Here is a 137,880-nt window from a genome sequence, read left to right on the forward strand (position 1 = left end):
AGCCCTGCAGGCACCCCCACCGCCCAGGCCCCTCGGCTCTAACCTGCAGTGCTAATCCCAAGCCTGGCTGGAAGCTGCTCCTAGAAGTGCTCAGATGCTCTTGGACCCTAAATCGTCCTCAGGTACAGCTGGCTGCTCTTGAAGAGGAAAGCACAACCCCTTCAGCCAGCGGTACCCTGTTCCAGAAGGGCGTCAGGGGGCTGAGAGACCATCTCCACCAGGCCAGCGTGGGTCAGCTGAGGATGCGCGTGGAGCACATATCCCACCTTCAGAAGCTCTGCGTTTGTGCTCCCCTCCAGACCAGCATCCTCCCTCCTGCTTCATCACCTCCCTCGCACCCTCTGCGAGCCCCCCCAGCCTCGCTACAGCCCTGTGGTGCGCACCCGGGTGATATCCAGTCCTGGAACTGAAACCCTTGGTGCTGCATTGCACCGGGCACACGGGGCTGCACGTAGCCAGGAGTCACCATGCCCCCGCTGCACCGCAGTGCGGGGAGGACAGCCTGCCTGCAACACTGGCCGGCAGGCATCGGGTTAAAGCAGGTGCAGGTGGCCTGTGGCCAGGGCGCCGGGCCTGGGGAAGACCCCAGAGGGTGGGCAGGGGAGACCTTCGCTCCTCCACAGATGCAGATCCATCTGCGTAGTCCTTGAGGTTGACTCGAAGAAAGGCGGTTCAGCTCCGGAGGCCAGAGGAGATGCAGGGAAAGCTTTTATTGGTATCTCCCAGCCAACGTCAGCCCGGTTAAAAAAAAAAAAAAAAAAAAAAAAAATGCTTCGTTCCTCAGAGAGCTGTTTAACACGGCTCAGGCAGCAATTGGTACAGGGACAGCAAACCAGGCTGCATCTGCTCAGCCCCAGTCACAAGCTCCCTGCTTCCTCCGTGTGTGTGTGTGTGCGCACGCGCGTGTCTGTGTCTCTGTCTCTGTGTGTGTGTGTGTCTGTGTGTGTGTGTGTCTGTGTGTGTGTGTGTGTGTGTGTGTGTGTGTGTGTGCGCGCTAGACACAGGCATCCGCTCCCAGCATCTTGCTGTCTCCTGCATCCTCCGGCAGCAAGTGCAGGGCTCTGGCTCCCTGGGTGCCAGCCTCGCCGCTCCATCCCCCGGCGGGGATTCGCGGGCAGGGCGCGGGATGCGGTGAGCGCCCGTGGGTGGAGAGGGGGGGCCGTGGCCAGAGGCAGCGGCGATGGACATCGCGTGGACTGTTGTCTAGGGCTCGTGCTACCCCAGACGGACCCTGACCCTGGTAAGTGGCTTTTTTGCTGCCATTGGCGATTCGCCCAGTGCATGGCATGGGCTGGCTGCATGTCGTGACACCCAAGGGTGGGTCCCCCTGATGCCCCTGGGGTCCTGGCACCTGGGAAGGTGACCAGAGGTCCTGGGATGGGATGCCTGGAAGTGGGGATGCGGATGGGGTGGGAAGGTCCTGCCCAGGCATTGGGCTCCTCATGTGGGTGCTGCAGAGAGGGGCTGGGGAAGGAGACAAGGAGGATAACTGGGGAGCTGGACAGGGACACAAGGAGGAGAACCAGGGAGCTGGGCAGGAGCCGTGTCTGCTGCAGGGGAAGGGACTGCTGTCACGGCATTTTCATCCCTCTCTGGGAGATGGAAATGTGTGACACACCTATAAAATCTGCCATGGCGTGGCAAGATGGGAAACCTGATCGGGCATGGAGAGCAGCTACCAGCTCAGTGTCCCCAGGAGGGGGACACAGCATAGTTGGGGCTCCGGCCACACCCCCCCCCCCTGATCCCAAGACCTCCCCACCAGGCCTCCGCAGCCCTGCAGAGTGTGGGGAGGGTACCATCAACCACAGACCCCCCCCCCCCGCCCCATGGCAACCGGGTCACCTCCCAGCAGAATCCCCAGAAGTGCCACAGTCCCAGCATGTGCCATCTGCCGAGGAGAGGGGACAAGTGGGTGCTGCCCAATCCCTCTGGACATCTCCGGCCAGCTCAAGGAGGTGGGATGTGGCGTCCCCCAAGCAAAGCCTGCTGCCTGCACTGCCCGGCTCCCCCTTGCCCCAGGCGGGCAGCGGCTGGCAGGGTGTGCAGGGCTGTGCCAGAGCCATAGCAGCTCCTCCCAGCCCTGCTTGGTGCCCTTCAGACCAAGCCCTGGGACTGGGCTGCCATGGGCTCCAGGCTGTCCTCTCCATTGGTACCCCATCCCTCTGCCCCCAGGCCCCTAATGCTGCTCCCAAGAAGGCACAGCATTAGAGGGTAAAAACACTGGGAGCCTGGAGAGGGCAGGGAGGAGGCCTGGCCTGTGGGGAGCCTGTGGGGACCAGGAACATCCCTCCCTACCCGTGGGGAGCATGGGAGAGGGCTCCTGCTCCTGGAGCACTGCTGCTGCACCCCCTTAAGGGTGGGAGCAGGGGCTGCCGCCCCACACCTGGCCCTTGGTTTACTGGCAGGGTGTTGCACCAAGGATGCACCGTGGGGCTGGCGAGCATGGCTGTGCGGGGGGCAGGCAGGGAGGCAACAGCCAAACCTATGAGCCCTGTGGCTCCATACCCCCAGCTCCCTGTGCCACCACTGGGGCACCACAACAGCCCGCCCCGCACCCGTGCTCCCCAAAACACACCCACCCCACACCCCCCAGCTGCCACAGCCACCACCACAACACCCCCAGCTGCTGCAACATCCCTGCAACCAAAGCCACCACCCACGGTGTGCCCACAGCTGCCGCAACACCCGCCACCATCCCGCACACCCCACACCGGGCCGCAACACCCACCCCAGTGCTGCTAGCCACCCCGTAGCACATCCAACCCATAACATCACCCGTCCCTAACACACCCAATCCCTGACACATCCACCCCGCGCTGCTCCCCGCCGCATCCACCCTGCGCTCCCAGCCACCACAACACCCCCGCCGCGCTGTGATACACTCACCCACGCGTCACCCAACCGCCCCGCACCCGGCGCCGCCCTCGCACCCAAACCCGGCGCCCCGTAACCCCCAGCACGAGTCGCAGGATGCTCCCCACGCCCGCTGCCATGGGAGAGAGGAGATTTTAGAGCCGTGCAGCGACCACTGGCTCTATTTCCTTCGGGATGCTCTGCCCTGCTTCCTTCTCCCGCTGTGCCACCGTGCTGGCCACCAGCCCTGTCCCACCAGTGCCCCCATCCCCGCCTAAATCAGGCTGATCCTCACTCCAGCTGCACCAACCTTGCCTCTATGTCTCAGTTTCCCCACGCAGAGAGCTGCGTGGGGCTGGGAAAGATGAGTCCATGGGTGCTAAGGGAGTGAAGTGCCTTCTGGCTCAGTGTTTTGCTGCAGGGATGAAGTAGCAAGGAGCAAACCCCCATCAGAACAGCGTGGGGGAACGGGCGCTGTTCTGGGGACAAGGCAGGACTGCAGGGTGTTGGGGCAAGGGAAGGGAAGGGAAGGGGGTGGGAAGGTGCCCACCACCCACTGTGACAGCCCCCTGTGCCAGCAGGGCTCGGTGGAACCGGGCGTTTGCTGGCAGCTCTGGCCCGTTCCCAGATTTAGCTCCTCTGTGGGGGCGACCTAAAAATAGGCCCCGCGTTGGCACCCGGCAGCAAGGTCGAGGTCCCTGCACCTCAGGCCAAGGTGAGCCGGGCTGTGGCACTGGGTCCCGACTGCCGGGCGCCTCGGGGGGTGCCACAAATAGCAGCGGAGACACCTTCTCCCAGGGACACGTGGGGATGCAGGGGCTGCTTGGGTAGCTGGGCTGCTATGGGGAGAAGGCGCCTCTGGTCCCTCCTCCCCATATCCAGGGGTCTCCATGAGGGGGGGGACCCTCCACGCCTGGAGGAACCCTGAGCCAGGCCAAGTTCTATACAGGGGTGATGTCCCACCTCGCACAGCCAATGGTTCAGGCAGGGGGTCCTGGAAAGTGCGGAGCAGGTTCGGGGTACCTTGGCAGCTTCGGGGCCTGTGGAAAGGCAGCGGGGACGGAGGTGGAGCTCACGGTGAAGCCATTCAGCTCTTGGATGTGCAGGCGCAGCCCGGCCATGCAGCATTAGCAGGAACAGGGAGGCCAGTGGGGCTGAGAACAGACACAAGCCGTGACAGGAGTGACGCCTTCCAGACTCCAGGCACGCAGCAGCTGGTGGCACCCACTGTGGCAGAAGACACTCAGAGCGGCCTTGGGAGAGGACAGGAGGCAGGGAGCTGGGCTGGGATCCTCCAGCAGCAGCCCAAGGGCAAGGCGGCAACCACACCGTCAACATACAGGGGAACTTCATTTTGGGGGGGGGGGGGATTATGGCAGACCCACATGCCAGCTCCCCCCGCTGCTGCCCGGGGCTGCCCTGCTGTGCCGCAGGGTGGTTGGGGATGGGCAACCCAGAGCCCCGCGGCGCTGCAAGGTGATGCTGCCGGCACACCAAGGATCACGAGCACCCGTGCGGCTACTGGGAGGGCTGGTGTGCCGACAGCCAGGGCCCACACCCCTCTTTTGGCTCTTCTCCATGAGCCCAGCCCCTCTGAGCCCTCTCCTCCCTGCTTCTACCCAAGCCTTGGGCAGGATGAGGCCAGGATCTGCCCCCTGCTCTGCGATGCAGGGCTTGGTGAAGCGGTGGCAGGGGGGGGAATCTCCCTGCGGTGCCCCCCACTCGCAGGCAGAGCAAAAACACTGCCCAAGCATCAGAGCTGATCCTGCCCACGGCCGATGGGATCCTGAGCCGGGGGCTGGCGGCACGGCGAGGAGGCAGAGACCTTTGCAACACCCCAGGAGCTGCAAAATGCTGGACACCAGACCCGAGCCATGCACGGGGTGGGGTGTGGGGGGTGCGCGCTGAGGGGTGCAAATACCCACACGTGCTCACGGCACTGGGACCCCCACACGCGGGACGGGGCGGGGGGCCTACGTGCCTTTGCACACCCAGCTCCGCGCGTGGGAAACTGCACGCAGATGGTCCCGCGGTGGTGGTGGAGGGGAGGCGGGGGGGGGGGGGGAAAGGCTGGGAAATCACATGCGTGTGTGCGTGTGTCGGTGTTTGGGTGCCGCCTGCCAGCACGCTCCGCTCGGCGCCGCTGATGCGGGGCAGCTCGGACGACCCCGTCCACGGCTCCCCCACACTGCAACCGCGAGATCCCGGCGTGCGTGCGCCGTTAATTACCCCGCTACCTGGGGACTCCCCTAACGAGCACGGCGGGGCGGGAGACAGCCGCTACGATGTTTTTCCCTTCCCTTCCCCTCGCCAGCTTGCACAAGCAGCAAGCGCTGCCTCCCGGTCCCTGGGTACCAGCTGGGAGTGCCCCTCGGCTGCAGCATCTTCCGTAACGCAATCCCGGCGGGGCAGGGACCCCCGCAGGGCGATGCCGCACCCCACGCCGCTGGTCACCAAATCCTACTTCTCCCCAGCTTCAGCCCGCGCTCCTCCAAGCCCACCCCCATTGGGATGGAGCCCAACCTGCTATTGCTGCTGCCGTCGCCCTCCCTGTTTCACCCCAAGATGATATTCCCTCAGTCCTGCGGCCAAACCCCCCTCCTCAGGACCCACGCACCCCAAACCCACACACTGCTCCCCTTCCCTCCCGCAGGCTCGCAGCCCTCCCACGGCTGGCCCAGCCTCTCTGCGGGGCTCCTTGCTGCGACCCACGTTTTGGGGTGGGATGCAGGATGACCAGGGCAGCAGCACGCATGCGCGCGCACGCACACGAGGTGGGGGGGGTGCGAACAGAAATTTAGGGAAGGTGAGACCCACCACCAACTCTGCTATGCCCCAGCCCTGGGCAGAGCTGCAGGGAGGACACCTCTGGCCTTTGGCTGGCCAAAGAGGCTTTCTCCAAACCAGAATGGATTGCATTCAAAGGGCAGGGTTCAGTCCCTCTGGGATTTACTGGTCTGGCATGGGAAGGGCCTGGATGCGTTTCTTGTTAAGCCAGAGTCTGCAAAGCTGGGCGAAGCAGGGTGCCCCCCCAATCCAGCTCCCTGCTTGCTGTCCCGCTCCCCCACTGACACTCAGACCCTCCATGGCCAGATCTCCACCTGGCTTCGGGTCCATCTCCCCACGGCCACCACAGATGACCCCAGCTACCAGCTTGCCGAGGAGCCCACGTTTCTCCCCGCCCTGAGCTGCTCCCCATGCAGCTGAGGGAAAGCCACTGGGACACTTTTGGGGAACGTTGTGCAGGGGTGGGGAGCACCACTGCACCCCGCGGCCTGAGCACTGAGCACCTTCCTTTCCCCCGCAGAGCCATGGGGGTGCTGATGTCCAGGCGGCAGACGGTGGAGAAGGTGCAGAAGGTCAGCTTGGCCGTGTCAGCCTTTAAGGACGGGCTGCGGGAGCAACCATCGACACGGCGGCGGGCAGAGGTGGGGGGCACACGTCGGGGAACGCTGGAGCAGGCGGTGCAGGAGGGAGAGGAGGAGGCATCAGCAGGACCTTCCCAGCCGGGGGAGAGCAGTGCCAGCAAGGCGGCCTGGGAACGGCTGCGGGACGGCCGGGGCATGGAGCCAGAGGAGTTTGACCGAGCCAACAGGTTCACGCCGCCTGCCTTCATCCGGCCCAAGCGAGAGCTGCACGATGACGAGCCCCCAGACATCAGCTTGGAGCAGCGGGAGCAGGCGAGCAGACGGAGCACGGAGACTGGGAGGGAGGGATGGGGAGAGGGTTGGAGATCTGCAAGGGAGACCCCGCAACGTCCTCCCGGTGCCTGCCGGGCAGTGACAGCCTCCCTGGGCACAGCAAAGCTCCATGGAGGTGGCTCAGTGGGGCAGGGGGCCCGGGATGGGCGGATGGAGAAGTTACACAGGGAGGAGGGTGCAACTGGTCAGACATGCCCTGGAGGGACCCTGGGGTGTCTTGGAGGGGCACTCGAGGTGTTTTGTGTCACTGCTGGGCACAGACCACTCCAGCTTCAGAGAAGAGAGGATGATTCAATCTATGTGTTTGTCAGTTTACAGCCAGACAGACTATAATTCAAGCCACCCATCCACACCTGCCATGCTTACAGCCCAATCCATCTACAACCCAACCACTTATCTGCCCGTGCCCACACTCCTGCAGCCCACCCATCCACTCCCATGACCCTACCCATCCATCCACCCGCCCCAACAAGCCTACACTCCAGCCCACCTACAGCCTTACAGCTTATCCGTCCACACCTACCATCAGTCAACCCAGACAACAGCACCTCCACCCATCCTCACTACAATCCTAAAGACCAGTCAACCGACAAACCCACAGCCTACCACGCTGCACCCCCGAGAACCTACAGCCCCACGAACACTACAACCAGACCCAGCCACCCTCCTTTCATCCCCACGAACCCATCCGCCTCCCTCTAACCCCACCAGCCATGCCCCTTACAACCCTACACCAGCCCCACACAAACCCACCTGCCCATTCCCTCTGCCTCCCAACACCCATCCCCACCTATGACGCACCGCCCTGACAGGCACCTTGAGAATCCAGCCCCCCCTGCCCCTCTGAGCAGCTGCCCATCTCACCCCAGGTCCTCAACGATGAGATGTGCGAGATCTGCGAGGTGTGGACAGCCGAGAGCCTCTTCCCCTGCCGCGTCTGCAGCCGGGTGTACCACGACGGCTGCCTGCGCCGCATGGGCTACCTGCAGAACGACAGCTCCGTGGAGGTGACAGAGACGGCGCACACCGAGACGGGCTGGAGCTGCTACTACTGCGTGAGTGCCGGGCGGGGGGGGGACACCAGCACCTTGGCTGGGGACGTGACACCATGGGACACGCTGCTGGGTACACCAGGAGCTGTGGCAGGGCTGGAACGGCACCCAAAACCTGTGGGTGCGGAGCCACCCCGCTTGCAGCACCCCCGGATGACGCAGCCCACTGTCCCTCTCTGCACGCCCGCACCCACGCGCCGTCAAGGCGACATGGCACGGCTGGGTGCTCCAGCCACCCCGTGCCTTCGCCCCACGGCTCCTCTCTGTCCCCCACCCCAGGACAACCTCAACCTCTTGCTGACAGAGGAAGAGATGTACAGCCTGATGGAGACCCTGCGGCACTGCAAGATCATCCCAGGTGCAGACCCTTCCCACAGAGGGTGCCGGATGGTTGGGGGGGAGGCGGTTGGGGAGGTGGGTCCCCCCTCCCCAGGGTACACAGAGCGGATCTGTCCCCCGCAGAGACCTGCCTGACCCTGGACGACTTCCTGCACTACAAGCACCTGGTGCACAAGCAGCAGTTCGAGCGGCCCATGGCCGAGGCGCAGGAGGAGCGGGCAGCCCTGCAGTTCTCCGCCCTGGACCCCGACAAGAAGGGGCACATCGAGTGGCATGACTTCCTCTCCCACGAGTCCATCCAGCTGCTGCAGAAACTACGGCCGCAGGTACCCTATGGCACCCAGGGCTGGCTCCCACGGCCAGCACCCATCGCGGCTGCGGCACCCGTGTGCCCGGCTCCCTCAGTCACAGTGCCTGAGGCCAGCTCCCACAGCCAGCACCCACGACCATGGCATCCAGGCCCAGCACCCATAGCTGCAGCTCCCAGAGCTGGTTCCTACAGCCTGCACCCATGGGACAGCACCCACGGCCGTGGCACCCAAAGCTGGTTCCTACAGCCAGCACCCATAGCTGCAGCACCCATAGCTGGTTCCTATCACCAGCACCCATGGCTGTTGCACCCATAGCCGACCGCCACGGCCAGCACCCATGGCTGTGGCACCCAAAGCTGGTTCCTACACCCAGCACCCATGGCCACGGCACCTTGACACAGCTCCCACGGCCAGCACCCATGGCTGTGGCACCCAAAGCTGGTTCCTACACCCAGCACCCATGGCCACGGCACCTTGACACAGCTCCCACGGCCAGCACCCATGGCTGTGGCACCCAAAGCTGGTTCCTACACCCAGCACCCATGGCCACGGCACCTTGACACAGCTCCCACGGCCAGCACCCATGGCTGTGGCACCCAAAGCTGGTTCCTACACCCAGCACCCATGGCCACGGCACCTTGACACAGCTCCCACGGCCAGCACCCATGGCTGTGGCACCCAAAGCTGGTTCCTACACCCAGCACCCATGGCCACGGCACCTTGACACAGCTCCCACGGCCAGCACCCAGGGCTGTGGCACCCACAGCTGGTTCCTACAGCCAGCACCCATGGCCACGGCACCTTGACCCAGCTCCCACGGCCAGCACCCAGGGCTGTGGCACCCAAAGCTGGTTCCTACACCCAGCACCCATGGCCACGGCACCTTGACACAGCTCCCACGGCCAGCACCCAGGGCTGTGGCACCCACAGCTGGTTCCTACACCCAGCACCCATGGCCACGGCACCTTGACACAGCTCCCACGGCCAGCACCCAGCGCTGTGGCACCCAAAGCTGGTTTCTACACCCAGCACCCATGGCCGTGGCACCCAGGACTGGATCCCATGGGCAGCATCCACGGCACCCAGGGTGGAAAACCCCCACAGCATTAGGCAGAAGAGCAGGGGGGGGGTTCCCCATGGGGTGAGCACTACCCTCTTCCCCTCTCTCTGTCCGTCCCCCCCCCCAGAACGCCCTGCTGCGGCTGCTGACAGCCAAGGAGCGGGAGCGGGCCCGCGTGGCCTTCCTGGCCCTGGACCAGGACAGCGACGGCTTCATCAGGGAGGCCGAGTGCCGCCGGGCCCGGCACGCCTGGTTCCGCAAGCACCCAACCGAGACGCCATCCTGCAACGTCAGGTACTGGGGACACCCGCCCCAGGCCGGGGGGGGGCGGCGGGGTGACACCCCCGCTCCCGCGGCCCGGCAGCCCCCCCGCCGCCGTTTGGCGTGGGGGGCAAGGGGTGAGGGGACGAAAGGCTCCCTCCGTTCCACCTCCAGCATCAGCCATGTGGGGCCCATGTCGGAGAGCAGCCCCGCCAGCAGCGGCAGCGGGAGGAGCCGGGAGAAGACGCCGCCGGAGGAGGCCAGGTGAGGCGGTGGGGGGGGGGGCCGCGCCGCCATGTTGGAAGGGATGGAGGGGGGGAAAGGCAGTTTGCCGGGGCGGCCGGTGAGCCCGTCTCTGCCCCGCAGGCCCGTCGACTGGCCCGGTTTCCTGCGGGAGAACGTCGCCTACATCCTGGCCGCCCGCCCCAACAGCGCTGCCCTACACCTGCAGCCCCCGGCCTAGAACCACCCCCCGCGGCCCGCTGCACCCCCCCCCCCCCCGCCCCCCCCCGCGCCGCCATCTTGGGCGGCGAGGCCTCCGCCGCCGCGGGGACCCGCCCCGCCCCGCCTTGTGGGCGGAGCCGGCCGCCGATTGGCTGGCGGGGAAGAGGCCGCGCTGCCCTCTCCCCCCCCCCCTCCCCCTTGCCTCCGCTTCGATTGGCTGCGAAGAGGATGGATGCCGGGCTTTGATTGGCTGGATGGGGGAGGAGGGGGGGGGAAAGCGCAGCTCTAGGGTCTCTGATTGGTGGAAAGGGGGGCGTGGGGCGGGGCAGCGAGTGGCCCCCGTTGACCCCGCACCCCACGGCACGCCCCCCCCCCCCCTCCGCAGCGGGACCCGTGGGGTGAGGGGTGACACCCACAGACCCCGCTGTGGGCCGGGTTCGGTCCCTGGGACGGGTCCCCGCAGGCCCTGCTGTGGCCCAGGGATGCTGTGGGGTGCAGGGGTGTCCCCCCAAAGTCTCCACTCAGTACTCGGGGATGCCGTGGGGTGACCCCTGTAGACCCTGCTCAGCACTCGGGGATGCTGTGGAGCACGGGGGGTGACCCCCGCAGACCCCCCTCAACACCCTGGGATGTTGTGGGGGATGGGGGCAACCCCCACAGACCCCACTCAGCACCCGGGGATGCCGTGGGGCATGGAGGTGAACCCCAAAGTGTCCACTCAGTGCTCGGGGATGCTGTGGGGTGACCCCCGTAGACCCCGCTCAGCACTTGGGGATGTTGTGGAGCATGGGGGTGACCCCCACAGACCCCGCTCAGCGCCCGGGGATGCTGTGGGGCATGGAGGTGAACCCCACAGTCTCCACTCAGTGCTCGAGGATGCTGTGGGGCAACCCTCACAGACCCCGCTCAGCGCCCGGGGATGCCGTGGGGCATGGGAGTGACCCCCAAAGTCTCCACTCAGTGCTGAGGGATGCTGTGGGGCGACACCCACAGACCCCGCTCAGCATTCGGAGATGCCGTGGGGCATGGGGGGCAGGGAACCTGTTGCCCCCCCATGATCTCCAGCCCCACTGCACCCTGCCAGCGCCTGGAGCCACTGAGGACCTGCCCCCAGGGACCTGCAGACAGAGTGGGGTCTGTCCCCGAGGAGAAGTGGGACTTGCTCCAGCCCCAGAGCCGGGTCTGGGTAGTTACGGGGTGAGAGCGGGGCCCAGAGCGGCCGTGCACCCCCAGCTCATCGTCATGGTGAATCCTCGGGGGGAACGACGTGGCTGACCCCCCGCTCGGCCTCTTTCACATCCCTGCCCGGCTCCAACAGGGGCTGCAGCCCAGGAGGGTCCATCCTTGTACCCACCACTCGTGGCCAGTGTCTGGCGGAGTGTTTCCTAGCACGGCTCGACCCTGGCCTGCTGGGGACCAACCATTTTTTGCCTACGGCGATGGTGTGGCAAGAAGCACCGGGAACAGAAAGCACCAGGGGGGTGGGAGGGCAAGGCTGGATGCACAGGAGCACTCCCCTGCATCCATTGTCCCCTCCCATCCCCTTGGTCCCATGGGATCCTCTCCCCCCTCTCAGCATTCCAGTCCCACACCAGTCCTGTTCGTTCCCACTCCCCACCCCACCCCCCCCCCAGCATGGCAAGCCGGTACCCCCACCTCGCTGGGGGCATCAGTGCTCGGGGCGAGGAGGAGGAGGCAGAGCCCAGAGCCCCCCCCCGGGGTGTTAGCTGCAGCGGTGAGGCCCCGAGGTGGATGGATGCTCCCAGCCCGCAGGTGAAGGAGCAGGGACCCCTGGAAACCTCGCCCCACGCATGCCATGGGTCAGGATGCCCAGGTCCCACGGCAACCCCAGCAGCTCCCCCAACCCGTACTCCCCTTGACCCCTTCCCCACGGTGCCCTCAGCCTCTCCCCGCCCAGCGTGCCCTGGCTCAGCCGGGGTGCCCCGGGGTGTGCACAAACCAGGGGTGCGCCTGCAGCACCCTGGTCACTCCCTCACCTCCACCCCCTCCCCCCGATGCGATGGGGGCACCGTCCCGCTCAGCCCCTCTTCCCCAGCCAGGGCACAGGTCCCCCTCTCCTGGGACTCCCCCCGCTGCAAACCCAGGAGGCACACCGGTGCCGTGACATCTTCCTCTACCACCCTGGCATGCCAGGCCAATGGGGATATTTCGGACGCCAGGTTTGAGATGGGGCCAGAGCCGTGGCCATGGTGAGGAGGCGGCCGTGGGTGCGTGGATCGCAACACCCGCTCTGTACTGAGAAGCGTCCATTAAACAGCTGTGTCCAACTAGCCTCCGGCCAGCGCGCTTACGGGGCTTCTGGCTTCTCCTCGGGGATTTCTGGGGACCCCACGTCTGCCTGTGGTGTTTAACAACCTGTCCCCCAGCCTCAGGTCCCTGTCCCATCGGGCAGGCTTGGCCTCGTGTCCCCAGAATGTCCCACGGCACCAACGGGGGGGGAAGTCAGGGGTTGCACCAAGGATCCTGCAAATTCAGGGTGCCCCTCATCTCACCAAGAGAGCAGAAAGTGGGGAGGGACACCCGCGCACTGGGGTGAGGGTGCTCCTTGCCTGTGGAGGCACTGGAGGCTGTGAACAGAACACTGGGTACCAGGGGCGACTGGATGCTGGGAAACTCTAAATAACCCTGTGGAGACTCCAAGGGTCCCTTGAGGAGGTGTTTGGAGAGTGGGGACCCCACAGCTGGAGTCTCCTCCCGTAGTAGCCACATCCACGGAGCTCCCAGGGAAAGCTGCGGCCGTTGCTGGTGGCACGTGCCTTGGGGGCCCTTCCCTTGCACAGTGCCTGTGCTGCAGCTGGGAGGGGAAACGGGGCTTGAGAAGTGGATCTCGGGGAGAACTGGGAGGGAGACTCTGTCACAGGTCTTGTTGCTAAAAGCTGGACTTGGGATATTTCAGCCCATTCCCACGGCTGCAGTGGGCTGCCATTGCATCCAGACCACAGCGATGGTATCCAGCTGGCCCCCACAGAAAATCCAGCAAGCGTTTCTGCCCCTGGAAGCTGGATAAGCTGAAAAACCTCCTGGGGGAGGCACCCATTGCCTTGAGGAAGAGAGTGGGCACGTGGAGGAAGGAGGAGCTGGTGGTGGTTTGTGTGCCTGAATCTGGGATGCCACGGGTGGGGGATGCCAGGGGCTTTGCCCATGGAGGGAAGCCCCGGGGAAGCTCTTGCCTTGGGAGATGGTGTTAATTGCTGCATTATCGCTCCTGCTGCTGGAGCTGAAGAACAAGCTGGGGCAGCGCACAGCTCCTGGGGACCCTGGGGGTGAAGCACTTGCTGCCAGCACCCCAAACCCCCTCTCTGAGCACCACGCAGGATCCAAGCTGGGAGGGCAGAACCCCACCCACACCCTGATCCAGACTCACTCAGCACCCAGCCCTTCCCCTGGGGACAAGGCAAAGGCGTCTTTCTCAGCCCCAGCCTACCCTGGCACAGCCTGGCACCCCTGCCAGGGCACACACCCGGGGAGATGGCTAACGATGGCCTCAGGTGGCTGGGGTGGCCCGTGTCCCACAGAGCTTGCTGTCACCGCCGTGGCACAAGCTGCACTCGCCGTGGGGCAGAGCATGCCTCAGCCAGCCTTATCTCCAAACGGGCGGCCTCCAGGACTGGGCAGAAGTGTGAAGACACACTGGGGGAATGGGCAAGGTGGTGCTGTGGCATCTCTTAGCTGTCTTCTGCTCCTTCGAGAGTGGGGACCTCAGAGACCCTGTCCCCAGAAAGCTTCTGTGGCCTGCAAACTGTATTCCCATATGCTGGTGAAAACTTCTCCCCGGATGCTGGTGCAAACTTCACCCGAAATGTTGGTGCAAACTTCACCCCAAATGCTGGTGCAAACCTTCCCCTGCCTGTTGGTGCAAACCTCCTCACCAGCTGAATGCTGTTGCAAATCTCTTCTCGAATCCTTGTGCAACTGTCTCACGAAACGCTGGTGCAAACCTCTCCCTGAATCCCCCTGAATTGCTGGGGCAAACCTACTCCCGACTGCTGGTGCATACCTCTGACCAAGTGCTGGTGCAAACCTTTGAACAGACGTGCAAACCTCCCCACCAAAAGTCCCAAAGGCCCCAAGCCAAAGGCTCAGGATGCTCATGTGGGATTTAAGGCTGGGGCAGGAACCAACTGTCCCACCCCAACACCTCTGCCCCAGACCCTGCAAGGAAGGTAAACCCAGAGGGGCTAAATTCATGCTGTAGTGATGGTGCCTGCGTAGCCCACACGTCTGTTGTCCCAGGTCCATCCCCCACCACCTGGTGCCACGCAGTGGGTGCTGCACTCCCCGTGTGTCTGCTCCCCAGTGGGGGCTTCCCAGCCCAGCATCACCCAGCCTGGAGCCTGGGGGGCAGCATCATGGGGTCCTGGAGGGCAACTCCAGCTTGGGCGTAATGTTTTGCAGCAGGTAGCGGTCAGAGCATCGGCCACCCTTCACCGGGTGGTCCTGCCATCGACAAGGGGACTGGAGATCCTCGTGTTGCCCGTCCTGCCCAGCTCAGGGTGTCCCCACCGTCCTTTAGGGACTCCGGGGAGGGGGGGGTGGGGGGGTAGCGGTGCCCTGTTCTGCGGGGAGGTTGCACCCTCTGCTGGGATGTACAGCCATTGCACGGGGCTGCCGCCCACCCTAAAAACCTCTGCTTGTGGGGAAGATGGGTGCTTGGCTTTGCACCTCCCAGGGTGCAGGATGGCACCCACCTCTGATGGGACGTGTGCAGGGAGCTGTGCTGACACGGGAGGGGACAGGGGGTGACCCACTGGGCTGAGACAGTGTCACCATGAGCCGTGGAACCCAGCTGTTGCTGGGGCAAAGGTGTCAGAGCCCCATCCCATCGCTGACACAGGACCAGCCAGGGACCACCGGCAGGAAAAAGGGGTTCTCTGGGCAGCGTGTGACAGTGACAACAGCCACATCCCCTGGAGGCAGTGCCAGCCTGGTGGCCCCAACCACCCTTCCCCTCCCAGGCCAGAGCAGGAGTGACCATGCAGAGCTGGGACACATGTCCCTGTCTAGCCACATCCCTCCCCAAATTTGTGAGCAGGGCGGGGAAGGGTGAAGCGGAGGGGTTTGGGGTGTAGAGATGAGAGAAGAAGGTTGGAACACCCAGAAGTGACCCACCCACCCCTCGAGCCAGGGTCTCCAGTGGGACCACGGCCCTCTGGAGAGACTTCCAGGTGGACTGGGTGGCAAGGGAGAGTGCAAGGGGCCGTGAGAAGTGTGTGTGTGTGTGTGTGTGTGTGTGTGTGTGTGTCTCAGCAGAGGTGGCCACAGGGTGTCAGCCCTGCGCCGTGTGCTGGGAGCAAGCGGTGCCACTTTCGGACCTGAACGCTGCACAGCCATCCCTGGCCGCCGTGCTGGGGAGGGGGGCACGGGGTAGCACGGCCGGCGGGGGACCAGAGCATCCCACCAGGCCGTCCCGGTGGAGCGGAGGGGCCAGCATCACCGCCACGGCCATCAGAGCATTCCTGCAGTGGTTTGCTTCAACCCCCAGATGGCATTTTGTAGGGTGGTTTGCAACCCCCTTCTCCTCCTGCCCCAAACCTGGCTCTGATTCCAATCTCTGCCCCGTAGCACCCTCCTCCTCCATGGTCATCTGTGCCCGCAGTGGGTGAGTGTTGGGCTACACACCCCATGTCAGGAGCTGGAGCTCAACCCGAGCAGCCCCAGGCTCCTGCAGTCTGGGGTGGGCTCCATCCTCTGCAGCACACAGGACCTGGGAGACCCCGACCCCTGGAGAAGAGGGACCGGCCCAGGGCTTCGTCAGGTCTAGCACCCTTTCCCCAAGAGATGCACAGGGAGCCAGAGCCTCCTCCTCTCCACGTCCCCCAGCAGGAGCCCTGGGTGCCCCCCTCCTCTGCACAGAGCCACTGCTCCCCTCGAGCAGCTGCAGGGTCTGTCCATACTTGGCATTGCTACAGGGCTGGGAAGGATGCTTAAGCAATGGAAACACAGCCAAGCACTGGGCCTGGTGACAGGAGCAGGGACAGCAAGGCCCATCAGCACCTTCTGGGACTCGCCACATGCTGCTTGGGTCCATAGGGCAGCCCGGAGGGAGCTGTACGGGACCCGAGCGGGGAAATGGTGTCCCCTTCCCAGCACCTCCCCTAGAACACTGCCAGGAGCCGCAGGACAAGCTGCCTCGAAAAGCCACAACCCCACGGGCACCCCAGCGTGGAAGTGGTGTGCTTCTCTCCTGGGAGGATGCGCACGGCCTGGGCCACCCACGGGAGCCCACGCAGTGGGGCTGTGCACGGCTTCCCGCCGGCACGTCGTGCCGCCGGCTCCCGCCACCCCCTCACCGCCGGCTCGGTGGCCCCCCGGCACGGTGCGGGGCTGCCAGACGCTGCCTCCTGTTCCCGGCACGTTCGCTCCCGCTTTCCTCCCCGCAGCACGGCTGTGCGCGGGGGCACGGGGTGCCTGCGTGGTGCAGGGGGTGGCAGAGGCAGCCCCCCCCCCCCGGGGTGAGGAGGGGGACGGCGTGGTGCCGGGCATGGCGAGCATCTTGCTCCCGGCAGCAGCTTTGCTGTGACTCATCCTGGCAGCCCACGTAGCGCACTCCGTCAGGGTGTCCAGGTCCTCTCCTGCCTCGGTGACAGGCCATGCGGGAGCAATGCATTAATGCCGCAAGTCCTGGGTGCCTCCTTCTGTGCCTCCCTGTGCCTATTGCCCTGGTTTCGCAGGGGGACTGGGAGGTGGCACTGGGGACAGTGACCTCCACACTGGGCTCCCGTGTCCCGCTGTTCCCCTCTCCGCAGCAGCCTGCACCCCGCCGGCCTCTAAGCAGCCGCTATCAAGCACCAGGGCTGGTGTGGCAGGGGGGGGGGGGGCCCGTCGGCTGCCGAATAAGGTGGGGAGGGAAAAGGTTTGGGGTTCAGTGAAGGGCAGAACCTGCCTTCCCATTTTGGCTGTATGCACCCAGGCGTCAGAGCAGATGCTGATGGTCCCTCTGGGCAGCAGAGCGGGCAGCTGTACTGCCTCTGTGCGCCCCAGGATCCCTCCTCCATCTGGGGTGAGCCCCTGGACCTGAAAACCAGCACACACAGTCTCCTCTGCCCCCCCCCCCCCCCATCCCAACACCCCCCATGTCAAGGGCACGTGATGGGGACATCAGCAACAAGGCATCAGTCCAGGACTCATTTGGGAGCCCCACGGTGCTGAGGAGTACCCTGGCTGACCAGGGAAGGAGGAAGGCAGCCAGGGTACCTGGAAAGCAGGGATTTGGATCCGAGCCACCCCAGAAAGACAGCACCGTGCTTGGCACAGGCAGAGGCACACAGCCTGCAGCTGGCCGGGGACACGGAGCCCCACCTGGGTCATCTGCCAACCCACGCAGCATCGATGGGGCTGCTCGCTCCCCAGGCAGGGGGGTTAGGGGCTCTGGCAGCGACAGTGAGGGGTAGCAAGGGGGGGAGGCACCTCGTGTTCGGCACGGGGCACCCCGCGATCCAGCAGCAGAACGATTCGGGGGCTGGAGTGACTGATCCGCGAGGAGACTCAGGCAACTATATCTGTCTCGCTCGGCTGAGCGATGACTAAGGGAAGGACAGGAGAGCAGTCTGCACACCGCCAGGCAGAGGAGGAATTATTTAGGCTGGAACGCGGGGGCGGAGGGAGGGGGCTGGAAGGAGATGGGTGGAGGGAAGGTGGAGGCTGGGTGGGATGCTCTGGCAGCACTCCCCCTCTCTGGTAGAGGGACACCAGGTACCGGGCTGGGGAGAAACAGCACAAGAGCTGGGGGACTGGGAGCTGCCGGCTCACTTTTGGGGGGAAAATACTTGCAGCCAAGGGGGTGTCCTGCCCTGTCCCCAACCCCACAGCCAGGCGCCATTAGCACTGCAGGACAGGCAGCGTCTCCCACGCATGGGAAAACACCTGGCAGCTGCCTGCGCAGGGCAGACCCCCGGGCATGCACAGCCCCGTCCCTGCCCCCCCGAGACACACGGGCAGCCTGACAGTGGGCTACGTGCAGGAGCTATTTCTGCTGGTCTCAGGGCCATGCCACTCCCACGGTGGGAACCAGCCCCATGTAGCCTTTGCGCTGTGCTACGGTGGGCCGGCTGCTGGGGGACAGACAGGCATTGGCCTTGCAAAAATTCACCTCGGTGCCAGCAAGGTGAATTTTTAATGGCAGGGACAGGAAGGTAGAAAAACCTTCTCTAGTGACCCCACTATGTGGCACACCTCCTGAGCCCAAGGTGGGCACAGCAGAGCTTTCACGTAAGCACCCGTGCACGACAAAAATCAAAGGCAGGAGGAGGGGATGCCAAGACCCAGAGGCTCAGCACCCTCTGGGACCAATCCCTTCTCCTGGGAAGTAAGGAACCTTACCACATAAGCCTTTCCCACAGCCAACAGGTACCAAATCTAACTCCTGGGGTCACTCTGTGCTTTAGGGGCTAGTGGCAGGATGGAGAAGACCAAGTCGAGCAGTCAAAGCCACAGCTCCTGCGGATACTTCAGCTGGGCTCGGGGCTTGTCAAATAACCCTGGCTTCTTTATTTGATGACTTTATAAGTCCAGTTGATAAATACCACCATGGACATAGCAGGCTGCTGTCAGGTCACCCCTCCAGTACCCTGAGCACTGAGAAATTCTGGGGGAGCACTGCAATGCCAGTGGCCTGCCAGAACTCAGCCCTGGGGACCTCCGACTGTCACACTGGCTCCCACGGGCAGCGACACCTCCATCACTGCCTGGCCGCCTCCGAGCCAGCCCGTGCCCGGCAGGTCCCTGGGCCGGCAGCAAGGTGGGATTCAGCATCACCCCGGCTTTATCTCCCACATTCTCATCCTCAAAGCAACCTGACATCCTCTTCCAACACCCTCGGCGTAGCCTGGCAACGGCAGTACCAGCATGGAAACAGCTGTACCGGCATGGAAACGGCAGTACTGGCATGGCAACGCGGCTGCCGGTGGAGAGACAAAAATGTCAAGCAGATCCTCCCTTGTCCTGGCCATCCCTCTGCTTCCTGCAGCAGCAAAGCCACCCATCTCCCCGGGGCACCTCCAACGGGTGCTGGGCACGACGGGCTCCCCTGGCCTCACCTCCCTCTCTCCCCACTTCCCAGCATTGCATGAGATGAGTTGTGGTGTCTCAGCCCAGGTCTCACAGGTCCTGGCATCCAGCGAGCCACGGCGGCACGTGGATGTCCCCTGTGGGTCCCCTGAGGGGGAGAGACCCATACCCTCCTTAACTCTCCCAAAGCAAACTCCTCGATCGACAGGCATAAATTTGTTAGACCTGGGAAAACGGTTCCTGTGATTTTTGGCTGCCAAGGGTTTTTTCCTGCAGCCAGTCCCTCCGTCTGCCGGAGCAGGCCTGCCACTCGGGTCCAGCCCTCCCTGCCTGTGGGGAGGAAAGGCACTGGCATCCCCAGGTAAGGAGGACATTAGGGCTGCCCTCCTCACCCCGTTTGGCCGGGGGAGATGTCTCCCCGCCGTCAGAGAGCAGGGAGGGCAGCCGGAGCATCCCCCCTCTGCCGGGAAAGGAGATCCGGTGGGGGCATCGGAAGTTACACAACGCTGCGCCAAGCAGACAAGGCAGCGAGCGTGGCGGGGGCGTGCACCAGCCCCCGGAGTGAATTCCCTGACGTGGCAAACATCTCCCGAAGCCCCCTCGACACCCACCTGCACACGCAGGCAGGAGCCCACGCGCATACGCAGGCAGGAGCCCACGCGCCGGTGCACGCCTGCCTCTAAAGGAAAAGCCTGCCAGAGCCAGTGCTGAAATAGTGAATTGCCTCATTCATTCACCCTCTCCGGAAGCTCTGCCCGTACATGCAAACTTACACGCGGGGAGGCATGTGCAGCAGACGCGTGCGCCCACCCCTACACCCTCCAGGAATCTCCCCCCCCTCTCCCCAGCCACCTTCTTCACCGCTTGCTCCAAAATCCAAGCACAGTCTGTACCCGTGAGTGCCCTTCCATGAGGACCCCAGCTTTGCGGGTGGGGAACCCTGGTTGGAGCGAATCTGGCATGTGAACCCCTATCATGGTGGGGTGGGGTGACCCACATTCCCTAGGGGGGGTGGAAAAGCCCCCCTGCCACACTTTGGTCCCAAATCCAGAGTCTCCCACGCAGGAGATGCCCCTTTAGCATGCACATAAGCACTCCTGGCTGTGTTTGCCCCCGTGGCTCAGAGGAGACCCTTCTACAGGCGATGCTGTAGCAAAAACCCCTCGCTGTGGCCAGGTGAGTCACTCCATCCCCAAAACCCTGAGCAGGGCCTGGCAGCACCTGTGCAGGGCACGGCACATGTGTGCCATGGGGGACACGTATGTGCGCGGCATGCAACGTGTGAATGCCCAGTGACACACCCACGTGGGATGTGCACGGACAGAAACCTTCATTTCTAAGCTGGAAGGTCTGGCCTGGGGTTTTCACCGGGCCAGCACTCGCCCAGGGTGCCCGGGCTGGCGGCACACACCTGCGTGCAACCCCCCCCAGGGCAGAGGCAACGCGTGCCCACACGTGTGTGCGCACGCCTGGCACGCTCCGCGTGCGATGCGCAGCTCCTGTTTCGGGGCTCGGCACAGGCAGGACACGCACACGGAGGCAGGGCCAGGCGGCAGCGGGTCACAGCGATGCCCGCAGCCTGCCTGCCAGTGCCCCGGCGCGACCCGGCCCCGCCAGCACATCCCGGCGGAACTCCAGCCAAGTGTGGCACAAGCCACCGAGCGGGGAGACGGAGCGGATTCGGTTAATTTCTTTTCCTAGAACAACTTCTTTTTTTAAAGGTGCCCGAGAAAACATCCCATCTCCACCCCCCCCCCCGCCCCCTCACCCGGCAGCCTCCCAGCAGAACCGAGCCGCGGTGCAGCGGCAGCAGCCGGCACGGAATGTGTAGCACCCGTGAGCGTGGCACCACGCCATGGCCAGGGTTCCTTTCTTGACCCCGGCATCCACGACGGTCAGCTGTCACGACACGTCCCCAGTCCTCTTCTCCTTCCCCTTGTACAGGAGGGAAATGTTGATTTATCTGCAGGTACCCCAGGACCTGCAGGGTGGTTGCCCAGCTCGGTTCCCCCCTCTAATTGCTGCTGGAGGCCGATGTCTGCATTGGACAGGGAGGATTTCTTCCCGTGGGGACATCAGCATGACGTCAGAGATGCAGGGACCGGACGATGCGTCTCGAGGAAGCAAAAGCATCAACGCCCACAGCCCAGAGCCTACACCCTGTCCCTACCCTACCCCCTCAAATGGCTGCTCTTCCCATTTTCCTTTGAATATTCTTGTTTTTCCTCAGCCTTATCTAGAATTTGAGACCAGACACATAGGCTTGTACGCGACCCAGATTGCTTTTCCTCCTCCACAAACACAGGTCATTCAGTACCGCTCCAGCCTGAGCGACGCTTTAAAGACAGCGGTTTGCCAAAGAGGATCCCTGCCACCATCACAGCGTGCGGCAGCAATCCTGGGGCCCGTGGTGCAGCTCAGCCCCTCTCCCCAAGCCCGACACATTGAATACTCTGTATTTTTGTTCCCCTCCAGCAGTAGCAATTTTTCCTCCCCGCCTCCCTCCCACTCCCAACCCTCCTTTGGGCTCTACATTCAGTGCCGCTGCCCTTACTGACGGTTGAAGCAAAGCAGGAAATTAGTTTGGGGCTGTATTTTCTTAGGCGTTAATTCTTCCAGCCCCTTCTCACGTGGAGACGCTGCTGGTCTCCTCATTTGCTCCCTAATTACGCAGCATTGTAACTTTTCCCTCTGCTCGCTCTCTTCCAACGAATTGGAGGGTGGCGTTTGCCAAGTCTTGCTTTCATGTTAACCCACCGCCATCCCTGACCAGGCTCAGGCATATTTTCATTGTGATGGTCCAGCCTGCGACAACTGAAACTGGCTTTATCTTGGTGCCTTACAGCAGCTCTGGGCATGGCACGCCAGGATGAATCCTCTCTGCAATCCCCACCGTGGGCAACAGCATGTGGCTTTGGGAATTAGAGCCTCGGTGCTTCAGATGTGACCCCACAGCTGGCCAGCTGTGCAGGGCCTCCAGACACCTTAGCATCCCCAGCACATCCTAACCCTGATGAGCATCAGGTCCCTCCAGGGCCCTGGCCCACAGGGCTACCGGAAAGCATTGGTGGGTGCTGGGGAATAGCCAACCACCCTGCCCTGTCCATTGGTCTGGTTTGAAAGGAGAGCTTGGGGCTCTCTGTTCTTGGGGTGTCCTCTCGAGTCAGCGTTACAGAGCAGGACGTGGCAAGTGATGCAGGTGATGAGGAGGAGCCCCCTTTCATCCTGAGCAAGCACAGGAGGAGCAGGACAGCAGGTCAGCGGACACCTTCAAGGCCACCTGGGCAAGACCAATCTGCTTTCCCCAAAGACCAATACATCCAGAAAAAAAAAAAAAAACATGCACAGAGCAGCCACCACAGACATCTCTGCCGTTCAGGAATGGATGAGTGTGCCCAAATACCACAGCGATGGGCACCCAGGGAGACCAGATTAAACAGAAGCCTCCAACAACTGCCCTCTGCACCAGAGATGCGTGAGAAAGCTGCTCCACTTGCAGATGGTGACCCATAACAGGCTGTTAACCACCGGCCACTCCCTGCCCCACCTCCCCGTACTCTGCCTCCAAGTGAGAAACGGGAAGAGAGGAAAAGCATCCCTGCTCCAGCCTCCAGCCAGGGCACCAGATGCTCAGCCAGACCCTGCCAGCATCCCCAGCTCACTCACTACCACATCCCTTCTCACTTCAACCTCGACACTGGCTGGTGTCTCAGGCTCCTGACAAAAAGCTGCAGGCAAGGCTGGAGTGAGCAGGAGACCCGCAGAGCCATCACAGGACCGGCACAGCGCCCTACAGCAGTGCTCAGGGCTGGCAAGCACAGAGCTCCATGAGAGTGAGCCGAGATGCCCGGGGTCAGGCAGCCCCCACATCTCCCATTTGTTTACAAAGATGAGACTGGGGGTATCTAAGCATCCTCCAGACCTCCTGAGGGGGTGCTTGAAATTCTTCCTCCTCTCCCTTCTTCTCTACAGGGATCTTTATGGCTTTACCCACCCATCATCCCTAATCCTGCTGGACCAAGATGATGGGCTGCTCAGGAAGCAGCAAAATCAGAGGGGTTAGCAGTGATGGGCTATTGGTAGGGAGGGAAGAAACCTGGCACCACTGCAGCACCCACGGAGTCTTCTGCCCCCAGCACACCACCACCTGCATCCCCCTGAGCACCACCTGCCATTGGGCCAGGGCAGCCCCAGGGATGGATGTCTGGGAGGCAATGGAGAAGAGACAAGACCAGAATAAAGGCAAACCAGCCTGTTCTTTCATAAAAATCTCCTTGCCAGAAAACCCCCAGGTAATTTTTATTATTTTTTTTAGAGGACACAGATTTGGTAGTACCACAGAGGTATTAAGCTTCCTACAGCAGTCAGCTGGGTACCACATTGTGTCATGATGAATCCGTCGCATCTTGCCACTGTCAGCTCATTTGGCAAATTAAGGATTAGATGCCAGGCAGATTGCAAAAGGAAAAGCATCAGATGAACACATTCCCAATAGATGCAGCAGGGTTTGTCTCCAGCCCAGACACTACCCATCTCCAGCTGTGACCTTCAGGGCGAGCAGCCCTGCTGGGAACACCCGTGGATACTCCCACCTTGGAAAGCAGGGACTTGGGATGTATTTCAAGGCCAAAATTCCCCATATGATGGGGTGGCTGGAGAGAGTAGAAGAGCCTACTGTGCTTGGCACCCAAATGCAGACTAGAGATAACTTGGTTAAAAATGTAACTTGGAGAGAGTTGTCCCCAGGAGAAACCACGAAGTGCTACAGGATGCCTTTGCTGAGGGAAGCAGAGCAAAGGCTGGAAGCTGAAATGGAGCCAAACCAAATTTCAGCACCTGTGTTCTACATGCACACAGGTCCCCGATGCAACTGAAACTATCCAGGCTCCCCAGCACGGCTGGTCTCCCTTCCAGAGGGACACGTGAGGTCACGGGTGGGTAGCAAGGAGGATGCCAGAGGCTGCAGGGGTGCTGCTGGCTCTCAGCTACCATGGCCCTGCCTCGCTGGTGATTGCCTCAGCCAGAGTCCAGATGCTCCGGATTCAAGCCCTGTGCCCGCTGCTGATTCCCACAGCAACCCAGGACAATTCGCGGCGCTCCAGCATCCACAAATCAGGGTGGGGGCACTGCCTCTCCTCCTTCACCTGCTCAGCCAGGGGGTTTGCAGAGATGGCTCCCACGAGGGGCTTTCTCAGCCCACGCGCTCTGCATGCCCAGTTTAGACCTGTGCATTGGTGTTTCAGAGTCGGAGCCAGCAGAGTAGGTCAGGCCAAACCAAAGTGTCCAGCAGCAGGATTTGTCTAGTGGAGTCTTGCTCTGCCCACAAAAAAAGCACTGCAGCATCCCCTTTCCTCCCACTCACTCCTGCCCTCAGGTTTTGGCCGCTCCACAAAAGCCTGGGCACAGGGAAGGACAGCAGGGGACTGGAGAGGACCGAGTCCCCCCACGCTCTGCTGCCCACTCCCATGCAGAGCCACCCACACCTCCCCTGCACACCCAACACGGGTGGCAGGAGAGCCCCGGGGCACACTCATCCGAGAGGGTTTGCGAAGGTCAGCCCGGGAGGCGGTCTCCGGTGAGGGCTGCATGCCAGCACCGGCTGGGAACCACTCGAGAATAGAGGCAGGAAGGAAAGAAAAAAAAAAAAAAAGAAAAAAAGAAAAAAAAAAAAAGAAAAAATAACCCAGCTGGCAGCACAGACACTGCCGGGAGAGGAAGCAGCAGGTTGAGACAAGGACACAGCTCATTATGCCACCCCCGCAGGTGCGGAGCGCGGAGCGGAGCGGCCGGCTCAGCTGCTGCCGGGGGGGGGGGGACAGCGGCCACCATCCTCGGCCCCGAGTGGGGACAGTGAACCAAACACCACGATTACGGCTAAGGGTGGCTTCCACCTCCTTCCTCCCGCATGCCCTCGGAGGCCGGGCAGTGGCAGCAAGACGCAGAGCCGTGGGGATGTGGGAGATGCTTCTGGAACAAGCTCCTCCAGCGCTGTTTTCCTTGTGGGTTTTCAAGGCCAGCCTGTCCTGAGCAGCTCGCTCTGACCTGGTGGGTGGCTCTAACTTGGAGCACAAGGCCATCTGGAGCCATTCCTACCTGGATTATCTCGTGCTCAGAGCCAGGCGGGCGCAAGTTCACCAGATGAACCAACAAAGTCAGGGTGACCGGGAGCTAGTAAGAGCCACTCGGGTTTGGTGGCTTCCTAAGGGGGCACGCCAGGGGCTGGATGAGCCCCAAGGAAGAAGGTCCCCATGTCCTCAGGACAGGACTCCTCTGCACAGACCGCGGTTTCAGCAGGAACTAAGACCCAGGCCTGACCTGGAAGGTGACCCACCAGCACATCCTTGGAGATGCATCGACCTCAGATCACAGCAGGTGGGGAATGGGGCATTAATACAACAAAAAAACCCCAGGCATGGATTTTTTTTTTTTTTTTTTTTTCTTGCAGCCCTTTCCTCATCCTGCAGCTCAGGGTGCTGGAAAAGGCGGGCGGCATCTCCAAGGATGGGAACAGGCAGGAAGGAAAGACAGCACCGAAAGCGTGGGCGCTGCTCTCGCCGTGGAGAACGGAGTACAAACCCCGCTGCTGCCAAGCCCAGTGTCCTCAGATGCATCTCCCCAGCTCACCCAGCCACAGCCTCCGGAGACTTCCCTGTGCCGCGCTGAGCGGGGGAGTCTGAGCGGGAGCCAGCCCTCTCCTGCGCGCAGGATCGTGCCCTCGCTCCTGCCCCATCTGCTCGGCTGTGGGGAGATCCAGATCCCGCTCCGAGGAGGTGGTGGCAGCGACGGGGGAAAAGGCCTCTGTGGCACGGCGGGCGGAAGGGTGCAGAGCTCGGTGGCCTCGTCTGCTGCTCCGGCCTTCAGATGTTTCAAGTAACGACGTTTTAAGAGAAAAACAAACCAGGCCGTGCTCCCCCCCCCCCCCACCTCCCCATCCTCTCCGGGACAGAGACCCACAGCCAAAATCTTTGGAGGAGGTGAAGCTCCGGGGGAATACACCCTGCCGCTCACTCCTGCAGCCTGGGGGCTTCCCGCACCAGAAGCACCCTCCCTGGGCTTACTAGCCCTGGGGTGAGTTTCTCCTTTCAGGAATTTGCTTAGTTGCCTTTTGACCCCAGCCAGGTTTCTCACATCCTCCCTCCGCCCCAGGCCACCATTTCCACAGGTTTAATCCCCAAACTCTGCTTCATCAAGCATGCTCGTGCCCCGAGGGGCCACTGCCTCTTCCCCACAGGAGGTGCCCCGTTATGGGAACTCGAGCAACCCTTTCCTGCTCACCTTCCCCCCCCCCCCCAACACCACCACACAGGATTTTATTATTCCCCGTCACACCTCCCTCAGTCATCTCTTCCCCCAGACGGAAGAGAGACAGTTTATGTAATTGTTCCTTCTATGGAAACAGCTTCATACCTTTAATTATTCCTGCCACCCCTCCCTGCACTCTCCCGGCGTGTCTTTGGAAGGGTGCGGACGTGCCACCGAGCAGACGGGCTGCGAAGGAGGAGCAGATTTGGTTAAGCTACCCGCTGCACCCCCCCACCCCCCCGGGGGGGGAAGAGGGAGGCTGTGGTCTCCCCTGACCCCACTCCTGCCCAGTTTCCATCAGCAGAGGGGCTCGCCATCCGACCCCCGGAGACCAAAACCCCTCGTTTCTCCCCAGGCAGGCTGCCCCCCCCCCCCCCCCAGCCCCCCCGCTACGCCAGTGCCCCCGCGGATGAAAGGCCAAGACAAAAAAAAAAAACATTTGCGAGGCCAGGGCACCGGCGTGGCGTGGGACAAGCGGCATGAGACCCCCCCCCCCCAGCCGGGGGTACGTGGCTGACCCAACGCGGGGGCAGCGGAATAGGCGGGTGACAGCACGTGCTGGTTTAATATCACGATGACCCAGCTGCTGCGCAGGGGGGTACAGCGAAAACTCTGACACCCACCCACCCCCTCCCCATTTTGGAGGGGCTCCGTGAACAGTTCGTGGAGGCGAAGGGATGGGGGGGGGGATCCCAGGTGCCTGCCCCAAAAGAGCCGGAGACCCCATCCCAGGGAGGGCCGTGGAGCTGTAACGCAGCTGCGAACCCAGAAGTTTTATTTCCACACGCCCCGTTCGGACGCAGCCCCCCGGGAAGGGGGAAGGCGCAGCGGGGGGGGGGTTGCAAAATGGGCCCCCCCCCCCCCCCCCCAGCTTGGCCGAAGCGGCGTTAACAGCCTCAGCCCTGAGCTGCAGCGCCGGCGGGACCAGCCGCTCCCCCCTCCCCAGTTTTGGGGCAGGGTGTAGGGGCAGGGCGCTGCCCCGGGGGGGGGGGATCGGGGGGGGGGATCGTGGCTCCGAACAGAAGCGGCACCTCAAAAAAAAAAAAAAAAAAAAAAGGCGGGAGATGGGGGCTCGTTCGAGGATGCTGTGCCCAGGCAGGATGCGGGCCCAGCCCCGGCAGAGATGAAGGCTCAAACCGGGGGGGGGGGGGGGGGGTGTTAAGACTCACAGGGTGAAATCCCAACCGCACCCCCCCCCTGGAAGGGGACGCGCGATGGGGCGTTTTAGAGGGGCTGCGCCCCGGGGGGCGGGGGGGGGGGGGGGAGCAGGGCCGGTTTTAAACGGAGCCGCGAACACTTTGGGTGCTGATGAAAAAAAAGCATTCTACACCCCCCCCCCCCCCCCCCAAAGGGAAACCCTTGAGTTAAATCTCCTCAGCCCCCCCACGCGGGGCCCATCGCGTTGGGCGTGTGTGTGTGGGGGGGGGGTGTGTGTGTGGGGTGGGGGTGGGGGGTGTGGGGGGTGTGCGTGTGGGGGGGGGGGTGGGTGTCTGTGGGGTGTGTGTGTGGGGGGGGGGTGGGTGTGTGTGGGGGGGGGGGGTGTGGGGGGGGGTGTGGGGTGTGGGGGGTGTGTGTGTGTGGGGGGGGGTGTGGGGTGTGGGGGGGGTGTGTGTGTGGGGGGGGTGGGGGTGGGTGTGTGGGGGGTGTGTGTGTGTGGGGGGGGGGTGTGGGGTGTGGGGTGTGTGTGTGTGTGGGGGGGGGTGTGGGGTGTGGGGGGGGTGTGTGTGTGTGGGGGGGGGGTGTGGGGTGTGGGGGGTGTGTGTGTGGGGGGGGGGGGGTGTGGGGTGTGGGGGGTGTGTGTGTGTGTGGGGGGGTGTGGGGTGTGGGGGGGTGTGTGTGTGTGGGGGGTGGGGGTGGGTGTGTGGGGGGTGTGTGTGTGTGGGGGGGGGGGTGTGGGGTGTGGGGTGTGTGTGTGTGTGGGGGGGGGTGTGGGGTGTGGGGGGGGTGTGTGTGTGTGGGGGGGGGGGTGTGGGGTGTGGGGGGTGTGTGTGGGGGGGGGGGGGGGGTGTGGGGTGTGGGGGGTGTGTGTGTGTGGGGGGGGTGTGGGGTGTGGGGGGGGTGTGTGTGTGTGGGGGGTGGGGGTGGGTGTGTGGGGGGTGTGTGTGTGGGGGGGGGGGTGTGTGGGGGGGGTGTGGGGGGTGTGTGTGTGTGTGTGTGTGTGTGTGTGTGTCCCCACTCCCCGCCACCCCCCCAGGCAGCGATGTCGGGGGGGGGGGGGTCGCTTCCCTCCCCCCCACGTACCGCGGGGCACCCCACAGCGCCGCGGGGGGGGCGGGGAGGGTCCCACGGACCCCGGCGGGTGGGGGGGGTGGGGGGGTGGGTGTGGGGGGGGGGGGGGGTAAGGAGAAAAGCGTGAACGCGCAACGCCCCGATGACGTCACGGCCTTCCAGAAGATTCCCCCGGGGGATCCCGCCGCTTACCTAAGCGAGAGCCCGACCAATGGGAGAGCGCCGGGGGGGGCGCTGCCGGCTTGAACTGACCAATAGGAGGAGGCGGATGGGGGGGTGGGGCGAGGAGGGCGGGCGGGAGGGGCGGTCCCTCGCCCTTCGCCCCGCCTCTTTCCCCCTCCCCGCCCCTCGGGGTGAGCCAATCAGCGCGGCGCGGCGCGGCGACGGGCACCTTGCAGGCCCAACGGGGCGGGGCGCGCGCGGGCGGGACTCCCCTGACGTGGCCGGCCGGCGGGGGGAGGGGGGGGGCGGGGGCGGGGGCGGAGGGGCGGGCTCAGCGAGCGCGCGGCGCCCCGGGACAGCGCGAGCGGTGAGTGTCGGGGGCGGCGGCGGCCCTGCCCCACCGCGCTGCCCCACACCGCCGCCCCACACACCCCCACGGCGCCGCTGCCGCCTCCCGGTGCGGGCGGCGGCGCGGCCCCTCCGCCCCCTGCGGCGGCAGAGTGTCCCTGAGAGGCGGGGGGGGGGTTCTGCCCCCCAGCCCTGTGGGGTGACAGGGTGATGCTGTGGGGCTGAAGGGGGTCTGCCCCCCAGCCCTGTGGGGTGACAGGGTGATGCTGTGGGGCTGAAGGGGGTCTGTCCCCCAGCCCTGTGGGGTGACAGGGTGATGCTGTGGGGCTGAAGGGGGTCTGTCCCCCAGCCCTGTGGGGTGACAGGGTGATGCTGGAGGGGGCCAGTCCCTCAGCCCTTTGGGGTGACAGGGCGATGCAGTGGGGCTAGGGGGGGTCAGTCCCCATTCCCTGTGGGGTGACAGGGTGTTGCTGGGCAGTGCCAGTCCCCCAGCCCTGTGGGGTGACAGGGTGTTGCTGGGGATGTTAGTCCTCCTGCCCTGTGGGGTGACAGGGTGTTGCTGGGGGTGTCAGTCCTCCTGCCCTGTGGGGTGACAGGGTGTTGCTGGGGGTGTCAGTCCTCCTGCCCTGTGGGGTGAGAGAGTGATGCTGTGGGGCTGAAGGGGGTCTGTCCCCCAGCCCTGTGGGGTGACAGGGTGATGCTGTGGGGCTGAAGGGGGTCTGTCCCCCAGCCCTGTGGGGTGACAGGGTGATGCTGTGGGGCTGAAGGGGGTCTGCCCCCCAGCCCTGTGGGGTGACAGGGTGATGCTGGAGGGGGCCAGTCCCTCAGCCCTTTGGGGTGACAGGGCGATGCAGTGGGGCTAGCGGGGGTCAGTCCCCATTCCCTGTGAGGTGACAGGGTGTTGCTGGGCAGTGCCAGTCCCCCAGCCCTGTGGGGTGACAGGGTGTTGCTGGGCAGTGCCAGTCCCCCAGCCCTGTGGGGTGACAGGGTGTTGCTGGGGGTGTCAGTCCTCCTGCCCTGTGGGGTGAGAGAGTGATGCGGTGGGGCTGGGGGGGTGTCAACTCCTCAGCCCTGGGTGTGACAGGGTGTTGCTGGGGGTGTCAGTCCCCGAGCCCTTTGGGGATGACAGGGTGATGCAGTGGGACTAGGGGGTTCGGTCCCCCTTCCCTGTGGGGTGACAGGGTGTTGCTGTGGGGCTCAGTCCCTCTGCCCCATGGCGTTACAGGTTTCCCCTGCGGGGCTGGGAGGGAGGCTAGCCCCTCTGCACCCGTGGGGTGACAGGCTGCCCCGATGAGAGGGTTATGGAGTGACACTGTGTCCTTTGGGGCTGGTTGGGGTCAGCCCCTCTGCCCGTGGGGTGACAGGGTGCCACTGTGGAGGTGGGAAGGGGAGGTTGGCCCCACTGCCCGTACCTGGGTGGGGAGCAGAGGCCAGCCGCTAGCCCCGTTGTACCCATGGGATGACACGGCGTCCCTATGGGGCTGAAGGCAGGGGAGGAAGGGCTTAGTGCCTCTGCCCCCATGGGGTGACAAGGTTTCCTGGTGGAGTTGTGGGTCAGGGTTAACTGCTCTGCCCTACCTAGTGCCAGTGTGTCCCCGTGGGTCTGAAATGGGTGGGAGGAAAGGATTAACACCCCTGCGCCGTAACAGTAACGGTGCATCCAAGCGGGTCTGGGAGAAAGGGGTTAAACACCCCCCACCCCACCCCCACGCCCCCCCCCCCCCATGGGGCTGTAAAACAGCCCTGTGGGGCTGGAGGGGGCGGTGGGGTGAGGGTTAACCCCTCTTCCCCCTCCCGCTTTGGAGAGAACAATGTGCCCTGCTGGAGCTGTGTGCTGTGGCCAGGAAGGGGTTAACACCACCGCCACCCCGAAGGGGGTACCGGTGTGTCCCAGTGGGGCCGAACTGACTGGTGAGGAAGTAGGTAACCCCCCCCCACCACCCCCCCCCCCCTCACCTCCAGCTGATGGTATCCGGCAAGGAAGCAGTTAACCTCTGTCCCCAGTCGAGGTGACAGTGTCCCCCAGGAGAGCTGGCGGTGGGGAGGAAAGGGTTAACCTGCTTTCCCCCTGGGGCAGACAGTGGGTCCCAGTGGGTCCGGAGGGGTCACCCCAGGCCAGCGTCCTGGTGGGGCGAGGAGGAGGGGGGGGTGGGGTGTGAACCCCTCCCCACGCAGGTGACAGCTCCTCACTGAGCCCCTAAATGGGGTACCCCTAAAATGGCACACCACCTGTGGGACTACTGGGGGGGGGGGGGGGCTGGGGGGTGTGGGATGTGCACTTAACTCCATCCCCACACCAGCGTGAGCACCCCGGTGGGGCTGGAAAAGGGGGGGACCCGACATGGGGAGACGTTGCGGGGCTTGACCCTGTTGTCCCCCCCCCACACCAGTGTGAGCTTCCCAGTGGGGCTGGAAAGGGGGAGTCCTCTGTGGGGAGGTGCTGGAGAGGTGAGGCTTGACCCCCATCCCCACCCAGGAGCCAGCACCCCGCAGGAGTGGAAATGGGGGACCCTATATGGAGGGATGTTTGGGGGGGGGGGGCTTGACCCCATCTCCACACCAGTGTTAGCCCCCCAGCGGTGCTGGAAATTGGGGATCCTATATGGGGAGGCAGCAAGGGGGGGCTTTGACCCTGTCCCCACCCAGCAGCCAGCACCCGATAGGGCTGGAAGTGGGGGAACCTGGAGGGGGGGGGGCACGGAGAGTGGGGCTTGACACCCGTCCCCACGCAGGAGGCAGCACCCCGTGGGCATGGAAATGGGGGACCCTATATGGGGAGACATTGAGGGGGGGGGGGGTCCTTGACCCGTCCCCACGCAGGAGGCAGCAGCCGGCGGGGCTGGCAGCGGGGGCCGCGCTGGCAGAGACAGCGAGGGGAGGGTTAACCCCGTCCCCACGCAGGTGCCGGCACCCCAGTGGGGCTGTCGGTGGGGAGGGGGAGGCGGGCGGTACGTGTGGGGGCCCGGGGAGGGGATGATTCATTGCGGGTAGTCATGACATTGCTGCCTGGTTGCCTGCGGTTGCCAGCCGGCACGGGCACGGGTGGCTCTGCTTGCCCCGGCGCGACGAGATCCCCTCCGGCTCCCTGACCAAACCCGGGACGCGCTGCCATGCCGGCCATCCTGCTCTTCTGGAGCCGCGCCGAGAGGTACGCACCCACCCCGGCTCGCCCACCCCGGTGCCCACCGAGCCGCCGGATCCCCCCCACCAGCACCCCACAACCCTCGGGGACGCTGTGGGGCTGGGGGCTGCCGCCTGCCCGGCGTGTCGCTTGCCGAGGTTGGGATGCAGGAGCCGCCCGGTGGTACCCCGGTACGGCTGCCCGGTTTTGGTGTGGGGCATCCAGAGAGGATGCTCTCCGGTGGACGGCGAGTGATGGTGATGGACCGGGGAGGGGGGGGGAGCGAGGCGGTGGTGGTGGTGGTGGGGGGAAACGCGGTGTCGTTGGATTTTCTTGGATCACCTGAAGGTGACTTCTCAGAAGTAGGTTTCGTGCCGCCGGGCTGGGAGGAGAGGCACCGTCCTGGTGCCCTCGCTGAGGAGGGGGGAGCCCTGGTCGCTGGCTGGGAGCGCGGCCATCGGACCCGGGGGGGACCGGTGCCAGTGTCCGGTGAGGGGCACACAGAGACCCCCCGCGCATCCGAAGGGGAAAAAAAGCCGGGGAGGTGCAAATTGGTTAACGTGACTTTTTTTTTTTTTTTTTTTACCCACATCACCGCCGCCCTACTTTTCTCCCTACCCGATTCGCCTGGTGGGTGCACAGCCCCGGGCGTCAGCAAAGTCGTTTCTGGGGACGCCGGAGAGGAGGGGGGGGGGGGGGGGGGCCTCCTGGCTGCGCTCCCCGCTCCTCGGCGGGGGCTGAGCGGGGGACGTGACGGTAACGGGGCGGCCGGGTGCCCTGCAGCAGACAGCGGGGAGGGAGGATGCCGGAGCTGACGGCAGAAGTGTCTTAATCCATCCGCTTGGCGAGAAAAGCGTCAAGAAACCAGCTAAAAGGAAAATTGCGGCTCAGCAAGCGACTCCGCTGAAGGGTCCCCGCCGCACGCGGCTGGGAAGCGCACAAAGGACGGCAGCTCCCCGGCAGCACCGCGCCTACGCCTGCTCGCCTGCCGCCGAAGCCCTTTCGGAGCCGTCCAGGGAGCGGAGGTCAGAGCCAACCGTGGCCGCCGGGCTGGCGAGGAGCTGCCTTTTCGGGGAGCCGGAGGAGGTGGAGGGGGAGGCTCGCCACCGGAGCATCCCTGGGCGGCGGCGGCATCCCCGGCACGAGCCGGCACCTTTCTCTCCGCCGTCCTCCTGCCACCCTCCGGTGCCTCCCGGCCGGGCACGGGTCACCTGCCGGCGCCTGCGGACATCCGCGATGTTTAAATAAAACTAGAGCCTTTAAAAATGACGGCTTGGACTCTGAATGTGTTCGTAAAGTTTCGGTAAGTGGGTTTCCGCCTCTCGACCTTGTGTCCTCGTTAAACTGCCTGTCCCTGGCGTCCTGCGGTGACCTTGCACCCTGAGACGGGGGGGGGGGGGGGGGGGGGGGGAAGTAAATCTCCCCGGTTCCCCTGCTGGGGTGGGTTTGTTCCCTTAGATGACTGCTGAACGGAGAGATTATGTCAAATGATCGCTATTCAGCTGGTGCGCTCGTCCAGCGGTTGCACAGGCTGATGTCATGTGCAGGGCCGGAACAAAGAATTAATTTTTTTTTTTTTTTTTTTTTTTTTTTTTTTTTTGGTGTGGTTGCAAGAGGAGGATGGAGGCTGGGCTGCCTTGGCGGAGCTGGGGAATGCTTGTTTTCTCGCAGGGCCAGGTGGCCTTGGCTTGTTCACGGGACACGCAGGAATGTCTCTGCCCGCCTGAAACCCGCCCTGCGTCGCCTTGCCCCCCCCCCCCCCCCCAAGTCCCCCCTGCTCCCGAGGGGGTTAAATAGGAAGGCAGGAGAGGATGACTGAGCAGAAGGGGGAGAAGATCGGTGGCAAGGCGCAGCTGATCCCCAGGAGGTGGGAAGGAAGGAGGGAGGCTCTGCGGGGACAGAGTCGTGTTTTACCATCATCACGCGAGCGAGCGTCGCCTCCGGAGCGTGCCTTAACCCACCGGGTCACCCGCCAGCGGCTGGTCCTCACCGGCACGGTAAACCGCAGCACGGGGATGCGTCCTCAGTACAGAAAATCCGACCCCCCACCCCGTCCCCGAGCACAGCCAGACGAGGCTGAGCCGGGAGAGCGTCCCCGGCGGGCACCCCCACCCTGGCGAAGGACCCCTCGGCGGTCAAGATCTTGCCGGGGGGGGGTGGGGGGGGGTGTGTGTGACAGCGTTTTGTCGGGACGGGGTGTATTTTCGTGGGAAGCGCCGTGGGGTTTCGGCCGGGCGAGGGGGGGGGTCGCGGCGGTGCCGTCAGATTGGGCTGCGCGGGGTCAGAGCCGGCTGCTGTGGCCCCCGGGAGGGGAAAACGGAGGGTTTGCCACCTCCGCGTCTCTCAAGCCGGGGTGCGACGGGGGTTGTTTTCAGCTTGCCCTGGCTACAGGAGGGTTAGCGTCACCCAGGTGGGCCAAATCCCGGTCCAGGTCCTGGTGCTGGTCGCAGGGAGCCCCTGCCCCGCGCCGTGGGGAGGGGGAGCCGTTGGGGTGACCTTTGGCGGAGGGGATTGACAGGTTACCTCTCAGCCCTAGCCGCCTGTTGCTCACCCCAGGGTCTCCCGTAGCCCCCCCCCCCGGCCCTGCGGGGAGGGCAGATGGGGAGACAGAGGCGGGAGGAGGGCAGAGCATCCCCCAGCGCCTGCGTGGGCTGGGTGCTGGCGGCAGCTCCGCGCGCAGGAGCGGGTACGGAAACGTGCTGGCACCCAGGAGCTGCCGCGGGAGACGCTGTCGGATGCTCTTTACGCCCCCCAGGGACCTTCTCCCACCTCCTCTGTGCCCCCCGCCGGCTGCCGCCCGCACCCAGGGGTGCCCCCCATCTCCCCTCACCGTGTCCGTCAGTGCCGCGGGTGCCTCAGCCCCGCTTCCCCCACCTACAGCACGGTGTCTGCCCCACGGCCGGGGCGAAAAAGAGCAGAAGTCGGTGATTTGGATCGAGGTGGCCAAGGATGGGGCCCATTTCCAAGCCCCTGTAGCAGCTACGCAGTTTTAGAGGGGTTGTTTCCCGAGGCGTGACCCAAGGCAAGCCTTGGATGCTTGGGATGGATGCCAGAGGCTCAGTGCTGTGCCACGGGTATGCACCCCGGGGGGGCCCAACCACCCTCATCTGAGCTGCCGTGGTTGGGGGGTCCCTCTGTGACCTCCTCCGGGACCATATGGAGTAAGGACGGGGGGGGGAGGACATCTGGTAGCTTGTATGATGGTGAAGGAAAGGGCCAGAGCTCTCACCCCATGCAGAGATCTGCCTGCTGCAGGGGCACGATGAGCTGGGGCCGCCCCGGCGGCGTCTGGAGCAAGGATGGGGGTGCAGCCTGGACCGTAGCGGGGAGCAGAATGCGAGCAGGAGGGCTTAGCAGAGAGCGGTGGGTCTGCGGGGGCAAAGCGTGGAGAAAAGCAGGGTCAGCAGCAAGCACTGAGCTGTGCTGTGCGAGGCAGGCAGGGGTGCAGGCTGTGCTGGGGGTGGGTCAGGAGTTTGCTGTCGGGTAACTGGAGATCGGGAAGCAGCAGGAAGCGTCCTTGGAGGAGCGTGGGGCTTTCTCAGCCTCCTCCCTGAGGGGCTGCCCTCCTGTTTCCACCAGCTGCTTCCCGGGTCCCTGTGACTCCAGCGGCACGACTGGGGGATGAATTATGGTCATAGGGTTTTCCATGCCTTAGTATAGGCATGGCCCCGGTCTTGGCCCCGACGCGATGGAGGGAGTGAGCCTTGCGTTACTGGCTGACTGCAAGATGCAGCTGAAGGCTCTCGGGGAGTGCAAGTCAGGCTAGAAAGTGTTGGGTTGGTTTTTTTTTTAAACAAAAAAATAAAAAAGCCCTCCTACCATCACAAGATGTTTCTGTCTAACGGCTTCGTTCTCTCTTCGCTAAATACAAATTACGGCTCTGACAGCCGGAGGCGCTTATCTCCAGCTGAATGCCAATTGCTTTCAGGAAACAAAATGTTTGAAGTTCCTTTAAGGTGAAGGCAGCAGCACGGTCCCTGCTGCTGCTTTCAGCCTCCAAAAACTTGCTGTCATCACCCCGACTCGGGTCCCTGGTCCCCGGCTGGGAGAGAAACGGGGCGGGGGGGGGGGGAAGCAGACACGGGCTGTCGGCTACATTTAGACATAGCTCAGCCCTCCTGGCTCAGCACGGGGGGGACGGGACAGGGACACGGGCCTGGCCTGACGTTAGCAGTGGCGTGGCCCCTATAATAACGCCGTGCCGCGGCTCGGGCTCTTCCTCTCCTCGTCAGCCTCAGAGATGAGTCTCCCCGTCCCTGCTGTGGGGCTCGGGGGGGTAAAAACAGAGCCGGGCCGCGTCCTGGCACCGGGGCTCTGATCGCTGGTGCGAAGGCGTGGGGTTGAGCCGGCTCTGGTGCTGCTGGCCAGCGGGACGCGGGGAGCGTCGGCTCCACAGTAAGGGCGTGCTGGTCCCATCCCCGGCTGTCCCAGGCACCTGCCTTACAGAGAGCTGTCCTTCTGCTTTCAGGAATAAGTACTCGCCTCCCGGCAGCGTCGCCGTCATGGTGAAGGACTATTACAAGATTTTGGGCATCCAGGCCGGCGCCAACGAGGATGAAATCAAGAAAGCCTATCGGAAAATGGCCCTGAAGTATCCCCGATAAGAATAAAGACCCCAACGCCGAGGAGAAGTTCAAGGAGATCGCAGAGGCTTATGATGTCCTGAATGACCCCAAGAAACGGGCCATTTACGACCAGTACGGAGAGGAAGGTAAGGGGACGAGCACTGCCCACTCGAAAGCAGGGGTGCAGGGTCTAAATAATTTTTTACAGGCAAGGGAGCGCTTCACATAGAGGTGTTCCTTTCGTGCCTCTGGGTCTGAAACAGGGCTGGTAGCCGCAGCGTCGGGGAGCATGAAGGCTCTGCAGGTGCCAGAAATCGCCCTTCACCCTGCTCCTCCCTGGTCTGCTTCACTTTTCCAACCCTGCACACCGTTTCCTGGGATGGCTGGGCTCTCCCTGCCCGCTGTCCCGAAGCCCCAACAGCTGGATGAGGCAGGCGATGGAAGTGGAGGGAGCTCACCTCCTGAGTCATACCTGGGGTAATTCGCTAGCCATCCTTTAATTAACCTAAATGTCCCAGCAGAGAAGCACTGCTTTTGCCCGCGTTCCCCCCTGCACTTGGGCGCTGGTCCCGCTGTCCTCCCTGGTACAGGCTGACCTACAGGATTCAAAGCTTTTCCCAATTTAAGTAATAGGTCCTTGTTTTGAAACCAAGCGGCTGCTGTTGTCTGGTGGTTGGCACGGAGGAGGCGAGCACTCCACCGCAGGCGGCCTTATTAGTCGAAGATGGAAGAGTGCAACCCCATTCGAGGAGAGCACCAAATAGCATCTGCATTAATCAGCCCAGGACTTGGGTGCTTAAAAGAGCAGGAGGTCTAGCAGGAACAGTCTGCTGCGTGGAAGAGGCAGCCCCTCTTGCCGGGCCAGCAGGCAGGTGCATCCCCCTAACGAGCCACTGGCAGAATTAACCAGCAGTGGGTTAATTCTCAACCCGTTAGTTATGTCAGGACTATGATGGATGCACCAGGAACAGTGATTTGCCACCCTGTAAAATGAGAAAAGACCGTCTCAAGTGGGAAACCAGCCTTTCCCCCGGGGCAATGCCGAAATCGGACCCAGCTCGGGCTGGCGTCACGGGATTTAAGGTGAAACCTCCTGGCTGTACAGCCTGTCGGGGACAAGGGCTTGCCAGGGATTTGGTGAAATCCCCGTTGCCTGAAGGCATCTAAAATAAGAGCATGTTAAGGAGAGAGGGAAGAGCAGCCCCCTCCTTGACTAGCCCATAGCCCCCACACACCTTTCGTTTCTCATGAGATGCCATTTTTTGGAGCAGCGCGTCTTGGGGATTAGCATTTTGAGGGGCTTCTGGGTCCCACATGCTGCAGAGGGCAAGGGGAAGTGAAAGCCCCCCAGGCCTTCACTTCACTGATCGGAAAAGACCCCCCGACTTGCCTGCTCTGTGCTTGTCCCCCTCCTATATCTCGCTTCGGGAGGCTGGCACGAGGGACAGCCTGTCAGAAATAGCCCTCCACCACCGTCACCTGCGTGCCCTGAAAATAGTCCTTGAGCTAGGCTTGGCTTAACCCTTCCTGCCCCTCCTGGTCAAAAATAGCCTTGCAGAGCATCTGTGACCCCTTTGGCGGGGGGGGGGCACTTGTCATGTGCCTTGGCTGCTTGGGACTTTGGGGGAGTTGCAGTGATGTAAGGCTCAGCCCTGGACCTGTCAGGAGAGTTTCCCACGGGAGCGGTTGCCCCAAGATCCAAACTTTGAGCTCACCTGGCATGTTGTACGGCCTCTATGCAGGTTGCTGTGTGCCAGCCTGGAGGCCTGCTGACCTCTGTCTGCTCTGCCACCCAGAGTCAAGGTCGCTCACTGAGCTCAAACCCGTTCTCACCTGCAGGACACGGTGCTCCTGGACTGTGGCCGTCGGCGCAGCCCAAGAGACAGGGCTATTTGGGCAGAAGGGAGCCTGCCCATGGGGAAGGATGGAGATGGGCTAGTCAGAAAGTGTTTCGAAAGAAAAGCCATGAAACGGGTGGAGGGAGCCAAAGAAACATTTCAGTAGGGATAGCAGGGGCAAAACCTGAATAGATCTTCAGCTTGATGGGTGTAGGGGTGGGACTGTGTGTCACGGGTTGAGGTGCTGCCTGCGTGGCCCGCGCTCTTTGCAAGCATCTGGGCTGGAGGGGGTGACCTGCACCCCTGGGAGATGCTGGAAAGGATGCCTGGAGCCAGCAGAGACTACGCTCCTGCCTGGAAAGTGCGGTCCTGGCAAGGCATCCGCCAGCAGGGAGCATTCATGTCTTGTCTTCCCCCTTCTTTTCCAGGCCTCAAAACGGGAGGTGGCTCTTCGGGTGGCTCAGGAAACACTTCCCACTACACCTTCCATGGAGACCCCCACGCCACCTTTGCGTCCTTCTTCGGAGGCTCCAACCCTTTCGATGTCTTCTTCGCTAGCAGCCGCTCCCGGATATTCAATGGCTTTGACCAAGAAGACATGGATCTCGATGACGATGACGACCCTTTCAGTGCCTTCGGCCGGTTTGGCTTCAACGGCATCAACGGGGTTCACCGGCGGCACCAAGAGTCCCTGCACATGCGGAGGAGGGTCCAAGACCCACCCATCATTCACGAGCTCAAGGTGTCCCTGGAAGAGATCTACCACGGGTCCACCAAGAGGATGAAGATCACACGCAGGAGGCTCAGTGCTGATGGCCGAACCACGCGGACTGAGGACAAGATCCTAAACATTGTCATCAAACGGGGCTGGAAGGAGGGAACCAAAATCACATTCCCCAAAGAAGGGGACGCCACCCCGGACAACATCCCTGCTGACATCGTCTTCATCCTCAGGGACAAGCCTCACCCGCACTTCAAGAGGGATGGGACGAACGTGGTCTACACAGCAAACATCAGTCTTAAAGAGGTGGGTGTGGGTGGGAAATCCCATGAGGCGGGAAGCAGCGCTGGGGGGTGGTATGTGGGGCCAAGACAGGAGTCAGCCCTTCTCCTGAGAAGGGACCAGGTAGGTCGTGAGAGACACGAGCATAGACCTCAGCAGGGAGGAACTGCGTAGGCCAACTCGTGCTTGGTTTTGGAGGTGCTCAGCCTCTGTGACAGGTGTAGGACACGGGTGCTGCTGCCCCTGCTGAACGCACCTTGCTTCGTGAGCCAATACAGGTGGTATTTATTCATTTTCTCCCTTTCCCATCTGTCTTGTCCTTCTATTTTAGGATAGGGTATTCACATGTGGAAGAGAGCCCAGATCCTCTGTAGGATCAAGGGAAAACCCAAGTCAGCTGGCATGAGTCTGGTCCCTGCTTGTCCTCGTAGCTGAGCCTGCTGCAGTTTAGCTGCTGTCCGGGATAGCACCGGGTGCCTCTCCCCGGAGACAGAGAGCAGGCTCACGCCAAGAAATGTAGTACCTCGCCCTCCCCTGAGCAAGCTTTAGCTGTTTTCCTTGGTTCTATCTTTCCTTGATGAAAAACAAATAAACAAAATATTCAGGCAGTGAGCAAAACCTGACACATCCAGGCTACCAGTCCCGGAGGTCACAGCAGGCCTGGACGCATCAGAGCCAGCGAGCTGCATGAAGGTGGGAGAAAAAGGGGAGGTTACCCCAGTAAAAGATGTGCCATTCACTGTCGCTGCTGTATAACTTCCTTTTAATAAAACCCAGCTGGCAGCTGCATTTAACATTGACGTTTTTGGCAGCTGCCATTGCTGTTCCTTCAGACTGTAGATGCTGTCTGTCTTCTTAATGAGCTGATTTTTTTTTTTTTTTTTTTTCCTGAAGACAGATTTATGTTCTCAAACGCATGTAATAGAAATAAGCTCAATGGGCCAGACCTGAGGTGGGGAAATGTGAGCTCGTTAGTGTGCCAGCAAGTTAGGAGAGCTTTGTGATGGCTCCCAGCTGGGGCTGTGACCGGGTGTACTGGGGGCGAGGAGCGGCCACGTGGGTCAGGCAGAGCTGGGTGCTCCCGGAGCAAACTCAGCTCAAGTTAACCTGCAGACCCAGGAGTTGAATTTTCTTCACAGTGCAAAGTGCAGAGGTTTATTCCTGTGGTGGCTGGCTCCCCTGGCCACTCCAGAAATACTGGGGAGACATTGCCTTATTTATGGAGCCATGCATGCCATATCTCAGATGTTTCCTTCTGTGCATTCCCCTATCTGTAAAATTAACCCCAGGCTGGCTGTGCTGATGTCCAGACCACGTTAGCCCAGATCCATGCACTTCTCCAGCCAGAGGGACTCTTGCCTGGAGTTGCCCTTTGAGCAGCAAGTGGAGAAACCTCCATCTCCACGTGCTGCCGCACCGGAGGTGCTGGTGCCGGGCGCCTGTGATCTCCGCGAGCACGGCGTGCTTGCTGGCGTTTGGTTTGCACGCTGCAGCCACAAAGTGGAAAACTGCTGGTTCGGGCAAATTCCTTATTTCTTTGAGCTGGAATTTCTGGTCTCTGTCCTCCCCCACCGCAAACCCCACATGCTGGTCATCCTCGGGGAGCTGCCAGCCCGGCTGCCATCCCCAGCATGCTGCCTGCCAGGGCAGGGGGATACGCTGCTTCTTTTATCTTCCATGAGAAGTACCTTAAGTGCTCTGGAGCACAAGGAGATGCCAGGAGCTCCCCAACTCCATATGCCACCACCTCAGTATATGAGGGAGTACAACCTCTTCATCACCTAAGCCTACGGCCATAGTCTTGGGCACTCTCCTTGCACCCTTCCTCTTTGTGAGTCTGCCTTTTTTAGTTTTAATCTCTTCCCCTGCCATGAGAGCAGCACAGCACAGTGCCAGCAGGCAGAGCTGGCAGGCAGTGGGTGCTGTGACCCCAATCCTGGCCGTGCTGGAGACCCCTCGCCAGCACTCTGCTGCCTTGGGGAGCCAACCACCCGGTGCTTCGGCTGGGGGCACTCGGGAGAGCATCTTCCTTCTCCTCCTCCTCCGTCCCAGAGAGCAACCCCAGGGAGGCAATGTCCTCCCAGCCCTCAAGTCCCTGCCTCGCTGGGTGCCACATCCCCCGGGCCGAGGTGGTGTGGGTTGGTTGCCACCAGGCTGCTGCAGAAGCCGGAGGTGTATGAGGGCTTCCCCAGGGACTCGTGGGCTGCGGGGAAGTGTCCCTTCCTAAAATTGCAGGCATAACACTGGCCCTCGGGAGCCCACCCTCTTTCCATCCTTTACCTGGTGTCACCTTCCTCGAAGCATCCAACGCGTCAGCGCCCGGCTGAGACGCGACTGGTGGCAGCATCCCCCCCAGCAGCTTTGCTGAGAGCGGAGGAGGACCTAGCGCTGACCTAGATAAAGCTCTGCTCTCACAGCACGGCGCTCAGCTATCAAACCCAGGGTGATTTCATCCCTAGAGATAAAACGAGCCTCTTTCTAGGATGCGGGCAGCTCCCGTGGTTATTGGTGTTACTTCAACAAGCGGCTTCCCAAATGCCAGCGAAGTTGAGCAAGAAGAATGAAAAATGGGGACATATGGCTGAGGAGCGATCACCTCGGATTCTTACATCTTGGCTCTTGGAAGGAAACATTAAGATCCTGTCTGCCTTTGCTTTTACCACCCGTTCCTGCTCACATCCCTCTGCTTGCCGTGTCCACGTGCTCCCGTGGGGAGTTACTGTTCTCCTTCCCGCTTTGTGGCTGGAGATGTCCTTTCCCTGGCACACATGAACCCGTGCAGCCCTCCGTGGCGCATGGCAGCGAGCACCAGTGAGCAGGAGGACTCCGGCATCTTCAGGCGAGCGCGGAGCAGAAATGCATTGACGGGGGAGATCGTCCTTTGGTTCCCCCTCTGCAACCTGCTAGAGATCCAGCCAAACACCCACTGCTCACACGGAGCTGGCGATGGGCATCCTCCTTGCAGGCAGAAAAGCTCAGCCCTGGAGGACACTCTTCCCAGGAGCAGACCCCGTGCAGATGAGCTGTGCAAGGAGACAGCCCCATCTCTCCTGTTCCCCACCCACTGGAGCTCCCCAGCTGGCTTTGGCACAGGTCCCTCTGCAATCAGGCTGGTGCAAAGCCCTGGCTCAGCCTCAGCCATCACCCCTGAGCCAATGGCCAGCACGAGAAGAAGAGATGTTTCTCCTGGTGCCTGTTGCTGCTTTGCCACCGGACTTTTTTTTTCCGGGGAGGGAAACGCAGGACATCCCCCCGCTATCTGCCCCAGGAACAGCAATTCCATCCTCCTCCCCTCCCTTTGCAGGGTCTTTCGGGGGGGTCGGGGCCCAGCTCAGAGAGGCGAACCTGTGCCAGCTCCCTGCGTGGAAGCTTGAGGCTGTACCCCAGCAAACCTCCACCCCCCCCTCTTCCAGAAACATCGCTCCGCAGTCCTCTCTCTCAGCCCTTGCCGAAAGCCTGGAGACGATCCTGCCCACGTGTACGCCAGTGCTGTCTGAGTTATTTAAGGACACAAGGATTTTCTTGCTGCATTCCCGCGTCACGTGGCTCGCTAATGCAGGCCGGCTTGCGGCTGCCGCGGCACCCACTGCCCCGGCGACTGCGGGGGGGGGGGGGCTGGGGTACAGCAGGGTGGTACCCACGAAACCGGCTCTTGGCTTTGCAACAGGGACCGGTGAGGGGGGGACCAGACTGTCTCCTAGGAAAGCTCGTCGCCGTGCCGCGGCCGCGCTGCCACCTCGTGCCAGCGTAACCTTTTGGGGGGGCTGTTGTTGCGGGGGGGACGGGATGCGGGCTGTGCTATAGATAACCCCCCAGCGCCGGGCAGAGCTGCCGGGCTCCGGAGGGTGACAGCTGATGAACCACGGCAGCATCTGATGATCTCAGCTGGATTTTTGGCTGCCCGAGGCTGGGCAGCAAGGCTGGGAAAGGGGCTAAATTTAGCCCGTCCTGTTGCTGCGAGTGGCTGGGCGCTTCTTGCTGGTGGTGCCTCCTGGGTGGCCCAGGAGGTGGGGAGGGGGGGGTCCTTCCCCCATGAGGCTGGGGCACCCCTCGCCTGGGGCATCCTTCTCCTGCAGCCCAGTTCGTGGTGGTTAAACCGGGCCGTCACCAGCAGAGACCTGGTGAGCATCAGCCGACGCTCCTGGGCATCGTCCAAGTGGAGCTGGGCGGCTTAACCTGGGGAGCCGCCGGCGGGAGGATGGGGTGTGGCCGTTGGGATGCTTTGGGGTGTCAGGGTGCTTTGGGGTGTCAGCCCTGTCTGACGGCGTGTCCCCCCCCTCTTCTCCCCCCCCCCCAGGCCTTGTGTGGCTGCACCGTGAACATTCCCACCATCGACGGGCGGGTGATCCCGCTGCCCTGCAACGACATCATCAAGCCGGGGACCGTGAAGAGACTGCGCGGGGAGGGGCTGCCCTTCCCCAAAGCCCCCAGCCAGCGAGGAGACTTGATCGTGGAGTTCAAAATCCGCTTCCCGGACAGAATAGCTCCCCAGACAAGACAGATCCTCAAGCAGCACCTCCCGTGCTCCTAGAGCCTGGGGACTCTCCTCCAAGCAGCAATACTCCAAACGTACGTGCCGCAGCACCCGGCCCGCGCTGAGCAGAGGTGCCACAGCACTTTCAAATGCAAAAAAAAAAAAAAAAAAAAAAAAAAACCCAACAAAAAAAACGCCCTCACACCACTTCCCTTCCCCAAAAAATCCATCCATCCCACCCCGCTCCATCCATCCCACTCCCCCCCACCCATCCCACTCCCCATCCATCCCTGTCCCCATCCATCCTTGGCCTGTTTTCTACTCCAGCAGCGGGGAGACTCCTGCCCATCACAGCTCTCCTGGCTGCCAAACTTTTTATTTTATTTTTTTTTTCCCCCAGAGGTCCAGCTTTTCCACCTCGCACAAGCGAGCAGCGTGCTCCCTTTGCCCGGGGAGCTGCGTCACATTGTGGGGTTTTTATGTCACCTGCTTTTCAGGCCACTTTTCCCACAAAAGGCTGGACTTGTTTGGGGTCCGGCGCAGTGTAAATAGGACTCCGCAGGATCTGGCGTCCCCACTGTTAGTTTTTCTCTTCCTCTCTTTGATACTTGCTGCTGTTCGGGGTCCTGGCTGTACCACGGTGCCAATCTCTCTCGCCCGTGGTGGCCGCACCCCCCCCCGTAGCCGGACTGTTTCTCACCCCGGACCACGGTACCGAGTCCGGCCGTGGCCCACTGTCCTGTGCCAAGCCTACAACCGAGCCTCGGCTGTGCCAAATGACGGAGCACATGGGGATGGTCCCGTCCAGCCTCCTGCCCCTGCCCGGGGCTTGACCCCGGTGCCTGTGGGCAGCACCAGCCTGCACCCACTGCCCGCAGACCCCCCCCCCCCCAGCAGGAGGAGGGGGGAAAGCCCAGGGCGGAGCTTTCTTGTTCAGATGTGTTGAGTTTGCATTGCTACTTTTTTTTTTTTTTTTTTTTTTTTTTTTTTTAAAATACATATATATAGAGCTCGTTAGATAAACTCCGTAAGGGTTTTTCTGTGCCCGTTTTGGGGTTCCTGGCGTGGTGCACCCTGACTTCTTGTGGGGATATTTTTTTGGGGGGGGGGGGAGGGTTGGGTGGGGGGGGGAAGGGGCTGTTCAGCTACACGAACATCAAAAGCCTGGGGATGGAGGGAGGGTGTGTAGCACAAGTCTGGGTGCAAAAGCAGAGCCAAGCGTGAACAGAGCTGTGGATTTCACTAGCATTTTAGGTCAACCTTGGGGATTTTAATAAGAAGAGAAAGGTGCGTGTATATATTTTTCTACAGGGATGATTCATTCAGGAAGTATTTCTGGGTGTCAGAGTAGAGCTGAGAGGTGCATGAAGCAATCTGCTTGGTGGCTTAATTTTTAAATGCTGTATTTTTTTAAAACCTTTGGATTTCCATCAGAATTTTTATATTTCTTACCTTTCTCGGCCCACTCTGCCTCGTGCCAGTTTTTTGTTTTTTTTTTTTTTTCCCGGGAAAGGGCTCCTACGGAGCGGGAGGCGCGTTTGACCTGGCTTTGTACGGCTCCTCTTCCACCACAGCACCGCCGAGAAAACCCCTGCCAAAATAGTCCCCCTGCCCCAGGAATCCTTTTTTTTTTTAAAGAGAAATCACTGACTTGAAACAGGGGTCCTTTGGGGCGGAGGGGGCAAGCGTGGGGCATCTGTAGGGGCTGGGTGTACAGCTGTATAGCGTATCATATGGGGCGAGGAGACCCATTAGCCACTGCTTAATTAATTGCCCGGTTTGGCTGGTGGGGGGACGCCGCTGGTTCCCTCCACTGGTCCCTGTGGATTTCGACACAGAGAAACCTGGTGGACATGGTGAGCGAGAAGACAGGCCAGCGCGCAGATGCAAGCTGTTTTGTTTTCTCGGTTTCAATGAGACCCGAATGTTTTATAGTGCGGTTATTTTTTGTAAATTTTTTCTTTTTTTTTTTTTTTTTCTTTCTTTTTTTTTTTTTTTAATGTCAGTATTGAGAGAAAAAAAAAAAAAAGAAATAAAGTATTTTAAAAAATAGACTTCCTCAGGGTGTGTTTCGGTGGGAGGCGCTGGTCTGTGCTCATGCAAACAGCGGGGATGGGGCTCTGCTGCAGGGCTGTCGACACGGGGCTGGTGGGGAGCCTGGGACTCTCAAGGCCACTGAGGAAGGGAACAGCCAGCCTGTCACCCAGGAACCTTGGGGCTGGTAGGGAAGGGAAGAAGAAAACTGTTCGGGTTGTCTGCTTGGTGCACGAGACCTTCAGGGCCTGGTAACGAGGGGACAAGAACAAAGAGGTGGCCTCCTCAGTCAGGCTGGCTGCTCCCCCACAGAATGGTGTTCATTATGCTGACCGCATTGCCAGGGGGACCCGGTGAGGGGCTCTGTGTCCCCTCGGGGCTCCCGGGACGTGGCTGACGCAGCCCGTGGGGTGCTGTGGTTGGGGATGGGTTGGTGACAGGGCCGGCTGCCCGCGGCAGGGCTGAGAGGGGTGCCGGCACCCAGCTCTTCTCAGAGCATCCCTGGGGCAGGGCGAGAGGCAGCGGCACAAGCTGCGCCCGGGGAAAGTCCTGCTGACACCAGGGAGCAGCACACAAGGACAGGCCACGAGAGGGGAGCAGGCGGGCTCCCAAACCCCAGCTGAGGCCCGTGGCTTACTGCCCCCCTCCCAGATGACAGTTCAGGGCCGTGGAGCCACCCCACAAAAACCTAACCCCGGCTAACAGGCTGGGCAGACTGGGGAGGCAGAGCCAGCACAGCTCCTCCCCGGTCCTGGGGGCTGACTGTGCTCTCCATGGGGAGGGGGTGGAAGCCCTGGGAGCAGGAACACCCACGGGGAAGGGACCTCCGTGGGGAGGGCACATCCATGGAGCGAGGGATACTGGTGGAGGCGGGATGCCTGTGGCAGGGGGATGCCCCTGGGGCAGCGATAGCCATGGGGAGGGGGATGCGTGTGGGCCGGGAGGTACCCGGAGGGAGGGGATGTCCTGGGGGCCAGGGAGGTGTCCGCGGCTGGCCCAGTGACACAGGGGACGTGCCGAGGGTGGCCACTGCTTGCCCTCTGCGTCTGCTGGGCCCAGAACAGTTTGGGATGCTGTAGGAGGGTCCCACTCCCTCGGGTCAGTGACCAGCATCTAACCCCAATGCTCTAGCTGAGGAGGGTCACGGCCAAAGCCCCACGGTTTCTGTGAGGCCCGGCTGTAGGGCTGTGGCAGCAGTGTGTGTGTGTGTGTGGGGGGGTGGGGTGTGGGGTGTGCAACATGGCTCAGGAGCCACACAGGGAACCCCCCCCGGGGGGGCACAGGGAGGCGACGACAACGGTGACAATGAAAGGGCTGCCCCCCTCACTAATCCCACACCACCCAGGGCAAGCCCCAGCCAACAGCCTCTTCCTTTCCCCCCCACCCAGCACACTCACCCCCGAGCCCCCCCCAGCAAGGTGCCGGTCAGGGGAAGAGGGTGCTGCAGGAAGGTTCTTGCCCTTGCAGCTATCAGGGGTCTCTGCTGAGGGGGTGGCCCCAGAAAGGGGCACGAGCTGGGGCCAAATCCAGTCCCCGGTACCAACTGCTCTACTGGAGCTGCTAGGGATTCAGGGGGGTTGGGGGGCCCAGCTCAGCTCCCCGCTGCTGTGGGGGGACACCCTCAGCCCCCCAGCAGGTTTACACTGCTGCAGGGCGGGGGGTCTGGGAGCTCTTGTGAGTGCTACCCCCACCAGAAACCACGTCCCACAGGTAGCAGGGAAGAAAGAGAAGGTTTTCCAGCCCTCCTGCTGCATTTAATTAGCATTTGCAATTAGGGGAGGCAGCAGGGAAGACTTGGGCTGCCAAGAGCTGAGACACACACACCCCACCGTCGCAGGCCTTGCTTGCCCTGGCCCCCACAGCAGGCAGATGTCAGGATGGATCTTCCCCCAGCACGTGCTGGGTGGTGAGGGTCCCAAATTGGCAGGGAGGAACTCACCCCTTGACAGAGATGAGGAAGACTTTGGGGAGAGTCCTGAAAAAGCTCTGGGCAGGGGTACAGGGCAGCCCTTTCACTATTCCTGGCTGGCTGAAGGCAGCTAGTTTCTGGTTACCCCCCTGCAGCTGGAGCTGCCTCGCTCAGGAGCCGGGTATACTGGTGAAGCAGGAGGACACAAAACTTCAGCTAGCATCTGTATCCCTGCAGAGCAGCTGGGAGAAAGACAGGCATGGAAACAGCCCTGGCGTAAAAGTTTCCAGGTGCCAGTTAACCCAAAAAAAAGGGCTGGTGTGGGGCAGGGGAAGCACCAACCCTCCCGTCCTCAGCCCTGCTGCCAGAGCGGGAGGCGATGGCCAGGGCCCCTGCAGAATCAAGCAGCAGCACTCTCGCTAACAGAGGTGGCATGAGGACAGGGCCAGAGCGCTCTCAAGTAGGACAGAGCCGCACCTGAGCTGCCCCCTCTCCCCCGGGGCCTGCGCAGCCTCCTACCCCAGCAGGAGGTTGTGCTATTTAAACACAGCGTTCCCAATTTCAGCGCCTTTCTCCCCACTGCAGCGCACGAGCCCCCTCTCCTGGACAGTCCCGTCCTCCTGCCATTTTGAGACTCCCCTCAAATCTAGCTGGTTTGACGGCACCCTTCAAAGATCTGCCAGGCTTCGGGGCAGAAATTCCCCCTGTCCAGGCGCCACGTAACTTCGGGGGGGGCAGGGGGTGGCGGGGAAAAGATTGTCCTCTCCCTCATGGCTCAGCCCCAAAGGCCTGGAGCAACCTTCTGCCACAAAATCTGCATTTTTGCAAATTTTTGCAAAGAGCATTTCTCTTTGAAGAAACCCTCAGTTCCTGCACCCCGCTAAAAGCTGACAGCACACAGCCACTGTCCAAAACAGGCTCCCCCAGTGGGCTCAGGGGCTGTATCCAGCCTGCCATCCCACTCCTGTGTGCATGACAGGACCAGACCCAGGGCTTCTCTCACATGAAACAAAGCGCAGCAGCAGCACAGAGGAAAGGGAAAATAAACCAAGGAGCAAGGCAGCGAGGCAGAAGTGGAAAGGAAGGGAGAACAACCATCATCAGAACCCAACTACTGAGTTTGGGGCACAACACAGGGCCAGCGGTCACCAGAGATCCAGGACTGTCACTGAGAAACCCCAGGAGATGGGCTGAACTTCCCTCCCCTCTTCCCTAACCGTAGCAGTGCCACGCTGCACCACAGACCCCAGCGACAGCCCAAGGGCCCCCTCCTGCCTGCCTTCAGGCAGGGATGGCTGAAGTCCTTTGCTGCAGACGAGACAAAGCAGCAGGAGATTGGACAGCTCAGGGCCAGCATCCGAGAAGCAACACCAAATACCTGCTGCCAGGCTCTTACTCAGTGCTTCCTGACACGCCAGGGCAGGGGAGAGCCAGTGCCAAACCAATTTTTCTCCATTAACGTGAGCTAAGAGGTGTTAAGAACAAAGAGCAACCCCGTACGCAAGGAAGCACACGCACAGATGGACTCCACTGGAGCGAGGAGTGCTCGGACAGCACCCGACACTGGTTTACAGACGCTGCCAGCACCAGACAAAGGAATGGCTGGGGGCTGGCTAGAGTTTTGGGGAATTTTTTATTTTTTTTTGGTGTTTGTTTTTCTGTCGTGGGTCTTTTTTTTTTTTTTTTTTTTTTTTTTTTTTATACAGGCTAGCGTTGTACCCTTTGCTAAAGCTGCTGATTCTGCCACATAAACTAGAACAGAAATTTCTCAGAAATTAAGTCGGTTCCCCTCCTTGTTAATTCCCTGTCTGCCTCCCAACTGAACAACGGTCTGGATTTGTGTTTGCAGAAAACATTCCCTGTACAAAGTCTGACGTGCAGCTACACTGTTCTGACTGAGGAATGAAGAAGCCAAGAGTTCATTGAACATTGGATTTTTCCCTGTACAACGTGACCTGATTTGGAGTTTGGTCCACTGAGGACAGCAAGTTAACCATAGAGATCATCATCATTGTCTTCACTGTACACGTTGCCACCGCTGCCACCTCCTGTGCCTTGGCTCGGACCGGCGCCGCCCTGGTTACCCGACGGGAACCTGCGTGCAACAGTGAAAAGGGGAAGAAAAGAAACACTGTTCAAAAACCTCTTCACAGGTCAGTACAATCCCCTCCCTCCACGCCAACACCGCCAAGTAGGACAGGCAGGAGAAACGGGATGAAGCCTTAGGGCAGAATCATGCAAAAGGCTCACATGGCTGCCACTTGTGTTAAAGGAAAAAGGCTTGATGGACTTGAGGAGCACTAACAGAGCAGCTACAACTGACCTACACAGCCTACATCCACCACACTGTGTACTTGCTGCTGTTACACGCTGGGAAAGTGTCGGGGAAGAGGGGTTTGTTACCCCGAATCCAGCAGAAAGCTGCCTTGGTGCTCTGCTCTGGGGCTGTGCTTCCCCTACTCCCCCCCCAGTTACCTGAAGCTGCCAAAACCACGGCTCTGCTGTAGAGTCTGTGCAAACATCTCGTATTTCCTGATGTCGTTGTCACTGACGGAGCGGCGAGCGAAGCGCATTGCCTCCTCAAAGTGATCCCTGCGGATCTCGGGAACCGGGTCGTCCTCCTCCACTTCCTGCAGCGAGACAGAGGGCCCAGGTGAGCTGCGTGCCCCATCTCTGTGGCCCGACAGCCGCCCGCAGCCTCCCTCCAGGCCAGGATGCTCCAAACCCACCAAGGTAGGGGCTGGAGAGTGATGCTGCAGCAGACCGGCAGTCAGGGTGGCAGCAGGAGCCTTCCGAGCAACGCTGACCATGAGGCACCCCGGGAGGGCCTCAACCTCCCACAAGATGAGAACAAAGCACTCCACCTCCGTGCCCTGTGAGCGCGCCCATTTGTCCCCAGCCCAGGATTAGAGAGGGGGGACACATGAGGTCTCACAGACGTGCGTGGGGAAAGCTCAGTGCACCCCACTCACCATGGCAGAAGGGTTGGTCTGTCTCTCACGCTCTCGCTTGATCTCACTCTCGATGGACTCGCGGATGGCCAGTTTGCAGGCACGTTGGCATATTTCTGTCAAGTCCGCCCCCGAAAAGCCATTGGTCATCTTAGCCAGGAAATCCAGGTCGACATCCTAGCAAAAAAAAAAAAAAAAAAAGCAAGAGAGGTCTCTCCTTAGCACTTTACATCCTCAGGTGACAGAGTGACAGAGAGGTATCTTCAGATCCCATGGTATCAAGATGCTGCCTTAACTCTGGCCAATTTTCGAAAGATCAGCTGTTGAAGTTCTTGGTTTTGGGAAAAGTTAGCCACGCAGGAAGATAGGCCATGCTCCCCACACACCCACCAAGAAGCCACAAAACAGGTGTAAATGCCTCTGCACTTATGGATTTAGGATAGGATTTACTGAGGTCTCAGTGTCAGGAGTCAAACAAAATGCTGTCAGACTGGAAATGGAGATGGAGCCCAGGCAGACCAAGACAACCAACCTCCTTCCTTCTCTTTCCCTTCAACTGAGGGGGTAGTACTGCAACTTCTTCTGAAGCTTTCCTTCTCAACAGAACCTAAGAAGGTAAGCTTCGCATAAAAAAGCTTGAGCTCTTACCTGACATCTGCTTTTCTCTTATTAACTATCCATTGCATTATTGCCTGCTCCCCAGGCAAGGGACATAGCTCTTGCTTATGAAAGAGTTCAGCAACAATTAACTGCCAATGGTCCGTCTTCAATTTCCATTTCTCACCCGTGTTCTACATTAACTTTTATTTCATAGTACAAGAACCTTTTCCATCTTGCCAAAACAAGCCTTCCTGTTCCCACACTGTGGGCAGGACTCCACTATGTGACAAAGACCTGCCGTGCTTATACCCCAACACCTAGCCTCAGAGCTCAATCTTCCCCCTACCTCTTCATTTCCACCCTTCAGGGCTTCCCAGCTCTGTACCGTGTGGAGCAGCCACCAGCCCTCTGCTCCGTCCCCAGCTCGTGAGGAGCACACGCAGCACACAGCAAACCCAAGTCGGAAGCGGTCAGGGTGCGGATCCTACCTTGGCAACCGGTGATTTCCTCAGATTGGCCTTAAGAATAGCAACCCGAGACTTCTCGTCAGGCAGGGGGATGTAGATGAGTTGATCCAGGCGGCCGGGGCGCAGGATGGCTGGGTCAATGATGTCTGGCCTGTTGGTGGCACCAATGATGAAGACATTCTTCTTAGTGGACATGCCGTCCATCTCTGTCAGGATCTGGTTGATGACGCGGTCTGCAGCACCACCACCATCTCCAATATTCCCACCTCGAGCCTTTGCGATGGAGTCCAGCTCATCAAAGAAGAGCACACAAGGGGCTGCCTGGCGGGCCTGCAAAAAGCAAATGGGAACAATGAGCCCATGTTAATACACCTGGTGAGGAACATGCTGATTTCACACTGAACCTGCCCTATCATTAAAGCAGCTCAGAGGAGTGGCAAGCTGCAAGGAGAGCTCGGAGGAGCTGCTTCAGAACAGTCTCCTGCCACACAAACCCTCAGTTAAATTCTCCTGAACAACATGCTGAATTTCCCCAAAGATGGGAGCATCGTGAACCAGGCAGAAGGGTGGTAACTCCAAAGCCTACAGGAAAAGCTGGAGCCAACTTGCCTGGACTAGGACTCTCCCTGCAAGACCTGGGGACGTCAACTGGTTATTTAGGCACTCAAGTATCACTAGGTGAGATATTTCCAACAGAGGGGGGAAATCCAATCGTTGTCTTCAGCTACCTAATGGGTAGTTATAGGGAAAAGGGAGCCAGATCTTTCTTCAAGGTGTGCAGTGAAAGGATGAAAGACCATAGGCACAATTGGTTGCAAAGAAAATTTCAGTTAGAAATTAGGAAAAAAAAAATTCTTCACAGTGAGAGAGCTCAAAGACTAGCACACAGACCCAGAGAGGTCAGGGATTCTCCACCTTTAGCCCATGTTCAGAATACAAGGCTCTGAGCAACACGATCGAATGGCCTCTGAAGTTCCCTCCCAACCTAAACTTTACTCTTTCATTCTGTTCAACTCTGTTCTACCAGCACTTCCCTGACCACAAGAGTGAAGATTCTCAGGATAATACGTGCAGATACCTTCTGGGACAGGAGGCAACACTATCTATGGGGCAACTGGGCAATAGGAGTGAGCTCCTTTCTAAAGCCATGTGTACTGCAGGACAAGAACTCACAGGATATTTTGAAAATCTGTAGATGGTGACAGATAATGAGGTGCCAAGGTAAGTTTCCATGGATGTGGAGGGTTATCTATGCCATCCTAACGCTAGCCTCACTGCTAAGGCACTGGGCATTTATCACCCTTTAACAACAGATGCAAACTGCAGCCAGAGGAAACAGTTTGAATAGCTATGTTGCTGAAGAGGATTAATTCCCACCAGGAATTAGTTTAATAATTAATTTCCATCAGGACAACAGCCCCTACTCTCGGTGTAAGTGGGGAAAACACAAAAGAGGCAAACAAGACAGGCCAATAAGACAGATGCAGTGGAAAAAGTTGTGGGGGTACCTCAGCAAGTAACACGGGAAGTAGAAGAAACACTTACCTTGTCAAAGATCTCACGCACGTTGGCTTCAGACTCGCCAAACCACATGGTAAGCAATTCCGGCCCCTTGATGGAAATGAAGTTTGCCTGGCATTCATTGGCAATGGCTTTGGCCAGCAGCGTCTTACCACAACCAGGTGGACCATAGAACAGAACCCCTTTTGATGGGGTCATACCAAATTTGAGGAACTTGTCTGGGTGCTCCACAGGATACTGAAGGAGAAAACACACACACACACACAGACACACACCTCTTGTGATGAGCCAGAACAGGCCTGTACCTTAGAATCATGGAATGGTTTGGGTGGAAGGGACCTTCAGAGGTCATCCAGTCCAACCCGTCTGCCACAGGCAGGGACATCCTTCTCTACATCAGTTTTGTTCCTCCTCCTACCAGAAATACTACCCAAGATTTCTGGTGGGCTAGATGCAAGATCCTGCCTGCTCAGCGCCACTAGGATTTTTAAATGGACACTGGTTTGAAAAGCATGATGGCTAAACTGTAAAGTTGCCTTAAATAACCTATTTACCTCTGAGAACTAAGTACTAGTTCAGGTAGTTTTCCAGCACACTTAACCCCAAATTCACTCTGCCCTGCAGAAACAAAAGGGAACAGCTCATTATCTAACCTATTCGCTCTGCTCTCCAGAGACAGGCAAGGTATTTGATGTGAGCATTTATCCTCAGCAATGAGGTCAGAGATAGGTGATGATTTTAACATCAGAAAATTAGATTGAAAATGAGGTTCTTTTATTCACAGACAGGATGCTTCTACACTGCCAACTGAAAGCAGAAATGTAGCAAACCCAAACGATACCAATGCAGCCACCAGGAGTTTCCACAGACCATTCATGACTTTTTGTCCCAGCCGTTCCCTTTGTCGAAGGCTTCACAATTACTTCTCACCTGTCCCTGTGCTAATGCTGATGGGAAGCCCTTCGGAGGCTCTCTGTATGAGAATCCCCATCCACCTAAGAGGCCACCACCTCTCAGCCACCACTTAAGAGGATTCTCAGCAGTGGTCCTACTGCTGCTGTTCCTGCATGTACCATAACACCCAGCCGAGATGACACTGCAGACTCAGCAAAGGAAAGCCTGATGCTGCTGCCCAGCACCTTCCCCTCCGAGTTCATTAAGATGGAACAGCATGCTATTTTTAGTCCGTTACAAGCAAACACCATAAAACCTCTGTGTTTACTTTGTTCACAGCCCAAATGGGAATCTGGAGGAGTTCTGGATTTTATTATTATTTTTCAAGCTGACTAGGCAAAAAATCTGTTGGAAACCCTTACCTGTACGAGCTCCTGGAGTTCTCTCTTTACATCTTCTAGGCCACCAATATCTTCCCAGGTAACTTGTGGCACCTCCACCACAGTCTCCCGAAGAGCAGAAGGGTTGCTCTGGCTCAGAGCCCACTATTGTTAGAAGAAATGTCATTATATGAATTCTAACACATTATGTTCACTTGCTTCAGATAAGCAATTACACATTGCACCCAAAAGAAAGAGGGGCACTCCTGCATTACCCTGAAGTCATCCATGGTCACAGCCAATGAGTTCATCACTTCAGCATCAATGGTTTCATCTTCTAGGTCTATGAGATCCATCTTCTTTCTGATAGCCTGAAGAGCAGCTTCTGAGCAAAGAGCAGCCAAGTCAGCACCAACATGGCCATGGGTCTCGTTTGCCACCTGAAAGCAAAGCACTGACTATGACTCACAGGGATACAAGCATGCGCTCTGCAAGGGCAGTGCATGCTCTGGGCACTCACGGGTAAGTGCAACAAAGCTCTGGAGGACAGCAACATTGGTGCTTTGCCGTAGATTCAAGACAAGTGCTACCATGTATTTCATCAGCTAAGACACTGCTGTTCCACCTCATACCTGAGATCAAAGCTGCAACTGGAATTCAGATGGTGTGCAGAAAGATAACCCTGGGGACTGCAGTTCTTCATTTTGGACAGAGATTACAGGAACCATCCAGTTTACACGTGGTGTCCAGTGTCACCACAATGTTCACCCAGCTCTGTGTAAGCTGTTTCTGGCTTGTTTTACTTTTTAAAGAAAATGCCACAGCAAACAAACCCAGGAGGACAGTGGCAAAGCACTTCCACACTGGACTGATAAACACTTGTTTCACTTAGCCAGGCCATTTTTAACTAGTGAGTGAGGATTTTTGGTCACTGGTAAACTAGTTATAAGTAAGCCCAGAGATCACACATTCAACCAGTTTCATGCTGTCCTAAATGAGCAACTACAGTTACGCAATCAAGCCTTAACAACTCTTCCACTACAGAACAGAGCATCAGGGACATTTGTCTGCAGAGACAAGCTTTCCTAACAGCGTGCAACTCACCTGTTCCAGATCCACATCATCAGCCAGTTTCATATTTTTTGTGTGGATCTGCAGGATCTCCAGGCGCCCAGTGGCATCTGGGATACCGATATCTACCTCTCTGTCAAAACGACCTGGGGAGTGCAAAACATATGTTGAGCTGCTGATTCTGCAAAGTAGAAGAGCTGCAGTTGCTGCCTTCCTCTGACTGAATAACATGATGACAAGCCACAAACACATACAATTTCAGAAAATGCCAGAGCTTTGGGTTTCTCTGCAGCATCTATCCGCACAGTAGCAGTCAGATCAGAAAAGGAGGAAAGGCTTAACCGTTTAGGGAGACTACTGTATTAACTAGAGTTCAAGATTATATGACACAGAGGATTGATGGTTTAGTAACTTTTTCTAAGCCTCATAATTAGGAAAATATGCTTCCCCAAACCAACATACCATGGGACATTTGTGTTAATTTCTACCTTTGTGTCCTCATCACAAGGGTCCACAAATACCGAGATTTAATTTTTCAGAACTTTCACAGCAGTACACAATAGTGAAAGACATGAACAGGCCCAGTGTCTAGAGAGGCAGGAAACCTAGGTATTATTGTAATATTAATTAGGGTATACACACCAATAATCTTCCTCTAGCCATAGCTGTGCATTCAAATGGCTCAATGTGCATTTAATAGTCCGTCTTCCACTGCACACTTGGTTTGCTGTTACAGACTTCACCAGCTGGTCATACACCAGACATTCATTCACAATGCAAAGTTTCAAAACCCTGAATCTCAGAAACAACCAGACTTCTCATCAATAAAAGAAAGAGAAATCAGACAATTCAAAGCCTTCTGCAACCTAAGGCATGAACATCACCTTAAGCATTTACTCCTTCAGTGTGTCCTGGAACAGCTTCAACTAACTGAAGTGGAAGGGTATGTTAGCCTCCAAATATTTTTTTATTTCTACAAGTTCTAACCTAATATGACACAGAAAATGATACCAAAGGCTCAAAGCCTAGAAATTAATTTCAAATAAACAGCTGGAGACAAGTCAATAGTTTATGGCACACAGATTATGTTTAGTATTAGTTTCTGATCAATCCTTCAAAGGCCCGTGAAGCACAGCCTGTAACAAGGTATGTGATACCCAAGAAAGAGATTGCAGTGGTGGTTACCAAATCGCCTGAGTGCTGGGTCAATGCTGTTTGGTCTGTTGGTAGCTGCCATAACAATCACGTGCGCTCTCTGTTTCAGTCCGTCCATAAGAGTCAACAGCTGAGACACGATGCGACGTTCCACCTCTCCATGTGTCTATGGGGAGAGAAAGCAGTGGTTAGCCCAAAAGCTCTACAACACAGCACAGGAGCTAGTACTACGCCAGAGCAGACAGATATGACAGCCACAGGCTGCTAAGAAACATCATGAACTATATCTGATTCTTCTCATGTCCAGCTGAAATCAGGTGTTAAGTTAAATACTACTTTACTCTGTCACCAAATAAGAGATATTCATGTCAGCTGCTACCAAAAAGGATATACTTCATTACCTCCTACAAGCTTTCTTTACCTTCTCTCTCTTAGGAGCAATGGCATCCAGTTCATCAATGAAGATGATGGCAGGAGCGTTCTTCTCTGCTTCTTCAAAGGCTTTCCTCAGGTTGCTCTCAGACTCACCAGCCAGCTTGCTCATGATCTCGGGACCTGAAAAACAGTGGCACTGTGGCATTCAGAAGAGAGGCAGCTAGCCCCAAGACATGCAGCTGAGGTTTTTTTGTACAATGCTCACATGGGGCAATCTATATTTCAAGCCAAAGCAAATACTATCAACTGAGTTCACTAAATTTGAAGCTGAACGGGCAAGAACAGCATGCAGAATTATTTTCCATCATTATTCTGGTGTTTTCAATTTACTCTAACAGAATGAGCACTAGTCAGTGAGCTACCTTTAGCTGCCTCTTTACCCTATTTCACACCTGGTGAACTTCTCTGTAATGTGCCACCACACACTGTTAATGCCAGTCCTAGCTTGCAAGAGAAGCAATCAAATTATATGGTGATGAATTATCAGGGTAGGGAAGGAAAAAGCTCTAAGGTACCGAAGCTGCCCTCAGCTTACATACACAGGTATACATTTACCTCTGCAAGATCCTATAAATGAGTTTAAAAAAAACCCAACAAAACAAAACCAAAAACCCAAACCCCATCCCCTCTCAAGGAATAAATAAATACATAAAAAATGTGAAGCACATCTATCCCAGGAGGAAGGACAGCATTCCCCTGAGGTCTCCTACAATTGCTGAACCTTACTTAGTGAAAGCTTACAGATTTATTCTGGTTTTACAGATTTTTTCCATCATGCTGATGGGAGTGGCAGTGAAGAGAAAGTATGTTTCTAAAAGATCCAAAGAAAACAACCTGAGCCTCAGGAATGCAAAGATGCCAGCTGACTGAAGCACACCAGCTGCAGTCACTGGTGCAGGGAGGTACTAAAAGTGTTTCATTACAGATACCTCACCAGTTCATACCAACTCTGTCTGCAACGCTGCCTGCAGCTCCAAGCTTGGGACCAGCAGGCAGAGAACGCACTACTAACCCTGACAAATGTTATTTTTATTATGCAATAGACGTACAAGTGTCTAAAGGAACGGCTGGCTCATTAGCATTCAGTGACAGCTTCCACACACGTTAGGAAGTATATGACAAGGGTGACATATGGTTAAAACCAGCCCATTTACATCTGATATCTTGAAATACAAAGCCTACTGCTGGTCACTGCTATACTGTGCTATACACTCCTTTCCTATTGCCTTCATTGGTCTATGTGATTTAAATCAGGAAAGCAGCACTTCCCAAGTTAAAAATGTTCAGTTATTCCAGCACTGACTGTAAAATGAGACCAAAAAGCAGTGAGGAAAATTCAGAATTCGGTCCTTACTGGGCATAAACCAGTAATCATATTAACAGCTACAGATGACGGTTATCAACAGGAGGTTCTGTCACTTGTAGCTAAGTCCCAAGGTACTCATTATAGCTTTCAGGAAAGTTCCTCCCAATTAATGTTATGTGAAACAAAACAGGTCTTGTGCTTTACTTGAGGAGAAAGAGAAATCCACAGCAGACCAGCTTCTTTTCTGAATGGAACACGGAGGCAGCAACACAAACAAGTGTCCTGTACCGGTATGCTCAAACTAATCAGTACTTCACTCCCAGCTCTGCCCTCACCAACATAAATGAACACCCAGACTCCAAGTCCTTGCATCACAAAGCTATCTTCCAACCATGCTGATACAACACAATCAGGCTTAAGGGAAGTGCCACTACAGATGCTTTCAAACAAACAGCCTCTAAGCATCCCCAGAGACACACTTGAAAGAGGTAAGGAAGGATGTCAGGGAGACAAAGTGGCTCTACAAGCCTTACAAACACCATTCATTACTATAAGATGGATGAAAGAGTACACAGAAGATATGGGGCTGAAGCAGCCACAAAACATACCATTGATCAGGAAGAAGAAAGCCCCTGTTTCATTGGCCACTGCTCGGGCAATCAGTGTTTTACCAGTGCCAGGAGGACCATACAGCAGGATCCCACGTGGAGGCTGAGGACAAAGGCAAAGAACTTAGGTGGTAAGCTAGTATCTGAATGCCTAAGTAGCTTCACAGTGAAACTGTATTCGATAAAGCCAGTCCAAAATTGTGACACCAACTCATGCAGCATCTGTCATCCCAACAGTGCTATCAACACCCTTACTACTTTGCATGGCACACAAAGAACAACCTTGCCAGTAACAGATAGCACTGATTCAAAGCATCACTCCGCTTTACAACTTGCCAGTACTTTAATCTGTAACCAGAACATGTAAGGAAATACCTTCCTAATCTCAGCATTACAAAATCCCCACAAATTACTTATGCCTCCCACCTATGCCTCATAAACCTCTGACGTCAAAAGTCATCTGCAAGGGCAAGTCCACTCATCCATCTGGTGCACATGGGGACTCACCTTCACCCCTATGGCTTTGAAGAGCGCCGGGTGTCGGAGGGGAAGTTCCACCATCTCTTTGATTTGAGCCAGTTGCTTCCGGCAGCCACCAATGTCATCGTAGCCCACTTCATTCAGTGATTCCTCTTCATCCTATTTGGAAGGAAACATATTAAACATCTGAGTGAAAACAATAGTTCCAACAACCACTCCTAGTCTACAGAAGCCAGGAATCTGGGTTTCTGCTCTTAGCCATTTCTTTGCTGTCCTGAGACTCTCACTTTCAAGTCTTCCTGATGTCTTCTACAATTATTTCTTAGCTCTATCTTCCAAGAGACACAAACGGAATTGCCTGTACATACCTAGACTTCACTGAAGCCCACCCTCTTGAATCACAGCCTCTGCTGCTGGGTTACCCACAGACTCTAGCACAAAATAAGCTCTGTGACACTCTAACGTGGCTAAAAAAGATAGCAATAGACAATGAAGTTCAGTATAAAATATACTTACTCCTTAAACTGTTAGTGATATCTCTGACTATCTGATGTACTCTAGCTATCACACAGTTCTCAGACACAGTGTTGCCTTCTGGAAATTAACAGATAGTGTTAAGATACAGACACTCTACTCTTCCACTATAGTTCAACAGCATCCATTCATGTGGCTGTCCAAATCTCTAATGACCTTAGTTATCTGTAACATTAGGCCACACCAAAACAATAAAACAACACAGCCTGGAATCTCAGAGGGGCACAGTCTAAGCTCCACAAGCAGGAACAACTACCTCAAGCAGGCCACTCAGAGTCTGGCCCTACCAAGCACTGAAGATCTCCAGGTTCAGAGATTGCTGCCCTCTCTGGGCCCTGCTCCAGTGCTGTGGGAAACCTTTTTCCTAGTAACTACTGGGAATTTCCCTTGATCCAGCTTATGCCACTGCCTCTACTCCTGTCCCTGGGCACAACTTGTGGAAGAACTGGGTCATCTATCCCTTCCCATCAGGCAGGTGCCAGTAAACCTGCTCCTTTGCCTTCCCTTCTCCGGGCTGCATCATCCTACTCTCCCATCCCCTCATTCATTCTATCTTCCAGCTCCTCATCTTGGTGACCTTGGCTGAATTTTCTCCTATCCGTCTCTGCTGTGTCCCACAGAGCCCAAACAGGACTCATCGGGTGCCCAGATACAGTCTCACAAGTGTCACATAGAGGTGAATTTTTCAGAAGGCAGCTAACTACAAACCAGCATTCACCCTGATTTGAAGGTAGTAAAAGGACAGTTACTTTATTAAGTATGCAAACACCTTAGCTCTTCTCTGAGATTTCCTACTCTGTAACAGTAAGGTGGCCAAGATCTGATAGACAAGCCACTCAGGCTGCCTCAAGCTTGGGACAGTCAAGGCTAGACACCTTAAAAAAACAAACAAAAAAAAATGCCCAGTCTCTTAAGTCAACCATTTTAGTATTTCAAACTTCTCACTGAAAAGCACTAATTGCTTTCTTTTCATGTGGCATGAAATTTAGCAACACTGTAAGCTCTCCCTGCTATAAATCAAGGGAACATTGAAATTAAAAACACACAAGTCCAGCATGAGGTATCTGGAAGCAGATGCAAAACCAGCTCCTGCCAAATTACGACATCCCTTCAGCAAACCTACACACTTGTGCTATCTTACAAGGAAGAACTAGCATATAAGGAAGAACACTGGAAGTACATTTCTCTGACCATCTTCAGCAGCAGCTCACATCCTGAAACTGGAGTTCCCAACCATTACATTCAATAAACAAAATGCCAGAACAGGAACCTCAAACACTGCTGCTCTCAAGTCCTGTCACAGAAACAGATTTTGGACAGGGGGAATTCAGTAGGAGAACCATGTGGCACAATTCTGCTCACCTCCCGTTTGATGGGCTCTCCTTCACAATGGATCACTGTGTCCGGAGCCACTATACAGTATGGACTTGGATCTGTCTCCACCACTTTGAACTCCACTGCACGCATCCCTCCACGCACCAAGAAGATGTCACCTGTAAAACCCCACACTTTAGTGCCCTGCTGCAACAGACGTCTGCAAATGTCAACCTTTGTACCACCAGCAGCCCCACAGGACAAGGAAGTAGGTTATACAGGCATACGCTGCTGGCACTTTTAACACCACTCTGCATTTTAACCTCCAGAGCTGCACGTACTGTGACTACCCAAGCACCATTTAGATCTGCAGCAGTTAACGTTCTCAAATTTCATCCAGTAACAAACAGCAAACAAAACCAGCAAACAATAGAAAAGAATACTGTGCCTAAATACAAAAAAGAAAGGCAAGGAATCACATTTCTTTTCCATTCAGTTTCAATTTAACATTTCTAGAACAGGAAAAAAGCTCTAACGTAATAAAAATTCATTCTGAAGTTATTATAACTTGTTGTTACTAGTTACAACTGGTTGTCTCCAGAAGCAGAATAATGTATAATGCACTATGACTCCTGACTAAACTGGGCTACAGAAGCTGGATAACTTCAACTTGTGTTTACAGTGTATTAGGAACTATTTGTTCCAGCAGAAGTGCTACTAGCACAACTCCAAAAGTGCATTTGGTTTCCTATGGGCTCTCACAGTTGTTAATTAAATACTCTGAAAGAGAATTTAGTCAGAGTGCCAGCTGGTATAACAAACCAAGTGATTAATATGCAGGCAACTCCCCAGTCCCATCAAGTGGTAGCAACTTAGTTTAATGAGATTTTTTTCTGAGTTCTACCTGAGCCTTTTCTGACACTCTTCCATCTCATGCAGGAAAAAAAATGCAGAACTATGAAGCTGCTTTGACAGTCAGCAGCAGCAGCAATCATCCTTTCTTCTGAAGATCAGGAGAAGTTAAATCAACACCAGCAAAATCTCACTCTATAGAGGTCAGTCTAATGCTTTGCAGAGATCTGTGCAAGCTTCTATAAATTCTCTTTATTCAGTCTCAGGACTAGCTCACACTCACTGCCATCAGGACTTCAACAACAGGCACTACTACCTTTCCTGATGGGTCTGTATGCTTCCAGGAAGTACGGCTTGAGATAGACCTCAAAAAGATTCCCTGTGATCCCTTCTACTGTGTCATCAATTGGCAGCACATGGATACGTTTGCCGTATTTCACATCTGGGCAAGGCTGGATGCTGCAACAGAAGAAAACTCCAGTTAGCCACATCATGCTGGTGGTGATGCCCCTTCCCAGGCCAGTACAAATGCCAGAAAGGAGCCACCAAAGTCCTGGCGAGACTTCCTACCTGCACAAGAACATTTCAACGCTGACAAGGGAAAAATCATGCCCATCAAGAGATACTCTTCACAATACACACTTTCCTTCACTCCTTCCAGCCCCATCCAAGACCACTGGGGACGTTCATACTTTCTTCCTGCCCCCTTGCTCTTCTGTAGACCCCCTCACCATCCCCAAGGCACACTCACACAAGTTACTAATGTAGCTTAAAGACCTGTGAGAGTCACAAACTAACTTCCATTTCAACAACAAGCTACTGCTGAACCAGCTGCAAGGTAAAGAGAGCTGAGGGAAGCTCTTTGATCCTTCTCTGTAACTTACTGCAGAGACCAGAGCTCCTGTTGCTGGCAACCTTGATTCTGTAAAAGGGCTCTCACAGTAACAACCAGGGGTAACCAGCTTGCAGCCAGATGTCTGTCAGTCCCACTTTGTGGAGGTTGACATTTAGCTTAAAGTCTGAAGACCCCTTCCCCCTTTTAAAATAAATACACTACAGCTATTATTTTGCAGTGTAGGACAACAGCCTACTGTAGCAATAGCCCAGAGTACCAAGCTGTGACTGAAAGCCCAACCTGGCTTTGCTGGCTAAGAAAAGCCTACATAGAAGCGCAGCTGAGCATGCAACATTTCATACACGACTTTGCTCGAGACTCTTAATAGATTCTTTTACCACATGCTTTACAGAGAGGACAGAGCAGAAGGGTAAAGGAAAAGACAGACTGCCTCAGAAGGAAAACAGTTGACAGACCACAAGCAGGAAGCGATTAGCACATGAATCTGGATTTTAGCAGAAACCAGGCCACAGAAAGTAACACAATAAGCAGTTAAAGATCAGCAAGAAAAACTCTGAGGGCAAGAGCTGTGAAAGTTCTCTGACCCTTGCAACGAAGCTAAGACAATTGGTAACACATCTGGGAGGCCAAGAACCACAACAGACATAGTCCCAACAGAGAAAGGGAGAGCACAGGCCAAACTGTCACACTAGAAACGACTCCAACAGTAGCCATACAACAGGTTACAGTTAGGATTAGCCTTTTATTTTAAATCCCCAGATGGGAAACAAAGCCCTGTTCTGTTCCAACTACAACAGTGCTTAAAACTTGCATCTTCTAGTGGTACAGGGATAGGTGGAACAGCCTCATTTCTTTCCTCTGCAAAGTTTGTACGAAACACATTTTGCATTTTAAGATTATTTCAGATATCACTTCAGAAAGCCTAGTGTCAGAAACCAGGTTTCAATTTTCCCAGAACATGCAGGATATTTCAGACTAGGACAATGCTCAGGAGAAGGACCTGTCAGCCTTCCCATATTCAAGCCTGCAAACTAGCATTTTTACGTTAAAAAAATGCTCGTGCGCCACCCCCCTCCACTCCCATCACATAATGGAACCTGTCCCCCATAAGCTGAGATGTATACTCCAGTGGTTTTCCACTACTGTCTGCAAGTGTTGTACAACAAAATTACTGCAACACTTTTCAATAATTTCTAACTTTTTAGAAATTTGTAACAAAAATAAGAATACAAACATCCTTCAGTGATTTTGATTCTTGCTATTTGACTGCTTCATGTTTCTGTCACTCATATCTAGCAGGTTTTAAATTCTCTTTGCCAGAGGGCAGCTCAGATACTATGAGATCAATTACGATGTTGCTTAATGCCTTCCATAGTTAACACTGTGGACATTAAATATTTAGAGACGAAAAATTTTTGAGTTCACCTGACAACGTAAATTTGGGAAGACAACCGTGACAACAGCAGGATACATAACGAGATGGGCTTGTGAAGGTCCTGAAGAGACTTCGAGAATTCTTAGAATCATTTTTTAGTATTAATCTGAATACAGAAACAGCCAGAAACACAGGCAAAAGTAAATGGAGATCCCCGATGTAACACACACACTTGAAAACATTTCTGTGACTTCCTCTGGAAGACATAAGGGTACGTCCTGCAGATCCTGCTCCTGCTACTGACTCAATCAATTCACAGACAGCAGCCCAAGGATACGCAACAGTTAGCAAATGAGTCCTCACCTAATCACGTCACCCAGGCGCACTCTCAGGTTGTTGCGAACAACCCTATTCATGCGAATCTTCTCATCTGAGCAGGTATCATCTGACAGAACAATGCAGACTGCTTCTCTCCTCTTCTTTCCTTTTAGCAGAACAGTGTCTCCTCTGAACAGCTGCAATTCATCCATTTTTGCCTGTAAACAGTAATAGCATTAGAAGAAGCTTCTGACAAAACAAGAATTCGAGCATTTGAAGGAGAGTCACTTGACTCTGGAGAATTAAACCTTGGAAGCAAGATACTAAATCCACAAGAATAGAGGTTCCCACTGTGCTGGTCAAGACCTAATGCTGAAGCCAGAGGTGCACGAGCTCAACTGTATGCCAGAAATTGAGCATCAAAATACATTTTATCATGAAATAGTGTCAGGAAACAAGACAACTCTTTGTTGCTTGCAACAGCTGCAGCTTCTGACACAAACACTTAGGTTCATGTCACAAAGTCACATTTCAAGTTAAGACACAGTAACAGCTTGCAAATCACCACATTAAATGCTTTGCTTTTATAGATGACGCACCTGGGACAGTGACACAACACTGTTGTCTTCATTGATGGCTTCATCAACAATCAACCGATTGGGCCTGTTCTTCTGCTTCAGAATAGCAGTTGATAAGTCATCTGCTTTAGAACTGGTGAAGAAAACATAAGTTATGAGTCTGAGTGATACTGCTCCCCCTTCTCCAGCCACTCCTCTGTTTTCATCTCCACCTTCTACAGGTTCCTTTTCTTTTAGAAACTACACCTGTTTGTAAGATGAATAACATTTTTCCCAAGCACCAGCTGCAAGAGTTCAAAGCACAATGTTTTCTGTCAGTAAATATAACTACTTTACTAGCCTCAAATGGAAATAGCTATGAAGCTATCTATAAAAAGAAGTGGTCGGTGACATGTTGCTGACTGTAAGATGTTTTGCCTAAAAGAATTAGTCAGACTCATCTGAAATCACATGTAACCACTGCCACCGAAACAAAAGTTCAAGTCTATTTGGTGTCAAATCCCAGATAAATAGGGGAATTAAAGGACAATGCTGCAGCTCCCCTGACAGGAAGAGTTGTAAGAATTTAGCCTGTCAAGGCCTATTAGTTAAACCTAGCAAGCCAGTAGAAATATTCAAGTGCTCATGAAAAATGGGGTTTCCTTTTTTTTTTGGGGGGGGGGGGGGGGGGGGGGGGCAGAGGAGAGGGGCAGGCACAGGCAAGATGTAAGCACCTTTCCACAATATTTTCACAGGAGCCTCCGCAGCTCTAGCCCACTATGCCACAAGAAATGCAACAGATAATTTGTTCACCTTGACAAAATGGAGTAAATCAAACAGCAAGGAAATGGAAAAAAGGCAGACTGTTTTCCTGCAAAATCTAATATAATAAGTAATTCAACTCTATAAAAGAAGTATGAATTTGAACCAACTGATTCACAAGGAGCTCTTGGAAGCAGTACATTAGCCAGCCACAACAGCAGTGGACTGTTGTAACTTCCCTTGGAGGGCACCTGACTACTTTCTCCAAGTATTCCAGATGTGCAGGCGTCTAAGGTCAGAACCAAAAACTTTGTAGAGTTTGGTTTGATTCTGACACAGAAAATGAAGTCTTCATTTGTGCTAAGCAAGTGGTGACCACTGGCAAAGAGTACGCAGCTTTGTGGACAATGGTGTTGGCCATACACTTTGGCTCCATTTTGCTCCTTTAGGGACAAAATAACCAGAAGAAATCAAACCCTGAGTGGAAGTGGCAGAGCAAGCAGCTACACAGCACGAACACAGACTGTAGCTGTAGCGCGTCACTTGGCACACTCGCTGCATTTTTAAAAAGTCCATCAGAGAAGGCTGACATACCTACAATGTGATGTTACCCCAGGTCTCTCTGCCCTTCAAGACAGAGGTTTTTCTAAGATAGGCTGTGTGGTACTGGCTCCTTTCTCTGACACATAAAAGGGGGAATAACACCAAGCAAGCCTATGAGGGCAGCCAGCTTATTTCCAAGAGGTTTTCAAGCTTTGTGTAAGCCCTGGTAGCACAGGAAACATGTTGCAAATAACAGACAACATTATTTTAAGTGAAGAAAAGGAGCTGTAAAAAACGTCTTTCCTGGACTGCCAGCACTGGGAAAGCTGCCTTTTTCCTCTCTTCTTTATAGAGTGCAAGAGGTAAGACATCAACATCCATCCCTTTCAATGTGACATGCTATAGATCCATTCTCTGAACTCAGACAGACAGTAGAAGGCTGCTGGATACATTCTGGAAGGGGCTCATGAATTCCATGTTCAACCTAAAATATGGCCTTGGTAGAGTCCTAGAAAGTCTGGGATTTCCAGGGAAACTGAAAGAGCAATAAGAAAACTGAAGCAACATATTGTCAGGCCAGGCAGCATCTTGTGGTTAAATAGTGCATAAAAACAACCACCCACTTGTCAGGACCTTGTCTCATAATTAGCTCCTGGCCACTGGAAATTAATTTAGCAGTTAGATTTTAAATCCTGAACTAAGGGACATCAGAAACAAACAATACTCCTATTTATCCTGTTCAAAGGGTGAATGTAACTCATATCCCTCTGCACATGATATGTGGATCCCAAGGCCTTCTGATCAGAAACTGCTGCTGGACTTTGGCTATCTAAACTGTCACTGAAACTGAGTGGCTGTCCCTTGGGATGCAGAGACTGCCGTGAAGTCTAAACAGTCTGGGACACAAGATAAAAATAAACAGAAAAGGATCTGCACAGCGAGTGGAAGCTTTTGGACCAAAACTGTCCATAAACCAAAGGCTGTATAAATCTGGAAAGAAAGTTCAGATAGCTCCCGACATACCACAGTGCTGAAGAGCACAACAAGAGGTCCACTCTGTTCTGCTGAATGTGAGAAAAAAGTTTTAGTACTGAAGAACTGAGTCTGTAGTTTCATAAGTGAGAGCTGGATCAATGTTGTCAGTACATTACTGCACTTAAAGCAATCGAAAAGCTTGGAGGTATTAAAAATGGAGTAAAGGTCTCCAAGAAACAGCATGCAGGCGCCTAAATTTGTGAGGTCAGCTTCAGTTATCTGACCTGACAGTTCTGCAGACAAAGAAACAAAGGTGTTACGAAATGACATGTCAGCTACACAGGAGAGTGATGTTATTTCTCCCACAAGCAAGGGTAAGGACTTTGAGAGACAAGCACTACCCATCTTTCAGTAGTAATTTAGAATATTATTATCACCATTTGCCCTCATTGTATCCCTCCTGGGAGTTCCTCCTGCTGTAACTGAAATGACAGAGCAAAATATATCTGTGCACCTCATCCATGCTCAGACAATCCCAGACATCTGCATCAGGGAAGGAGAGCCTGAACTGAAAATACTAAGCAGGAAAGCCTGAGGCATGGGTGGGGGCTCTCTCCTGCCGACTTTGGTATGCCTGCTGGTGAACTTCAGTAAGGGGTAGGACAGACAGCTAACCTAGGTAATTTCTAAAGCTCCTCATCAGAAAGAGCCTGGTGCAAATCCTCTAGATCATCTCCCCTACTCACCCCTTTTGTCAGCTCCCTCACACACTTTCCCTCTCACTCCTTTCTTTCACTGACTCAACAAAGAGATAAACTGAACACAAAACATAGCTTTAGAGCTGTTTTGGAATTAAAAGAAAATTTAAAGCCTTCATCAAGCCTGCCCCTAGACAGAGGCCAGAAGTGAGGACATAATCCCCAGCACAGCTAATGGTCAAACTTGCATATAAAGCACAAGACATCAACAAAATTGAAGCAAATATCTACTAGCCTTAAAGACCAGCAATAATGGGTTCCCCATTCTCATCCTCAGACCCCTTTTCTCTATCCATAAACAGTCCAATAGCCCCATCTGACACAGGGAAGAGGTGGGGCAGGGTCTTTTTACAACTTACATCACTTTTTCTCTGTGTCAGAGCTCCCCTCATTCAGCGTGTAATAATGCTTATAGGCTATGCATTATGGTGGATGGTATGAAGAACAAGAGCAGAAAGTAACTGTCAATTAGTGATTCTTCTGAAAACAACTACTAACCTCCAAAGCTCTACTTAAACTAAGGAAATAAATTGTTCCTGCAAGTCTGTGCTAAAAATACAGCACAAAGCCACTGACTCAAAATTATTCCAGCTGCAGCAATGAAAGTGAAAGCAGTCATGTCTTCCACCGGTGTGCCTTTTTATCAGTATCTTCATGAACTCACTTCTGACAGTTTCTTACCATAATGAACATCCATGTTACAGACTGAACTGCTTTTCCCAGGTAGGTATTAAAAAAAAAAAAAAAAAAAAAAAAAAAAAGCCCGTAAAATATTTTATCCATTGAAGCAAACGAGTGAGGTATGCGATGACTGCAGCCACTTACTGGAACAGCACATGACAACCAAGCAGTGAGTTCATATCCGTGCTTGAGATGCCAGCTTCTCAAACACTGTTTCAGACAGGTATGCACACGAAAACAAGAATCTCTTCAGAAACCGCACTCTCACCTCGTGCAATGCTACTTGCTGTGCGAAGGCTCAATTCAGCAAGATGGCTGCCAGCAGCACTGGCCCAAAAATGGCAACTAAAAAGTAACTATTTTCCAGTTGCAGAGTAATTTTTGTTGATTTCTGCATGGTAAGAACTTCACTAAAGTAAAAATTTCTTTTTAAAGACACTGTTCACCTCACTCAGCTGCCAAACGTGGCCCCAAGACCATCACTTCCACCACAAGCTCTACCACAGACACTTAATTCTCGGCGCACCTTGCTAGAACTGACTCAGTTGGACCAAGCAGGTGTAAATTTCAGGAGTTCCAAAAGAACAGAGGAAATTAAAGGGGCCGAAGGAGCCTCTGGCAAGGCCAAAAAGTCACTTCAAGTGTTCTTGTATTTGCGAAATTTATCTTTAGGTTCTATTTTCACTCCTCTCGGGGGGCAACAAAGTGGCTTGCGCATGTGGGCTGGGAGCAGAGAGGCCCCTATTACTCAACTCACTTTTGAGGAGCACGAAAGATGATCCTCAGCCTGGAACTGAAAACAGAGTGAGGCAAGACACCGGAGACGAAAATATAGCCGATTGCCTCAGCCACCACAGGGGCCGGCCCCGGCACAACATGTCTGCCTCTGCTAACGCCAAGTCACCCGCCAGCCCCGGCCCGAGGGCCGCTGCGAGGAGGAGACCGGAACGTGCCTCTCCCCCCTTCGCTGCCCCGCCGGCTCCGGGGCCGGGAAGACAAAGCCCTCCTTGGCTAAGGCCTACCCGAGGCGGGACGGCCCCGGGGCACGGCGGGGAGGCCCGGCGTGGCCAAACCTCGGCCTCCCCCCCCCCGCCTCCCTCCTCCTCCATGACTCGACACTTCCCAGGGAGGCCCGGCCGGGAGAAGGGGGGGGGGGTGTGGGGGAGATAAGGCGGGCGGCGGCGATGCGCGGGAAGCAGCCCATACTCCTCGCCGCACGGCCCCCGCCTCCTCTCAGCGGGACGGGGCGGCGGATCGGGCCCGCCGCGCTGAGGCGAGGTGAGGCGGGCTAGGCCGGCCCGGGCCCAGCGGCGCCTAGGCCTCGGCCTGCCGGCGGGCGGCCCGCACTTACTCGGATCCCGAAGCCATGGCGCTGGGGGGGAAAGGGGCGAGGGGAGGCGGGCGGTGGCAGCTCCTCCGGCGGGGGCGGCGGGCGAAGGGTCTCGGGCGAGCCGGCGATGTCGGCAGGTCCGGGCGCTTCGCACTGACTGAACCCTCAGAGCCGACTCATCGGGTGAGGCGGGGGGGGGGGGGGGGGGGGGGGAACTCCGCCTCCCGCCGCCTTACCTGCCTAGCAACAGCGCGCGTTGGCCAATCAGAAATTCCGCCCGGCCGGCGCCTCGGCCAATGACAGGGGGGGAAAGCGAGGAGGATGAGGCGGAAAAAAAAAAAAAAAAAAAAAAAAAACCAAAACCTAAAAAACCAGGCGCTTTCCACCCTCCGCCCCGCCCTTTTCCCTTCCCCAGCTCAACACCCTCCAGCCAATCGCAGCGCCGCGGCTGTTCTACCTGGCAACACGGACCGGGCAGCCAATGGCAAAATTCCACCAGTGGGAAAATCCGGGCGGGAAATGCCGCCCCGGTGGCCTTGTGAGTCTCGCCTCGCCATTGGCTAGCCGCCCGAGGGAAGGGAAACGGGCGGCAGGATGAGAGCCAATCAAAAGGGGCGGGGGGCGGGCGCTCGGGGGCCTAGGGCGGGGGGAGGCGCTAAGCGGCGCGCTGTCGGCCTGGGGCAGCACGCATCTCGTCTACCGCGTTAGGTATGGGGTTTTTTGGTCATTTTTTTTCTCTTTCCGGATTATTTTTGTCAGGGCTGCAGCGAACGCCCCCCTGGCCCCGTTCCCAACCCGTTGGCGCACTCGCGGCAGCGCTGTGCCCTCAGGCCCGGCCCTGCTTCCTGCGGGGGAACCCGTCGTGTCAGGGACCTGCAGGGTAAAACTCACCCCAAAACTCCCCCGCTGCCCCTGTCCTGGGTTTGAGTGAGTGGTGGAGTTTTTTGGTGGCAGGGGAGGGGGCTATCGGGGCGGCCCCCTGTGAGAAGCTTCTCGAAGCTCCCCCAGCTCCACATCAGCTCCACTTCTGTTTGGGAAATTGAGCCCGTCAGCTGCGCCTCTGCGATAACGTATTTAAGAAGGGACGTGGTGACGGGCAGTGGGACTTGTGAGGAGGAGTTGCTGCAGCTGCATGAACACCAAGGTCAGTGGAGGAACGCAGGAAGAAAGGAGGGGGGAGGTGTGCCGGAGCAGAGACCCCCCTGTATCCTGTGGTGAGACGGCAGGCCGGCCCCCCCTGCCACCCATGAAGATCTACAGTGGAGCAGACATTGATTTATGGCCTGTGGCTTCTGCTCGTCTGATCAAGGTGCTGTGCCCGAAGAAGGCCGGGGTCTCATGGGAAAAGGCAGCCCCGCTGCTGTAATTCAGAGCTGGGAGGATTGCAGCATGCGGGGGAGTCCCACGCCGGAGCAGCTCGGGAAGGGCTGCAGCCGTGGGAGGGAATCCAGTCGGAGGAAGTTAGTGACCCATGACGGAGCAGTGTGGGGAACGCTGCGGCCCATGGGAGGAACTCATGTCGGAGAAAGTTTGTGGAGGACTGTCTCCTGTGAGAGGGGGACCACGATGGAGCAGGGGGTAACAAGTTCCGGACACTCCCCTCACCGAAGATGAAGGAAGTGGCAGCGCTGACTGCACCCCCCATTCCCTGCCCCTGCGCCACTGGGGGAGGAGGTAGAGATATCGGGAGCAGAGCTGAGCCCGGGAAGAAGGGAGGGGTGGGGGGAAGGTGTTCTCAAGATGTGGCAATGCTTCTCACTGTCCTACTCTGTTATGTGTTGTTAGTGTCTGTAATAAATGTATGTTCTTTTTTTTCTTCCCCTAACGAGTCTGCCTTTTGCTCGTGATCATAAAAGGGGGATTTTCCCCCATCCCAGTCCTATCTTGAACCCCAAGCCTGGCTCTCTGTCCCTTCTCATTGCCGGAGGGGAAGGGAGAGAGAGCTGCTGCGTTGTGGTTGGATGCCAATCAGGCCTAAACCACGACAGCCCCTCCAGCGTTCGGCGGGGGGTGGGGGGCCGCAGCAGCACCTACCTCACCCTTCTGCGCTTCCTCATGCTCTCTTTCCTCTCTCCCAACTCTGCCTTGCAGCTCCCGTTTTTCCTCTTGGGAGACAGGGCTTGCCGAAGGCTCGGCTTATGCAGTCACCCAAAATTCGCTGCACCGAACCCCAGGCAGGTGTTCAGAGCCACACAGGGCTGTTGGCACAGACCCTCCCCCCCGGGGCACAGGTGTGGACCCTGCCACCATCCCTGGCTTGTGCAGCGTGGTGGAAATTCAGACCTCAGAGCTGTGTGCTTCGACCGACACTTCTCTGGGCTCCAAACTACACTGACCGAGTAAGAAGCCAGTATACAAAACATGGGTAGGGCAGGCGGTGCGCCAGCCCTTTGCTTTTATCAGACTGCCTGGCCCCACCCCAAACAGCAGATGATGATGATGATATCTTTGCCCTTGATTTCCCACGAAGACAGAGCACAGGCCATGGGCTCACACCAGCTCCAGGGCATGTCAACATTTGTTCTGGAAAAAGGGCGCAGAAAAAGAAAGCTGAAGCTTTTAAAAAATGAGATTTATTCTGTTTCAGTCTCTTGGGAATCCAGGTTTATTCAAGAGTAATTCTGAGTCTTAGAGGAGTCCTTAAAGGCCTCATGACAGCCTGATACAGGGAGACTTAAGCAGGTGGGGATAAGGAGACCGACTGGGATAGCTCAACAGGTTCTAGTCTGTGGTCCTGAGGTAATCCTGTATGATTCTGGCTAAAGATTCACTGGCTGGAAACATCGCCTGCTTCAGACATGAAACCAGGTACAATGGCAAGGTCCTGGAACAGAAGGGAGCATTGCAGCAGCAAGGACTGTGGCATTCCCTTGCCACAGATTAAGAATTTCCCTCCCCCTGCACTGTGTGGAACCCCCGATTCTGCAGAACCCCCAGCCTCTGCCCTGCTACGTGGCCCCATGTCAGCTCTTTCGTGTCAGAGGGTGTCCCTGCAGAGAGCCACAGCCCATGGTGTCTCAGAGCAGATGTGGGGGGAACCCCCTCAGACAAATCTAAGCTGCGGGTGCAGGCCCAGCAGGACCTGAGCTAAACTGTCCCGCTCGGTTTGAAACACAGACTGCACCGCTGCAGCTCTCATGTGGCCAGCTGAGAACCCACCCACGCCGCTACACACCTTTCCTGCCCGTCCTCCCCAGGAGGCCTCTGGAAGAACTTCTGCCAGTAAGCAGCTGCCTCCTGCTTTCGGTTCAGTTTCCACAAGGTGTACACCAGGTAATGGGCAGCAGCTGGATCATCTGCGAAGACATGAAGGGGGATTCAGCCCTTGGCAGGGGAGGAGGAGGTCCCCAGCGCTGATGGGGGTTGCAGGGTGTTGCAAAAGAAAACCTTAGGAAACAGATGAAGAACGTGAGCGTGAGGAGAGGTGGTGTAATGGGGAGGAGACCGTCCCAGCTGTGTCACTGGCTCTAATTAGCCCTGGGGCTGGCAGACAAGGCAGATGGCATCAGCCCTGTGGCACAGGTGGCCACACCTCTGTTTTGACACAGGTTGAGGTTATCCTTGCAGACAGGTCTGCACCCCTGAAGGGAGGGAGCCTTGGTGAGGACTGGGACCAGCAGGTTTGGCAATTTCTGACAAAGCTCACACCCCTGCAGCGTGTCAGCACAGCTGGTGCACTGAACAGGGGAGACCACCACCGGGAGCAGATCTGGTCATGCCTTGGCTGTGCTCAGGACACGTACGGCTCTCTGCTCTTCTCCCCTCTCCCCTGACAGGCCTCCATACTCAGCCTCTGGCCTGCCACACACAGGCCTATTGTTTCCTAGGATGAAGCGAGATTCTAGTTGTTCTGGGAAAGCACATGCTCCCTGGGAGAAAGCTGGCTGTACCAGGCTAGGGTTTGGGCAGGAAGAGAAATCTCCAAGCTGTCTCAGAGCACAGGTTGTGGAAAGGTTCTGATACATTCCTCTGACAGTAATTTTTAGTTTGCTTCTCCAGGACAGTGAGCTGGCCAGGCCCCAGAGAAGCATCTCAAGTATGTAACATTGTTAGTACCTCTAGTGTAGTCCTCGACATCCAAATAAGCGTGATCTAAAGCATAAGACCCTTCTGCTGAAGACAGCAAAGCAGCCCAGGAAAAATTCGTGGAAATCCCCTCTGTTCCTCACCAAAATGAGACTCTTACCTGGCGAGATCTGCAAACCATGCTGGAAATCCAGCAAGGCTTCCTTGTGCCTCCCCAGCTCCAGGAACTGCGCACCTCGCCCGATGAGAGAGAGCAACCTGATCTTCTGGAGCACCGCCACTTCTGACAGGAGATTCTCTGGCACAAGGTTCTCTGGCACAGAAAGACGCACACACCTGGAGTCAGCATCCTCCAGACATTCACTCCCTTGTCCCAGCAGGCTGAGCCAGGTTAGCAGTCAGGACAGGCCAAGCCTTTATTTGGGCTGCTCATCTTCCAGCTACCCAAGCCCCTGGAGGCAGAGCTCAGCCTCTCTGCCTGGCTGGGAGAGGCCAGGAGGTGGCAGAGGGTGAGAGTAAAGAATGCCCAGAGTTTGGTACATGATATGGTTGTGGTGAACAGTGAGCTCGGCAGCAGCCTGGCCTTTGCCCATCAGCACAACTGGTACAGATCTCTTCCCTGAAGTCGGGACTGGAGAAGCTTCCCAGATCACAGCCCATTTTATTGTCATCTAGACAGCGGGGAAGGAGGCAAAGCAGAGGCCAAACCCTGCTCCAGCCAAACCAGCCAGTCCCTTCAGAGGCTTCAGCGTGGCACAGAGCTCAGCACGCTGGGACTGATGTCTCCTGCCAGAGGTGACGCTGAGCCTAGCACCTTGCTCCTGTACTCACTGCTGCCAACCACACAGATTCCAACCCAGCCAGGCCCTGCACAGGTCCCAGCTGTGCAGCGTCCTACCTCTCAGCTCACCAGACCCACAAAGCTGGACTCGCAAGAGATCGCCAAGGCACCTGCAGGTGAGAGGACAAAGGAGATTTGGTACAACTCCTGGGCTGGGAAGCCAGCTGCAAGTTGTCAGGCCAGGCCCCATGCTGTGCTGCACCCTGCTCTGACCCCCGCCAACCACGCTGCCTGCTGGGGAGACCCCTTCTCTCAGCCAGGCTTTGTCACCTGCTGAACTGTATTACAGCCTCCTTCCTCTCATGCAGATTGGCCCATGCCCAGCCCTGGTGCAGGTATCCAGCTGTTCTCCAGATAAGGCAACACAGACTCTCCTTCTGGGACAGGAGTCCACCCGCCAGCCCTGCCCCTGGTGATGGGCACTCCAGCCTCTCCAGTCGTAATATCCGTGGGACGAGGTCAGTCGTACGGCTGATGACTTCCTCACATACAGTTATGGCATCCTGGTGCCTCCCAGCCTGCCCCAAGGCAGACGCTGCTTCCAGGAACACCTCGGGGATCCTGGGCAGGGCTGAGCTACCACCTACGGGTATCTGGGGAGGAAAAGAGATGGCAGTGTTTAGACACAGAACTGTGGAGCACCCAGCCAAGCAGAATGACCCTGTGCGTACTGGGAACCCAGAGCTGCTGCCCAGCAAAGCTCAGATGCACTCCCACAGACACTGGAGCCTGTCGGAGGAGGCAGAAGCTGTGGAGCGCTAACAGCTCAGCAGAGTCAAAGTGACAAATCCCTACTCTTGAAGTGAAGGGCATCCAAAACCAGGCTGACAGCTGCTCCCCACAGGAAAGGGGAAGCTGTTTTCCAAACAGCAGTGGAAAGTGGTCTCTGGTGTGAATCCAAAGGCATCAGGTCAGAGGTGTCAGCCCCCACCTCGTTTCTTTCACACCTCAAATGAGAAACTGAAAACTGGAGTCCAAGGGTGACACCTGGGCCCAGGCCTTAGGATGGGGATCCAAACCTCATCTACCAAGTCACAAAGGGAGCTCTTTAACCAGGACACCTACCTGCTGCTGTAGCCCTTCCTGAAGCAGGGCCAGAAAATCCAGGTAATGTTCCACTGCATCGGCCACCCTGCAACAGGGACAGAACATGGGGTGGAAGGCACAGAGGGACCCCAAGAAGTGCCAGCAGCCAGGTGGAACCTGGATTGCCAGCCCACAGGCTCTCCCTGCACCACTCACTCTGGTCATGATCCTCATGCTTTGAGCAGACCTACAACAGCAGTACTGAACTCGATGATTTCCAGGAGTGCAGAGAAAACCCCAGAGCCCAAACAAGCAGCATATTGCAAGCAGTCCAGAGGCACTGTTACCTCCCTTCCTGGAGACACCGCTGTGCCAGCAGGTACTTCACTTCAGAGGGGTGGCAATGGCGAAGGAGAGAAGCTAGTATTGATGTGTGGACAAGAAGCTCTATTTGGATTAGGAAATATGGGGTAGAGGAAGCAGCTGCTGGAGGTTTTTCTTCCAGAGCCTGTGAAACAGGAACAAAGAATATGGTCAACACAACACAGGCCAAGTCCTGAGCAGCTGCAATCACTTGCCACTTCTAGCACCTGGCAGTGCACCCAGACGAGCACAGGCACTGCACTTCATAAGCACAGCTACACTGTTCTCACTTGCTACAGCACAGTTGCTTCCAGGAAGATCCACCAGGATCACAAAGGGAGAGGCAGACTTCTGATCTCTATACGGCATCAGGAGATTTGCAGTATCACCCAGATCACTTCAGGTTTTTAGTTCAAGATGCTCTGAGCTGCCTGGAACACCACCTCCCATTGCAGCTGCAGACCTAGTTAGACCAGGTCTTGGGCAATTTGTAGTGAGAGAGACCCCTCTCGACAGCTGTGTTTGTATCTTAACAATTTCAAACAGCAGAAGAGCTAACTCCGTGTCTACTGCTGTGACCTGATCCTCCCAGGCAGATCAATGTTGCTGCTGGTAATGCACACCCCATCACAGCCCCAGCCTTTTAAAGGCCTCTTTACTGTTAGATACTTTATTAAGAGACTGATACTTTCTGACATAAGAGTGTAGCCTCTTCTCCCAAGCCACCAAGAACATGAACTGGGACTCAAAGGTCTTGCCATATCCAACCTCCAGGTGCTGAGCAGGAATTTCAGATCTTGCTGGGCTCCTTCCTGCCCACTGCTGGAGGCAGCACCATGGCTAGATCACTTGGAGGACCCCTCCAGGTTGAAACAGACCCCCAGAAGGCAGGAGCCTGCTTGAAGCTCTGCAGTCTTTGCTAGCCAAAAATCAACCCAGAAGTACAGGAAGCAGACAAACCTCATAGAGCAGAGCCAGGGCCTGCAGCTCCGCATCGGTCTTCCCCAGCTCGTGGTACACTGCTGCCACGTGGAACAGGGCAGGAAGGCACTGGAATTCTGTCTGGAGGGCCCATTTCAAGTACTGAAGGGCAGTCTGAGGTTTGCCCTAGTTAGGTGGGAAGAGGTGCATGTTGCAAGGACATCTTGCTGACATCTTTACTGTTCGGTGTGATCCAGATCCCTGCTCTGCTTCCCCAGCAATCCCCACTAAGCAAGGGCAGCACGTTAGCCCAAGGCAGCCCTCCTCAGCCTGGTTTTTGAGCTTCTCTCTCAGCAGCAACCCTTTGCACTCAGCCAAAATCCCTGCCTGGATTTTGCAGCTGTCCAAGGAGGCTGGGGCCACAAGGGCAACTTCAGCTCAAGACCTCACCTTCCTGCAGCAGCCTAGGACCACACAGAGGCAGTGTGAACATAAGCCTGAGCCTCCCCACCCCACTCTAGGCTGAGGTTCCCCTCTCCCTGCTGGCAGGGGAGAGACCAGGCCATTACCATTCGCTGAGCACAGCAGCCAAGGCAGGTGTAGATCTGGGCCAGGACCATCCTGGAGCAGAATCCTCCTGCAGCGTCCTGAAGGAGGGAGAAGGCAGTGGGGAAGTTCCCAGCCTCCAGCTGCTGCAGCCCTAGGATAGACCCAACATCTCAGCTCTGCAGCTCCCCTTCCCACCCCACCTAGTCCCCAAACAAGCGTACGTGCCCTTTTCCTCCCAGTGCCATAGGGACCTGCCTGATCACCTCCACACCCAGCAATGCACAGCAGGATGGTGCCAAGCTGCCATCTTTGGTGTTGCAAGAGAACAAGGCACGTGATGGAAACGTCTAGCAGAAATAACAGCAGCTTCCAAGCCCAGATACCCAGATGCCTGTGTTGGCCCAGAACAAGGGCAGAGGTAGGTGCTGGGCAGGTCCTCCACCCGTGCATTTATCCACAGCAACAGTTGTGCAGGTGGGGAAGCACACACAAAATCTCAAAAAGACATTTTCCATCACATCTGGGCCATTCCCCAGCAGGGATCCCAGCTTTGGGATATTAATTCATTAATATTTTTCACAAACAGTATTTGCTTCTCTGCCAGTCCCCATTTCAAGCTTCCCTCAGAGGCTGCTCTCACATGCCTACATCACATTCACATCTGCCACCTCCCTGCTGGAAGTGTTATCACCACCCTGGTGGCTTCTGAGGGGTCTGTGGGCAGGAGCTCCTGCCCTCCCTCCTCACAGGAAGGCCCCACATCAGCCTGAGTACAGCGAGGCACTGCTGGCTACCCCCGGCGCTGCTGGAGGTTGTCAAAACAGTAAGTGAGGGTACACCACGAGCATGACAGAATGCAGCAGTCACACAAGATCGGTCACCTGCTGTGACACCAGGCTACAAAGCTGCACAACAGCTTTGTGTGGCTCTTGCAGCACCGTAATCCAACAGCAACAACATGCTTGCAACAAGGCAAGTGCCAGAAGACAGACAGAAGAAAGGAAGATCCTCATACGGCCCCCGCCAGCCCTCAGTTTTATACAAGATCACTACAGGGCCCAGACAACTACCTAAAGCTACAGACAGGCAGAGGAACCCTGCAGCAGTGCAGAGAAAGACTTAGCTGGGGAAAATGCAGACAAGCTCTTAGAATACCAAATGGCAAAGCTGAGACCCAGAGGCTCAGCCCAGGCCCTCTAAAGAACAGCTCAGAAAACCCCAAGGGCTGGTTTGCTTGGGAAGAGAAACACGGACAAGTGCAGGGAGAGGACATTCTTGGACAGGAGAGCTGTGGGAGCTTGTGCTGGCATGAGCATCTCCTCCACACAAACCTTGCAGGAAGGCTGCTGCAGTGAAGAGGATCTCTTTCAAGTACTTGGTGCTCTGTAGAAGGGACAGGGAGGCCTGCTCAGCAGGTACTTGCCATGCCTTGAGCAGGGAGAGGAGTTCGTTCTCCCCCTTGCTGCAGTGAGCTGTTCCCTGGCCCTGTGAATACACAAAGGAGAGAGAGCAGGGAATGCTGAACGGAAGCAGGAAACAACTGATCCCAGGGCACAGGAAAACAAGGTCTCACCAAACCCTTCAACTGTGCTCTCTGTGCTGGGGGGCAACGTCCTACTACACCCTCATTACAGCTACAACCCCCCTGCTGCAAGGATTCCTGCCTGGCCCAGGGTGGCACCTCCCCACCTCAGAGCGAGGTGCACCTCAAGGGGCTCCTGGCAAGGCAGATCCAAGTGCTGTTGGAGGATGTTTGAAAAGGTGGGACTCCTCAGTAGCCTCACAATCAGCAGGGAAAGTTCCTCTGCATCCCGCTGCTCACAGCTTGCTCCTTTCAGGGGCTGCAAGTCCTTCCAGCCTACCTTTGTCTGACCTTGAGGTCCAGGGCCCTGACAGGCATGAGATAGTCTGGGGCCATTAGGCTACGCTGGGACACCAGGGAGAGGATTACTCACACTCACTGGGCAGCACTGATGGATTCAAGTCTCCAAATGCCACAGCAACGTTCTGCAGAGTGGGGTTTATGACAAGCAGGGTATTTATGCTAGCTCTGCCTCCCTCAGCAAACCCACGGGTACTTATAACTGCACAGATCCTCCAGTGCAGGTAACTGGGAGCTGCGCAGCACCCGCCTGTGCCCAGTTACCTCAGTGTTGCTCAGGAGCCTGAAAAGGCTGACAGTGCTTCCCAGGCAGCTGGCTGCCAGCCACCACGCTGCTTGCACAGCTCCCAGCCGGTGCAAAGATGCCTGCAGCTCCTTCACAGTTACCTCCTGCAGCACCTTCTGCCATAGCTCCTCGATGCTAAGATCCTGCCCGCAGGCCCCATGAGCCTCCAGAACTGAAGGAAAAAAAAAAAAACAAAACAAAACAAAACAAAACAAAAAAAAAAAAAAAAACAAAACCAAAACCAAAAAAAAACCAGCAATGAGACAAAAGGTTGGTACCCTGTAAGACACCCATCCCAAGAGGAAAGGAAAGCCTCAAGCAAGCACAAACTCCTCACAGCAAGGAGAGGAATGAAGTTTCAGGGCTGGTCTGGCCTCAGCAGCATGGAAACCAAACTCTTGGACAGTGGAGTTAACAGTGGGACGCTCAGGAGACAACACAGAGATTCAGAGCTATGACTCCAGCTCTGCCAAGTCCTCCTGAGGTCAGCTGCCCCCTTCCTGGCAGAGCCAGGCGTCCCTGCTCACAGCCCCTCCACCACATCTTCAAAGCATGACCCCACGCTGAGCAGCCCCCTGAAAGAGAACGGTCTCCTTACCCCTGAGGAGCCCCTGGCGTATTACTTCTGCTTCTCCTTCACTCGCAGAGTCGTATGCTCTCATAGCAAGAAGCGAGGAGTTGTAGATGACAGTAAGCTCCAGAGGCAGAGTGGGGATGGCAGGTGGCAGCCCTGTGATCACAAACCCAACAAGAAATTGAGCTGGCTAGGAAAAACCCAACAGCCATCCACACTAAGGTGTCATCACCCAGCTTTGTGACAACAGAAGTGTCCTCGCAAGTATTTTTTTTGGTTGTTGTGGTAAGATTTAACAGCTTGGAAATTGCAGTACCTAGAGACAGCATATGTCACTTCTCCAAGTGCTGAGACTACTTTAGACATCCTTTCCCCTGCCATGTGGGTGCTGCAGTCCTCCAGGACTGAGACTTTGCAGCTCTCCCAAAAGACCACCAATAGCCCACCCTCTTTCCATACACATCCACGCTTTGACTCAGGTCTCCCACACTGCCTCTTTCTCCCCCTCACATCAGTGTTCCTCTATACCACCGTTGTGGCAGGGAGTCCCTTCCCCAGCTTCACAGGACACAGGTCGCCTCGTTCTTGCCAGAAACCCCAAAACTCTTCTCACATTCCTCAGCAAGATTAGCTTAGATGTTGGGGCTGGTCCTTAATCCCTTTGCAGCCCCAGTTCAGCTTGAGGCAGCAGGGAACGTTTAAGCACCCTCCCCTCACAAGCTTGTTTCCAGCGCTGGGATACCGAAGCTGCAGCCCAGTAAAACCCCTCCGTGGCCGGGAATCGGTGCTCCCACACACGGGCGGCTGGGCTCCGGGACGGCCAAGGCAAAGCCACCCCGCCACTCACCCCTTATCTTGACGAGCAGCTCCCCAAAACCGCCTCGCAGCTGCTGCATCTCCAGCGCCATCGCTCTGCCGGGCCCCAAGCGCTGCGCCGCCTGCAAGGGAAACACTCACCAACACCGGCCTGGCGACGGGGCCGGCCCCGGGACGCCACACCCGCGTCCCGTTCCGCGGCGCCCCCACAGCAACGGGCTCGGGGAAGCTCCCGGAACGGCGCGGGGGAAGGGAACGTTTAAGCACCCGCCAGCGCTTGGCCAGGGCCCCGCTCTCAGCCGCCCAGTCCCGCAGACACCTCGCCGCCCAGCCCGGCCCGCCGCCCCGCCGCTTCATGGCCGCCGCCATCGCCCGCTCTCCCCCCGCCCCGCCGCCATTGGACGGAAGCAACGCTCGTCAAGGCGACAACCAATCGTGGAGAGAGAAAGGAGCGGGGAGGGCGGAGCGGAGCCAGCCGCCGTCCCGCCGGCGAGACGGTGGCCGCGGAGGACCAAAGCTCCGCGCCAGGAAGGCGGCGGACGGGGCACCGGGGACCCCGCCCGCACCGGGGAGCACGGAGGAAGAGACGAGCCACCCGGCGACCTCACGGTTTTATTTGCAGACGCCCGTTTCGCAGCCGCCCATGTGCCTCGCGCCGCTCCTCCGACAGCAAATCTCCCCTCGCGCCGGTTAAGTAATTAAGTCATTTCCTAATGAAGCGCCTCACCCCCCCCCCCCCCCCCCCCAACCACCGGCACCCCCGGCTGCCTCCAGCGCGCTGGGCACCGCGCAGCCCCCCGGCTGCAGCGTATGAGTGATGCCAGTTTGCCCGGTTTTGGGTTTGTTTGGTTGTTTTTTTGTTCTTTTTTTTGTTTGTTTGTTTGGTTGGTTGGTTTTTGTGTGCGTGTTTTTGTTGTTGTTGTTGTTTTGTTTTGTTTGTTTGTTTGTTTTCTTTTTTTTTTTTTGAAGTAAAAAAGGCTCTACTTCCCAGCAGAGACTTCAAGCATCACCTCTATCTTCCGGGTGTAGCTGCTGAATGGGAACAAAAGCGCTAATGGCCAGATATGTACAGATAACCCCGGAAAGCGTAGCACTGTGCTGAATGCAGAGCTCCTGCATTGCTTTCCAGAACTGGCTCCATCCCCTTTTTTTTTTTTTTTTTTTTTTTTTTTTAATCCCAAATGGGGTACCGAGGCACAGTGAGGTGAATAACAAAAACCAAAAGTCTCACTCCAAGCCACGTGGCAAGTCAAGCCAGAGCTCAGGGCGGCGGGGGGAGAGCACGGTTCTCCAGCCCCGCTTCCTGTGGAAGGGGAGACGCACACCCCGAAAACGTGACTGTGCCTCGGTGTAGAACAGCAGTCTGAAGCGTTGAAGGCAGAATGCAGAGATGTGACAGAAACACGGAGCCCTGACCTCCCCGCAGCCGTGCCATCCCTCGGGTCAGGGCGGGGAGATGCTGCCAACAGCCACAAACTTTTGCAGTGGTGGCGGCTTTCCGTCACCATTTTCCAGGCGGCACAAGCGAGACACAGTTCCAGCCCTGCCCCACGCCAGGACCACGGGACACAGGGTCCCAATGATGGAAGTTTCCCCACGGAGCTCTCTCCCCTGCCCAGAGGGACAGGGTGCTGGGCAGGACCCCTGCCAAGGAGAGCACACACAACACCCCCACAGCGCAGAAGCTTTGGGGAGTGCAGGATGAAACCGCTCTGCTGAGCGGGCCGAGGATGACACTTCCCCTGTCACGCTCAGGGACACAGGGACCAGAGACAAAAAGCTTGGAATCAGTGCTGCAGGAAAGACCCAGCAGGCTCCTGTGACAAACTCAGCAGGGGGACGTAGGGCAGAGCCTGTTCCCCAGCACACCAGGCTTCCCAGAGAGTCTTGGTTTGGATTAGCGTGTACCTTCCTCTGGACGTTCCTTGGGGTTTCAAATCAACAGACAGTCATGTCTGGTCTGGTCAAGCCCTGGAGCAATATAAAATCTGTCATCCCTGGCACACTCAGAACAGCAGCCGAACAGTCAGCTTGAGGGCAGCTGGGGAAGGCTAGCAAAGACTGAAAAAGTCAATGAAAGAAAGCAAGAGCATCTCCAGCCCTTGGAAGACTCATCTTCTTGAATCTTAGTTCTTTGGTGTAGTTGCCAGTCTGCCTTGGCCGAGCAGCTAGCACTCTTTGGCATCTCTGCAGTGATAAGAATGTACTTGCAGCTTTGTTACTGAAAGTTTTGTTTAGTCTCCGGCGAGATGAGTACAAGCCAAGAAAGTTGGGATTGTTTGGCCTGGAGAAGAGGGGCTCTGACAGACCTTACAGCAGCCTTCTAGTGCTTAAAGGGGGCTACAGGAAAGCTGGGGAGTGTAGTGATAGGACAAGGGGTAACATCTTTAAACTGATAGAGGGTAGATTATAGATTAGATATAAGGAGGAAATTATTCATTATGAGAGTGGTGAGGCACTGGCACAGGTTCCCCATAGAAGCTGTGGCTGCCCCCTCCCTGGAAGGGTTCCAGGCCAGGTTGGACGGGGCTTTGAGCGACCGGCTTTAGTGGAAGGTGTCCCTGCCCGTGGCAGGGGGTTGGAACTAAATGATTTTTAAGGTCTCTTCCAACCCAAACCGTTCTGTGATTCTCTAGCTGTGTGTGTTTCCATGGCACTGCAGCTCTGCTGTCCCCTCTGCTCTGCCCCAGCCTCCCAGGGTTGTGGGCCTACAGCCCAACCAGGAAGGCAGAGGGGCGATATGGACGGACGAGGAGAGGATGCCCAAGTGCCGGCTGAGTGCTCCGACCACAGACAACAGGCACAAGAAGGCACAGCAGCATTATGGTGACTCTTGAAAGAGGAACTAGTCCCAGAGATGGGATAGAAGGAAGCCCAGGGGCCTGGGTAGCAGCTGCAGAGATGTCAGGGGCCAGTTCTACAGCATTAGTGACCATAAGGATTTCTGCCAGCACAAATATTCAGGCAGCAAGATCGTGATCAGGTTATGAGGTTACAAGAAGACCTATTTGAGCTCCAGCCTTGGGGTTTAGTGACATGTTATCTAGATTAACTTCACATTAAATAAAAAGTCACTGGGCAGCTCTTACCTCCATTCTCTTCCTCTTCTCCTCACCAATGCACCCCTCACCCATCAGTATGTCCCCCTCAGCACCAAAAACCCTCTGGCCACCAAGGGCTCACAGTATATAGCAAATAACCTATTTTTAAGGGTGGGACTGCTTAAGCCCATCTAATTGTGGGCTGATGCATTCGTGCCTCTTCCAGCTTTCCCAGCGCTGCATGCTGCTACCCTTTGCCTTGCACTAGCACTGGTGTGCATGCATCCAGGCAGCAAGGCATCCCAGGAAGTCACGCCAGCTAGTCCCTGGTTGTGTTGGGTGAAATTAAGGAGAATAGGCCCACAGGGCAGGAGGGATACAAGGCTGAGGTGGGAGAGCACTGCCAGCAGGCCAGGAGGGGGCCAAGCAATGGAAATCCAAAATTAGAGCAGTTTAAGCTTCCCTGGAATTGCACCCTAATGACCAAGCAAGCATTTTGCAGGAGTAAAACACAAAACTAAACCTGTCCTCAGGAGTCGTTTCCCACAGCAACTGGGTGCTCGGACATAACAGCAAGAACTGAAATGATGAGAGAGGTGACAAGATACTTTCCCTGGGACTCTCCAGGGCAGAGGACAAGAAGAGCGTGGGGTTATGCTAGCAGTCTGCAGTGAGGAACTCAGACAGGGGCAGTGAGTTAAAAAACAAATGGGATTAGAACAAAAATCAATGCAAGAATCCCAGGCAAGCAGTCCTCAGCTCTCTGCAGAGCAGGAAGAGATGAAACATTTCATAGCACCAAGTAACGCCACACAGTGGTTCCAGGCAGTAAGACATCCCAGCTCACATCAAAACTGCAGAGGGAACTTAGCTGCAATGTGCCCAGGCACCATGGTCACTGTCCTCTATCTCTGCCCATGAGGAAAGAAATGTAATGTCTCATGACTATGAGGAGTCAAGGGTGGGTTTGCGGTAGCTCACTTGTGGCATGCAGTCCCAGGCAGAACACCAAGGTCAAGAGGGAGATAAGCACCAAATATGGGATCACAGATGCCATCGGCTGCAGAGCCTGGGGTCCCTTCAAGGTGACATAACTCCCAGCACATACACAGACACCAGTGAGTTAAGCCACCTCCCAGAAGAGTTGTCGCCTGGATAGGGCTTTCAGGCAGCTGTTCCCCGGCACCGGACCTCACACCAGGGCCACTCCTGCAGCTGGGACAGCTACTCCAGACTCCTTTCCTCCTGACCAGACACAATATGGGCACGAGCCAACATTCTGTCACTACATCCTGCTGCATCTCAACCATCAACAGCCGGAATCCCGCAGCACACACTCAGTAACAGATCAGGAGCCCCGACTGTTACAGCCCAGCCCACGGAGACACTAACTGGCTGAGAACACAAGTGGAGAGTTTCCTGGTCAGGGACATTGTTCTTCCTGCTACCAAGCCACCAACAAGTTAAGCCTGCTTCAGGCTGTATGAGGCAGCCCATAGCGCTCCCCCGCTGCCCTTTGTAGGGCTGAGGAAGACAAGGAAAATGGGAGTGAACGTAGGCAGGAGAGGACTCACTACAGAGCAACCAATTGACTTTACAGAGGAGCAGCTGCCACCGAGACCCCAGGAACCATCTGCATGTGTAACTATGTGCACTTTGATTCCAGGATGAAACCTAAGCACACGAAGAGAAGTGGTGGCTGTAGGGCTTTCCCTCTCCTCCCAAACTCCTCTCCCTCCAGCCTCCTCTTCCCTCCTCAGCAGGCCCCTTCCCGTGAGTCACTGTCTCTGCACAGACAAGGTAACACCTTGCTGGCCACTGAAGCTGACCAGCTGCACAGTGGGTACAGCTGTCAGGAAAGTAGCAGCAAGACCCCTGGTTGGTGTTTCTCCAGAGAAGCACTTCAGGACTCTTGCTTCCTGTGCTCCTGCAGCAGAGTCCTCCTGCTGCCAACAAACGCCGAGAGAGAGCTCTGACCTCCACTTCTGAGAAACACCACCACAGTGAGCGGGAAACAGTTGGCTCCGGTCCTTTCATGCAGCGCTGAGGCAGGGAGCTGGAGATAACCCCTGACTGCTGTCAGCAGGCACTCATTGCTGGTGGTTCGTGTACCCCTCCCAGCCCAAGGGAGGCAAGGAGACAACCACAGCCTTGGCCAACGAGCAGGTCAGGTTCCCCACATCTCCAATGCTACCTGAGCTGAAGCTGGCTGAACCAGGTGCTGACGGCACAGTCCACACGCATCACCAGGGAGATCCCCAGCAGGAGGCAGATGCTGCTCACCACGAAGCCCAGTGACTCAAAGAGGAACCTGCAGGGACAACAAAGGCAGTAAAGATAACACAGCCGTCACGACTGCAAAGACAGGCTGCTACCCTGACTTCCAGAAGAGTGATTTGCCCCCAGATCCTAAAACCTGAAATACATTCACTCCCCAGCAATTGCTGCCTGCCGCCTGGAAGCCAAGCATACCTCTAGTTTAGAGGCCACTCAGGACAACACCCAGGTGGGCATTTGAATCCCTGAGAGGCTGAGGCCACCCTGCACTCCTACTAGACCCGAAGTTTGCTTGTTTTGCATTTCCGGGTTTACCATTTCTGGTCTGGCATCATCACCTTTGGCTTTCTGCCGTGAATATTTTTAGGTTCCAGATGGGTTCTGCTTGTCCTTGAAAATCAAGATAAGGAGAAATTCCTAGGCTCTAGCTGAAGTCCAGCTTCTGAACTTGAAGCCAGAATTAATTAAGGACAGTTTTACAGCCTCTGGTGGGTAAGAAGTCAGATGATCAATCACAGGGTCTCTTCCAACATTACTGTCTATGGACTCTAGTCAAAATGTCAGGAATATGATCCCTAACCCAGCACCAGAGCAACTCCTGGGACTTACTTTGGAGCAAAGACCTTCCAGACCATGAGGTGCCTCCTGAGGATCATAGCTGCACAAACACAGGCCAGAAGCTGTGGGGGAGATCAAGAAAAACAAATTACAAGTGACTCTGGAGAGACCTCCTGAGCACTAGGTTCACATCTGAAGGTGGTACTATACTGTACACACCTGAGAGGTACAGTGCAGACCTGAAATAAGCATCCCAAAGAGGATTCCCTTCCATCATGTCTTCAAGTCAGGAAGCACAAGCGGCTTGGGGTACACACAGGCCCTCCTGGGGTCAGGCTGGGACAGTGCAAAGGAGGGCTCACACTGTGGCTAACCTGACCTAATATTTCACTGAGAGAGGCACTCCCACGCTCCTGGCTGCATGGCCTGCTCCCTTTCTTTCACTGTCTCTGGTCTGACCACACTGGAGAATGATTTGAAGGGCTAAATGCCAGAAAGCTATTCGCTTCTTTCATGGGATTAAATTTCCAGTGTTTAGCTCCCTGTATCACCACAGCACAAGATCAGATGAAAAACAGCTGGTGCAAAATAGATAGCCATGGTCAGGAAGAGTGGGAGCAGGATTACAACACTGCAGCAGGTTCTGAACAGACATTGTCACTCTGGACAGATGGGTATGAAAAGCAGCCTCATCCGTACCTTGGCTTCTGTGCTGGAGCCCTTCCCAAAGCACAGAGCATATTGGCATGGCTGCAGTGAGGACCTGTGCAGCTGCTCTTCCGCCTGCAACCACGCATCTCACCCCTGGGCCTGTCTGACCTCTTTCTCTCATCAGAGTGCCCCATGGTTCTCATAGAAACTCGTTTTCCTCTCGGAGAGCCTTCTCCATAGCCACCCTGCCTCTGTCCATACCTGTGTCCCAAGGACAAAAAGGTACTTCAGCCCCAGCTGCAGCAGAGCAGTGGAGAACTTCTCCGGGGACTCCCACAGCCTCATCTCCATCATGTTCTCCTCCACCTCCTGCAGCTCTTCCCGGGTCTCCTTCTTGGGCTTCTTCTTCCGTGTGCTGGGCATCTCACACACAAAGGGCCAAAGCAGGAGCAGAGGGCAGCCGACTACCTCAAGGACAAAGGCACATGAAGTTACTGGAGCCCAGGAGGTGAGGAGCAGTCTAAGCTCTGCCATCACGCACTGGACGTGAAGCAAGCATATACCCCAGCTCTAGCTTGCTGGTGAGGCACAACTGCATGGAGGCTACTGTCCGTGGGCAGCTCTGGCCCCAGAAGGGGACAACAAGGATGCTGCTGTTGAGCTGGTGCCAGAGCCTTCATCACCTCATGCTCAGCCTGCAAGCCTTCAGGTAAGGCAAAGCAGTAAGCCATGTGTGCTCAGGCTCAACATCCCAGGAAGAAATTGATTTACCTGCAAAGAGGATATGGGAGGCAAAGGTGTTGGCGCCCACCAGAACAGCAGGCAGGAGGTTCGTGCTGTGGTCAAGGTGGAAGCCCACAAAGGCTGCGTTCCAGTGGATGGCCGGGAAGATGGGCTGGTGGCCTGTGGAATAGAAGAACTGGGAAGCAGCAAGGAGCCAGGAGATGACTGCGTACCAGGGCACTGAAAAAGGCTCTAGGAGATTAAAAAATTTAGAGAGAGAGAGAGAGAATGGGAGAGAGAGAGATATCAGCATCAAGGAACAAGACAGATTCACAGTCAAAAAAAGCCTACTGACTTTTCTTCCAGAATCCCTTTCCCTGCTCTGTTTTGAGAGTCAGAAACCAGTCAGGCTCCTACCACAGATGCAGCAAGAGTCCAGGCATTCCCTCTGCTGTTCACTCCGCTACTGGACTCAGTCAGCAGCAGTGGGGTTTGGTGGCTGCTCGCACCCTGAGGAGACAGGATGGGTATAGAGCCCCCTTCCCTGACACAAGGAACCCCTCCTTCTCCCGCGTTACGTTCCTGCTGCACACATCTCTCTTCTACTAGAGAATTTAAGCAGCTCTAAAAAAATCTAGGAGGATCCCCTGAGGATCAGTGCAGCGCCATTCTCCCAAGAGCAGAGACTGGGAGCTGCCTCCCCCACTGGAAGTAAGACAAGGTCACTGTAGATGAGGCCCAGGTTGCACATCCAGAGGATGCTCTACTGAGCTCTGACTCACCAGCATCTCCAGCAAGGCCTCTGGCATGTGTGTGGATGTGCAGCAGCACGAAGGCCTCCAGGAAGAGGAGCAGGAAGGCGAGACTAAGCCGCTCACTGTGCAGAAGCATCAAGAGGAAGCCCAGCAGGGTGAGTGCTATGACCAGGGCTGCCGAGTACACGCTGCCCAGCCCGTACGCTGCGACGGTGGCCCTGCAGCTGCCCCTCTCCAGGCGGCTCTTCTGAGACTCCTGCATCCTCCTGTAGATCTGAGGGATGACGTGGAGGAAGTCAACTTCAGAGCTGGGAACCCCCAGGTAAGGAGTGACAATGGATCCTGCCGACTCCCGCGTGTCCTTTGCGAGCACCGTCATGGGATTGCACAGCAGGAGCAGCAGCCCCATGGACGCTAGTCCATAGACAGCCCATGGAAAGGCGACAACTGCCACCTGCACCAGCTCCTGCAGCTTGCCGAGAGAGTCATCAGCACTGGAGGCAACGGCCCAGTAGCAGGCAATGCAGAGGACCACCAGTGGGAAACCCCAGCGCACAAAGAGCACGAGGGGGTCCGAGCTGTTCAGGTTACCGTAGTGTCGCAGCCAGCTCCGCACTGCATAGACTAGCCCGGCCAGCAAGGCCACGCACAGGAGGTAGAATAGGTTTTTGGCTCGTGTGTTTCTCAGGCTAGCAAGAGGGGAGAGGAAAAGAGAAGGCCGGCACTGAGGAATTTCTTCACGGCACTGGTGAAAGAAACCAGAGAGCCGCACGCAGACCAGAAGCATGGCCACAAGGCACAGCAGGTACCAGATCTCTCTCCGGTAAGAAGAAAAGCCAAGGAGCTGCTGCTTGGGGCCTTCTGGCACAGTCAGGCGGCCGTCCCAGTGGAGCTTCCCTACTAGCAACGTCACCAGCGAGGCCAGCAGGAATGGGACCACCCGGGCTTCGGCCACCACGAAGCTATCAGAGAACATAGCTCCACAGCGGAAGAGCAGAATGCCCATGGGGAAGGCCAGCACCAGCCACGCTCGCAGCCTCTGCCTCAGGCCAACACTGGCCAAGGGTGGCTGCGTGCCTGCCAAACGGGCTCGCTTGGGATGCCGGCCCCACCAGTGCCAGAAAAATCCCAGCTGAGAAGCAGCAGCTGCCCATGACAGCACCAAGAGGAGATCCAGCCCCTCCTGGGTGAATGCATGGGCCAGGCCAAGCAGAAGAGCCACCATAAGGCCCCAAAGCAGTGGGTACAGGAGGCAGCTGCGATAGAAAGAGTCTGATGACGCAGCCAGCTCTGAGGCCATGTAGCAGAGCAAGCAGGAGATGGCAATAAGGGTGCAGCCCCCCACCATACGCAGGGGATGGAAGCGGGCCCAGGACTGGGTACACAGAGCCCGAGCCTCCCGCAGGTAGAGCTGGAAGCGACTGATGAGGCTTCCCAGCCTGGATTCCAGCTCCGGAGGCACCAGTGCTGCCCCTTGCACCTGGGCCAAGAGCTGAGTGTGCTCCTCCACTGCACCGGAGAAGAGCTCCTGCAGATGCTGGAGCTGCTCTGCTGGCAGGTCCTGAGCCACCAGCGAGTAGGAGTGCAGGAAACGGTCCACCTACGGGAGAGGGGACACAGGGTCAGACAGCGGAACTGGGGCCACTGGGACCAGGATTCACTGCCTCACACAGCCCCTTCAGAACAGAAACAGCCCCAGTCTGCCAACCCCTGCCAGGACAGACCTGTCCCCAGCCTCTTCACCCAGGGCTGGTCGCCCAAATCCAGGATGTGACCAGCAGGTAACACAATCCTTCTGCCAAAGTGACATCCCTCTCAAGTGACATATCCATCCCGAGAGCCACACTGACCCCTCTCAGTTCTTCACCTGCAGGCACACCTCTGGTAACTTTGTGCATCACTAACGGCTTTTATACAGAATCTGGTAGTAGTAAGGCAAACATCCCCCAGAAGTTTGAGTATTAATCTGCACCTGATGTTAACTTCTGCATTGTTCGTCTGAGAATAGACATCAAATTAAAGAGCTTATAGTGGATCAGATCAAACTGCTCTCTCTTCAATACAGGCACATTAACCCACTGTACCATAGGCTAAGGAGAGCTCATTTTGCTTCCCACTTCAAGAGGACAGGAACAGAGGCAGCTATGATCCTGAAGTCGTAAACATATCTTACAAGGGCATTACCAGGGCAGGGCACCCATACAAACATACAGCTGCTCAGCAGCATAGATATGCTCAAGCCCTGAAACACACTGGTATCTTCACAGGCCTTCCAGTTGTATCAAAGCACAGGCAGAATCATTCCGCCCCTGCCCATGAATGGCAAACATATGCATCAGCTCTCTTGCAAGCCTGCACTACCTCCCTGGTAGGCAAAACTTTCTTCAACAGGAATGTGATTGAACCAGAAACCTCCTCAGACAGATGAGTGCAAACATTTAAAGAGGCAGGACTGGATAATGCAAATTCCTAACAGGTGATGGTCGATATCCTCAGTAACTAATGGACAGTAACATACACTATCATCTTTAAATGACAAAGCACACTGCTGCTCTATAAATACACAGCAGAGAGGCTGAACATTTCTATTTTCCTATCAGCAATCGTATCCTCTCCAGCTCCTTACTGACTTGGCACCAGTGCTGTCCAACTGGCACACCAAGGAGCTGGCTGGGGCGTAGAGGAGTTATTCTTGTGCTCCCTGCAATCCAGGGTCCCTCAAAGGCAGACCAGCATTTAGCTGAGACGCATGCCTTGCAACACGTGCCACAAATCTGGTTCTGTAGCGTGCTCAGAGCCACCACAGATGGCCCTCACATCCTCCACAGAGGCTCTGGCTTGCTTTGGCACATGGCCTGCTCCACTGCCTGGGCTTCTTTTATACCTGGTGTAGTCACTCTCATTCAGATTTTGCCATTCAGGTTTTAGGATTCTGTATTTTGTCGTGCTTGGTGTAAACTGTTCCTTCGCTATCCCACTTTACCATCACCTGTTAGATGGTGTTTCTTCTATTTTAGTCCTTTGTTACTGTTTTCCTTCTGCCACTGATAGCTTTATAGCTAACACTGTTTCTCCTCCAAAACTGAAGCAGCATCAAAACACCCATTCATATTCTTGAATCTCCATTAATGAGACTTGCCCCTAGTTGTCTTCAGCCTTGAGGAACCAGCCTAAGCCTCTCCAAATACCAAATCCACCTCTGACCACCTGGGCCAAACCCTCATCCTGAAGCAAATGCTACCCAGTATTTTCCACACCACAGCACCCACCACCAAGCACTAAACAGGTAGCTTTCATTTCTGTTTTGGGAAAATGGTGCTGCCTTTTACTGGAGCAAATACTGCAAGGAGGTGACTCTTCAAAATAAGTTCCCCATGAAGGTAACACCATGTCACCGCCCCACCTTCACCAAACTGAAGAGGTTTGTGCTTAAAAAGCCATTCCTTCTCCTCTCTAGTTCAATGGGGAGGCCTACTGTAGGCTGTACCTGCTTAGCATTGATGTGGTAGACTGAGAGCTGCTGCAAGGCTGCAGACACAGCATCACCGTCCCCAGTGAACAGCTCAGCCATCACCTCGCCGATGTTGCTGTAGGGGATGGGCACACCCAGCAGCAGGGCCACAGTGGGCACCAGGTTCACCTGGGGAACGGCCTCAGGCTCCTGGAGAGACAGGGGAGGAATCGGAAATTCGTAAAGAACACAGCAACGTAGCTTTTCACTTGGGCTAGAGGACAATGGGGAGGACATCCCTGTTCAGAGTGGAATCTGGGGAAGACAGGAGTGGGAAAACACAGGGGAAGACAGAAGCACAGCTCTGCCATCCCCGCATGCCCTGAGGAGGGGAGGATGCCTGCTGGGAGCTGCAGGTCCTTGGGTATGGCCCTGGATGTCCAACAGCTCACCAGGCCCCACCCAAACACCTCTCATAGCCAGAGGGGCCTGAACATGGGTCCCAAACACTTCAGTCATCTGCATCCTGTGTCACCCTTTTCACTCCACATCTCAGGAAGGGTGACAGACTCCCTACCCTTCTCAACCTAAACAATTCCAATCGAACCATTACTCTCTGTAACCCCAGGATGCAGCTTTCACCCCAGATGCCACCTCAGGCAGTGACAGCTAAGGATCAGCTTCTTCTCACCTCTGGAGGGCCGGTGACAAAGAGGGGTGTTTTGCTGTACACAAACAGTGCTGCATTCACTTCCTTCTCACTGTCGCCGCCATGGTCTCCCGTCTCTGTCATGCCATGGTCCCCAGCCACCAGAAGAAGGGTGTCATTCCCCAGGTGATCCACCAAGGACCTGTCATTGGGATAAGGAAGGTCAACTCCTACCTGGGCAAGGGCCCAAACAGCCCAAGTGGAAGAAGACAAGTCCCCACCAAGCACGTCTGAACCACAGATGTGAAGCTCACAAAAGGATACAAGCAAAACTAAGTGCTGACGCAGAGCTGTAACAACTGAGGAAGGTACCAGGGCAATGGCTGCTTTAAAAACAAACCAAAAATTCAGAGTTCTGAGACAGGGTGGATTGATCTTTCTTATGTCCCCAGTGAGCAGTGGCTGGTTCCTCAGTGCTTTTTGGTATCTTGAAAAAACACATTTCAGAAGAAATGTTCCCAACAAGAATAAATTTTAGGCTGATTCTATTTGGGCCTTGTATATCACATCATGTTGTGTGAGCAATCTCCTAATTTTAAGGAAAAAAGAGGGTATTTGTCCCTGGAGGCTGCAGTAGGTATGACATGATATATGCTGCATTCTCAGATGCAGCAGGGCAAGTTATCCATTCCTTTTAGCAGCAAAAATTAAAACAGTCCTAAGAGTCAAAAGCCACAGCATTTTGGGCTGAGGCATGGCTGCATGATCATGATTTCTGGATCCCATTCTGCCCTCTGACACAAAGATGCAACTCACGGGCCTGTGCAGTTAATGCAGCATTTCCTAGCCAGGGTCCTCCAAGTGCTTCTCAAACATCAGCCAAACCTCAGTGTGACAATCTTAATTTCAAAGATGGAAGGAGTGAGGCTGACCTGTACTCCAGCTGCACCATCACCCAATGGTTTGGTTGAGAACCAAGGCTCCAAGACCTGAAGACAGCCTCACCTCTGAAACTAAACCTCTTGTGAACATGTGTCTACATAACTGAGACTGCCCCACAGCTGGGGTTTCAGCTGCTGTTGGCCAAAGCCGTTCTCCATGTTAACAGTCAGCATCCCCTGTTGCCTTCTGCATCTGTAAATTCCCTGGGAAGACCCCACCAGCCTGGCTGAAGGAAGAGGCCAGCTGGGCAACCCCCCACCATCACACTAATCACCTGAGCATCTCATTCATCTGGGTGAGCTTCTTAGCCATTTCGGGGTGATCAGGTCCATGTTTGTGCCCACAGTGGTCCACGCCAAGGAAGTGAGCAATCAGCACGTCCCATTCACCACTGTCCACTGCAGAACAAGAACAGCCTTATCACACACTAGCCTGGGATCCAGGCACAGGCTCTGCACCTGGATCCTCCTGCAGGCGTTTTTTGTTCGCCACTGGAAACTGCCGTTTCTTCCCCTCCTGCCCCTGTCACTCCCAGATACTAAGAAGATCAATGCAGATTTAACAGAGGCACACTCTTGGTCTGCGAGTGCCTGCATGCAATGCCACCAGCAGCTCAACACCTGGCAAGCACTCCAGTATCCCTGGCTTTTGTTCACCATCTCTCAGGAGGGGAATGGCCCAATGTCACCCAAGTAACCTTGAAATACCCTTAACTCAAACTGCCATAAACTGAGCTAAACCAAGGGGATGGTCAGGAAAAGGAGAACCCAGAACTCCAGTTCTCCCCTGGAGATATTTCAGGTCGGACTCATCAATGTGCTGCTTTGCATCCGACCCAGGACATGGGCCCAAAACACCGACACTGTCCCTAGCTATGAAGTTATCCCAGCCTCTCCCCTCTGTTTCAGGGTCTTGACACATGAAAACCACCATATTTGGAGTTAAATGATGAACTGCAACTCTCACACAAGGACTTCCCCATGAAAAGCCACCACACCCCTGATTTACTTAGATTTATATACAGATAAAGCAAAGAATATTCCACTCAGACCCAGGACCTCAGGGAGGACTCTGAAATTACCTAGAATTCACAAACCAATCTCACACTTCACCTTCTCCCCATGACTAGGAGCCACTGATGCTCTGCTGAGAGCAGTGCTGTGCCCCAGCCTCCTGTCAGGTAGCTGCACTGTTGTGTATTTCCCAGAGCACTGTGTATCTGTGCAGGCAGCCACATGTCAGAGCTAAGCTGCTCCTCCTGCTCCATCCTGGCCATATATTTCTAGGACAGATGTAGAAGCCTAACCTCGTCCCATCAAGCTGCCCTCTTTTCCAAACAGAGGAAAGGAATTTACAGGAACAGTTTATGGGCTCCAAAAGCTGGATTACTTGTGAAAATCCAGCTAGAGCACTGTAATCCCTGGGCAGCAGTGTGTGACTGCCCGGTGCCACTCCATACCAGAAAAAAACTCTTCAGTACTATGCCAAATTTGCAGTAGGACCCCACCATAATGTAAAGGGTTACCCAGGCCTTAGGGGAAGAGCTGCTTACCAGTTGGATAGAGATGCTGTAGGATCCCATCATCCACAGTGTGAAGATCCTTCACATTAAAAGAAGGGAAGAAATACGAGCGGAAGAACTTCTTCGGGAAGAGCCCTTCCCAAGTGTCATCACCCATGAAGACCACTCTCCTTCCTGAGTCAGCAAGAAAGGAATTAATGAGACTAGGGAGCCCCCCCAATCCATGATGTTACCCACATCAGTGCCAAGATCCTGGGCAGATCCAGGTCAGGGTCTGGAGCACTGGCTCCTCTCCAACCCAAACGCAAAAGCAACCTAAAATTAAAATGACCATCTGGCTGTAAATGAGTGTGAATACAGGGAGTGACCAGCTGTTTCTAAGCCTACAAGCGTCCCCCACACCAAATCTACCTGCACAACCTTACAACTTGTCGCTGACCTCTGACACATCACCCCAGCTGAAAGACCCATGGGTTGGACAGGCCAGGAAGCAGGCAGGCACCCACCCGTCCTACCGCAGCACTTAGGAAGTGCTTAGCTGCTTAGTGCAGCACAAGGCAGACAAATCCTCGCCCAAGGCCCGCGACCCTAGTGTAAGACATAAGGCAGTAGACAGCTGCTGACAGAAGTTGAGTAGAAGGCATGAGTCCTGGGCTCCAGCTTTAAATGCAACAGTGGTGGATTTTCATATGTGGAAAAGAGAAGGCAAAAGCACGGACACTTCCCACTGCCCTTGCTCTGCTTGCCCTGCCTGCCACCAGCCAGCCCTCTGTATTTCTGCAGAGCCTCTCCAGCCTGGGAGGAGGAACCATTTCCTCTGAGGATGCTGCTCTGGTGCAGAGCCTACCAGTGTTTTTTGCCTTGGATGATTTACTATGTTTGTCCACCTTGCTCACACACAGGGGAGGGGGGACAACCCAGTCACGTTGCCTCAACCCAGGCACTGGAATTTGTGCCATTCTGAGCCCTGGAAGGAAATCTCTCTGGGTAACAAAAGACTGTGTTCTGTCCCCTTCTCTCTCCTCCATCATCCCACCCTAACAAGCACTTTACAGCTGCATTAAGCACATCCCAGCAGCAATGATCTACACAGAAAATGTGAGAATGCTGCTGCCTAACCGGCAGGCAGCTGGCCAAGCAGGCTTGCTGGCTAAATGACACCCCCACAGCACACCTAGCACTGGCTCCTCCCTCATCATGTGTCTCACCTGAATGCAAACATGACACAACTGACTGCCCTTGGCTCCGTACAGCCATTACTGGTGGTGACCTTGTGACAGTCGCCATCGGTACAGCCACTTTCACCTGCTTTTTCGTCATCTCCAAAGATGATGAAGCCACAGCCCCAGATACCTCTTACTTGCAGTATAAGATGGAGAAAGCCTGCCTGCATGGCAGCTCTACCTGAGATAACTGTCACCCGAGTAGAGCAAAATAGTAAGCTGACTGGGTGGAGGTGTTGTAAGCAGTTCCCTTCCCAGGGAGAGAGCAATAAAGGTCCCGTGGGCACGCTGACCGGCAGTTTGCACGTGTCCTGTCCCAGTGGGACACCACCCCTGACCACCTACCGTTCTGCACCAACTGGGCCAGCAGGTTGTCCTCCTGGATCGCGTAGGTGGCAAAGTTGCTGCCCACATCGATGAAAGTGGGCAGCGAGCCGGTGGTGAGGCCCTTGATGCGCTGCATGGTGGCAGTGGGGGGATCGGCTCGGAAGCGGTAGAGGCGGGCATGGTGAGGTTGAGAGGTCGCAAGGTGGTGCAGGAAACTCAGCTTGTTCTCGTAGGGCAGCGGGCTGGTCTTGGCGGGGTTAAAGCGGGCGAACTCGAAATGGAGAGCGTCGATGATGACAAGCACAGCCTTGGAGAAGCGCTGGGGTGCCCAACAGGAGCCCGGCGGGAGGCTCTGCCTTTCCCAGGGCGGCGGCGTGAGCGGGTCTGCGCAGGAGCTACTGCTGGCGAGCTCAATCCGGGTGAGCAGGAAGCCGCTCATGAACAGCCCGATACCAGCGAAAAAGAGAAAGCAGACCCAGGCCAGGAACAGCAGCACGGGCCACCGCTGCATCCTAGGGGGAAGCAGAGGCAGGCCTAGCCCCCCGCGCCTCTGCCGGGGCCACGTACCCCCCTCACCAGCACCCACCTCTGCCCTGCGCCTCCACACTCCCCCGCCCCACCGCCCTGACTTGACTTGACCCAGGCCCTGCGCCCCACAACCTCCCTGTCCCCCCACTACGCTCCCCCTCCGACTGCTAAAAGGGGGGGGGGGGGGGCTCCCCCAGACGGAGGGGCTGCCCACGGCCCTCCCCGGCACCACGACACCCCAACTCCCCGGGGCTCCCCTCACAACCCCAGCACCCCCAACCCCCCCCCCCAGCACCCCTCGTGTCCCCCCCGCCCCCTCTCACCTGCGGCCGCCTCCGCCCGGCGCCAGCCGCTCGCCCCCCCCCCCCCCCCCCCCGCCCCGCCTCCCGCCGACGGCGCCGCGCGTGGCACCGGCTGCCCCAGAGCGGCGGCGCGAAGGGCGGCGGGCGGCGCTACCGCCCCCTGGCGGCCCGGAGCCGCCGGCCTCCCCCGAGGTTGGAGGGGGGGGGGGTGTGTGTGTAGGGGGGGGGGGTGTACCCCGAGCAACCCCCACATCGACCGAGGCGTTGCTTTGATTCATTAATGGGTCACGCCGCCGGGAGAGGGGTCTCCCAAGCGCCTGGAGGTCGTGTTGAGGGAGGCATGGGCCCCCTTCGGCAGCAGAGGTGCGGGGGGAAGAGAGGGGGGGGGGGGTCAGGCAGCTGTGGAGCAGGGGAAGTGCAGCAGCAGCACCGGTATCGTTTATTCCATGATTCAAAACCAAATATAAAATAAGGACCAAGGGAAGAAGAGTGTCTGAGAGGGGAGGGCGGCAGGACAGGACTGCCGGCAGCCCCCCGGGGTGAGGGATGATCTAGGCCCCACTAGCTGGAGCTGGCCTCTTCTGCCTTAAGCATCTCTGTGGGGGGAGGCTGGGGGTCCTCGCGGGCTGGGGGCATCTCCTCCTGGGTCTTCACAGCTTGTGGCTTGGTCAGTGTGGTGTAAATGCCCAGGGCCTGTAAGGAACGAGAAAATCATGGGAAAGGAAAGGGCCAAATCCTGCTGGGCTGCCACCTTCACTTCCTCAGGGCAAGAGACCAAGGAGGGTCCCTCTGACCACACTGACCTGCGTGACCATGCTGGTGACATCGCCGGTGTTGGTGGGCAGGAGGAGGGTGTTGGAATCTTTGGCAAGCTTGGAGAAGGCGCTCACGTACTGCTCTGCCACAGAGAGAGAGGCAGCGGCGCTGCCGTGCTGGGGAGAGAGGGATGAGGCTCGGGCGGGGAGTCACGTACCACCAAAAGCTCACCCGCGCCCCCTTCTCCAGCCCGCCACAGCAGGTCACAGCCCCAGAGACAGCAAAACTCCTCGCTCGCCGCTGCTGAAGATGCCAGGAAGCATCCAAAAGAAAGCCAAGTGGCACCCCAGGCGTGGTTTCACCTCCCCTCAATGCCAGAGCTGAAGCGGTGGCTGCCCCAAGGAGCTATCACTCACCTGCTGTGCCAGAGCCGCTGCCAGGAGCTGAATAGCCTCCGCCTTGGCCCTGGCTTTCACCAGCATGGCGTTGGCTTCTCCTGCAACGAACCATAGCAGAACGCGCATCAGAACCGCAATAAAGTGCTTGCGAGGAGCAAATCAAGACAGTGCCAGGTGCAAAACCTCCTCTTCCCCAACAGCAGCACGGCAATACTGCTGCCACACATTGCCTGCCGCCCCGGACCTGGGGGCAGCAACGTCAGCTGGAGCTCAGCCCGAGGGTCCTGGCAGGGTAGGATCAGCGTGGCTGAGGAAGCCTGGCCCACAGCGATGCGGTCTGCTCCCCAGGAGGATCACCCCCAAGTGCAGAGGGCTACGTACGGATCCCCCAGGTCCCACACGTTCTAGCTCAAGGCACTACCAGCAGCTTTGTTGATTTGTTCGGCCTTCTCAGCTTCTGACGCCAGGATCTGAGCCCGCTTCTGCCCCTCGGCCACATTGATAGCCGATTCCCGCGTCCCCTCCGACTCCAGCACCGTTGCCCGCTTCCGTCGCTCTGCCTCCACCTGCAAACAGAGGTCAGACACCAGCCTGCCACGGCCACGCTGGGGAAATCCCACCCATGGGGCAAGCGCAGCAAGGGTGCACTCCTATGTCCCGCTTGGGCAAGCGTGGCTTAGCAAAGTGTGAGAACACAGCTGCGAAACACCACATGATCCATGGCGAGGGCTGGTTCTGCCCCTCACACCGCACAGCCCTCTGCAGCTCAGCCCACACCTATCCAGGCAGCCATGTCCCCCCTCCTTCCCTTCCAGCACGGAGAGCTGGCACCCGGCTTTTCTCAAGGGGAGGGAGGCCTTTGAGCTCTGGGATTTGCTTCCTATGGAGCCCAGTAGGGATTTTAAAGGGAGCTGGCAGGGATTGGGTGTACCACCACCAAAATAAGGATGGGAATTATTCAGTAGCTGTACATGTGCAGCCAAAGTGCCAATGAGCTTCCTTCACTGCCAGCTCCAGACAGACAACATGGTACAACGTGGAAAAGAATTCCCTTTCATTCCAGACAGCCCTCCCAGAGAACTAAACCTGCATCTGCATGGATTCCTTCACGCGCGGGGGTACATGGATGTCCTTGATCTCGTAGCGCAGGCATCGGATGCCCCAGCAGTCGGAAGCCTGGTTGATGGCATCCACGATGTTGGCATTGAGGGACTCCCGCTCCTGGGAGGCACAAAAGAAATGGCAAAGAGCAAAGAGGCAGCGCTTAGTATGAGACAGGGGTCAAGAGGGAAACAGACAGCCCAGCCCCCCTCACGAGCCAAGGTCAGCCAGAAAAACCCATCTCCACAGTTGTAAGGCAGGGTCAAGTGCTTCCCACATCGCTTGAAGGGGTCACCATCTCCTAGGGAGAGCAGTACCCCAAACTGAAATTGCTGGGATAAGAACATCTGGTGTACATCTGGATACAAACATCATCCAGGATTGCCAACAGCTCTTGTTTCTGCTCAGAAAATGCAGCACGAGGGTTACAGCCGGCCGTGAACTGGGTCAGCCAGGACATTCATCACTGGGATGGAGCAAAGAATCACCGAGTCAAGAGAAACACAGCTAGACCAGCCAGGTCTGGGCACACACCACCTATCATCCTTTCCTACTAACCCAGGGCAGGGTAAAAAACAGCTCCTGTTTGAAAAATAAATAACCAAAACAAGACCCATCTCCAAGGATTCACTAATAGATCAACTGTAAAAGAATCCCTATAAGCAAAAGGCGTTTAGCTGTTAAGCAAATCAGTCTGGCCATGCAGACTGCTCCGGGGTTTCAAGAGGCGCTGGCAGCTCTGTGATCCACCTCCTCAGCTCACCCGAAAGACTCTGTCGAGGGAGAGTTTGCCAAGTTCAGATCTCATGGTGGTCTGGGCCAGCTGCGTCACTGCATACTCAGGATCTTCCACCCCATAGCTGGCCTGGAGAGCAGAAGCAAAAAACACGAGTTGGCGGCAGTCCTGAGAGGGACCCCAAACGAGGCAGCACAGGCAAACATAGCACTAAGACAAGAAACTTGCCACAGACACCCCTGCCAAAGAAAAGCGGAGTCCAGAGCCTCGGGAGGGATCGGGATGCTCAGCCCACCCGCCGTGCAGGGCGCAGCAAGCTGGGCAGAGGCTGAAGCACGTATCGTGGGGAGAAGGGAGCCAGCAGAGCCAGGCGAGCGGTGCCCGAGAGGCTGCCAAGGCGGCCAGCTGAGCAGCGCGGCACACGCAGACCGTGCTGGGAGCAGCCACGGAGGCTGCACGTTTGACTCAGGCCAAGTGTCAGCGCAGCAGGGACGGTACCTTGTAGGGGTCCATAACCCGCAGATAGAGCACACCATCAATCTGCAGGGTGACATTATCTGCCAGGAGAGAACAACACAGCCTGCTTACTGAAGCAGCAAAGACAAAATATGGCAATCCCCTCGCCCCTGACAGAACTAGGTGAGCTGGACATGGTCATCCCTTTCCTTCCTGGTGTGAACAGTGTGGCACCGATGAGGGACTGGGTGATGTGGCTCTCCTTATCTAAGAGGATTTATAAAAAGAACCTGGACATTCCCCAGAAAACACTACATGCTGATGTTCTAATACACAAGGCAACTTAGGTTTCCAGATCAAAACACTTCATATTGTAGTTATCTTCATAAATAAAAATTTGAGGGGGGGAAGGAAAAAAAAAAATATATCAAACCAAAAAGCTTAATAAAGGAATTGTAACAGAGCTGTCCATTAACCCGAACTGAAATCATTTTTACAGAAACAGTGTGGTTCAACACAGGAAATCATCTGAAAAATGGATTCCTGCCCAGGTGCATTCAACCCAGCAAGAAGGGGCAGCGCAGCCCTGAGAGGGCAGATGGAACCTCTTGAGGTGGCCCTGCTCACAGCACCAGTGTGGCCAAGCCCAGGTCCCCAGGGACAGGGCTGAATAGCTGACAGGGCTGACAGAGCCCGTGGCATTTCCACTCCTCCTCACACTGTCCCTTGCTCACCCCAAATGCAGCAGAAGGAAATGAGAAGGACACAGAAGTTTTTCCTTACCTAGGGTGACAGCTGACTGCTCTGGAACGTTAATGACGATTTCTTTCAGACTCTGCACATAACGAATCCGATCCAGAAGAGGGATGAGGAAGTTCAAACCCTGGGAAAAGCGCAGAATTAGATGGCTGAGGCCTCTAATCTGGGTTTTTTTCCCCAGAGAGCTCAGTCAGGCTAGAGAGAGCTGTGCAAACAAAACCCAAGTATGCTACATGCTGCAGATGCTGCGGGGAGAGCAAACACGCTTTACACAGCAGGGGTATCTAGGTTTCTCGGTGTTTTTAACAGCCCACCAAAAGAAACTAGTCTATAGGCAGTCAAAAGGATTGCAATGTGAAAGAACTGCAATTCTGGGGCCCGCAGCATAAGACAGACATGGACCTGATCAAGCAGGTGCAGAAAAGGGCCACAGAGATGATCAGGGGCTGGAGCACCTCCCCTGTGAGGTCAAGCTGAGAAAATTGGGATTGTTCAGCCTGGAGAAGAGAAGGCTCCGGGGAGACCTTATAGCGGCCTTCCAGTACTTAAAGGGGGCTACAGGAAAGATGGGGAGGGACTCTTCATAAGGGAAGGTAGTGATAGGATGAGGGGTAACAGTTTTAAACTGAAAGAAGGTTGATTTGGATGAGATGCAAGGAAGAAATTCTTCACTGTGAGCATGGTGAGGCGCTGGCACAGGGTGCCCAGAGCAGCTGTGGCTGCCCCCTCCCTGGAAGGGTTCCAGGCCAGGCTGGACGGGGCTGGGAGCACCCTGGGCCGGTGGAAGGTGTCCCTGCCCATGGCAGGGAGGGTTAGAACTAGATGATCTTTAAGATACCTTCCAACACAAACTATTCTATGATTCTATGGTCTATAATAAAGACATCACCCTCCAAATCCTCACACAAAGGACATGCCTCGCTACAGCTTTAGGAACCTGCTGAATCCAGAAGGGGACAAAAGTGGCTCCTTACAGGCTCAAGGATTCGGTGAAACTTGCCCATCCTCTCCACCACCCAAGCCTCCTGCTGCGGCACGAAGAGCACCCCGATATTCACAGGCAAGCTGGAGTTCAAGCGGCGTGGTGCCAGGGCCAGCCATGCTGAATGCTTCAGCTGCTGGGAGCGCTGGAGAGAGCAAAAGAAACGGGACTGAGACCAGCTGCCAGCCCCTCGGAGCCCAGCACTGTCCCTGCTCTCCCATCTGGAGTAGGTGCTTGTGATCTCGATAAGCCAGGGCAGGAAACAGCTCTGACACCCCAAACAACCCCACACTGTGAGGGAACACCGGTTGTCCCACAGGGATGAGACCTGAGCCCCAGGGAGCACGAGCATCAGGCTCTTCCCCCCAGGTGTGGGGTGGAGAGGTGGGGGTCACCCACACGCTGGAGCTTTCTCCACATCTCCCCTCACAACCCCACCGGGAGTGAGGAATAAAGTCTCTCCAACACCATAAGGGGAAAGAAGGGGTGTGTGAGTGCGTGTGTGGGGGGGTATCTCTTCTACCCCACTCAGCTCCGTGTAACTTGGTCACGCCCCTTCCTCCCACCCCTCTCTCTCACCTCAGTTTCAGGACACACCCCCACACCCCAACAGCCTGTCCCTCCCCAGGTCTGACCGCCTCCTGCCCGCCCACCCCCCCCCAAATACCTGCCTCCCCGCAGCCCCTCGCTCCCACCGCTCCCCCTCACCACTTCCCGCCGCCTCCCCGCGAACAACCCCACGCCCCATTTCTCCTACAACCCCTTCCCCCAGCCCCACCGCTCCCCACACCCCCACCACCCCCCTCCAGCCTCCTCAGCGTGTTCCCCCCCCCCCTCCCCCCCAAACCCATTTGCCACCAGGTCTCCTCAGCGCACACACACACACACACACACACACACACACACACCACACACTCCCCCGGAGCCCCGACACCAGCACCCCGAGCCCCGCTCCTCCCCAGCACGGATCGCTCCGGTTTCCCCGCTCCCACCTGCAGCAGCCCCACGCCGGCCCCGGCCCGCAGCCCCGCCCGCGACAGCATCGCTCCGCCGCCGTTTCCCGCCCACCGCCCCTCAGGCCTCCCGGCCGGCCCCGCCCCTTCCGGGTGCGCCCGCCGCCGCGTCCCCTCCCGCCGCGGCGGCCGCGGACCCGCGTTCCGCCCGAAACGGGGGGTCGTTGACTTAGAAACAGATACCGGTACGGGCAAACACCCCCCCCCACACACACACACCTCTCAAAACCGTCATGGGGGACGCCGGGACCCCGTCCCGGGGGTTGGGGTGCAGGGACCTGACCCCCCCCCACCCCAGGCGGGCACTGCTCCACAGCACCCCCAAAACCCCTCGTGAAGGTCCAGCCCGACTCCCGTTTGATGCCCTGGGGTGCTTCCCCTCCTCCCTGGGACCGAGCTAGGGGGATACCTGCGAACTAAGATTGTTAGAAAATGGGTATTTGTGGATTAGAATTATTAAAATCAATTTAAGCTGTTTTAACCATTTATTGCGCTGCAGAACAGGTACTGATCTTTTGAGGAATAGTTAGAATAACTAGGATGAGGAACTCATAAATAATCTTACTTGAGACGGTTCAGCCTTGGACTAGCAGGTGCAGAGAAACATAAAGATAAGGAAGCTGCAAAAGATCAAGAAAACCAGACAAGGCCAGCCCTGAAGGACAACATACATGTGACCACAGGGCTGAGTTTGTGCAGAAGTCAGGGTCAGCTGGTGGGCACAGTGAAGAAGACTACGAGCCTTCACCTAAAGATCCCCGATGACCACCTGAAGACTCCCCGACAGACATGTGCAAGACACATTAACATATGCTAATGAGTTCCGTGGAAAGTTATGAATATGATAAAAGTATGATTAAAATGCGATGAATGTGTATGATTAAGGTAGTATAAATGCTTGTTGATTTCATTTTCACTCACACACATTAGGAGGTGCTTGCCCTGTGTGTCCAGCACCATAATAAAGAATGCCTGCTTTCTGAAACTCCAAAATCGGGTCTTAGAGTGAACTAATCACCACTTTCCAGTAACAAGGGCTCCTGCCCATCCTCCAGCGCCTGATCACACTGCCAGCATGCCCCTGCCCAAAGCCACTTCCACGGTGGGATTCACCCCACATGTATAGGTGGTGCAAGGCTCTGAATTTTTGGCAATCTCTACTTTCTCTCAGATCCACAGCACACATGGGCTCCAGAGGCTCCTGTCAGGAGGGCTCTCACCATCCTCCTGAAGAAAGCCCCCGTTCCCCTCCATGAGACAGCCATGGCTCTTAGCCCCAGGATCCACGGCAGTGGCCACTTCCCTGCCAGCCATAGACTTCTTGGAGTTTTGGCTTGCCCTAAAAGGGTCAGAGGACAAGTCCAGGCCTCCCCAAGCTGCCTGAAGTGGGACACGGCCCTGCACAGCTGGTGCCCTGCAAGTCTCAGCCTCTCTCGGTACTTTTAACACAGCCCTGGCCCGGTGCAAAGGGCCGAGACAAGGACTTTTGCCTCGCCATCCCCTGGCTGATGTTTGCGCTGTCTGTGTTCTGTCTGGCCTCGCGGTTGGAAGACACGCGACAAAGCAGGATGTTCGCCTCTTATCTTCCAGCGGTCACCATGACAACGGCAGCGACTTCTGACCTGATGCAGTCAGCAAAAATCGCAGCTTGAGGTCCTGCGCCTGCGTGTTTGGAGGTCAGTTAATGGTCACGGCACTTGGGGGGGGGGGGATCTGACGACCCACGACCCCCTAAAGAAGTGTCCGCATGCGCCATCACGGGGGGCACATCCCGCCGTCCTCGCTCGAGTACCAAAGCCTACGCGGCGGACGTACCGTTGTCCTGACTACCCGACTTCAGCAGGATTGCTGAAAAGCAACCGTAAAGCTTGCCATCAGGGCTGTGCAGAGCCAGACACAAGGCAGGCAAGGGCAGAGCTCTCCCCACCGCAGACGGGGATCATCGGGACGCCGCTGGATCCATGGTGGTGACTATCCCTTGCTTTTCTTAAGACCTTCTTTGCGTTTCCCGCCCCGCTTTTCCTATCGCTTCCCTCTTTTCTCCTTTTGTAAGCAATAAACTGACTTAAGCCTTTGGTTATCAACATCTGATCTCGTTTGTGTCTTAATCTCGCTTCGAGTGTATTCAACTTTTAATCCCCTTCCATATTTTTTGGAATGGGACATTTTAATTGGCATCACAGGCAGGATCACCCTAAGCGAGAGTGTTGATTCCGAGGTTTTAATCAGTAAAAGACGTAATTGAAAGTGAGGTACCTCTCGAGGAGAAGGGGAGTGGGACACTGAAATTTATAGTTTAGTAAAGTACCCCTCAAGAAGACCGCTCCCAAAGTTTGGCAGGACGGCGAATGATGCCAAAGTATTATTAGAATTCTCGAATGAACAAGCTGCTAAACCCTCACCGCTGGGTTGGAGCGGGCTCAGAAACATTGGTACAATTTGCAGTCGATCACAGATCAAATTACTACCTTGTAGGCCGAGGCACGAGAGAAAAAGGTCAAAGGAAAACCTGTTGTTTGTGCAGTATTGGGTGCAGCCTTGCTAGCTGCTGTGGAAGAGAAGGAGCAATACCATAAGGTCAAAGGCCAAGTCATTGCATCATTGCAGGACTTGGTTAAAATGCTGCAGGAGCAACTAGAACAGGAAAGGGCTAATGTCCGTATACTTGGAGATGAGCTGTGTGAAAGATTAATGAGAGAGCAAGGGAATATGTTGGAAAGGGAATCTGATATCCCACCAGAAGGGATAATGGAGATAATACTGACCTACCCCCTGTCCGAATTGAAAGATTTGTGGGATCATCTGGACAAACTATCTGCCCAGCTGCAGCCACTGATTAAAACCGAATATTTGTATGACGATAGGAAGGATGAGGCTCCTCAAATAATGACAAAAGAAGTCCCTTTTACAGCCACCAAAGTGTCCAAATTAAAGAAAGAGTATGGCTGGACTCTAAGGAGTTGGAGAGGAAGTATGTTTGGAGAGCCTCACTCACCAGGGGAGACCAGATTTTATTGTCAGAGAAGGAGGATGATAGATATTGGGGACCCGGTGTTTTCCTTGGTCACTCACACAACGAGCCGCCTCTTGGGCTGGGGGCTTAAACCCCTTGGAGAGGGGAGACCCACTGGCCATAATAGGAACCGTGGATCGGATAGTGGAGAATGCACAAAAAGTGGCTTGTCTGCAAAAGATGTATGAAAGAGAATTAGAGCCATGGCAGGAATCCCCTATGATGCTGCCGGTGGATCCGGAGAGAATGACCCCTCTCAGTAGAGGGCTCCCAGAGTTCCTGAAATCGATGGGGATTCAATTACAAGGACAGATCACCAGTCTGTCAAAAGGGGAAAGAGCCATATGTGCTAGTGGGAGTCGAGGTGGTGTCAGGATTGGTACAAGCAGAAGCTTTGTCCCACGCAACCGGTCAGAACACAGTGAGGGCCCTTAAGGTGTTGTTTAGCTCCCTTCCCAAATCCAAATCAATCCAGTCGGATAACGGGTCACACTTTTCAACGACAGTAGTCCAAGAATGAGCTAAGGGGAAGGCGATCAAGTGGGTATTCCACACACCCTATTACCCACAGGCCAATGGCACAGTTGAGAGAACTAATGGCCTCCTTAAACGATTTTTGAAGCCTCTAGAGGCAAATTGGGCCAATTAACTATGGGATGCCGTTAGGCAAGTAAATGACAGGTGGGGAATAAACGGGCCCCCTAAACTCACAGATTTTTGCCCGAGACCTCCTTCCCTGATACCTGCAATACCGGGACCTGACCATGAACAGAATCCCTCACATTTTCCAGGGCAATGAGTCCTGGTAGAACTACCCTCCACAGGAGCTGTACTGTTGGCGCGTACTAGCCCAATGAACACATAGGACTGCAGAGCAAAAGATGCTTCCAGCAAGGAACACAGGATAAATACTCAGTGGATTGTTCCCTCATTTTAATGTCGGTTCTGCAAGAACCGAACAGCTCTTTCTTTTCTCTTTACAGGTTGCTTGTTGGATGAAGAGGAGCTCTGAACCGTGAATGCAGACCATCATATCTGGAATACATATCAGTGGGGCTATTTTTCATAGCCATGTGGGGGTACTGTCTATATTTGCATGGTTATGTACGTTGTATGTGTGCACAGCAAACCCAGCCTCCGGAAATGAGGATAATCGGAACCTTGCATGGGAACGCATTAAGGGATTTGTAAGGGTGTGGAATCATACCAATCAAGGCATATGTGTCGCCTTGCCCGAATCGGCTGAACAGGGTTTGCGATTTTCTGTGACCCCAGCTGACCTGTCTTTCACCCTTAACAAGACCGACAATGCCACATCAAAGCGGTATTTACCACGTGTATGGGTAAACAATTATGATAACACCACCATTAAATGGACAAAAATACCAATGATCCCTAACATGAGGGAAACCTGGCTTCCCCTTCCCAACACGTCAGAAACTGATCTTATGAATCACACCTGTACAGCCACAATTCCTGCCTTTAATATCACCATTAACAAAGACATACAGGCTGGGCCTCTGATATCATCTGGAAACCAAACTCACATTAGAGGGAACAACGCGTTTTCCTCAGTTAACCTTTCTCGGCCTTGTGAATATTATCCTTGGGATCCCACTTTCGACCCATTGGCAAAACCTGACTACTATGAAGCTGATTATACTTTGAATATAACGGTAAAATGGTGTGTTAGACTTCCCAACACCAGGGCAGTTGGCCCCTTCGATTCAAAGAATTTGATGTGGTTTTGGTCGCGAACTGTTAACACTGCAATACCTCTACAACCCGGCAGAAGCCGAACTTGGGAGCATAGTCCTTTATTTAATTGTACCCGAGTCATAACATGTGAGGATGGTCCTGGGGATCCTCTGGAGACCTGGTTTTTGTATGGAATACGAACTCTGATAAGAGATATGTGTACTTGCTGGGGGTACCCCTCTATGGGATGGAGGAATAATGACACCCGGTGCAACACCACCCAGGCTGGTACCTCATTACAGAGAATTTGTGGCATTCCAAATACACATTATCCAGTAGAGGCGCTGCGTATTGACTCACAGCCTCCTGTACATTTTATGGATTATAATGATCGGTACTCCTGTAAGAATAGTATATATCCCCCCCCCTTTGGCTTAGCATGGGTGTGTTCAGATGGCAAGTTTTATTCCTATTTGACATTAGGTTATCATGCCGGACTACAGTGTGGTGTAGGAATTCCCTCTCTTTGTCCTAGTCACATTTTCAACATTACCAACTTATCTCATCGACGAGGGCGACGTGATGTCTCCATACCACAGGACAAACGATATCATTAATGTCTGAAAATACATTTGCCCCTTATCGTACCCTGGAATGGGTCCAATTTGTACTAGAAAACATCACCTGGCAGACATATGTGTTAAGTAATTGGACTAAATATGCCTTCAGGGAACTAAATGTTGCAAGTCCAACAAGATTCTCTAATGAGTCTTCAAAATAGATTTGCCTTAGGTATGTTACTACTAAAAGAACAATGGGGTATGCGGAATGTTAAATTTGTCTGAAACCAAATGTTGTATTACCATTTATAATGCTTCCTCCTCAATTGAGGAACCTCAAGATAAAATGAAAGAAATAGCCAATCAGACTGGGGAACTGTTCCAATCGATACAGCCCCGTGATTGGTTTGATGGATTGAACACTGGATCATGGATTACAATCATCCTAAGATCCTTGGGACTCACTGGATGGGGAAGATGGTTGGCACAAATTGGAATAGCAATATTAACTGGCATTGTACTTTTAATGATTGGCAATGGCCTAGTGAAATGTATGGTAAATCGCTTGAAAAACTCACTTTCCTCTTCTGTTCACTACGTTCATATCACCACCATGGAAGAAGACTACATCGATATTCCCTGTGGCTCAACATTGTGGTGCAAAGGGCCGAGACAAGGACTTTTGCCTCGCCATCCCCTGGCTGATGTTTGCGCTGTCTGTGTTCTGTCTGGCCTCGCGGTTGGAAGACACGCGACAAAGCAGGATGTTCGCCTCTTATCTTCCAGCGGTCACCATGACAACGGCAGCGACTTCTGACCTGATGCAGTCAGCAAAAATCGCAGCTTGAGGTCCCGCGCCTGCGTGTTTGGAGGTCAGTTAATGGTCACGGCACTTGGGGGGGGGGAATCTGACGACCCACGACCCCCTAAAGAAGTGTCCGCATGCGCCATCACGGGGGGCACATCCCGCCGTCCTCGCTCGAGTACCAAAGCCTACGCGGCGGACGTACCGTTGTCCTGACTACCCGACTTCAGCAGGATTGCTGAAAAGCAACCGTAAAGCTTGCCATCAGGGCTGTGCAGAGCCAGACACAAGGCAGGCAAGGGCAGAGCTCTCCCCACCGCAGACGGGGATCATCGGGACGCCGCTGGATCCATGGTGGTGACTATCCCTTGCTTTTCTTAAGACCTTCTTTGCGTTTCCCGCCCCGCTTTTCCTATCGCTTCCCTCTTTTCTCCTTTTGTAAGCAATAAACTGACTTAAGCCTTTGGTTATCAACATTTGACCTCGTTTGTATCTTAATCTTTCTTCGAGTGTATTCGACTTTAATCCCCTTCCGTATTTTTTGAACAGGACACGTGGGAGGTGCACCCTGCATGAGAGGTGGATCACCCTTTCTTCCACAAGCCGGTGTCCCATCCCCAGTTACTCTCACAGTCCCCGCAGCCCTGCCCCAACCCAGGCAGCCCTGTGCTGCCAGGGTCCTCATCCAGCACCAAGAGGGTTGGGAGGAAGAACAAGCACAACACCTCCAATCCTCTGCACATGCCCCCTCTGCACTCCCAGCAACAATAAATACTAATAAATACAAACTCTTCCGCACTTTCTGCTCCCGACCCTGGGACCAGCGTGGGCAGCCTCACGCAGAGACCCCAGCCCAATCCTTCACTCCCCCCCCTGCCAGCTACAACAAAGTCTCCAAGCTGGGACCAGTGCTGGCAGAAGGCCCGGGCACATCCCTGGAATTCCAGGGCTGCTCCCCAGCCCCTGCCTCTGCTGGTGAAGCCCCCTCGGTGATCCCAGCCCTGCTGCAGGGCACGGGCATGGTGTCCATGCTGCTCCGGAGGATGGGGGCGTGCAGGGAGGGCAATACTTCAAGGTGGTGCTTGCTGGCTGGCCCTTTACTCATCTCTCCCCAAAGTGCTGGGCTGGAGGGTCCCTGGGGGATGGAGAAGGTCAGGCCCGGGGCGAGTAGCAGGGATTCCTTGGCATCTCCGTGAAGGATTTCAGTTCGTAGGGGATCCCCGAGTCGACCTCGATTGACTTGCGGGAGAAAAGCAGCCGGATGTCATTGTGAAGGTAGATCTTCCCCGACTTGGAGCTGTGAAACCTGAGTGGAGACAAGAGCAGGGCAGGGGGACCTCAGGCTCCCAGGCAAGGGCAGGACAGCTGCAGCAGGGGGGGGCACAACCCCCTCACCCACTTTAGCCCCTGGTCAAGTCGGCCACGCTCCGGTTGCCTTCAGAGGGACAGAGACCACTGCACTTGGGCAGGGTGGCATCTCCGACCTCCCCAAAGGAGCAGCCAGTCCCTGCTCCTCCCTAGGGCGAGGGGGTCAGCCTGCCACCCGCTCCTGCTCTGGCTTGCAGGCTTGTGGGAGCCGGGGACAGATGGGAGATGAGCCCAGAGGTGACTCTGGGGTAGGTGTCCATCCCTCCCGACATGCCCTACCTTAGGTGCATCAAGTAGCAGAGGACCCTTCGGGGCGGGTCAGTGCCCGGTGGGTCTCTGGGGGCCACGGTGGCCCCTTCCTCCTCCCCCACAGGCACCAAGAAGATGCGATGACGTAGGAAGGTCATGTGGTTGGCTGGCATGTCCTGGAAGTCGTACGTCACCAAGAACATCTTCACCACAGTCTTGTTGGGGTTAAATAAGGTCTGGGGGCAGAGGGGTTGGGGGTGAGACTGGGAAGGGCACAGGAATGGATCTGTAGGCAGGGCTGGGGAATCTGAGGGCAGCACCAGCAGGCCCAAGGGTCTAGAAAGCCTCACTCAGCCCCAGAGAGCTCAGCTTGAGGCCCACAGGTCAGTCCTTCCCACCCACCTCCACTCCTGTGCTCCCATCGCATCGCATCGCATCCCATCCCCACAGCACATACGTGCTCTCCTGCCAAGACTCCATCCCTCCTCATCAACCTCTTCCTGCCCTGCATCTTCCATCACCTTGTCTCCATGCCAGCACCCCAGGGACCCCGTGCTCCCTTCCACTGTGCTGTCTTGGTGGCCATGCACCCCCTCTGCACAAGCTTTCTGGCTGCTGCCCTGACAAACAATGTAATGGACCGTATCCACCCTGAGGGGAAACTGGAGCCCACCTGCCCCCTCCCCGCCCCACCACGGTGCTACTGGAGGGAGGCTAGGGAATGACTCACCACTTGGATGGTTCCAGCTTTGGGGACACTGTAACCCTTCTTTCCCAAGGCCTCCAAGTCAATCACTCCCTGGGGCAAAAGAAACAGCATGTGAGAGAGGGAGAAAGCCCTCAGAGAGCCGAGATGGGCCGAGAGCCCCCCTTGCCAGGAACGCATGGCACCAGGTGGCAAGAAGATGCGCAGCTCAGTCCCTCTCCAGACCGGGGGACGACCAAGAAACAACAACGAGGTGACAGCAAAACAACAGCCGTGAGATGGCTGGGCAGCAGCCTGCCTGTTTATATGCCTGCAAAGGTTCCCTCTTCTTCCCCTCTTTGCTTTTTGGGTTAAATACTGCTCCTGGCACAGCTAGTAGTCTCCTCGGGTTGGTGGTTGCTTGAGCCACTCTTTCCAGAGAGGGGGCAGCCCCCAGGATGCAGGGTGCCTGGGTGCAGCCCTCACTCACCTCCCCCACGGTCCCAGCCCTCCCTCGTCTGCGTACCAGGAAAGGCGAGGGCACGCTGTGTTCGGAGATGTCGAAGTAGGTGACGTCAACAGGCAGGGTGACATGCTGGGGGCAGTAGGAGCCGCTGGCACCAATCTCTGCCATGAACCCCTCGATCCTCCCCGACGGTGCAAAGCGTCCTTTCAGGATGGACTCCTGAGAGAGGAGGGAAGCGTTAGGGACCTTCAAACACCAGCCCTGCCCCTCGTCTCGAAGCTGCAGGTGAGATCGTCCCCATCCCCATTGCAACCACGTGTCTGCTTGACCTCACGTGTCCAGAGACAACCTGGCTGCTCCCTCTGAGACAGACCCATCCTGAATCGGTGAGCTAAAACCAGCTATCAGACACAGAGAAGCCGTGGCTCAGCCCCGCAACAGCCATCTCAGCAGGGTTCAGGGGCCCGGTGAATCACCCGGGGGTCTCCTGGCTGAGCCATCCTACTGGTGGATGGTAGCTGTGCGACATGGCCACTGCACACTGACTGCCCCTTGGGGACAATCAGCCCAGTCCCACCTCAGGGCTCCTGTTAGGTTCAGCCTCTCACGCCAGCCCAGCCTGAAGCCCCCAGAACCCACCTGCCTCCTTGGCAGGTGGGCACTGTTACCTCAAAGTTGCCCAGCAGAGCATGGCTGACGGTGGTGGTGGCCCAGGGCACTGCAGAGGACCTGGTGCCCCTCCGGAGGCTGCTCCGGAGATGTCGACTTTGAGAGAGGAGAGAGGATTGGTGTCAGACTGGAGAGCGCGCAACCCTGGGCAGTCCATGTCCCCAGGTCACCCCACCCCTCTCTTTGGTGGAGGTTGAACCCACTTGCCTACCCACCAGGGGCAGAAGAAACCTCCCACCACCCCACAGCCTGGGGTCTTGTGGAGGAGAGACTCTTAGGGCAGGGGAGAGGATAAGACCCAACCAGAACCTCCCACGGGGTTGCAGGGTGCTGGGGTGTCTGGACACCCTGAGCTCCCACGTCCATCCCACAGGGCTGCCAGGACACTCACGATTTGAGGCGCAGCCCACTCTTCAGCCTCCTCCCGATGGCAGTGCAATCCACAGAGCTCTGGAGGGGACACAAAAATCGAGAACCACGTTAGGGCAGCAACCGGGGACTGCGCATCCCTGGGAGGTGCCATTGCTCCTTGCCCTGCCCCACAGACCCATGAGGGTCCCAGCAGATCAAACAGTCTTCCATCCATGGGGTGCCATCAGTGGCCTCTATAGGCATGGCCAGCAGATCAGCACGAGGGCTGGGGTGTCTGGTGGGGGTGTGGGGTAGCCCAAACCCCAAAGTGGCTCTGCTGGGGATGAAGGTGTTGATACCCGAGCTGAGAGTGAAGCGCATGACTCCCACCTTGCAAAGCAGGTCTCAGGACCAGACCCCATGACAAGACACCCCCAGACAGAGACATGCACCAACACTCCTGTGCACCTCCCAGAGAACATACGATGAAGCTCCCTGACCAGCCCAGGAAAAGTCCTGTTCCCCCATGATTCATGCAAAGTCCTCGGTCGTGCCGCTGGGCAGAGGGGCGTGCTGCCCACCCCTGCCCACAGCCAGGCTTCTACAGCTGTAGGGTGGGGGGTTAAAGCCAGAGCCACACTGCAGCCTCCTTTTAAAGATGTCCCCTTTTCAGGGGCTTTCCCTTCTGGAAGCCACACAAAGGGCAGCACAACACAAAGGGATGATGGAGCTGGCTGGCATGACCGGACGGGAAAACCCAGGGAAGCTGCTGGAGGGCTTCACTCTGCAAGGGCAGTGGTGGGGGCAGCTGGGCTGGGGGACAGACACCGAAAAGGGCATGCAGGCAGGGGTGGAGCTGTGCCCTGTAGACCATGTGTCCCAACTTCAAGCAGCAAGAAGCCAGGGTAGCTCTGCCACCAGTCCCTGTGGGTCCCTGCACCATGGGATGCCCCAGGGAAGGAGAGGAGCGTGCCAGCTCTGGCATGAGCCTGCTGCAGCCTCCACTGGCAGGACACAGTGAAGGCAGGGAGCTGCTCAGGACGGGTGGGTAAGCAGGGAGGAATCGCAGGCAGCTCCAGAGCTGCCAGGGTGGTTACAAACCTCCAGAGTCTGCCCCATTTCTGAGAGCTTGTGGCACCCTGGGGACACGTCATGGGCACTTCAGAACTGCAGAAAAGCTAGTGGCATCTCTGCACACAGCCTGGGGCTCCCACTCCTTGGCCAGAGCATGCCAAGCCCTGCTCCCTGACACCAAACCCCCTGCCCTGATGGTTATCATGGCCAGGGACCCAAGCCATCCCACACCTCTGCCTTCATCAGGCCACTTTGCAAGCTTGCTGTTAAGTCTAGCTTAAGTTGAAACTGTCAGACACTGAGTGTGGCCCCACACCATGTGTCTGACTCTGGCTGTCGTGGGGAGATCGTGTCCTGTCTCAACAAGGCTCTCCAGCCTACAGAGCTGGCTGCAAGCAGGGGATCCAGTGACTACAAAGTGTGAAGAGCTGGTGACCACCTACAGACGGCATGTCCCAGGGCCGGCAGTCAGCTGCTGCCCTACTCACACCAGTGCTGCAGCACTGGGACAAGACAGGGCACAGTGCCACGATGGACCGCATTGCCCACGGAGACAGCCCTAAGCTCTGGGTGTCCCCAGGCCATCCCCTGCCTTCCCCAACGAGCCATGCTCACCTTGGCTGCAGGAAGCAGGTGATTCCAAAAAGGGGCCCCCTTGGCATCCGTGCTGCGGCAGGCCGTGGGCACTGGGTGGCATGGCAGGGCCCTCTTCTTCCTTGCCAGCACAGACAGGCTCTCGTCCTCAGAGCAGGAGTCAGCCAAAACCTCACCAGCGGGCAGCAGCTTCCTTTTGGCCGGGCAGTTGCTGCTGCTGCTGTGCTGGCTGCTCCCGCAGGGTGTCTTCTCCAGGGAGCTCAGGTTGCTGGGCTCAGGGCTGAGAGCTGTCTGTGGAGATGGGGGCTCCTTCCACCCATTGGCTACCACTGGCCATTCCTCTTCTCCGCTAGCCCTGCTGCTGTGAGCTGGGCTGCTCCCTGGCTTTTCTCTCTTCCCACCAGAGTCCAACCGAGCTGTTTGTGCAATATTGTGCAAATCACGGTGAAGTAAGCTGTGGCCACTAGCCTGCTCCACCTTATCCCCATAGAATGCAAGCTGATCCCCCGATGAGACAGGACAACCGTCTCTCATGTGCAAAGTACTGCTAGCAATGTGCTGGGGCCTGGAGGAAGAGGAGGCATCCTGTAACTTGTCCTCTCTGCTGGCCTTCGGGCTGTGGCTGGGGCTGCACTCACATCGGTGCTCCACCACCCTCAGCCCGCTGTGGGAGAAGTGCTGGGCAGAGCCGCACAGGGACAGCTCCTCCACCAGCAGACCATCCTCAAAGGTATCGTCATCATCCAGGGGAGCCTGCCCAGGGCCCCCGTCACGCTTGCTGTCCACCCCCCCGCCACCCCAGTGAGTTCGTTTGGGATCTCGTCCCCCCTCGGCAGTTCGCTGCTCAGGGTATCCCCTCTTGACGGCCGGCCGGCTGCCCGCCCGCTGCTCCGTGCTCTCGGAGGAGCTGGAGAGATGGGAGAAGATGGAGACCTGGTAAACCTTCTGGCGCTTGATCTCTGTCTCGTTGTAGCCCATGAGGATGCTGCGGTGGGTGCAGCGCTGTGAGGAAGGCTCCAAGGGTGCCTCTCCACTGGGCCGGGACAGGCTGGGTTCCGTGCTGCGCTCCGGGGGCAGGGATGTCTCCGCGTGGATGTGCCGCATGGAGCCTTACTTGTCTGGACTCCGAGCGGAGCCGGAGTCAGAACAGCCCATGCAGCAGCAGGAGGACGACTGTAAAGTGCCACAGGTCAAGGTGTGAGGACAGAGGGTGGGAGCTGTACCCCCCCTCCTCGCTCAGGACGTCCGGGTGAGCCCTCTGCTACGGGGTGCACTGCAGCACAGCATCTGGAAAGAAAGAGCAGGAGGATGGAGATCAGCCTGGGAATACCCGTCCTCGTCCAGGCTTCTGGCGTGAACACAGGCAGCTTCTTGCACAGCCCTGCTTGGACTTTCCCTTCCAGGGACAGAAAGAGGAACTGGGCTGGTGTGGCTTTCTGGGGAACCTTGCAGCGTCACCCACCTGCAGGACCAGCAATTCCTTCCCAGCCTGGTCACAGAGAAGAGTCTCGAGCCAGGGTGCAGACTACTGGGGACAAGCCTGGACAAGTGGGTAGAGGGGGGCCTGCCCTCTGCCTGGGACTCGACATGCTTGCCTTGTTCTGGAGCACAGGAGTCAGGCAGGTCAGACAACTCCCAGGGGCTCAGGACTGCAATCACACCTTTGGGCAACAGCAACAAGATCTCCCAGCGCTCACGAAGATCCACCCCAGCTGCACGAGCTGAAGGAGGTAGGGCTGGTGCCCTATGCCACCAGCCCCACGGTGGAGACAGGAACGTGACCTAACATCACAGTTATTTCTGCCCTCTTGGGCTGCGGACCTCCACCACCTCAATTAGCAGCTGGGCAGTACCATGGGCTCCTGTGCCATCCACCCACTCCTGTCTGCCCCAAGGGTCTCATCTCCTCCTGCATGGCACCTTGCTTTTGATTTTCAGCCCAGTTTGAGAGCTGTGAGAATCCTGGCCACTAGTTTTTCTGGCATGATAAATACTGAAATGGCTGCCAGAGCTGAGGAGATGCAGGAAAAGTCACGGGCAGACTGAGGAGCTCCAGAGCCTGACAAACTCCCTGTGCCTGGCAGCTCTGCCCTTTGCCTGTCCCTGCAGCTCCTGCAGAGCAAAGGCTTAGGGGCAGATGAGCAATAGGGGAATTGGTTCTCCAAGTGGGTCAAGGCTATCTGGAGAGTGAGGCTGCGTGTTGTATCTTGATCCTGCCATGATGGGGATGGGAAAGTGGAAGGCCAGGGTGGTTGAGCCCAGGGATTTTGTTTAAAAGGAGTGATAAAAGGTGTAACCATGCACCAGAACATGCTGGGGGCTGACGAGCTGGAAAGCAGCTTTGCAGAAAAGGCCCTGGGCGTCCTGGTGAACACCAAGTTGACTGTGAGCCAGCAATGTGCCCTTGCCACAAAGAAGGACAACAGTGTCCTGGGTTGCATTAGGCACAATACTGCCAGCAGGTCGACAGAGGTGATCCTTCCTCTCTGCTCAGCACTGGTGAGGCCACGCCTGAGAGTGCAACAACGGGCCACTAAGATAATTAAGATACTGGAGCATCTCCCCTGTGAGGAAAGGCTGGGAGAGCTGTGAGTGTTCAGCCTGGAGAAGAGAAGGCTCAGGGGGATCTTATCAATGTATACAAAATCTTGAAGGGAGGGGGAGGGTACAAAGAAGATGAAGCCAGTCTCTTTCCAGCGGTGCCCACAGACAGGATAAGAAACAAGGGGCACAAACTGAAACACAGGAGGTTCCCTCTGAACATCAGTTAACACTTCTTTTACTGTGAGGGTGACCGAACACTGGAACAAGTTGCCCAGAGAGGTTGTGGAGTCTCCATCTTTGGAGATATTCAAAAGCCATCTGGACGCGGTCCTGGGCAATGGCTCTAGGTGGCCCTGCTTGAGCAGAGGGGTTGGACCTGATGGACTCCAGGTGTCCCTGCCAACCCCAACCACTCTGTGTAACCTGCCACACTGCAGCCTGTCCTGGCTGCGCCCCCCACACTCACCCCTCTGCAGCAGAACCCCGCTTTGCTCCAGATTCACTTCCCTGTCCCGCAGTGGGCAGTCGTTGGCACAATTAGCTGAAGACACCTGCCAGCCAGGCACCCCCCAGAAGCGGCGTGGCTGCCGTGGAATGGCTCCCACCATCACGGTGTGCACCCGAACCTCTGCACCGTCCTCTCCAGCTCTTCAGTTTCCACAGTGGGGCTGAAGGGAAGGAAAGTGGAAAATTCAGGGCTGGAGTGATCCAGACGAAGCATTGAGGGTCATACCCTCTCCCAACCTCCCAAACCCAAAGACCACATACATCTCAGCTATCTCAGGCAGTGCCTTCACCTTGATTTCCATTCAAACCACAATTACTTTAAGTTAAGCTGTGAATTCACATGCCTGGCTCGTATTTTACATCCCTTTTGCATGCCTTCCTGTATGAAACCCTGTGCATACAAACAGATCCCTATTCCCTTCTGGCAAGCATTTCATGCCTTGCTTTCCAAGGCACTGCAGATCACCAGCAACCTCTGGGCCTCCAGCTAGCTGCTGGTCTCATGTCTACCTCCTGCCCTTTTCACCCCCAGCACAGTACACTTTCTGGCCCTATCGACAAGGTGAAGAGCTTGCCGCTGTCTTCTTCCAATAAGAGATGGCTAGCAGGGAAGGCAGAAACCAGGAGCCTGACAGCTCTGAGCCATGATGGCCCCCCACCAGCTTCACCCAGCACAAAGACAGCAGTCCTTTCACATGCACAGCACTCACCTGCTCAGATGTGCCCTTGATACACAACAGAGATTTGCAGATGCAACACAGCTCCCCTGCAGTCATAATCTGCCAGCACCACAGTTTTGAAGCCTGGAAAAAGGGCAAGGAGAAGAGTCAGCTTGAGCAGCAGCTCATGGTGCAAGACCTTTGGGAGACCTCAGGCACCTCCACCCTCCACCCTCAGGCCCTCTGTAGCCGGAGCAGCCCATGAGCTTTGCTGGCCTGGGAACCTCCAGGGGAAGGAGGAAATGATGCCCATCACTGGGAATCATGCCCTCCCTGCTTCCCTCCCCATGGAGCCCTCAACCAGGGGCTCACTGCAGCAGCTGTCCAGAGGGAAGCCACAGCCTGTCCCACTGGGCATCCCAACCCAGCAGCAAGTGCTGCTCTGAAGGCTGGAAAACAGCAGGTCCAGGCAGATGAATAAAATCCCTGCGAGGATGCTCTGAGGCACTGAACACCCAAATGCACCCCCTTTCTTGCACCCTGGACCGGCAAGTTCTGCATCCCACCATCTTGCAAGTGCGATTGCTGCCTGACCTTGCCTGCCCCAGGAAACGGGCTGTTCTTTCATTACTTTTGCAATAAGTAATTTGTAATTAACAGGCAGTCATGGCCAGTCCCAAAAAGCTGGCCAGCCCAAAAGCCACAGCCAACAGTGCTGGGGAAGGGCACTGCCAGCGACCAGACAGAACAGAGATACGATACACCAGCTCCCAAGAAGCACTTGCAGCAGGGCAAATCAATGTTGTAGCATAATGAACCTCTGGGTCTAAAACCTCAACAAAAGCTTTTTGTAGAAATCAGTTCCTCCTGGCAACCGACATGGGGCCTGCACCAAGGCAAGTAGAAAACCAAGTGAATGTCTGAAGCCGTGGGCAGATGCCGAGTTGGTAACATGTTGTGCTCTGCCTGCCTGGAAGGTTGCTGCTTCCCTCCTCCATCCCTGGGGGAGATTTGTAGCACGACTTGCGTGGCACAGTCAACCACTGGGAAGCATAATCAGCAACCAGCAGCAAGAGTCAGTCAGCACAGTGTGGCAGGAGAAAGCCACATCCTTCCTGTGCGTGTCCATGCCAGGACAAACATGCAGTTTCACCTGCATCCTTTCTTTCTCCTTCCCACGTCCCTCTGCAGCCACAGCCCTTTGCTGCCCAGCAGCAGCTGCCTGTCAGGAGAATGGGTCCATCAGGAGAGGCTGACATGCTGACACCACAAACCCATACCAGCCAAGACCTCCACACCAGTCACCAGGTGATACCAGCGCTAGCCAGTAGTGGACACGCACAGAACAAGGGGCTGCACCGTGTTTTGCCAGACCAGATACTGTTGCTTGAAGCATGGTACTGGGAAACAACAGGATTCCTCAGCTCACCCCAAAAGCATCTCCAAATACACCTTGGGACCTCTTTGTACACCCTTCCAGAGGACTGCCCACCAGCCTGGGATGGGGAGCAGCTGGAGCAGAGCACTGCTCCTCACCCTCCTCGAGAGGGTGACCCTTTAGATAAGGCAAGGTGTCTAGGGGAGGTTCCCACCCCCTTTCCCGTAGCCTTGGGTGTCACTCAGTGTCACTGTTTTATCCTGACCCTAAGATAGGACTTAAAGGGCTTTGCCAGTTGAAGGAAGACCATCCAGAGCTCCTCCTGCTCTCTGCCCTGCTCCTGCCAAGCTCCCAGGCACCCTCACTGCTCAGAACACAGGATGGAGCATATGCTTTTGCCAGGGTCCCCCAACACCTCAGTCTGGAGCTATGCCAGGCACAGCTTTCCTCTTTTTCTCCAGCCTGGCGAGGCCTGGAGAAGGGCACTACACTTCAACTGCCACAGAACACCCAGTGCCAAAGGACCTGCAGGGAGGGAGCGTGTCCCAGGCACTTGGGCAGAAATACTGCATTTCCCAGGGACACTGAGCCACGAGACCCTGATGCGGGATGGTACTGCCAGGTCTGGGGACAGTCGGGGACTTGGCTTACCTGATGGTTTCATTCCCATTAGCACATCCAGGGGGAACCCAGGATTAACAGACCGTGGTCTCAGTTTGGTGGCAACAGAGCAGGATGGTGGGTGAGGAGGGGTCCCTGGCTGGGCGATGCAGCAGCTGTACCACATGCCGGGCTGCAGCCTGTAAAAGGATCTGTTGCTGTTTTAACTGTACTGTACTGGCCAGAAAGGAAGAAGAATGGGTATGGGGGCAGCTCTGCCAGCCAGGGGGGCATCTGTTGTGGGACAGCCCTTGGAAAGGGGAGCCTGGCAGGGCTGGCAGCACAGCGCTGGTGCAGGGAAGAGAGCAAGAGCTGTGCCCAAAGAGGCCGGGCTCACCCAGTGGGATCCATGAGGCTTCCCAGAGCAGCACTGCCAGTGAGCCAAGGGGACATATGACCGCTGGACAAGAGGCTTTGCTCTGGGCATTGCTGCCTAGGGCAGAGCGCCATGCCTGGGGGCCATGAAAAAAAACACAGACCAATTCCTGGACCCCCCCAAAAAAATGCAAACCAACCCCAAAGTGGCTTTTGCTGCCTTCCTTCCTCCTGCTTGCTCTCCTGGGAAGTGCTAAGGAGACCTTTGCAGCCTCACTGGGGGTGAAGCAGGAACCACGCAGGCAGGAAGGAGAGGGGCCGTCATTAAAAGAAAAAAAATAATCATCCCCAATATGAGCAGAGCACAAGGCAAGAGAAGAAGCAACAGAAATTGCTGGAAACAGACTGACTGGAGGATAAATCGCAGCTCCATCAGTCTTATCTGAATCCAAAAAGGAAGGAAATCTAACTTGTGCAAGTGCAAACCCAGAAGCTCCCTGGCACAGGCTAAGAGCAGAGCTTGAGAAGTGCCAGCAGGCAGAAAGTTTCCATCACAACCCTGAAGGATGGCAGCACCAGCAGAGATGCTGCCACCACAGAAGGGTTTCTCCACAGCCTGACAGATCAGGCATATCACCGTTAGGAGAAAGACAGACGCATGAGGCTGAGGACCACCTCCAGCACCATCCATAGGAGAGGTGGCAATCCTGGAGAGAAGATGGTTAGAAAGATGCTGGAGGAGCAAACTGCCTGAAGGGAAAGACGACTGGCCCTGATACCCCCCTGGGATTCAGGCTGGGAGGAAGGAGCTCACACTTGGTGGGAACTAGGGAGAGAGAAGGAGGGAGGATGCAGAGGGTAGGAGCATCCCTGCCCCACTGCAAGGGCAAGTGCTGCTCTCGGGGTCCTCAGGAGGCCTCCTGCCGTGCCAGATTTATGCAGCTGCAGAGCCTCGCTCAGTGCTGGCCCCTGTGCTGATAATGGGGAGGAAGCCCGAGCCCAGAGAGGAAGGATGGGGCAAGAGGCAGTGCCCATGTTACGAATGTCAGCTCCTAGAAACCACCAGAGACAGCTTCTACAGAGACAGACTTGACACCTCCCTCTGCCCCGCAGCACCCGTGCTCTTGAGGAGCTGCTGCCGCCCTTCCTCCCATCCCATGGGAGGGGACACTGATGGGGTGCAGAAGCCCCTGGGGACAGAGCAGCCCTCTCCGCAGGATGCCTCGCTGGGGCTCCAGGCTGCAGCAAGCTCCTGAGGGACTGGGGTCTGCCCAGCAACACGCGGTGCCTCCCCAGCCCCAAACCCATGCACAGGTGCCGCAGAGACCGAGCCCTTCCGCTTGGCCGACCCAGGATAACACAATGAAACCTCCCCCGGGAGCTCGGGGAGCTGGAGCAGAGCCCCCAGCCCAGGGGCTTACCCTTGCTCCCTCTGGTGCCCCACGTCTTGGCACGGATCGCCTCCGCACACCTTGCCCGGGTGCCTCGCGTGCAGGCAGCGATGCTGACAATAGCCTGCAGCTGGGAAGGGGGGATCGCAAGGGTCTGCAGGCAGATCCTACTATGCAACGGCCACCTGTGTACGGCTTTCCCCCACGTCCAACCCCCCTCGCTAGCCTCCCCTCCATGCACGGCTGCCCCTCTCCCCAGGAAAGCACAGTCAAAGAATGAAAAGCAGCTTAAAATCCCGGCAGGACAATCGGGCAGCTCTCCAAAGCCGGCAGCACCCCCTGCCCACCCAGCACCAGCAGGCTCAAACCTCAGCAATACAGCCCACGGCCGCCCAGCTCCAGCGTTCGACCGGGAGCCCAGGAAACCTGCAGCAGGCAGGGCAGGGAAATCCCATGCAGCAGCCGCTCACAGGGAGGACAGCCCAGGTTGAGGACAGACCTTTGTCTCTGCCTGCCTGTCTCTCTCGCTCGCTGCCGGAGGAGGAAGAGGGGGGCGGTGGGGGACAGCGAGCAAAGATAACACCCCTAGGAGGGATGTCACAGCCACGTTAATCACTTGGAATTCCAGCCAGCGCAGACCCGGGCGCCGCAAATATGGGCAGCAAATGGAGATGCTCAAAGCTTTGAAATAATTGGATCCTTTCACAAGAGCCGAGCCCAGAATCCAGCACAGGAATTCAGTCCCCGCTGGAAGTCGAGAGATCAAATACATGGAGAAGGCAGGCGCAGCACAAGCAATCCTCAGCCACCGCTGTATCCGGCTCCGCAGCCCCCGGCGCTGCTCTAATCTCAGGTGCCTGCTCAGCGGGAACGAGGGCGAGGGAGGACCGCAGCAGAGAGCCCAAAGCCCCCAGCGGAGCCAAGCTGAGGGCTGGCCCCTTCCCACACAACTTACTCCACTTGTGGCAAGGTGCAGAAACGCTGCCAACGCAAAAAAGAGGGTTTTGCGGAGGAAACCAGCGGCCTCGAAGCCTTGCTCGACCGGAGGAACAGCCCATGGAAAGGAGACCCCCGAAGCTGCTGGCTGGCCTCCGCAGCCCTGCGAGGAAGACGCCCGGCCCGGCAGGCTTGCCAGCCCGCATCACGTTCCCGGTGAGACGCACACACGGCACATGTAGGCTCCTGCTCGGCGCCTCAACGGCAATGAAAAGGCACGGAGGCTTCTGCCAGAAAACAAAGAGGCAGCGGCAGAGCTGGGGGTGGGGAAAACTCTCCGCTGCCCAAGAGGATCCCTGCAGAGGCAGCAGGATGCTGCTGGGCTCCACCGCGGCTACTCACCCCCACGAGCCCGAGGTGGCACCCACTTGCCCAGCACAGGGAGTTCGGAGGGTGGGCCAGCCCCCGCTCCCCTCCCCGAGGCAGCGCCGGGTGGGAAGCGCTGGAGGACGCAAGCCAGACCCAGGACAACAGCTGGCCACAAGAGGAAAATTCCTCCGGGTTGGCTCCGCTTCATAAAAAGCTGCGTCTTTTCACCTCGGGGTAACTGCTGTGCACCACCGCTCCCGGGGGGAAGGCGCAGCCGGCGCCGCGCCTGCAAGCTTTGCTGCCAGGGCGATCTGCAGAGCCCACGGCGTTGGCCTTGCAGCAGCACAGCAGCCTCAGCAGTCACCCGGGGGAGGGGGGGCAACAGAGAAAGTGCCCGCAGTGAAAGGAAACCCCTGGCCACCCAGGCGCAGGGGCACGTCGGCCAGCTCCCTGCCAGTCCTCCCATCCCTCTCTGGGGACAGTGGCCCAAGGGACGGGGACCTTGGACACTGGGTGACCACACAGACTGGCCGCTTCACTCCAGACCTCAGCGCCAACTGCAACCGGTGGAAAATTTTCCACTGTTGGTGATTACAAAGTCACATGCCTGTGTGCCTGGTCACAGGATGGCTGCGAGAAGGCAAACGGGTCCTGGCAGGGGCCAGGGACCACTTCTGCTCTGCGCTTGCACGACGCCAGGATGTGACCAGGGCACTGATGTGTTGCCACGTTTCAAGTTCAATAAGGACAGTTGTCCAAGGGAGGCATCCCCCCAGGTCCAAGCAGGTCTATCTAGACCCTCACCATACTAGAGTGATGCACAAATGTTAGCATTAACAATCCTTTTTATCTGACGTCCCAAGAGGAAAAATGATGTCCTGGGGTTGGTGTCTGCATCAGAAGTCCTGGGAACCCTATCTCAACCCACTGAACTCAACCTCAAAGGAAAGGCAATCACTTACTAGTGATTCCTAACCTGTCAGCAACCTGTCCTGGGCCGTGCACCATGGGAAGCATGATCTAACCATGTGGCATGAACAGCCCATCCCACTTTCCAGCACTACAAGCCGGCTACAGAAACAGGAGCCCCTGACAGGGAGCACCGGGGGGGCTGATGCCTTGTGAGCTGGAAGAAGACAGCATGGCAGTCAGTGGGTGACAGAACCTGTTTTGCTCCCACCTCTGCTATCTCCTCCCTTCTCCCTCTGGCCACCCCTGCATACAGCCACAGCCACCCACAGCCCCATCTTCCCACATTACTGACCCAGCTTCTTCTGTACTCTGACGCCCTGTAGCCACCCACACTGCCTGATCCTGGATGAACAATCCTTCACCTTCCTCACATCCTTTACATAACAGCCAGGCTCTGCATCCCCATAAGCATGCTCCTCTTCGCTCCCACCTCAACCCCACTCTCCTCCACCACCAGATGCTATCCTGTCTACCTGCACCCCCATGCATATCCCCAGTGTTCCCAGATCTTTACCCATGCTCTGTTGCCTCCTGATAGCTGCAGCTTCTACCATAACTTACACCAGTCTCCTCCCAGCCCCAGCTGCCACACACCTACAGCCCTGTCAACCCCAGCCTCCTTGCACACACCTCACTGACAAGTCCCCAACACCCACCTGGGAGACCCACAGCAATGTCACCCTTCCCTACCTCCCCGAATGGTCACCAGCACACCGCAGAGCAGCAGAGAAGGTCCCAGGGATGTCGCGTTACCCTGAGCAGCTCATGACACAGGTATCAAAGCTGTGCGTGGGAAGAGGGAGCTGGTGAAGTGCCTGTGGTAGGGAGGGCAGCAAGGATTGTGCATGCAGCATTTACCCCGTGGGAACTGCCCGTCCCCACCACAACCCCTCTTGCGATATACTTCCTTTTACTGTAAGAGCCCTCCAAGGGAGGTGCTTGGCCACACAGGACTTCAGCTCAGCATTACCAAGCTGCAGCCTGCAGATAAGGCTGCAGCAGCTGTGGGGACATTCAGCGTCTTTTCCACCCCCTGTACTAGATGTGTATGTGTCACGGAGGGAGGAGATACCACATACACACACACACACATATATATGGCCGTGCACACCCACCCAACTCACCTCTTTCCAGCTGTGATGTAGAAAGTCTCAAGTCTAGTGCAGGCCAGAGCAGTGAGATGGGCTGGGCAGGGATTCGGGCCGTAAGGGTGAGGCTTTGTACATCTTTGTAAAGAGCTGCACACATCCAGGGCTACTGCAGGGAAGGAGGATTTCCACCATGAATTCAACGACCTGCGACTTGTCAGTTAAAAAGGAAGCCTCTCCTTCCCATGGGACTGAAGCTGAGAGAGAAACACACTGCTGGCAACAGGAAAAGAGTTGCCCACAATGGAGGCAAACACACAAATGCATAAGCGCCTCTGAAGGGAAACGAGGCGGCGGGACGGACTGCCGTGTCTGACTGCAGATATACCCATAGGCAGGGCAGTGGGAGTCACACACCCTGCACCACCCACGGGGTGCCACGGCCAGCAGAGCCCTCTTCCCAGTGCATCCACCACCGCCTCCGTGGGGGCCGGGCCCTGCAGGGCTGCCAGGGCTCTGAGCAACGCACACGGCCAGGGATGCCCTCGGGATGGCAGGGGGAAGCCATCCAGCACCTGCATGTTGCATGGAGATGGAGGAAGCCAAGGCTCAGCTGGTGTTTCATATCAGGCAGAGGCTGGAGAGGACTTGCCCTCAGGGCTATCTGGCAGGCGCAGCCCGCAGATAGCCCTGGGGCAACGGCATATCAGCATCCTCCGTCTTCACAGAAGTGATAGTGAACAGGGACAGGCTCAAGACACAGCTGCGTGCCCAGACAACACACCTGCACAGGACATGAGCCCCCACATCAGTCCCTGAAAGACATGACGGCCCCCACGCAAACTCTGCATGCTGCCAACTGTTGCAGCCCACGCTTTGCTGCGTGGCTTCTGCAGGCACACACAAAGCTCAGAGACCTCAGAGAACAGCTGAACTGTGGCAACTGGGTCCAAAACACCTTCAATTCTGATGGCAGCCATGCTGTTGGGGACACAGATGTCCCCCCAGACCTGACCCTCCTAGAGACATGGAGCCCACAAGAGATACAAGAGCTCTCCACAGACTACCAGGAACCAGCTTGTCCTTGGCCATGCAGCGATTTATCCGTGCAGCTGGGAATGGACCCCAGGGGCCTCTTGGTTCAGACCACCAGACCCTAGTGCTCTCGATGCACATGGGTGTTGTAACTGGGATACTCAAGTAATGCAAGAGTGCCCAGAGCAGTATTGAGTAATGAGCAGACTGCTAAGAAAGGGAGCGCACACGGGGCTCTGAGCGAGATGGCAGCCCAGTATCAATGGGCCCAAGAGAAAGGCTGAGAGGAGCAACTTGAGAAGGGATCTGGGGACTAACACAGGCTCATGGGAATGTCCTAGACCTTGAAAACCCACATAAAAGCATCTGGGGAGCCTGGACATCCTCCCACCCTCTGCCAGACAGGGAGGCAGATGTAGCTACTGCTGCAGACCAGCTCTGCCCAGGTGCCATGGATACATGCAGCCCTGTTTGCTCTGGTTCATTACTCTTGCAGACAAGATGGGACAAACACTAAATGCCCTTTGAGCACTGGCACACTGGACATGGGCTTCTGCAGCATCAGGTACCGGGATCAAAGCTTAGAGACACAGTAAATCACAGAGTAAAGTTGTTTCTGAAGACAAAGCTGATACGGCTGCCAGCAGCTAGCCTTGCAGAAGGACAGCATCAGGAAAAGAGCAGCCATGAGAATAAAGGCTGGCAAAGAAACAGAAAGTACTGGGAGCAAGTAATTCTTTCCAGACAGTCCTTTGGGCTCATCTCAGCCTCCATCTGCTTGGGATGGTCAGGCAGCTGGAGCCTTTAAAAAGGCTACTGGAGACTTTCCCTGCAATCACCACTGTCTCCGGGACAGGCACCACAGGGAAGATAGACCTGGACTCCTTTCAGCCTGAGGGCTGGGGGCCATCATCCTCCCCAGCCTCCTGACAACGCCAGCACCTCCCTACAGATCACAGCTCTGCACTGCCAGCAGAGCAGGGCAGATAGTTTACACCCCGTGCTTCACTGCCTACTGACTTTTTGTAATCACACAGGGAGAGAATAATGTGGACCTCTGGAGAGTTGGGTGCTCCACCTAAGATAGGTTGGAGCAAATCAAAGAGCTGGGCAATGCTGCCAAGGCAGTGCCTCCATCTCCCGGCATTGCTAATGCTGTACAGGTGAGATGAACCAAGCCAGGAGAAGGAGATGAACAGAACAACCCCCCCTGAGCCCTCCACTTGCCTCCAAGCCAGTCAGTTCAGTAGGCCATGAGATGCTACATTGCCCTGAGAACTGCAAAACTGGGGAACAGCAATGGTGAGAAGGGACCCTGAGGGGTTTCGGTCCAATCCTGCTGACAGCAGGGCCAAGCTCGAGCAGGTTGCTTAGGGTCTGCCCCTGCCAGAGGCTGAAAGTCTCCAAATGTGGATACTGCCTCAATTCTTTGGACCCTGCTCCAGAGTCTAACTGACCTTGTGGGGAAATATTTTTCCTAATATTTAATTGGAATTTCCCTTGTGTGCCATTGATTCTCATCCTGTCCCTAGGCACTTCTCAGGAGAGCCCAGCTCCAGCTCCTCTCCAAACACACAGCTGCCTGCAGCAGTGAGAGTCCCCTTCGCTGCATTCCCTTTCCCAGGCTGCACAAACCCACCACTCTCAGCCTCTTCCCACTGCAGCACACCAGAAACCCCACGGCAGGGCCAGAGCTCCAGCACATCTCTGGAGACTGCTGGAGGCTGATAGTCTCCAATCCAGCCAGCCAAAGGTGCCATTAGGGAGAACAGGAGATACCTGCAGCCAGCACTGAGGAGCAGACACCTGCACACCTTGGGGATGTTGAAAAAAAGAGATATGCCCCAACACGGAGACCAGTGGGGGCTGGTTTCGTTCAAGTATTTCATCTTTGTTGGTTGCAATACCAGAGCCTGCTGCAACACACCTAGGTTATCCTGAGCCAGGAGTCCCAGTTACCTGCTCTGAGAAGTTTGGCCCTAAACACAGAGAGCTTTGGCTTCACTGTTGTGGCACCAATACCAAGCCTGCCTCCATCATGCCCACAAGGGACCTGCCTCAGGAATGATGAGCAGGACCGTCAGGACTCAAACTCAGCAGAAACCAGCTGGGCTAGATGGAAACTCAACAGCCCAGAGCAGGTCCCTAGATAAGGGAAGCAGCCATGCATGGCCCCCCCCAACACACCTCCAGGGTCTGCAGCAGAGCCCAGGTCACACAAGGGATTTTGGAACCAACGACCAACCATGCCCCAGGTGTGCACTGCATCATCCCTGTCCCAGCTCTCACCCCACGCTGCATTCACTCAATCCAGAGCTATCTGTTTATCACTCACTGCTCCAGAAGGGATCATTCGTTTTTCCATCTTCTGCCTGCTCTCTCAGAGCAAATAGTAAGGATACTGGGCAAGATCAGACCAGGACAGAGACCTGCTCAGCTTGCCCAGAGCTGGCCAGATACCCCACTGTCTGCATGGGGACAAAAATCCACCCCATGCACAGGAGGCTGAGATGCCTGGCCACCGCGCTGTTCCCTTGCGGTGCTCATCCTCAGTCCCTCCTGGGAAAGCCTCAGCACCAAGAATGCCCCAAGCCATTCCAGGACAGCAACATACCCACAGCTGGAGGAGATGTGGGCAGAGAATGAGTTCTGCACATGGCCGAGCCAGATCCCAGCCCATTCCCAAGCCACAGGCACTGCCTCCACCTGCTAAGCCCTGCACCCTTCCCAGCTCTCCTGCGGCGCTCTCACCCCATCACCCCAAGGATCCAGCACGGGCTGCCAGGCCCTTGGGCTCCCTTAAAGCCCAGCCCTGAGTGAGCACCTGCCCTCTGCTTTCCACTCACTCATCCCCGCTGTGATTCACCCGCTCCTCCCACCCCACACCCATTTCTGCCACAGCCCCTGTGCACGCACGTGTGAGTGTGCAAGTGTAACCCAGTGCAGCTGTCAGGGCAACACCGCAAACTCCAAACTGGGCTGGGAGCCTGGCCGGGCTGTGCCAGAGCCCCCTCCTCCCGCAGCACCCAGAGGCAGGAGGAAAGAGATGATGCTGCTGGCTCAAGCCCACGGTGGGGAGACGGGGCAGAAAGGCTGGATGGGAGAGCTGCCGTGTGCCAGCACTGCCGAGATAAGGAGTGATGCTGGGGGGAGGAGGGCTTCCTCCAGGCTCTGAGGCTCAAACCCACTTGCTTTATCAGCCCCTTGACTGCCTGACCCCCACTGCTGGCTTTTGGAGGGTTACCTGGCACTGATGCAGCTCAGATCCACAGGCGACCCATCTGCCAAATAACCTGCCTTTGGGTACAGCCAAACATGTCCCCCCAGGCTGTGCCTCTTCCCAGTGTGCCTCTCCAGGGTGGAAAGCTTCCTGGGAGCCCGGAAGGGATTTCTTCTAAGCATGGCTACGGTCACTCAGCATCAGCTAGTGCCACTGCCCTTGCAGGGCCCACAGGCTTGGGCAGTTCCTGAATCTGGACAGTACAAGCCCCACACATGATGCTATGTGTACACGTCCTCTGGATTTTTATATTTCTGATCCTCACCATGTACACACAGAGTCTTTCTCCCTTCTCAGGGCAAAAAAAGCCAAGTTTTTGTCACACAGGGTCCCATGGGCTCCAGCAGCTTCTCCTGCACACCACTACTCCCCTCATCAGGATGCTCCAGTCCCCAGGGTCCCTTCCCGGGAGGCAGGGTGGGAGATCCATAGTGCTCGCCATATGTGATCAGTGAGGCCAAAAGCAGGGCCAGCACCATGGTCACGGTGTCACCAAGGTCACAGCACTGGGCAAGTGCCAGAAGAAGACTCAGCAGCCACCAGCAGGACAGACCCAGCCATTTAAATGCACATGCTTAAATCAGCCTGTCACTACTGAAAAGATGGGCTTCCCTACAAGCTCTGGGAGCCCCTGAGAGAGAAGCAATAACCAATGTGACCTCTTAGACAAGGCTGGCTCCCTGCCATAGCCCCCAGGCAAAGGGAAAGCTGAGGGGTGTGCCCTACATGCAGTTAGGGCAGCCAGGAACTGCTCCAATTTGAGCCAGACCATGACAATTTCCTGCCAGCCCCTCATTTGTGACAAACAGACGGGTAACGCCCCATGTGCAACACACCCCTTCCAGCTAGGCTGGGGGAAGAGCAGAGAAGAAACAGCCAAGCTGCTCTTGCTTCCGATGTCCCTCCCACATCAAGGGGATCCCTTGCAACTGCTTTGTGTTCCCCTTCTGCAGCCCAGGTGGCTCAGAAAAGTGGCAGAGCATCCCTCCAAAGTACAATGACAAGACCTTGCTGCCTTCAAACACCATGTTTCAGGTCAGCAAGCTGGGAACTGTCAGCAGAGAGGAGCCAGTTTACTCACCCACTTTTATATAAGTGGCATGCTTCTGCAGCACAGGTGATGCCAGAGGACAGGATGAGAAGAGAGGACTTTGGGCAACAACAGATGGAGAAGTTCAGGCTTTCTCAACGTCGATGCTAAGCAGGAAGAAGTACAAGACATTGATGCTTCTGCTGAAACAGTTCCTGCTTACAACGACGGACAGAGCACAACTCTGAGAACAGGCCATCTACCAAGGTGAACAGAAGATGTTAGGGTTTCCAAGAGTCCCAAACCAAGCCTTCCATTTCTGGGTTCCCGTTCTCACAGCAGCTTTGTGCTCCCTACAGTTCTCCCTTCGTGGTGCTTGAAGAAGTAGAGCAGCCTCCTGGCTGCTAATTAGGTGGTGGCTGCAGTGACCCTGATGGAGTATTCCCAGGGACCAGCTCTCACCTTGTAGACAGAGCCCCATGAAGCATCAGCCGTTTGTTCCAAAAATCACATCCAAGGTCATCTAATCCAACATAAAGAACAGATGTGGAATTTCTTTAAACGAAAGCTCAGATGGGGGGAGCATGCCTGTGCCAGGGGATAGAGCTGAACAGCCAAGTGCCTGCTAACCCAGGCTGAAAGTTTTAAGGACTAAACCACCTTTTCTGGTTGTTAACACAAATTCAAGTTTGCTAAAATTGGAAAGCCCACTGGGTGGTTCGCAGCTGGCGCTCATCCTTCCTGCAAGCTGAAAACCTCTATTGTCTCAGCAGCCCTGATCAGCCCCCTGCCCTTAGCAAGGGGATGCTCTTGTTGACTCAGCACGTCCTGCAGCCCTCTGGACACCTCTTGGGTGAGCTGGCCGGCTGGCTCATGTCATCCAAAGCTCAAAATGGAAACTAGTCATGTCCTCTTTCCACCTCACTGTGGGAAGGGAAATGGACTTCTGCCACCCATCCATCCATCCATCCATCCATCCATCCATCCATCCATCCATCCATCCATCCATCCATCCATCCATCCATCCATCCATCCATCCATCCCTTCCCTAGATTCTTTTGCTGGACCCTCTGGTGCTATGTCCCAAGGGGCACCCTGAGCAGACAACATTAAGTGCAGGGGCTAGGAAAGCAACTAGAACAGGGCTTTCCTGCTTAATTACACATGAAAAATCCATTTTTAGCTTGGGCAGGCATTGAAAAGCCAGTTTCCCTCTTCTGTCAAGGCAAAATGTGCCTGCAAGCACCGGGACTGTCTCCTGTTCTGCATTTTGGAGAGACTCTCCCTTGCAGGAATTGCCTTTTGCCTTCTGTAGCCTTCACCAGCTCAGAGAAGGTTGGAGAGGCCCAAGTGCTGGCTACACCAGTGATGCCGCAAATTCAGATGGCATGTGTAGGGGCAGCTGCAAATGCAATATGGAGGGGAAAAACAAAACCAAAACACCCCAAAATCCCAGGGCACAAGGCCTGCACAAAGCCTACAGTCCCGGCCTCTTATCTCCCAGCCTTGTGTTCAACACTCATTCACCTCAGAATACAGTTCCAGTTTTCACTCTAGTCTTAAAGCGCCCCATGAAGTTGCTTTCACTGACTTTCACAATTTCTTTTCTCTCTGCTCCACTTCCAGCAGGGACCTCAACCACTGCTGCCTCCCAGCAAAAGGGTCTCCATGACCTTTGTAATTCAACACACTGGGAAAGGCTCAATCCATTCCCTCTATTCCTAGCCCAAGACAGACCTTAAAAGCCCTCTTTGTTCCTGCTACAAACCCTATCCCGCAGCCGTGGCTTAACCCTTAGAGCACTGCTTCAAATAAAGAGTGCTTCACATAAGCAAGGCAGTTTGCAGCATCCACAAAAAGCTGGACCTTCCCTCCACTTACAAATGAGCTGTGCTGACAATCTGCTGGTGGCTTGCAGGACACATCAGATACACACAACAGGGTGGGAGGAGATGTCTCTGACCACTCTCATCATCAGAACAAACTACTGTGAAGATGTGAACGTGGGGACCCTGTGCCCATGCTACAGCAATATTGGCATGGGTTGGGCTCGCAACTCTTTACTAAAGTCTCCTGGTTTTGCTTTGCCTGCCCTCAGTTCAGCAGGTTTATTACAAAACACGCTCCGCGCACACAATTTTGGGGCCGCAAGGAAGGAACAGGGGTGAGCAAAGAAGCAGGTGGAATCAAACACTCCCCTTGTCACCCCTGCAAGGACTTCTCTGCTCCTGCCCCCAGGTACAGCCACTGCTCCATGCCCAGGTGCAAAGCAGAGACGGCGAGGGATGCCATGCCATTACCTCCACAGCCTGCACAAAGGCGAGAGCGCTGTGACAGCGCTCCTGATCGTTGCCTTGCCTGAGATAAGCTCAGACCCACATCCTGAGCAGCAGCCCATAAATCACACATTGGAGGAGGCAGTGCTGTAGGACTGTCCATAATCATACGCCCTGCACAGGGGAATGCAGAGGGGATGGAAGCCACAGCCAGCCCCAGCATGATCCCTGGCACAGGAGAAGGAAGTATGGAGCAAGGGCTGCTCTGCAGCACCCAAAATTGCCAGTTCTGAAGCTGGGATGGAACAGAGCTGCCCTGCTGCACCCCAAAACACCAGCTCCACAGTAGGCAGAGAAAGCTTGCGGCACAAAACACCACCTCTGCAGACAGGATGAGGTAGGGCCACCTTGCAGCACCCCAAAATGCCATTTCCTACCAGCTGCTGTAACTTCCCCTCTGTCCCTTTCCTGTCCTGCTCCACCCATCCCTGCTCCCCAGGCCACAGGGAAACTGAGTCATGGCATGTTGCTGCTGTCCTGAGGAAGAAGAGTGGGTGGGCAGCCCCCAGCACCAGGGCAAGGGTGGTACTGACACCTCTGAAAACCCCCCCACATGTCCTGCACTAAGCTATCTGCAACACGAGCCTCCTCTGTTCCCACCTGTCTTGAAGCAGAAGTTGGATCCACTCTGCTGCTGGCCATGTGGACTGCAGCCAGCTCTGCTGGGCTACAACTGGCCCCATGGACTGACCCATGTGCTCTCTGTAACCAGAGGGGATAGAGACATGCAGGGCTCTGAACCAAATGCATGTAACTTAGCATGGCCCAGAAAAGAAAGGTAATAACATATAGGAACAAATAAAACAAAACAAAACAAAAAAAAACACCAAAAACCAAAACCACCAACCAACCAAAAAGACCCAGATAGAGCATTATAAACCAGAAGAGTGCCATGACTTCCAAAAGGCTGCTAGGGGACTGGATGCTTCCTTGAGAACAGGTCGTTGCATTCTTTACTTTAAAAGATTCACATGTTCGAGTCAAGACTTGGGATTCTCAGCTCTAGGAGCTGATAAGTTTCCAGACACTGACCTCAGCCCCCCTGTTTTCATCACACACCTCCAAAACCCTTTGGAGGGCCTGCTTACCAGCTAAGCTTCCCAGGACCAGGTCCACAGCACTGTTCACCCACACCAGCACCCTTCAAAATCCCTGTCTGGTGCAGCAGCAAAACACCACCCATCTATCTCCCTTGTAGGCAGAGAAGCTAAAGATAAAGCTTTGTTCATTCAGGCTCTGGGTCAAGCATCTCACAAACTGTCAATTTCATAACATTAGTTTACTGCATCTCTGATCGAAATGAGGTGAAGAGCCTGGCATTGTCCAGTTCATCTGGGCCTCTGAATGGGAAAGCAGAGCTCAAGTTGCAGAAAAGGCATAGCTATTATGCACTGATCATCTGCAAATGTCCTGGCATCTTTCCCCAGGCTCTGAGCTCTTGGTTGCCTCCCTCCACCTTCCTGGGGACTCTCTGAAAACAAACCCTTTCACTCCTCCCCAGGGAAGTGTTTTCAGGTGGTGTTTGCTGTTGTTGTCATGCAAAGGATCATGTTATTGTCAATACCCTTGCTCCAGCTCTGTCTCCCAGGACAACATAATAGTAGATTAAACTCATTATCCCTTATCACTTTACGGCACAATATTTTCATTTCCCTGTTAACATTAATCCAAGATATATTGAGTTTCAGGCAGGCTCACTCCAAAGGAAATTCCCTGCTCTTTCCTTACAAGGATTTGCACAAGCAATATCTTTTTCTTCAGTAGCAAAAAAATAAAATAAAATAAAATAAAAAAGCCCAGACCACCATCACCACCACACACACACCAAAAAAAAAAAAAAGAATAAAACCTAAACAAACAAAAAAGAACACTCAAAACCCCCAAACTACTTGAAAGTCTAATCCTGTCCTTAAGTGAACCTGCCTTCCCAAACCATCACTGTGGTCAGACCTTTCCCAGGCTCTGGAGGGCAGCATTCTCACTACTGCTCACACTGGTGCAGCTCCATCAGCATTTGGGGCCATGTAGTGAGGAAGCTTTCAAGGGTGAGATGCCTTTTCCTTCCCAAAAGTAACCAGAACATGAACACGGGCATTTCCTGGTAAACTGTTCCTCCTTGCTTCCAGCCTGTGCTACAGGGGTGGCCCCTGATAGCAGCCTTCCTCCGGAAACACCTCTGCGTTTTGCTCTGTTACCCTAACAGTATGATATTGTAGGGAAACAGAATTAAACAGCGCTGTAACCTATTATAAATCATTCCTACTGAGCTGCCAGGGAGATAGCTGCACAGGAAAAAGAGAGGAGCTGTACGCCTGTTCCCTTAACAAATCTAAGCCATGAGACAGCCTTTTGGTTACAGGGAACAGGCACAGAAGCAAGAGGAGCACTTTTAGGGTGGCAGATTGATGACACTGATTTTTGTGTTCTCTCTATCCAGATTTATCACATTGCCAGGAAAGAGCACTGCAAATACCCTAAGATCCCAGACTGTCAGCCCAGGGGAGAAGTCACCAGACCAGACAAAAAACCCGAGAATATTCTAGTTCCTCAAAAACTGCTCACAATTTTAGCTGTTGCTGCTCCTAGAAGATGAATTGAAAGCAAAGCTCAGACCCACTATTTGATGTCATAACTGCTTTATTCTTCCGGCAGCCA

General features: G+C 56.2%; 8 protein-coding genes and 1 pseudogene across 26 annotated transcripts in view; 4 read left to right on the top strand and 5 right to left on the bottom strand.

The window, feature by feature from the left end:
• Window positions 1–815: 815 nt before the first annotated feature.
• PHF24 (PHD finger protein 24) lies at window positions 816–12,315 on the top strand. Its single transcript, XM_042804455.1, has 8 exons — window positions 816–1,240; window positions 6,164–6,536; window positions 7,427–7,612; window positions 7,889–7,967; window positions 8,072–8,274; window positions 9,447–9,613; window positions 9,755–9,844; window positions 9,947–12,315. The coding sequence occupies exons 2-8, from the start codon at window positions 6,168–6,170 to the stop codon at window positions 10,041–10,043; spliced, it is 1,191 nt and encodes a 396-aa protein (XP_042660389.1). The 5' UTR covers window positions 816–1,240; window positions 6,164–6,167; the 3' UTR covers window positions 10,044–12,315.
• A 21,105-nt stretch (window positions 12,316–33,420) lies between these two features.
• Window positions 33,421–46,064, top strand: DNAJB5 (DnaJ heat shock protein family (Hsp40) member B5). Its single transcript, XM_032988132.2, is given in 5 exon segments — window positions 33,421–33,516; window positions 36,682–36,807; window positions 36,809–36,924; window positions 39,045–39,643; window positions 43,917–46,064. Coding segments are annotated over 5 exon segments (1,113 nt in total). The 5' UTR covers window positions 33,421–33,478; the 3' UTR covers window positions 44,151–46,064.
• Window positions 46,065–49,699: 3,635 nt separating this feature from the next.
• LOC104362504 (valosin containing protein) lies at window positions 49,700–70,953 on the bottom strand. Its single transcript, XM_042804578.1, has 17 exons — window positions 70,781–70,953; window positions 65,753–65,864; window positions 65,199–65,371; window positions 62,921–63,063; window positions 61,801–61,931; window positions 59,932–60,063; window positions 59,425–59,527; window positions 57,497–57,630; window positions 57,106–57,241; window positions 55,954–56,066; window positions 55,125–55,289; window positions 54,892–55,014; window positions 53,600–53,812; window positions 52,076–52,384; window positions 51,009–51,164; window positions 50,512–50,666; window positions 49,700–50,131 (listed from the first exon to the last, which is right to left on the bottom strand). The coding sequence occupies exons 1-17, from the start codon at window positions 70,795–70,797 to the stop codon at window positions 50,026–50,028; spliced, it is 2,421 nt and encodes an 806-aa protein (XP_042660512.1). The 5' UTR covers window positions 70,798–70,953; the 3' UTR covers window positions 49,700–50,025.
• Window positions 70,954–73,316: 2,363 nt separating this feature from the next.
• On the bottom strand, window positions 73,317–82,427 carry FANCG (FA complementation group G). Of its 2 annotated transcripts, none has more exons than XM_042804797.1 (14): window positions 82,311–82,427; window positions 82,075–82,165; window positions 81,252–81,383; window positions 80,632–80,825; window positions 79,817–79,970; window positions 78,506–78,636; window positions 77,976–78,122; window positions 77,000–77,160; window positions 76,692–76,758; window positions 75,897–76,219; window positions 75,684–75,736; window positions 74,946–75,098; window positions 73,935–74,055; window positions 73,317–73,583 (listed from the first exon to the last, which is right to left on the bottom strand). In XM_042804797.1, exons 1-14 carry the CDS (start codon window positions 82,410–82,412, stop codon window positions 73,481–73,483), a joined length of 1,932 nt encoding a protein of 643 aa, XP_042660731.1. In that variant the 5' UTR covers window positions 82,413–82,427; the 3' UTR covers window positions 73,317–73,480. The 2 variants fall into 2 exon arrangements, with proteins under 2 accessions (XP_042660731.1, XP_042660730.1); XM_042804796.1 differs by having other exon boundaries at window positions 74,946–75,104.
• A 3,804-nt stretch (window positions 82,428–86,231) lies between these two features.
• Window positions 86,232–99,047, bottom strand: PIGO (phosphatidylinositol glycan anchor biosynthesis class O). 4 transcript variants are annotated; one of them, XM_042804625.1, is made up of 11 exons: window positions 99,014–99,047; window positions 98,181–98,674; window positions 96,643–96,786; window positions 95,365–95,488; window positions 94,191–94,350; window positions 93,536–93,709; window positions 90,076–91,648; window positions 89,342–89,545; window positions 88,832–89,034; window positions 87,971–88,041; window positions 86,232–87,395 (listed from the first exon to the last, which is right to left on the bottom strand). In XM_042804625.1, exons 2-11 carry the CDS (start codon window positions 98,671–98,673, stop codon window positions 87,275–87,277), a joined length of 3,267 nt encoding a protein of 1,088 aa, XP_042660559.1. In that variant the 5' UTR covers window position 98,674; window positions 99,014–99,047; the 3' UTR covers window positions 86,232–87,274. The 4 variants fall into 4 exon arrangements, with proteins under 4 accessions (XP_042660559.1, XP_032843974.1, XP_032843972.1 ...); XM_032988083.2 differs by lacking the exon at window positions 99,014–99,047 and having other exon boundaries at window positions 86,232–87,069; window positions 87,279–87,395; window positions 98,181–98,819; XM_032988081.2 differs by lacking the exons at window positions 93,536–93,709; window positions 99,014–99,047 and having other exon boundaries at window positions 98,181–98,819.
• A 361-nt stretch (window positions 99,048–99,408) lies between these two features.
• On the bottom strand, window positions 99,409–105,272 carry STOML2 (stomatin like 2). Its single transcript, XM_042804626.1, has 10 exons — window positions 105,173–105,272; window positions 104,173–104,325; window positions 103,223–103,322; window positions 102,482–102,540; window positions 102,011–102,112; window positions 101,233–101,367; window positions 100,568–100,712; window positions 100,165–100,244; window positions 99,796–99,924; window positions 99,409–99,685 (listed from the first exon to the last, which is right to left on the bottom strand). Exons 1-10 carry the CDS (start codon window positions 105,221–105,223, stop codon window positions 99,554–99,556), a joined length of 1,086 nt encoding a protein of 361 aa, XP_042660560.1. The 5' UTR covers window positions 105,224–105,272; the 3' UTR covers window positions 99,409–99,553.
• A 1,178-nt stretch (window positions 105,273–106,450) lies between these two features.
• Window positions 106,451–111,743, top strand: LOC116960489. The gene is made up of 2 exons (XM_032988077.2): window positions 106,451–107,160; window positions 109,190–111,743. The coding sequence occupies exon 2, from the start codon at window positions 109,226–109,228 to the stop codon at window positions 110,519–110,521; it is 1,296 nt and encodes a 431-aa protein (XP_032843968.2). The 5' UTR covers window positions 106,451–107,160; window positions 109,190–109,225; the 3' UTR covers window positions 110,522–111,743.
• LOC104356888 lies at window positions 107,156–108,991 on the top strand (annotated as a pseudogene).
• FAM214B (family with sequence similarity 214 member B) overlaps window positions 110,008–137,880 on the bottom strand; it is a 40,423-nt gene continuing 12,550 nt past the window's right edge. For 5 of the 15 annotated variants that reach the window (XM_042804593.1, XM_042804584.1, XM_042804591.1 and 2 more), the window contains 12 exons: window positions 127,581–127,713; window positions 127,147–127,271; window positions 122,465–122,613; window positions 120,487–120,579; window positions 119,736–119,937; window positions 116,747–118,012; window positions 115,098–115,156; window positions 114,706–114,802; window positions 114,098–114,256; window positions 113,617–113,685; window positions 112,917–113,122; window positions 110,008–112,575 (listed from right to left, as the gene is read on the bottom strand). In XM_042804593.1, coding sequence (XP_042660527.1) covers window positions 112,422–112,575; window positions 112,917–113,122; window positions 113,617–113,685; window positions 114,098–114,256; window positions 114,706–114,802; window positions 115,098–115,156; window positions 116,747–117,829 — 1,827 coding nt within the window. In that variant the 5' untranslated portion in view covers window positions 117,830–118,012; window positions 119,736–119,937; window positions 120,487–120,579; ... (1 more) ...; window positions 127,147–127,271; window positions 127,581–127,713 and the 3' untranslated portion in view covers window positions 110,008–112,421. The other 10 variants (XM_042804594.1, XM_042804589.1, XM_042804590.1 and 7 more) reach the window with 9 other exon arrangements.

Source organism: Tyto alba, unplaced genomic scaffold (assembly GCF_018691265.1).
Source record: "Tyto alba isolate M040663 unplaced genomic scaffold, T.alba_DEE_v4.0 Super-Scaffold_42, whole genome shotgun sequence".
NCBI lineage: Eukaryota > Metazoa > Chordata > Aves > Strigiformes > Tytonidae > Tyto > Tyto alba.

Coding starts and splice junctions, on each gene's coding strand:
- PIGO (XM_032988083.2), bottom strand. CDS start 98,673: ATGCAGCGGTGGCCCGTGCTGCTGTTCCTGGCCTGGGTCTGCTTTCTC. Junction 93,710..94,190: donor TTGTCACCGGCCCTCCAGAG/GTGAGAAGAAGC, acceptor CTGTCTCTCCAG/GAGCCTGAGGCCGTTCCCCA. Junction 91,649..93,535: donor ACCACATCAATGCTAAGCAG/GTACAGCCTACA, acceptor CCTCTCCCGTAG/GTGGACCGTTTCCTGCACTC.
- LOC116960489 (XM_032988077.2), top strand. CDS start 109,226: ATGCAGACCATCATATCTGGAATACATATCAGTGGGGCTATTTTTCAT.
- LOC104362504 (XM_042804578.1), bottom strand. Junction 57,242..57,496: donor TTGCTCCTAAGAGAGAGAAG/GTAAAGAAAGCT, acceptor CTCTCCCCATAG/ACACATGGAGAGGTGGAACG. Junction 55,015..55,124: donor TGACCATGGATGACTTCAGG/GTAATGCAGGAG, acceptor TTCTAACAATAG/TGGGCTCTGAGCCAGAGCAA.
- FANCG (XM_042804796.1), bottom strand. CDS start 82,412: ATGGCGGCGGCCATGAAGCGGCGGGGCGGCGGGCCGGGCTGGGCGGCG. Junction 82,166..82,310: donor CCCTGGCCAAGCGCTGGCGG/GTGCTTAAACGT, acceptor TTTCCCTTGCAG/GCGGCGCAGCGCTTGGGGCC. Junction 78,637..79,816: donor TGCAGCAGCCTTCCTGCAAG/GTTTGTGTGGAG, acceptor GGTCTATCCTAG/GGCTGCAGCAGCTGGAGGCT.
- STOML2 (XM_042804626.1), bottom strand. CDS start 105,223: ATGCTGTCGCGGGCGGGGCTGCGGGCCGGGGCCGGCGTGGGGCTGCTG. Junction 103,323..104,172: donor TTCACCGAATCCTTGAGCCT/GTAAGGAGCCAC, acceptor CGCTTTTCCCAG/GGTTTGAACTTCCTCATCCC. Junction 99,686..99,795: donor TCACCAGCATGGTCACGCAG/GTCAGTGTGGTC, acceptor CGTTCCTTACAG/GCCCTGGGCATTTACACCAC.
- PHF24 (XM_042804455.1), top strand. CDS start 6,168: ATGGGGGTGCTGATGTCCAGGCGGCAGACGGTGGAGAAGGTGCAGAAG. Junction 6,537..7,426: donor GCTTGGAGCAGCGGGAGCAG/GCGAGCAGACGG, acceptor ATCTCACCCCAG/GTCCTCAACGATGAGATGTG. Junction 7,968..8,071: donor GCACTGCAAGATCATCCCAG/GTGCAGACCCTT, acceptor TGTCCCCCGCAG/AGACCTGCCTGACCCTGGAC.